The 144179-nt window shown below is 39.3% G+C and overlaps 1 protein-coding gene across 1 annotated transcript; it reads left to right on the top strand.

The window, feature by feature from the left end:
- Positions 1-13934: 13934 nt before the first annotated feature.
- Positions 13935-104152, top strand: ENPP3 (ectonucleotide pyrophosphatase/phosphodiesterase 3; the record flags this gene model as incomplete). Its single annotated transcript, XM_080700121.1, has 25 exons — positions 13935-14066; positions 16679-16754; positions 28856-28978; positions 30457-30582; positions 33316-33376; positions 37138-37235; positions 44415-44494; positions 46643-46762; positions 47499-47608; positions 49542-49607; positions 54801-54873; positions 57696-57804; positions 63844-63972; positions 64317-64348; positions 67525-67652; positions 73621-73687; positions 75739-75826; positions 77425-77603; positions 79770-79821; positions 81608-81759; positions 90716-90854; positions 95274-95351; positions 95927-96059; positions 96406-96562; positions 103973-104152. Exons 1-25 carry the CDS (start codon positions 13989-13991, stop codon positions 104150-104152), a joined length of 2634 nt encoding a protein of 877 aa, XP_080556247.1. The 5' UTR covers positions 13935-13988.
- Positions 104153-144179: the final 40027 nt, after the last annotated feature.

Genomic DNA, 144179 nt, shown 5'->3' on the forward strand with positions numbered 1-144179 from the left:
AGTTCAAATAGTTCCATAAATACCTTCCTCCCAGTATTTGGGAGGCTGAGACAGGAGGATCGCAAGTTCAAGGCCATCCTCAGCAACTTGGGGAGGCTCTTAGCAACTTGGTGAGACCCTATTTTAAAACAAAATATAAATCTGGGCATGGTGATGCATATTTGTAATCCTAGTACTTGAGAGGCAGGGGAATCCCAGGTATGAGGACAGCTTGATGGGACTATCATCAAACTTCTGAGACTCTATTTTAAAAAAATTATAAAAAACAGGGCTGGAGGTGTAGCTCAGAGGTAGAATGCCCCCTGAGTTTTCAATCACCATTAACACAAAATAAGTAAATAAGGAAATAAATAAATAAATAAGGAAATAAATAAACAAATGGCTGGGCAGGGAGGCACATGCTTATAATCCTAGTACTAGGGAGGCCGAGACAGCAGGATCACAGGTTCAAAACCAGCCTCAGTAATTTAGCAAGGTTCTTAGCAGCCTAGTGAAACCCTGTTTCCAAATAAGTAATCAAATCGGGCTGAGAGTGTAATTTGGAAGTAAAATGCCTCTGGGTATAATTCCTAGTACCCAAGAAACAAAAAACAAGAATAAAATAAAATATAGAGTTTGGGGTATAGTTCAGAGGAAGTGCATCTTTGAGTTTAATACCAGGTACAAAGGAGTAGTCCAATAAGTGATTTGCTGGGAAGATCTAAAACTATTACATGATATCCTCAGCAGAAAATATCTAACCACTACAATCTTCACTAGAATGAAGCAGGAGTAAAGCAAAGGGAGAGAGACAAGCTTGAATAAATAGCACAGCAACTATTCTTGCTTTCCTCAAAACCGACCCAGGATTCACATGGAAGAATAATCACTCAGAGCAGCTAAAAGCAGATCAAGCAAAAAAGGATACTATAAAACCGCATCTGAGGAAGTGTGCCGAGAGCAGGCTGCTTAAATTAGTTCAAAGTGAAGGCTCAGTGTTGGGACAAGAAGCTGTGTCCGAAGTTCCAGTCAAAACAAAAGGACATAGAAGTGACTGATGGGACTGAGACAAAGTGAGAGCCCCCCCCCAATTGTCTCTGTGAAAAAGCCGGGTATATCTGGTCATTGTTAGAAAAGCCCCGTGACTAATACAGTCATCCCGGCATCTGCGGGTGAACCCCACCCCACAGGTGCTCCTGTCCCTCGGATGAAATGGAGCAGTATTTGCATCTAAGTGATGCAAATCCTCCCCTCGATGTTAGATCACCTCTAATTACTTAAAATGCCTAATGCCATGTACATGCTATGGGAATAGTCGTTTTACTTTGTCATTTAGTGAATACCGGCAATAAGAAAGTCTGTACATATTTCAGTTATAGATGCAATTTTTTTTTGTCCTAAATGTTTTTAGTCTATGGTTGGTTGAATTTATGGATGTGGAACTCAGGAATAGGGAGAGCCAACTGTACTTTATTGAGCTAAGAGAATATAATGAAGAAATCAAGCTGGGCGTGGTGGAGCACGCTTGTAATCCCAGCATTCAGGAGGCTGAGACAGGAGGATTGCAGCTCGTGGACAGTCTCAGCTACTTAGGCCCTCTGCAACTTAGTGAGACCCTATTTCAAAATAAAGAACAAAAAATAGGGCAGGGGGTGTAGCTTGGTGGTCAAATGCCTCTGGGTTCCATCCCCAAACTCGCAAAAAAAAAAAAAAAAAAAAAGAAAAGAAATCAGATAATCTGGGCATGGTAGTCCATGCCTATAATCCCAGTACATGGGAGGCTGAGACAGGAGGATCATAGATTCAAGGATAGCTTCCACAAGTAATGAGACTCTCATCAATCTAATGAGACTTTGTTTCTAAATTTTAAAAAATAGCTCTAGGGTGTGACAAGGGGCAAAATGCCCGGGGTTCTATCCCAATACCAAAAATAAAAAAAAACAATAACTTTCTGGTGATTTAAATTAGTATATGATATGATACAGTATTAATCTTTACATCAAAGGGATTCATTTATGTAACACAAAGTATTTTACATAAATATATGTGAGGTTGCTAAATTCAATAACTTTTTTTTTTTTTCAAATAGCAGTTCTCAATGTGTGGTCTCCAAACCTCTGGGAGTCTCAGTATTCTTTCAAAGACTTAATGAGGTCAAAGTCATTTAAACAGTAATACCAAGATATCATAGGCTGCAGTTGGTTCAGCCTCATCCAGATGAGGTCTGGGTATACACCATTCAGAACTGAAGGGCTGTGAAAACCAAGCTTGAAGAAGCAGCTAATAAGATCATTGCTTGGGCTTGTAAATAATCGAGGTTTAAGAATGACAAGAAAAATAACACTTGGTTTAGAAATTTTGCCGGCTCATGTTTGAAGATGAGAAAATAGAACTCTCTAAGCATTAGGGTGAAGCAACTCTAATGGGAAGCTAGAAGCCCTGGACACTGATGATAGAGGGTAGGCATTTGAGGGCCTTTGGAGGGTGAGCATGGAGAATACGGAATAACTCAGCACCTGCTATCAGCATGTGGCAACCTAAGGGCATCATCTGTATCTATGTTTTCTAGCCCCAATTCTAGTGTCATGCCTCACACATAGTATGAGGAAATTTAATGTTTTTTTTTTCAATATGTCTCTGGATAGAATCCAGGGACATCTACCTTGGAGCTACATCCCCAGCCCTATTTTTTATTCTTTATTTTGAAACAAGGTCTGTAAGTTGTGGAGGACCTCACTAAGTTGCTGGGGCTGGCAGAAAACCTGCAATCCTCCTGTCTCACCTCTCAAGTACTGGGATTACAAGCATGTGCCAGTATGCTTAGCTCATAACCATGTTTGGAATGACTGAAATGAAATAATGTTGAGATTGAAAAGAAAGATATAAGCTAGGGGTGGTGGCTTGTACTGAGAACTTGGGAGGACGAGACAGGAAGATCAAAGGTTTGCAGCCAGCCTCTTAACTTAGTGAGGTCCTCTGAAACTTAGTGAGACCCTGTTTTAAAAAAAAAAAAAAGAATATAGCCAGGCACGGTGGCGCATGCTTGTAATCCCAGCATTTGGGAGCCTGAGACAGGAAGATTTAGGTTCTCCGGCAGCCTCATCTAATTAGTGATACCCTTTATAACTCAGTGAGACACTGTTTCAAAAATAAAAGAATAAAAAATAGGTAGAATATCCCTGGGTTCCATCCCCAGTAAAACACACACACACACACACACACACACACACACACACACACACACACACACTAAAATTGAGCTGGAGGTGTAATTCAGAGGTAGAATATAATACTCCTGAGTTCTATCTCCAGTACCACAAGAAGAAGAAGAAGAAGAAGGAGAAGGAGAAGGAGAAGGAGAAGAAGGAAAAGAAAGAAAGAAAGAAAGAAAGAAAGAAAGAAAGAAAGAAAGAAAGAAAGAAGGAAAAGGAATATATATAGAATAAGAAAGATTCTGAAATAAAAATTCCATTGGTCCAGATTATGAAAATCCCATTGGCTATGGGCTTAATGATTTTATGGACAGAACTGTATTAGTCAGGGTTCTTCAGAGAAGCAGAACCAATAGGGGATATAAATCTATACTGGATATACATTATACAAAATATTGCTAACCATGGAAGCTCACCTGATGCCCACATATTTTATTGGAGCGTCATCACATAGGCCTTCTTCACTGCCCATGTAGCTGGTCTCAGTCTCTAGCCCCTTTATAGGTTGAGCTGATGACCCATTACCCCCATACCCCCAGACACACACCAAATCACATTGTTAGCCTACTTGGAGTGACTCAAGGCCCCAGAAAAGCCAAAACACTCCTATCAAACAAGTCATTTCAAGGGTCTAGAGATTACCCCCCCACACACACACACTGCCAGAAGTCAGAGGCAAAAGTTGAATCTCTTTCTGTTCAAAGTTAAAACCTGTACTGTATAGCCAGGCATGGTGGCACATGTTTGTAATCCTAGTACTTGGGAGGTGGAGACAGGAGGATCTCGGCCTCAGCTAATTAGTGAAACCCTCCCTCTGCAACTCAGTGAGATTCTGTTTCAAAATAAAGAATAAAAAATAGAGCTGGGGGTGTAGCTCAGAGGTAGAATGTGCCTGGGTTTAATCTCCAGTACTGCAATAAAGAAAAAAAAAAAACCTCTACTGTAAGGTCACACAATACTTACTACTGTGCAGCCTCCCCAACATCCACCCCCAAAGTCCATCCAATACAGAAACAGCTGGTTAGATGATGGCCCTTTGTGAGGGAGGAAATCCATCACAGAGGCTGGCCTCATTGCTGTGAGGCGATGGTCCTGCACGCCAACCTGCCTCCAACTCAGCCCTGGAGAATTATCTGAACTCTGGCTCTTCCACTCACTGCCCCCAAAGCTGCTCTTTTTAGAAGTCGTCCTCATCTCAGTAAGTAACAACCTCATGCTTTCCGTGTCTTAGACCTGCGGTTGGCAAACTGCAGCCTGCTGCCAATTCTGGCTTTTCGTCTGTTTTTATATGGCTAGCAAGCTAAGAATAGCTTTTACTTTGTGTTTATTTTCTATATTTACCCACTAGAATATAAAACCTAAGAGTGCAGAGATTTCAGATTGTTTGTTCACTCCTTTGGCAGATAATACGCTCACCTAATACTCATTAAATAACTGGAACAAGAGCATGCCATCCATCCCTCCAACTGACCCATGTAGACAAAGGTCCATGTAGACAATGGTCCACAGGTGTTCTCATAAATCAGTGATTATAAGGTCTCTCTCAAACAATGCATCAGGCCCAAGGCAACTGGAAGGCCTGTGGCAGCCCAGCTGCCTCCTAGGCCCAGAGGCTAAGGTTGTGGAATTAGTCATTTCATCATCCCAACAATGGCAAGTCTTCCCCATCCCACTTTTATTTTAAAATAATTTTCAGATGGCATTGGTCACAGACATCGTTTCCATTAATAGAGTAATTTGGAGCCGGGCAAGGTGGTGCATGCTTGTAATCCCAGAATTCCGGAGGCGGAGACTGGAAGACTGTAGTTTACAGACAGCACTTAGGCCCTTCACAACTCAGTAAGACCCTGTTTCAAAATAAAGAATAAAAAGTAGGGCTGGGGGTATAGCTTGGAGGTACAATGGCCCTGGGTTCCATCCCTGGTACTGAAAAAAAAAAAAAAAAGGATTGATTTGTGAAGTAGGTGCTCACTCAGGAAGGTTATTTGCCCATATAGATATAGTGTGAGTTCAGAATTTTCTTTTTCCTCCTCCTTTTTCTCTCTCTCTTCCCCTTTCCTTCACTCATCCATAAGAGGAAATTAAACATGTCAGAGCATCTTCCTTCTTTTCTGACTCTTTCTTTTGTTGAATTTCTTCTCTCTCCCTTTCTTTTTCTTGTTTCTTGATCTCTCTTCTCTCTTCTCTCTCTCTCTCTCTCTCTCTCTCTCTCTCTCTCTCTTTCTCTCTCTTTCTCTCTCTCCTCTCTCTCTCTCTCTCTCTCTCTCTCTCTCTCTCTCTCTCTCTCTCTCTCCCTCTCTAAAAGTAATTCAGGATTCTCCATATATTTTAATTATATTATTAGTATGTGGCCATGAAATCATCTAAATTTTCTTTTTTGTGTGTGGTACTAGGGATTGAACCCAGGGGCATTCTACCTCTGAGCTACACCCTCAGCCCTATTTTTTATTCTTTATTTTTGAAGCAGGGTTTCACTAAGTTGTAGAGGTCCTCACTAAGTATCTGAGGCTAGCCTTAAACCTGTGATCCTCTTGTCTCATTCTCCTAAGTACTGGGATTATAAGCGTGCACCACCAAGCCAGGCTGAAATAATCTAAATATTAGAAGCTATGTGTTTTTATTTCTTTACGTGTCTTTGGAGACAGTTGGTCAGTATATCTTTCTGTTGGCTTGTAAGAATATATTAGTATTCTCATTATGAGTTGACTCATTGTCTTTTCTAGCCTTTTGAATGGGTACCAGTGAGTATTGGATCAGAATCTACCCACTAACAAAATTTTATTTGTATTCCTAATGTATTGGTATGTAGGCTGGACACTGTGGTGGGTGGTGTCCATAAATTTATTTGAAACTGTTCTACAACTGATTTATATTTTTAACCTGTATTGCCCCCTTTGACAAAATTTTCACAGGTTCATTGAACACATAAGAGCAGAGAAATTGTTTCCATTTATCCTAGAATTACGTATTTCAAGTTTCAAATGAAATTTTCTCATTAAATATTCCAATATATGTTGAATGGTTTCAGGGATATGTTACAACTTTATAAAAAATTCATATTGCCTTTCAGTGTCACCTTTGTTTGGGACTTTATACTTTGCCAGGTGTTTTATTTATGAACACAGTTATTAGTCATCTATTATTTGCATGTGCTCTCCTGAGAGTTAACGAGATGACTCAGTGACCTCTCCGCCCATCCTCACAATATTCTCCTGCAGAACACACAGGGGTTTGACCATAGAACTGCCCCACCTAGATCCCTCTGGGCAGGGACTTCAATGGCACAAACAATTAACGTAATGAAATCTCTCTCACACAGGTAACCTCTGGATGTTCTTTTCTCAGGAAGGCATTTTGTAGGACTCAGCGGTGTGACTCTTGGGTATTAGTTTTAAGAGTTAATAGTGTCTTTAAAACTTTTTGTGTTTTTAATCATGAGATCAGTCATATATAAGGGAGACTATAAAAATATGTACAATTTGAGTCAGGCGTGGTGGTGCATGCTTGTAATCACAGCACTTGGGAGGCTGAGACAGGAGGATTGCACATGTTTAAAGCCAGCCTCAACTACTTAGTGAGGGTCTCAGCAACTTAGTGAGACCCTGTTTCCAAATAAAGTATAAAACAGGTCTGGGAGTATAGCCCAGAGGTAGGAAGTCCCTGGGTTCCATCCCCAGTACCATAAAAAATAAAATTGTACAATTTGAAAATAAAAAGGGAAGCTGGGCATGGTGGCACATGCTTGTAATCTCAGTACTTGGGAGGCTGAGACAGGAGGATGACAGGTTCTCATCTGGCCTCAGCTACTTAGTGAGGTCCTCTGCAACTTAGGGAGACCCTGTTTCATAAAATAAAGAATAAAATAGCACTGGGAGTATAGCTTGGAGGTAGAAGCCCTCTAGGTTCAATCCTCAGTGTCAAAAGTAACTATCTATGCTGGGCGTGGTGGCGCACGCTTGTAATCCCCATGCTTGGGAGGCGGAAACAGGAGGATCGTGCAGGTTCAAAGCCAGCTACACTGGCTTAAGAGACCCTGTTTCCAAATTTTAAAAAGTATAAAAAATAGGTCTGGGAGTGTAGCCCGGAAGTAGAAGGGTATCCACGAACCCCAGTACCACCAAAAAAAAAAACAAAAAAACAAAAAAAAACAAAAAAAAACAACTATCTAAATAAATAAATAAGAAAATAACAAGGCAAATATCATGTGCATTCAATAGATTAAAAATGGAAGACTGTGAAGGTCTCAGTGGTGCATGTCTATAATCCCAGCTACTTGGGAGGCTGAGGTGGGAACATTTGCAGGTTCAAGGCCAGCCTAGGCAATTTAGTGAGACTCTCAAAATAAAGTATAAAGTGCTGGGAAAGTAGTTTGGTGGTAGAGCACTTGCCTAGCAGAAGTGAGGCCCTGGGCTCAATCCCTAGTACTGGAAAAAGAAAAAGAAAGAAAGAAGACATAGCCACTACCCACTGTGTGTCTCTTTCTGAGTGGTACCCCTTCCCTCCTCCCAAATTTGACCACTACTCAGACCCTTGAGTCAGTCATTCTCTTGATTAAAGATACTCTATTTAAATCAACTGATCATAGTTCTCACCACATCTATAAGATGTGCTTATGGCAACATCCTAGATTTGTGTTTGATTAAATAACTGACCATCATAGCCAAGTTGATACACAAAACAGTCCTCACAGAGGGGAAGAGAAAAGTAGGAGCCTCAGGAACCTGAACGCAGGCAGAGCAGTCAGAAGTTCACAAGTTCAGATAGAGATCTGGAAGATTCCATTCAACAAAAATGGAGACTAAGCCTCAGAATTAACAAAGAAACAAACAAACCATCTCTGCAGGCTTCTAAGTCCATCCAGTGTGAAGAGCCTTATGCAAAAGGTATTCAGTTATATTTTTGTTTCATAGATTATTTATTTTATAGTACTGGGGGTTGAACCCAGGGACATTTTACCTCTGAGCTACACCTCCAGCCCTATTTTATTTTTTGAAATAGATTTCCCTAAATTGTTGAGATCCTCACTAAATCGCTGATGCTGGCTGAAAACTTGTGATACTCCTATCTCAGCCTCCCAAGTACTGGGATTACAAGCCTGTGCCACCATGCCCAGCTGTCTCATAGTTTTAGAGACCTGATAGTTCATTAGGGTCCCCGGAAAGAAAAGCAATGTTAATATCTTTTTTTCCTACTGAGGATAGAACCCAGAGGCATTCTACTCCAAGCTACAACCCCACACCTATTTTATTTTATTTTTGAAAACAGAGTCTCGCTAAATTGTTGAGAGCCTCACCAAGTTGCTGAGGCTAGCTTTGAAACTTCTATCCTCCTATCTCAGCCTCCCAAGTACTGGAATTGCAAGCATGTGCCACCATGTCTGGCTCCATTGTCAATTTCAATATCCTGTATGGGGAAGTGGGGAGTAAGGAGGCTGCCAGGGGAAACTGCACCGAGGGCTGTGTGCATGGATGTCACTCTTACTGTGAACTACATTATGATGTGAGATTATAATGTACAAAATATTACATATTTTTTCAATAACAAAAAGATTTAGACATGATTTTCAATTTTTTTGCAGTACTAGAGATTGAACTTTCTAGTTACTAGGGTTGCATGTGTGTACTACTGAACCCGGCTTCAGAAATATTTTTAACATTTAAGTATCACTGCACAGTAGGATAAATTCTTTTCATATTTTTATCACTGCTTTTAGGATTGGAAACATTTAGTGTTTTATAAAAGGTATAGCACAGCCCACAGGATTTTTATAGTTTATATTAGAGAAGGGTTTTTCTGGAGGTTTCTTTGATCACCATGGTTATCATAGGACCAGGGTTCCATGGTGCCACACTTTGAGAATCACTGGCTGAGGTTCACTGAAACTGGATGTGCTTGGTGCTCAGTCTTTACTATCTCAGTATAGACCATACATATTAGGATGCTCTGGTATAAATAGATAAAATAACTAGGCTTGATGGTGGCTCACATCTATAATCCTAATACTTGGGAAGCTGAGATAGAAGGATCACAGATTTGAGGCCCACTTCAACAACTTTGTGAAACCCTGAACCCTGTTTCCAAAAAAGGGGGGTTGTCTGGGCTATAGCTTGGAAGTAGTATGCCCCTGGGTTCAATCCCAGCACCAAAAACCAACATGAAAATAAAAATAAATTAAAAAATTTTAGTTGATTATCAACATTTCCTTAGATTCAGGGAGTTAAGCTGGGAGTGGTGGTACATACTTGTAATCCCAGTACTTGGGAGGCTGAGACAGGAGGACTGCAGGTTCTAGGACAGCCTCAGCAGTTTAACGATGCTCTCAGCAACCTAATGAGACCCTGTTCCCAAATAAGAAATAAAAACTGGTCTCGGCCGGGCGTGGTGGTGCACGCTTGTAATCCCCATGCTTGGGAGGTGGAGACAGGAGGATGGCGCAGGTTCGAAGCCAGCTGTGCTGGCTTAAGAGACCCTGTTTCCAAATAAAAATATAAAATAGGTATGGGAGTGTAGTCCGGAGGTAGAAGGGCTTCCAGGAACCCCAGTACCACAAAAAAACAAAAGCAAAAAAACTGGTCTGGGGGGTGTAGCTCAGAGATAGAATGCCCTGGATTACACACACACACACACACACACACACACACACACACACACACACACAAAGATTCAGGGAATTAGAAGATTTGGGTTCTAGTTCTAATTCTGGGGTCCAATAAATATAAGACTTTGGGAAAGTAAGTCACATAATTTTTTTGTTTTCTCATCTTTACCCTGAGGCATTGTAATTATTCATCATAGTGAAGTTCAGAGTAACAGACGGTCCATGTCCATGCGGGAAGCCTTGGCCATATGCTTCTCTCTGGCTCCCACCCAGCTCCTCCCCCTTAGACAGTCTTTACAACCATACAGGTACCTTCATGTATGACAGAGGATGACTTGAACAGCAAGCATCATCAAATTGCCTCTCTCTCCTCTCCCTTCCCTCCCTCTCTCTCCAAATCCCCTTCCCACTAGTGTTTTCTTCATTATCTAAGGTATTCTTTTGTTGTTGTTTATTTTGTGTGTGTGTGTGTGTGTGTGTGTGTGTGTGTGTGTGTGGTAGTGGGGATTGAGACCAGGGCCATTCTCCTTCCAAGTTATACTCCCCAGCTCTATTTTTTATTTTTATTTTGAAACAGGGTCTCCATAGGTTGATGAGAATCTCATTACTTGCTGAGACTGTCCTTGAAACTGAGATCCTCCTGTCTTAGCGTCCCTAGTACAGTGATTAAAGGAGTGAGCCACCATGCTCAGATCATTTTCTTTGTTTAAGTCATATAATTTAAATAATTTGAGCCTTAATTTATTTGTCTAAGAAATGGAAATAAAGTATTTAGAACAGATATTGTCAGATTTGACATGCGATAAGGTATATCAAAATGTCCCAAATTGTGAATACTGTAAAAGACTTAAAGCAAGACATAATTACCACTGAATTAAACACTTTATATTGGCTAGCACAGTTTCAAAATTCCTAGTCAAAACCCATTCTTTAAATATGTTAATTTTAAGCCAGGTATTGTGGCACATGCTTGTAATCCCAGCATTTGGGAGGCTGAGACAGGAGGATCACGGTTTGCAGCCAGCCTCAGCTACATAGTGAGGTCCTTTGCAACTCAGTGAGACCCTGTTTCAAAATAAAGAATAAAAGCCGGGCGTGGTGGCACATGCTTGTAATCCCACCATTTGGGAGGCTGAGACTAGAGGATTGTGGTTCCCAGACAGTCTCACTACTTAGTGAGTCCCTCTACAACTTAGTGAGACCCTGTTTCAAAATAAAGAATAAAAAATAGGGCAGGGAATGTAGTTTGAAGGTCGAATGCCTCTGGGTTCCATCCCCAGACCCATACACACACACAAATAATAAATTAAGAATAAAAAAAAATCGGGCTGGGGGTGTAGCTCAGAGGTAGAAGACCCCTGGGTTCCATCCCTGGTACTGCAAAAACAATGTTAATTTTAAACTGTGACATGAAGTATAGATAAAGGTGAAATTCCTTGTAGCAGTGTGTGTGTGTGTGTGTGTGTGTGTGTGTGTGTGTGTGTGTGTGACTGGAGATTGAACCCAGCACACCAGGTTGCTGAGAGTCTCACTAAGTTGCTGGGGCTGTCCTCGGACTTGTGGTCCTCCTGTCTCAGCCTCCCAAGTACTGGGATTGCAGGCAAGCACCACCATGTCCTGCTTGGGTTATTTTTATTTTTATTTTTATTTTTTTTAATTTATTTTTTATTGGTGCATTGTAATCATATATCACATTGGAATACAAGACTTGAGAGGATATACAAGCACACATCATCCAATTAGCCCTCAACCAGCCCCAATCCCATTCCCTCCCCCTCCCTCGGTCCCATGCTTGTTTGGTGATTAACTTTGATACATTTTTTATGTACCTCCTGCGTTTTAAAGAGGCTCCATTCTCCCCTATTCCATACCCTCTGATTGGTCACCTTAGTTGCTTCACTATAGGACCCTTTCTATAGCTCAACCTCTTCCTGTTGCCCCTTTCCTCCTAGTTTTTGCTGATTAGGGGAATCATCTGATTTTTATTTTCTGCGATATTTCTCTGTGCATGCCATATTGCAAGTACCGATCTCACTCTTGATGGCCCCAGTAGTGGCCTGGCTACCCGGTGGACTGATCCAGACCTTGCTGGCTCAAGCAGCGGCCTTGCCTCATAGGAGGCCCTGATTCTGGTCTCCCTGGCCCCAACACCGGCCTAACCCCTCAGCTGGCTCTGATCCCGGCCTCGCTGGCCCCAGCACTGGCCTAGCCTCAAGGCAGTCTCCGATACCGGCCTCAGAGGCCTCAATAGTGACCTTGCCTCATGGCAGGTTCCGATTCCAGCCTCAGAGGCCCCAGCACTGGCCTTGCCTCACGTCAGGCTCCGATGCTGGCTGCTGGCACCGGCACCGGCCTAACCCCTCGGCAGGCTCTGATCCCAGCCTTGGAGGCCCCAGTAGCAGCCTTGCCTCACAGCAGGCTCCAATGCTGGCCGCTGGCCCCAACATCAGCCTAACCCCTGGGCAGGCTCCAATCCCGGCCTTGGAGGCCCCGGTAGCAGCCTTGCCTCTTGGCAGGCTTCGATGCCGGCCATTGGTCCCGGCACCGGCCTAACCTCTTGGCAGGCTCTGATCCCGAACTCGGAGGCCCCAGCACCGGCCTTGCCTCGTGGCAGGCTCTGATCCCAGTCTCGCTGGCTCCAACACCGGCCTAAACCCTCAGCAGGCTCCTATCCTGTCCTCGGAGGCCCCAGCACCGGCCTTGCCTCATGGCAGGCTCTGATGCCGGCCTCACTGACCCCGACATCAGCCTAACCCCTTAGCAGGCTTCAATCCCAGCCTCAGAGGCCCCAGTAACGGCCTTGCCTCACAGCAGGCTCCGATACCGGCCGTTGGTCCAGGCACTAGCTTAACCCCTCAACAGGCTCTGATCATGGCCTCAGAGGCCCCGGCACTGGCCTTACCTCACGGTAGGCTCCAATCCCAACCTCAGAGGCCCTAGTAGCAGCCTTGCCTCCTGGCAGGCTCCGATGCCGGCTGTTGGCCCCGGCATCAGCCTAACCCCTCAGCAGGCTCCGATCCCAGCCTCGGAGGCCCCAGCACCAGCCTTGCCTCACGGCAGGCTCTGATCCCGACCTCGCTTGCCCCAGCACCGGCCTAACCCCTCAGCAGGCTCCGATCCCGGCCTCGGAGGTGCCAGTAGCGGCCTTGCCTCCTGTAAGGCTCCAATGCCTGCCTCGCTGGCCCCAGCACCGGTCTAACCCCTCAGCAGGCTCCGATCCCAGCCTTGGAGGCCTTAGTAGCGGCCTTGCCTCACGGAAGGATCCGATGCCGGCTGCTGGCCCCGGCACCAGCCTAATCAGAGCCTGCCAAGGGGTTAGGCTGGTGCCGGGGCCAATGGCTGTCATTGGAGCCTGCCGTGAGGCAAGGCCGCTACTGGGGCCTCCAAGGCCAGGATTGGATCCTGCCGAGGGGTTAGGCCGATGCCGGGACCAGCGGCCAGCATCGGAGCCTGCCGTGAGGCAAGGCCGGTGCTGGGGCCTCCGAGGCTGGGATAAGAGCCTGCCGAGAGGTTAGGCTGGTGCCGAGGCCAGAGGTTGGCATCAGAGCCTTCCATAAGGCAAGGCCACTACTGAGGCCTCCGAGGCCAGGATCGGAGCCTGCTGAGGGATTAGGCCGGTGCTGGGGTCAGCGAGGCCGGCATCGGAGCCTGCCGTGAGGCAAGGCTGCTACTGAGGCTTCCGAGGCCGGGATCAGAGCCTTCTGAGGGATTAGGCTGGTGCCAGGGCCAGCAAAGCCGGGATCAGAGCCTGCTGAGGGTTTAGGCCAATGCTGGGGCCAGCAGCCACATCGGAGCCTGCCGTGAGGCAAGGCCGGTGCTGGGGCCTCTGAGGCCAGGATCGGAGCTTGCCTAGGGGTTGGGTTATTTTTAAAGCAAATAAATGATCAGAATGTATTCAAATCTGATTCTTGTATTATTCTTATTGTAGATATCTTGCCTACTATTTCCTATGAATTATACAGAGAGAGAGAAAAAAAGAACATCTCCACTGTCCTAGAAATAGACTTTAATCTTTTGGACTACAGTTACTGTCATATTTTTCTCCTCTGTAGATTGCCCAATCACTAAAGAGCTGTGCTCCCTGCAAGCACTTAAAGATCAGGCATTGCTATTTAACTCAGTACAGTTTCTCTTTACCGACTAGAGGAAAGAAGTGGCACTATCTTCAGGCTAAACAGGTTTATGAGGCTACTGGGACAATGGAGTCTATGCTAACATTAGCCACGGAAGAGCCTGCTAAGAAGAACACTCTCAAGAAATACAAGATAATTTGTATTGTAAGTATGGTTCATACTTTTGTTCTCTCTAACTTTATGAGACATATTAGAAGTGTATAACAGTAAAATTTAAGCAGTTGTACTTAGTTTTGTGCCTTATGACAACCCCAGTGCAAGTTAACATGTTTAATCATTCTACCGGTAAAAAAGTTAAGTCATGGAACAGATTAATATTTGATTGAAAGTCTGGCATCCGCCACAGAACGCTCTGCAGCCCTGACTTTATTGCATGATTCTAATCACTTCTGTAGTCAGCTGTGTCTTGCAAAAGACCAGAGAGTGAGAAATTAAAATAATTGAATCTTATATTCTCTGTTGAATTATTGATTTGATTCTATTTTACATTAATTCTAGGGATAGTCTCTCAATTCAAGACACAGTCTCTTTTGCTTATTTTCTCTTTCTTATATTTTTATGTGTCCTAAAAAATGAGTTAGTTTTTTTTCCTTTGATTTTAGGACTCTGTCTTTTCCCTTCATCTCCACACATTTGGGGAAAGAGGGCCGGCCTGCTGTCTTGGTTTTCTAGCCCCCGGAACATCTGTGATGTTCCCGCTTTGCTCTTACTGCACTAAGGTCTGGTATCCCCTCAGTGCTGATCCTTCCTTCCCTGCCTTCTCCCCCTGAAGTCTCCCTAACAACAACACATGCACACTGTGGGGCATTTACCTTCCCCTATCAAAGTGTTCTCTCCCGTTGGTACTGAAATGACATAACAATGTTTATTTTTACGATTTTTCTCCTTTCCTGCCAATTTATTTTTTTCATTGCCTTTTGCTTGTGGATATTTTCCCAAAATCCTGTTTACAGACCTTTTCTTTGGGCAACCTCATCCCATCTCTGTTGTCATTTTAAGAGCTACATTCTCCCAAGACTTCGCTGTAAGCCGCTTTCTCTGACTCTTTGAGGAGTCCCCTTGCTCAGCTCAGTGCCAACGACTGAGCTCCTCACCCAGTACCTCAAGCCAAAAGCAGCTGCATGATTTTTCACTTTTAGCTTTCTGAAGCTTTTGCCTAAATTCCCCAGTAGGGAGAACGGCACAACCCTCTCTCTGTCTCCAGCTTTCTTAATAAGAAATAAATGAAACAATGTGTGTCTACATTGAGCCAGTGACTAAGACTAAGTAAACTCTCAGTATATTCTACCCATTCTTATCCTTCTGAAATTTTTAGAGTGTTTGTTATAGCTCTTTCTTATTATATTGATCCTATGTTATCAATTTAAGAAGTTATAAAATTTTGGGGGAGCACAACTTGTACATATTTTATTTACCTTTGGAGCTTTTTATTTTTGGGGGGTGTGTGTGGTACTGGAGGTGGAACTCAAGGGCTTTTCTACCTCTGGGCTATACTCCCAGACCTATTTTATATTTTATTTACAAAAAAGGATCTCACTAAGTTGTTGAGAACCTCATTAAGTAGCTGAGGCTGGCTTTCACTCTTATCCTCCTGTCTCAGCCTCCCAAGTGCTGGGATTAGAGCGGTATACCACCACACACAGCTTCTTCTAAGAAATCACATTATGTATCTGTTACTATTTTTGTTATGGCAATATACAGCAACATTCCAGCCTATCTAGCATTCTTATCATTGGACTTGGACTTCAAGGCTAGGGAAAAAAAGGCAGTAAGAAAAAGCTTTACTTAATCTAATCTGACCATAGCATAAAGTTGCTATGGTGAAGAGCTTCATCAGCAGTAATAATGATGCATGACAGAAATAATCTTTGGTCACAACGCTTCCAAATTACCCTAAGTGGTTTGTATCAGCTGAAGATAAGAGCAGATCACTTTCCAGTTAATAATTTGGACATTATATGATTTTATTTTTGCAGTGCTAGGGATTAAACCCAGGGGCATTCTACCTCTGAGCTATACTCCCCACCCTCTTTTATTCTTATTTTGAAATAGAATCTCACCAGGTTGATGAGAGTCTCACTACTTGCTAAGGCTGTCCTCAAACTTCCCTCCTGTCCTTCTGTCTCAGTCTCCCAAGCATGCATCACCATACCTAGCTGGACACTATTTTTAAGTATATTAAATATTCTCACTAGCCTTTGATAGATGAAGTAGGAAACAACAACAAACAACAAAGACCCCAAAACTCTGTCCCCTAAGAATGAAGGAAGGATTCCATTTTTATGCTAGAATGCGAGTGCCTTCCTATGAATGGTCTCCAAAGAGGTACCATGGTTTAAAAGAGAAAAAAGCGAAGCCAAGTGTGGTGGTACATGCATGTAGGAGGATCTCTGGACCCAGGAGTTTGAGATTAGCCTGGTCAACATAGTGAGACCCTGTCTCAAAAGAAGAAAAAAGAAAGAAAAATGGATACTATAGTTTCACTACTTTAACACAATTTGGGCTAAACTCACAGTATTTGAACTATGAAAGTATTTGAATTTGGAACTCTATAATAAGTAGTATTTCTAAATTCTTCCCAAACCTTTCTTATTTTCAGGCATTAAATAAAACAACATACTTCTATTATTGTTGAGTTCTAAGTCTTACATTAACTGGCATGCTACAAGTACTTAATATTTTCCGAGAGAGGGTTATTATTTATGCATTTGTACATTTAAAAATGATAAAAGTGTCTTTTCCTATTTTTGCGATAGATTCTTCTTGCTTTGTTGGTGATCATGTCACTTGGATTAGGCCTGGGACTTGGACTCAAGAAACCAAAGAATCAAGGTATACCCCTCAGCCTTTTTTCAAAACATTCTCTTATTTCTTCTTTCCCCGGGCATAATGTGTTAAAACTTGTGTTCACCCTGTCTCCGCTGTGCTTCCTGCTGAGAGAGTTCCTCCTGGCTTTTCATCCCACCCCACTTATCAGGAGCCCACAGCCACAGTTAGCATGTTCCACTGTTAGGTCTGAACTTTACTCTTTCACCCTCATACAAAAAGCCCTGCTCCTTTGAGATTCATATCACTCCACTACAGAGAACTTTGGTAACTGACCACACACTTTGTGTCCCTGCCCTTTCTGTAATTGTAAACATCTGATGACCGAGTGTCCAGCCCCTTGGCCCCAGAAGTCTTTGTGTTCCACCACCAGGACCTCCTCTGTACCAGGATATCTTGTTAATATCACTCCCATCTCTGAAATTTTTTATTACTTGGTTAGGCAGTGCCAAATCTTGATAAGTAGTACACAATAAAACCTCAAAAATATATTTTCTCCTCAGAAGCAAAGAAAAATAAGATATATGTGCCCTAAAATATAAAAATACCTCACATCCCTTTGGCCATATCCCACTAGTATGAATGGTCAATATGCCATTTATAAGTGACTGTATATTAAAGGCATCTGCTAAGTCAGACATGGTGGCACACACTTGTAAACCCAGTACTTGGGAGGCTGAGACAGGAGGATCGAAGGTTCAAGGACAGCCTTGTCAAGTGGTGAGACAAATCAAGCTAGTGAGACCCTGTTTCAATATAAAAATCAAAAGAGCTGGAGGTGTAGCTCAGAAGAGGTGGAATGCCCAGGAGTTCAATCTCCAGTACCACCACCCACACACATAAATAAAATTTTTTAAAAGTGCCTGCTGTAATTTTTTAATGTATTGTCTTGGTATTTTTGCCAAGGTAAAGTAGAGGCTAGTTATTAAGAGTACCCATTATTCCTTTCAGTTTGATAACTTCTGCCTTGGCTACGGTGGGGAAAGTCTTGTCATATCTTCAGTAGGGAGCCTCTCTTTCAACTGACAATTTTGCAGTCATGCCTTCGTCTAAGAAGTAACCATTTTATTTTTCTTTCTTTTTTTTATTTTTTTTTGGTGGTACTGGGGGTGGAACCCAGAGGCTTTCTACCTCCAGGCTATACTCCCAGACCTTTTATATTTTATTTGGAAACAGGGTCTCACTAAGTTGCTGAGAGCCTCACTAAGTAGCTGAGGCTGGCTTTGAACCTGTGCGATCCTCCATTAGCAGGCCATTTTAGTATTGCTCTGCTGATAGAGTGCACCCAAGAGGCATCACTTGAGATGAGTATGGCCTGGCACGCCTGCAATCCCCAGTACTTGGGAGTCTGAGACAGGAGGATCACAGGTTCGGGGCCTCGGCAACTTAGTGAGAGCCTGTTGCAAAATAAAAAGTAAAAAGAGCTGCGCATGTAGCTTGGAGGTAGAACCTCTTAAGTTCAATCCTGAGAGAGAGAGAAGAGAGAGAGAGAGAGAGAGAGAGAGAGAGAGAGAGAGAGAGAGAAGTGTGAAGTGTGTGTGTGTGTGTGTGTGTGTGTGTGTGTGTGTGTGTGTGTGATCTCACTTCTTGGCAATCTTATCTCCAGATCACATGAATTGATTGCAAAAGGAATATGCAGCCTATTGTTCCAGCTCTTTCGCTCACTCCCTGCCTCCTGTACTGGCTGCCTTCCCAAAGTGCAGTTTCCTCATTCCTGGCTTCCCAGTCTGTCGGCCCTGCTGTGGCATCTCTTTCCTCTCCCACCTGGGGCTCTGGCATTCAACAGCGGCCCCTCTTTTGCTATATTCATCCCTCTAATACTCCTTAGCACTTATCATATTCATCTCATGTATCATTCATTCTTCCACCATATCATTCTCCTGAGCTCCAACTCCATCCAGTAGTTCTCTTCTCCATTCTACTTCGCCCCCTCTCCATAGGCCATATATATATGTATATATATACACACATGTATACATATACATATATTTATATGTATATATATGTATATATATACACACACGTATACATATACATATATTTATATGTATATAAACATATATATTAGGCTATATATATATATTTATATGTACACAAACATATATATTTTTTCTAAAGTGGGTTTTACACTTTGCTTCTTTTCTTAGAAATTTATTGTCTAGTGTACATGTATTGTTTATTGTTTACTTATCCTTTAAAAGTTGAACTTCAAGCCGGGTGTGGTGGCACACCCTTGTAATCCCAGCATTCGGGAGGCTGAGACTCGGAGGATCGCGGTTCGCGGACAGCCTCAGCTACTTAGTGAGGCCCTCTGCAACTCAGTGAGACCCGGTTTCAAAATAAAGAATAAAAAATAGGGCAGGAGGTGTAGCTTGGAGGTCGAATGCCCCTGGGTTCCATCCCCAGACCCACACACACACACACACACAAAAATTGAACTTCAGCCTTGTGCCTGATTTATTCTAATTGGTATATTGGTAAAAAGAATAAACAATCCTTTCAAGAGTATATTCTAGCATGGTAAAATGATAATGAAAATATAAGTAGGCAAAGCAGCTCAATGTATGGCATATGCCTATAATCCTAGTACTTAGGAGGCTGAGACAGGAGGATCACAGGTTCAAAGACAGCCTCAACTTGTCAAGATTCTCAGTAACTTAACATGACTCCATTTCAAAAATAAGGAATAGCCGGGCATGGTGGCACACATTTGTAATCCCAGCACTTGGAGGGCAGAGACAGGAGGATCACAGTTCACACACAGCCTCATCTACTTAGTGAGGCTATTTGCAACTCAGTGAGTCCCTGTTTAAAAAAAAAAAGAATAAAAAATAGGGCTGGGAGTGTAGCTCAGAGGTAGAATGCGCCTGGGTTCCATCCCCAGTACTGCAAAAAAAAAAAAAAAAAAAAAAGGAATAAAATAGGACTTAGCTACTTAGTGAGGCCCTCCACAACTTAGACCCTGTTTCAAAATAAAGAATAAAAAGTAGGGCTCAAGGTCTACCTCTGAGGTAGAATTCCCCTGGGTTCAATCCTTGATATCACAAAAAAGAAAAAGAATAAAAAATAGGGCTGGGAGTATAGCTCGGAGGCTGAATGTCTTTGAGTACACACACACACACACACACACACACACACACACACACACACACAAATGAACAAATAAGCAAATGAGCAGAGAATATATAATATGATAGGGAAAGTGCTAATATGTAAAACCCCAAAGAAGAATATGAAATATTGAGTCAGGGTTGGGTGTGTATGTGTGGGGGTATAAATGACTTAAAACTTTTGAGCTGATGAAAGTGAGGGAGAAACAGGGATATTTCTGGAAGAATATTTTAGGTAAGAAGGGCTAGCAAAGGAGCAGGCCTATGCAGGAGCTTGCCTGGCATGTCCCATTAATGGAATAACAAGGAGGCCATGAACTAGAACTAAGAGGACCAGAGCGAGGTGGTTATGAGACGAACCAGACAGAGAGGAGCCAGTTTGTATGGGGTGGGTCTATTAAAACTTGGTCTTGGACTTTGATTCCTAGCACAGTGGGAGGGGATTGGAGGCACTGAGCGTAGCAGTGACGTTCCCCAGCTCGCTTTCCAACAGAATCACTAGAGAAAACAGAAGTAGAGAAGTTAACTAGGGGATTATTGTAATATATAGACAAGCCTCCTGTCTTGAAGCAAGGGTGTTAGCACAGAAGCAGCTGGAAAGATGTGTTTGGATTCTGGATACATTTTCATGTGGTAGATTTTATTGACAGATTGGATATGGAATGAAACAGACAGGAGTCAAGACTGACCCCAAGATTTTTGACATAAACATATGAAAATAGGAAAAGTTTCATAGTCGAGATGGGAAAGACTGTAGAAAGAGGTGGTTTTGGGAAAAAAAATCAGGAGCTCAGTTTTGGACATACTAAATTTGAAATAAGCCAGGTGTGGTGGTGCACATTTGTAATCCTAGTATTTGGGAGGCTGGGACAGGAGGATCACAGGTTCAGAGCCATCCTCAGCTACTTAGTGAGACCAGGTTGACTTTAGTTTCTCACCACACCTAAATTCTACAGGTTTCCTATGGACCTGTATGAGATTTGCTATGTCATATATCCAGAAATGGAATTTGGGGCTCTTAGAGTTTACATCTACTATTTTGTCTGCATAGTCTCAGATTTCTTGCTGTAAGGGCTGCCACAGCCCATCTTGTCTTACAGGCATTCCTAGTCACCCTTGGCATTATCCTGCCCTCCAACATTTGACCACATAAATTTGGGTATGGAATAATATCTTTTATATTAATTTTGTTTCATTTTCCTGATATTCCTATCTATGCTGGTTGCTCTCATGGATATGTTGGTGTTTTCCAATATTACCCTATCTGTGGTCTTTGAACCTCAATTTTGCTTGATAACTTCCTAAAATAGGATTCATGGGAGATAAAACTGGGATATGTTGGTGTTTTCCAATATTACCCTATCTGTGGTCTTTGAACCTCAATTTTGCTTGATAACTTCCTAAAATAGGATTCATGGGAGATAAAACTGGGAGCCCTTGCCTATCTAAAGACATCTTTGTCATCCTTACCCAAAACTTGATTGTTGGCCTACATATAGAATTCTAAGATTAAAATAATTTACTTTCAACTGCCTTGGTGGAACATACTTGTAATCCCAGTACTTGGGAAGCTGAGACTGGAGGATCAAAGGTTCAAGGACAGCCTCAGCATGTAGTGAGACTCTCCCTGTTTCAAAAAAAAAAAAAAATAAGCTGAGTGTGGTGGTGCAGGTTTATAATCCCAGTATTTAGGAGGCTGAGATAAGAGGATCTCATATTTGCAGCCAACCTCAGCTACTCAGTGAGGCTCTCTACAACTTAGTGAGACCTTGTTTCAAAAATAAGGAATAAAAAATAGGGATGGGGGTGTATCTTAGAGGTAGAATGCCCCTGGGTTCAATCCCCAGTACTGCAAAAAAAAAAAAAAATAGAACTAGGAGTATAGCTCAGAGGCAGAATGCCACTGGGTTTAATCCCCGGTACCACAAAAAAAAATAAAGAAAAAAAAATGTCCTTCTAGGAATGTGAAGACATAACTTTTTGTCTTCTAGTACTTAGTATTGCCTCTAAGAAATTTGTTCGATACCTTTCTAATTTAGGATCCTTTATAGGTCATTCATGATCTTTCTCTGAGATCTTTTAAGACCCCTTACAGCTGCTTATCTCTTAGTACAAGCTTTTCCCTGGGAAACCTGGTGGACAATTTTAATGTAGTAATTCATGTTGTTCAATTCTGAGAATTTTGATTTTAAGAATAATATTATCTCTATCTTTTTGTTTTCACGTCAAGGTACCCCTCTCTCTTATTTATTTATTTTATCTTTTAGGTACTAGGGTTGAAGTTAGGGACATTCTATCACTGGACTACATCCCCTATTTTGTCATTTTGAAACAGGATCTCACTAAGTTGCTAAGGCTGGATGTGATCCTGCAATCCTCCTGTCTCAGCCTCCCAAGTACTGAGATTACAAACGCATGCCATCACACCTGGATTTTATTTTAATGTTTTAAACTGATACATAAAAACATACAAATTGTACATACTTATGGAGTACCATGTGATGTTTCAATACATTACTGTGTAATATTCAAATCAGAGCAAATATATCCATCTTCTCGTTTACCATTTCTTTATGATAAAAACACTCAAAATCCTGTCTAGCTTCTTTTTTTTTTTCTTTGTGCTATTGGGGATTGAACCCTGGGGCATTCTACTTCTGAACTACACCCCCAGCACTATTTTTTGTTGTTGTTGTTGTTCTTTAGTTTGAAAAAGGGTCTCACTAAGTTGCAGAGGGCCTCACTAAGTTGCTGAGACTGGCAGTGAACCTGTGATCCTCCAGTCTCAGCCTCCCAAATGCTGGGTTTACAAGCATGCACCACCACAGCCAGCTTTAGTTTTTTGAAATATACATTATTGTTATTGATAGTTACCCTTGTAAGCAATAGCACAACTGAATGTCTTGCTCCTCGTCTTAAGTTAGTACCATTGATCAACCTTTCTCGACTCCTCTGGCCCCACTACTCTCCCAGCCTTGGGTAACCACTGTTCCGCTCTCAACATCACTCTTGAGTCCATTTGTCACAAGACACAAGGGCTTTGTGATCTCAGAGACTAGGGTGTGGAATCCTCCAGAGGATCCTAATTGTGCCCGCCACACCCTTCCACTGTTGTTTTCATTGCTACTTACACTTTCATTTCCAAGAGAATGCTCAATGGTTCAGTGTTACTTTTCTTTTTTATTATAGCTTTCTTTTATATTTTATGTATATAATATCTTCTCTCCTTTGAGGATCTAGATATTAGGTGTGTGTGTGTGTGTGTGTGTGTGTGTGTGTGTGTGTGAACTCTTCTTCAGCTTTTTGGGTATTTTCCTTGTCAGTCATGTTTCTTTTACCTTGTTTGTTTTGGGCTTTGGTTTTCATGTTGCATGCTATTCTGCTATCCTCAGACATGTGGTGACTATTTATATTGCAGAGAAAGGCTCATTTACTTTCTCATCCTAGCGCTCTGGCTCTGTGTCTGTTGCTCTCAGAAAGGCACTCCTAACTTCCTCCAGCTCAGGAGCCATTGAGCCTGGAGTGGGAGGCAGGTGGGAGCCACTGCTCCCTCTGATTCTCAACCAGTTCCTCTCTATTTAGCCTTGTCTCTGTCTCTGTTATCCTCACCTAATAATGTTTCCTGTCTCCAACTTTGGAACTTTCTTTTTAGGGTCCTGGAGAAAAGACACTGCCTTTGACCTCTCCAGGAACTCCTCCTTTCCATGAGGAACCTAGTGGTTTCTTTCTTTATTTTTCCTATTTTCATTTTTTCTCCATCACATGTTTTTCCATTTAGTATGTGTATGTCTTTTCTGGAACTGTTTTCTTCTATTCTTTTTGTAACATTTTGTAGTGTTTGCAATTTTTTTATGGTACTAGGAATTGAGCCCAGGGGAATTCTACCTCCAAGCTATACCCTCAGCCCTATTTCATTTTTCCTTTGAAACAGGGTCTCACTAGGTTGATACTTATTACTTACTAAGGCTGTCTTTGAGCCTACTATCCTCCTGTCTCAGACTTCCAAGTACTGAGATCACAGGTGTGTACCGCCACACAGGACTCGAGTTTGGAAAATTGTGGAGGTATATAAGACTCGAGAACTAGCCATGTTTAACAGGAAAACTGCATACTATTTCATAGTTTTTTCTTTCCAAAAAAGAAGCATTTCTCAAAGTCATTGAAGCCATGAATAGTGATATTTTAATACAACTTCAACTAGCATCTGGAAAAACTTATTATATTATATTAGAGATATAATAAATAAACCCTATTATTTATTGTACAGTAAGATTGTATCCCATTTAAAATATTTTTGCAACTATAGATAATACTGGAAAAATAATTATGAACATATATCACTGTAAGCTTTTGGAATAGAGTCCAAAAGTGAAATTACTAGATAAAAGCATGAAGACTTTTAAAAAAAAAATAAAAAGGACTTCCAGGAAGATGGCGACCGAGAAAAGCGGGGCTTAAGAGCCCCGCTAACAACCAATCTCCATTACCACAAAATCAGGGCCTGTCATAGCCAGAAAACACCATCACCAGAGAAACAAAAAAATCACCAGGCTCCAGAGAGAAAGCAGACTGAGAACAGAGCTCAGCCACAGAGGAGATACACCGGCCTCACGCCCGAGGACGTGGCAGCAGTGCCATACTGCCGGAGGCAGCGGCGAATTCACCGGACGGCCACAGCAAGCCGAGGTGAGCCGCTGCGGAACAGCCAGGCAGGATTTTTCGGCGCACGGAGCATCTAAAGCTCCCAGTGGCTGAGCTCAGCACACGCTACAGGGACTCAGAGTGGAACTCAAAACCAGAGAAGAAAAAATACGCCAGCCTCACGGCCGAGGGCGTAGCAGCAGCACCATATTGCCACCGGCGGCAGCAGCAGTGAATACACCGAGTTCAGTACAGCTACATCTGTGTACTCAAGAACAGTGAGTCAAATTGCGGACCACAGAGGAGAAATCCCAGTACTGTACTCCCTGGGACTTGACCCAATGGGGGAGTGGCAGTGGCAGAGATATCACACCATAGGAGAACGTGCAACCTGGCACCCCCCATAGTTTAAAGCAGCCTCTATCGACTCCCTGGGTCGGAGACTCTGATACAACCCAGTAAAGGAGTAGTGGGGTCAGAGATACTACAGACTCGAGATCCAGAGCACCTTAAGCGAAGTCATAGTGACCCAAGGGAAGAACCCAGAGAAGGCACAAACTTCCCAAATCATGGGAAAGAGGAATAACACTGAAGCAATGAATGCCCACAACCCCACAACATCAGAACCCGATAAAACAGAAAATCAGAGATTTCTAGAAGATCAAATCAGGAAAATAACTGTAGAAATAATAGAGGTGCTTCGAAAAGAACTCAGAGAGAGCCAAAAAGAGATAAAGGATGCAATTAATGAAATAAAGGCCTCAATTCAAAGCACAAACAACTGATTAGACCACATGGAGAACAGAATCTCGCTCTTAGAAGATGATCATTCTAAAAATGAATGCATAGTTTCTAATCTAGGAAAAAATATCCGACAGCAGGAATCTGATATTGAAGAAATATGGGCCCATTTTAAGAGAGCTAACCTAAGAATAATTGGAATAGAGGAGGAAAAAGAAAGTGAAACCAAAGGGATCAACAATCTCTTCAAGGAAGTAATAGCAGAAAATTTTCCAAACATAGAGCAAGAGGTTGATACACAGGTCCAGGAAACTTATAGAACTCCCTTTAGACAGGATCGGAGAAGAGGATCCCCACGCCACATAATTGTTAAAATGACCAATGTGGAAGCCAAGCAGAGAATCTTAAAGGCAACAAAAACAAAGGACCAAGTGACATTCAGAGGCAAACCAATTAGAATCACTCCAGACTTCCCAAACCAAGTCATGAGAGCCAGAAGGGCTTGGAGTAACATATTCCAAACTCTGAAAGAAAACAACTTCCAGCCAAAAATTTCCTACCCAGCAAAACTTTCTATCAAATTAGATGGAAAAATAAGAAGCTTCCATGACAAACAGAAACTGAAGGAATTTATGTCTTCAAAACCAGCGCTAGAGAAAATACTCAAAGAGATTAACTACAAAGAAGAAATAGGTAACACACACCAGAACCAGAGAAACAAGATTTTCCATCCAACAGACAACTAAGATTGGTTATCTGAGGAGATTCATTATTTATGTTATTCTTTTACCTATCTCTAAATTGTATTGTTTGCCTTTATTGTTGTTAATTTTTAGGATGTCTAGTTGTAATATTAATATACCTTCAGATATAGCATTTGGAAATATTTTATCCCATTCTATTAGTAACCTTTAACTCTGTTTACATTGTCTTTGGATATACAATATTTTTTTTATTTTTTAGGGAGTTGGTATACTCTTCTGTTGCCTGTGCCATTGAAATCATATCCAAGAAATCACTGCCAATTTCAATGTTGTGAGGTTTTATGACCCAGATTTTCTTCTAAAAGTTTATAATCTTAAGATTTATATTTAGGTCTTTTATCTATTTTGAGTTAATATTTGTATATGGGATTAGGTAAGTGTCCAATTTTATTCTTTTCCATGTAAGTATTATTTTTCAACAATATTTAGTTAAAAGATTATTATTTCCACCGCCAAATGTTCATGGAAACCTTGTCAAAAATAACTTGACAATATAGGGAAGAATTTAGCTCTAGGCTTTCATTTAACTCCAATGGTTTATATATCTGCCTTTAGAACAGTACTACACTGTTTCAATTATTGTAGCTTTATATGGTTTGAAATCAGAAAATATATATCTTCTAGCTTTGTTCTATTTCAAGATCGTTTTGGGTATCTAGAGTCCATATTCCATATTAGGATAGATTTTTTTCTGAAAAATAAATATATAAATATATGATAGTTTCACCTAAAAAATATAGAAAAAAAATATTCTCTGGTAAGAAAGAAAGCAAAAAAAATATTGGAATGTTAACTTTAAGTCATCAAAAGCTTGGTATCAGACAAATGAAACTGTTATGTGAAATTATCATTTTAAATTTTGGATAAAATGCTATAATACTAGATGTCAACCACTAAGCCAAGCATGGGAGGGAAGGATGGGGAGAGAATGGGGTGGGGATCGGGTGGGGGCTGACTGGGCGATGTGTGCATGTATGTCTACAAAAGTTTGTATCCCACTATGATTTATGAATACAGTGCACCAATAAAATAATAATAATAATAATAATAATAATAATAATAATAAATGTAAACATATGTGAAAACATAAATACTAACTTAGTATTTATATTAATCATCTCACTGTATCAGCTCATAGCCAATCTTGTTTTATTTATATATTTACTATCTTCCTTTCAAATTACTTTGAAGTAAATTACTGGCATCATTTTATTTTCAAAAATATTTATATTAGTTTAAGTTTCTAAAAGATAAGGACCCTTTTTTTTAAAAAGTACCACAATATTAGATATAAATATTTTAAAGAAAATGCCCCCCTTTTTTGTGGGTAGATTTCAAATGATTAGTTTTGGTGGTTTTTTTTTTTTTTTTGGTACTAGGAATTGAACTCAGAGGCTTTCTACCCTTGAGCTATTCCCCCAGCCCTATTTTACTTTTATTGAAACAGTATCACTAGGTTGATGAGTCTCACTGCTTGCTGAGGCTGTCCTGGAACCTGCGATCCTCCCGCCATTTCTTCCTCTTGCCTTCCCTCTCTCCTAACTCATGTTGTTCTGTAATCTCAGATGTGGAACATTTATAAAAACTTAAATCAAGCAACAAATACGTCACTTATGGTTATTTTGACATAATTATTATGATTGTAGAATTGAAAATGTGGAATTTAATGGATTAAAGTCTTTGTTTCATGTTCTCATATAACTGTCCTAAAAGATTTTACTCATTTTCATCAACAGCAGTATATCTCACTAGTAAAAGTTCACCATTGCTTTAATGGGTTCATTGTAGTAGTAGTATTTTGAAAATCATATGCACCTTCTCTTTCATATCATTTGGAAGCAAATTCCAGTAGGATGAGTTGAGGAGACATCTCACTTGAGAATTATTTCCCATGCCTTTTACATCAACCCTCTTCTTCTTTTCCCTTTTTAGCACATTTTGGAAATAAGTATCCTAACTACCCTTCATTACTTGACTCCTGAAAAAATTTATATTTTGTTAGGCCTCTAAAATAAATTTTATGTTTTTGTCATGGGACAAGAATATCAGGAGACTCTTATCTTTTCTCCATATAAGACTAACCAGATGTCCAATACCATACCATATCCACTATTGCTTTGTCAGTACTATTTCTTAAAAATCCCTTTACTAATATATGAAGTCTCTATAGCCATACCACATTAGTTACCATTTTGCCTAGCTCAGTGCCTGAAGCCCAATGCCTAGCTCAGTACTTGAAGCATAACAATGCTAACATCATATTTGTGGGCTGAATAGATAGATAGATTTAAAAATATGCACAGGTTTTATGCCTGGTTGAATGGCCCCCAGTGTCCCATTATGCCCTCCGTGCTTTCAAGAAACCCCTTCAGAATACAGAGATGGTAGCGGGGATTATAAAGGAATGGTAAAGAATAAGTATTCAATGGGAATTTATGGCAAAGAGAAATTATATTTAGCTAGACTGCATTCCTTAATGAGAACTCTGCAGTGAGAACTCTATATTCCCACTGCTTACTGTCACTAATATGTTGATGACTCCAAAATTAGTATCTTTATCTCTCTCATTCTTGAGCATCAGACTCAAATATTCAAACTCCCTGACATCTATTTGCTTAGGTATCCAGGAAAGCTGAATTTGTCATCTTTCAGGGCTTTGCCTACACTGGAAAGTCATTTGCCTTTTCAGTGCCTCGTCGCTTAACACATCACATTGGTGGATCATCCTGAATCATAAGCATCTTCTATTTTATCTCTCATAGCCTGTGCTAAGTACTTTTACGTTTCTCCACCATGGGGGTGTGAGATACTGATAAGCTCCTACATGTTGGTGTCCTTATGTCTTTTGCAGGCAGCTGCAGGCAACATTGCTTTGTTTCATCATACAAAGGGCTGGAGGACTGCCGGTGTGATATGCAGTGTAAAAACCGAAGCGATTGCTGCTGGGATTTTGAAGATGCCTGTATAGAATCAGGTATGCTTTCCAAGAATATGTGTATGAGCATGTTGACTGTGCTGTCCTTAAGGCGTATGTCCAGATTTTTACCTGCACTCTGTGTATAAGGGCTGCCATAGCAAAGTGCCACAGACCAGTAGTGTAAAAAACAGAAATTTCGCTGGGTATGGTGGTGTACTCCTGTAATCCCAGTACTTGGGAGGCTGAGACGGGAGGATTGTAGGTTCAAGGATAGCATCAGCAACGTAGTGAGGATCTCTGCAACTTTAGCGAGAATCATTCTGCCTGACTTGCAGGTGTTCCTACAGACAGGAATGACTGGACTTCTGTTGCTTCTGTCATCTCCATCTCTTCCTTGTTGGTTGTCCTTACAGGAGACTGGGCAAGGCTATTCTTTTTTTGTTTTTTTGGTGGTACTAGGGGTGGAACCCAGAGGCTTTCTACCTCCGGGCTCTACTCCCAGACTCATTTTATATTTTATTTGGAAACAGGGTCTCACTAAGTTGCTGAGAGCCTCACTCAGTAGCTGAGGCTGGCTTCAAACCTGTGTGATCCTCCTGTCTCAGCCTCCCAAGCACGGGCATTACAAGCGTGTGCCACCACGCCCGGCTAGGCAAGGCTATTCTTGAGTAGCCATAATCAGCCAAGGCTAAAGCCATTGCACCATGGGGGAACACCTATCCTTGGGTGGGAACAGGGCCAGTAATTGGAGGTTCTGAACTCAGAGTGTGCCTTTGAGCTGGACCAGAGTTGCCTCTTCTGGAGCCGAGTCTCTCTGGGCCACCCATGCTATGGAAGAGGAGCGGAAGATTGCTTCTTGTCTTGTATGATGTATTTTCTCCTCCTCCTCCTCCTCCTCCTCCTCCTCCTCCTCCTCCTCCTCCTCCTCCTCCTCCTCCTCCTCTTCCTCCTCCTCTTCCTTTTATTTTGTGGTTCCTGGGGATGGAACCCAGGGGCATTCTACCTCTAAGCTTCACCCCTAGCTTTATTTTTTTTTAAATTTTTGGTGGTACTGGGAGTGGAACCCAGAGGCTTTCTAACTCTGAGCTATACTAACAGAACTACTTTATATTTTATTTGAAAACAGGGTCTCACTAAGTTTCTGAGAGCCTCACTAAGTAGCTGAGGCTGAGCCTGTGCAATCCTACTGTCTCAGCCTCCAAAGCACGGGGATTACAAGCGTGCACCACCACGCCTGGCCCTAGCTTTACTATTTATTCTTTATTTTGAAACAGGGTCTCACTGAGTTGCAAAAGGCCTCACTAAGTAGCTGAGGCTGTCCACAAACCACAATCTTCCTATCTCAGCTTCCTGAATGCTGGGATTACAAGCATGCACCACCATGCCTGGCTATGTATTTTCATTTATTAATGCAGATAAGCTAAGAATTTGACTGTATAATGATAATACAGGGGGAAAATGCATGGAATTTGTATCTTTGTGATCAGATACTCATGATAAATTAAATGCTCAGAAATGAACTGTGTATTTTATAGTTCAAATATGGGAGTGCAATTCATTTCGCTGTGGGGAGATGAGACTGGAGTCCAGCCTTTGCTCCTGTGCAGATGACTGTTTACAAAGGAAAGACTGCTGTACTAACTACAAGATGGTTTGTCAAGGTGAGCAGGGGGAAGTGGATGGATTTGCATCTGAGAGTTCAGTGGAATTCTGAGTTTCCTAGTGCTCTCCTAGGGTGCAGAAATTAAAACAAGGCAGATATTTTTTAGTTACTCATACAGAAGAAAAGATCTATCTACTATGGGAGGAAATGTAGTTTACACACTATTGAAGAAAGGAGCCCATACATAGATACAAAAGAAAGAGTGGTAATTCCACTCTTCCTTATTTGCTGAGAAGGCAAAGTCTTTTTCAGTCCATGGGCCATCCCAGATATAGTTGTGATTTGTGACACTGGGAGGCAGATCCCAAAAATACAGAAAGAGTTTTATCTAGCTCAAATATCAGCCCATGTGCTGAAACAACTGGGTCCTGAGAGGTCAAATGACTAAGGCATCCTCAGGGAGTTGGTGCAGAGTCAAGGTAAGGATTCAGGTTATTTGACCCCTGAATCTACTGGCTCACCACTTTAAAAATGATGTGTGTGTGTGTGGGGGGGCATTGAAACCAGGGTTATCTTACCTCTAAGCCACACTCCCAGCTCTATTATTATTATTTTTTTTTTTTAGATTAAAACGGTCTCACTAAGTTGCTGGGAGCCTTGCTAAGTTGCTGGGAGCCTTGCTAAGATGCCAAGGTTGGCTGAAACCTGCGATCCTCTTATCTCAGCCTCTCAAGTGTTGGGAATACAAGCATGCACCATCATGCCCACCTTGAAAAAAATTTTTAAAATCACCAATCCCTAGATGGGCATGGTGGTACATATTTATAATCCCAGTACTTGGGAGGCTGAGATAGGAGGATTGAAGGTTTAAACCCAGCCCTGGCAACTTATCAAGGCTATCTCAACAACCTAGAGAGATCCTGTTTCCAAATAAGAAATAAAATTGGGCTGGGGGGGAACTCAGTGGTAGGATATTCCTAGGTTTGATCCTAAGAAAGGACAAAAGGAAAGAAGGCAAGAAGGAAGGAAGGAAGGAAGGAAGGAAGGAAGGAAGGAAGGAAGGCAGGCAGGCAAGCAAGTGAGGAGGGGGGAAAAGAGGCTTAATGAATGAAACACTTAAAATAATGCTACGAAGCCGGGCGTGGTGATGCATACTAGTAATCCCCGTGCTTGGGAGGCTGAGACAGGAGGATCACAAAGGTTCGAAGCCAGCCTCAGCTACTTAATGAGGCGCTCAGCAACTTAGTGAGACTCTGTTCCCAAATAAATTATAAAATAGGGCTGGGGGTGTAGCCCGGAAGTAGAAAGCCCCTGGGTTCCATCCCCAGTACCACACAAAAAATATTAATACTATGCCATTTACGAAGTTATTGCTAACAGGCTCAATAACATGTAAGGGAAGAGGCAGGAGGGGGTAGGATCTGGAGGGAAACACACCAAGTACTGTGCACATGTGTATATGTATCACTCTGAACCTACTGTGATATATAATTACAATGTACCAATAAAAGTACATTTAAAAAGATGGAAGCAGTATCCAAATAGATAATATTTATTGCAACTGGCTGATTTATGTCAAGTCCTTTAAATGTGTGGGCTCTGTTTTTCTTTTCCTCATCCCTTGCAGTTATATATTTGAGAAATGGGGTCATTTTTCCATAGTTTTCTAATTGGGGTTTTGTTGATTCTATATATTTCCTGAGAGTTAATAGCTGGAGCCAGAGGATTGTGGATATTCAGATATAGTTCATACATTAAATTTTTTTGTGTGATACTGGGGTTCCTGGAAACCCTTCTACATCTGAGCTACACTCCCAGACACCTATTTTTTATATTTTTATTTGGAAACAGGGTCTCTTAAGCCAGCAAGGCTGACTTCGAACCTGCACGATCCTCCTGTTTCTACCTCCCAAGTGCGGGGATTACAAGCGTGCACCACCACGCCTGGCAGATACATTTATTTTTGTGTGTATATTTTATAGGTTGCTTCCATCATGAGGCATTCTTATGTTGGCCATTGAGAATCACTTCTAGGGCCTTTAGAGATCACATATGGTGACCTTTACCTTCTGTTATTTCCATTTCATTCCTTAGCTGGAATAGTCTATAAAAAGAAACAGACAAAAAACAAATATTTGTTAATATTTTAGGCATTTGTCTATAAAAAGAAACAGACAAGAAACAAATATTTGTTAATATTTTAGGCATTTGTTAAGTTTTATCTTTTGATATAAATTATGTCAATTAGCCATTTCTTTTGAGCATACTTTTTCTTTAGCTTATATATCTATATTAAACCCACTTATCCTAGCAGTGGGGATTGAACCCAGGGGCATTCTACACACTCAGCCCCATTGATATTTTATTTGAAACAGGGTCTCTCTAAGTGGCTGAGGACATTGCTACACTGCTCAGGTTGATCTTGAAACTGCACTCTTCCTGTCTCAGCCTCCTAAATACTGTGATTACAGGTGTGTACCACCATTCCCAGCTGGGGAAAAAAACATTAACAACAAGAATTAATGTCCCTTTTCAGCTGCAGGAATCCCTTTTTCTTGGGAGATTAGCTTCCTGGCATTCAAATGGTATAGATTACTGCCTAGCCAACATGAACAACAGCCCTTACTGTGTCCTAGAAGAATTCAGTCATCAGGGTGACATGAATTATACAATTCAGGAAGGAAATGTCTACTGAATACTTGATTCTGTGTGTGTGTGTGTGTGTGTGTGTGTGTGTGTGTGTGTGTGTGTGTATGTGTCAGTCTAAAAATCTGGACCTTCTGCTTTGCAGGAGAAACCCCATGGGTGAAAGAAGACTGTTCCACGGCAGAGCAGGCTCAGTGTCCTGAAGGGTGAGCATAAATGATGCTGAATTTTTATTCTCTTTTGCCAGCTGGCACGTGGGACAGTGGTTGAGAAACAGGGTAGAATTTTCTCTCCTCTATTTACATTCCAAATGCAATAGTCATAAAATATTGGGTTCCTTGTAGGTTCAAAGTCAACAGACTTGTTTGCTTTATAATTTACAAAGCACTTTTATATTAATTAGTTAATGGATTATATTCCTGGCTCACAATAATGATGTAGAAATTTGGAGCTGGGCATGGGAGTGCATGCCTGTGATTCCAGTACTTGGGAGGCTGAAACAGGAGGATCTGTCTGAGACCAGCCTCAGCAATTTAGCAAACTCTCAGAAACCTACTGAGACCCTGTTTCAAAACAAAAAATAAAAAGTACTAGGGGTATAGCTCAGAGGTAGAGCACCTCTGGGTTCAATTTCTAGTACGCCCCACACACACATTGGTTGTAGTCTCTCTTTCTTTCTTTCTTTCTTTCTTTCTTTCTTTCTTTCTTTCTTTCTTTTTTTTTTGCAAGTCTAGAAATGGAACCCAAGAGCATTCGACCTCCAAGATACACCCCCTGCCCTATTTTTTATTCTTTATTTTGAAACAGGGTCTCACTAAGTTGTGGACGACCTCACTAAGTAGCCGAGAATGGCCACTAACTGCAATCCTCCAGTCTCAGCCTCCTGAATGCTGGATTATAAGCATGCACCACAACGCCCGGCTTGGTTAAAGTCTTAAATAATTGACATTCCCAAGGTTCTATCGTCAGGACTAGAATATAGATTGGGATTACTCCTGGAAGAAAATTACTCCTGGAAAAAAACCTTTGTTTTTTTTTCTTCTTCTCTTTTGCAGTACTGGGGATTGAATCCAAGATGCTTTACCACTGGGCTCCATCCCCAGCCCTTTTTTATTTTATTTGTTTTTATTTTTGAGAAAAAGTTTCACTGAGTTACCAAGGCTGGCCTTGAACCTGTGATCCTCCTACCTCAGCCTCTGGAGTAGCTGGGATTACAGGCACGTGCCTAGCTAGAACTCTTTTCTGTTAAGATCCTGGTGACACAGAGTAGTTTGTTTGTTTGTTTGTTTGTTTGTTTGTTTGTTGCGCTACTGGGGATAGAACTCAGGGATATTCTACCTCTGAGCTACACCCCAGCCTTATTTTTTATTCTTTATTTTTGAAATAGTCTCTCACTGAGTTGCAAAGGGCCTCACTAAGTAGCTTAGTCTGTCCATGAACTATGATCTTCCTGTCTCAGCCTCCCAAATCCTGGAATTACAAGCTTGCACCACCATGCCCAGCTCAGATTAGTTCTTACTGAGGGGAAGGGAAGAGGTTCATGGAGAGTTTCATAGTATGAGGATGACCTTGCAGTATGGAGGAGGAGGTATTTGTCAGGTAAGCCCAGGTGATGAGCATGTGATGTAACACCCTCTGACCTACCCCTCCCCTTCTTAATGTTACAAGGACTTTGCCCAGGCCTGTGCCCCCATCACCTCCAAAGGGGGGGGAGGGGTTCCCTTTCTTCCCTTTGCCCCTCTGCCCTTCACACTTTGCTGGGCCTAGCACTGAGGATTACAGCAGAAAGAAGTAAGGACTACCTGGACTTAGGGAGAATTAGATGAGGCATTTTATTTATTTATTTATTTATTTATTTATTTATTTATTTATTTTTGTGGTACTGGGGATGGAATCCAGAGGCATTCTACATCAGAGATACACCCCCATTTCTATTTTTATTCTTTATTTTGAAACAGGGTCTCACTGAGTTGCAAAAGGCCTCACTAAGTAGGAGCTGAGGCTGTCCAAGAACCCTAACTGAGATCCTCCTGTCTCAGCCTCCCAGATGCTAGGATTACAAGTGTGCACCACCATGCCCGGCTAGATGAGGCATTTTTAAAAAGTATTATTTTATTTAAAAAATGTGTATGGAGCCACACAATGGTCTAGAGTGTCAGCTATTGCAGGAGGATCCCTTGAACCCAGGAGTTTAAGGGCCATCCTTAGCAAAAGTGAGACCCATCTCTTAAAAAAAAAAAAAGAAAGAAAGAAAACAAGTGCATATGGTATCATATCAAACCTTTTGAGTCTGAGTGATCTCAAATAAAAAAGGTTTATTGAGCTGTTACAGATACTAGCCAAATAGCCAGGAAAAAAAAAATTGGACCTGTTCCTTGGACAATTCTTGCAACTTGGAGCAGCAAGACTATGTGACCACAGCAGAAAGGTTTTGTTTGTTTGTTTGTTTGTTTGCGGTACTGGGGTTCCTGGAAGCCCTTATACCTCTGGGCTACACTCCCAGACCTATTTTTTACATTTTTATTTGGAAACAGGGTCTCCTAAGCCAGCTCGCGCGGCTGGCTTCAAACCTGTGCGATCCTCCTGTCTCTGCCTCCCAAGCGCGGGGATTAAAAGCGTGCGCCACCACGCCCGGCTCAGAAAGGTTTTTTTTTTTTTTTAAAATAATAATAAAAATTTGGGGAAGAAAATCACAAGTTGTTCACAATGAACCTACATTGACAATAGAAAAGAGAGGCCGACCGCTGGGATAGGTGGGCGATCCATAGAGGGAAGTATCTGGGTGGGGTAGGATTGCAAGCAGAATGTGCAGGTCCTATGGGGCTGGGATGAGATTTAAGGTTTTATTTTATTTTATTTTTCTGCAGTACTAGGAATTGAACCCAGGGGTATTCTACCTCCTAGCTACACCCCTAGCCTGATTTTTTATTCTTTATTTTGAAACAGGGTCTCATTAAGTGAGGCAGAGGGCCTCACTAAGTAGCTGAGGCTGGTCATGAATCTGTGATCCTCCTGTCTCAGCCTCCCAAGTACTGGGATTACAAGCATGAGCCACCAAACCTAGCTCTTTGAGTTAAGGTTTTATTTTTATTTTTTACTTTATTTTATTTTTTTTTGGTGGTGGTACTGGGGTTCCTGGTAATCCTTCTATCTCTGGACTATACTCCCAGACACCTATTTTTTATATTTTTATTTGGAAACAGGGTTTCTTAAGCCAGCACGGCTGGCTTCGAACCTGCGCGATCCTCCTGTCTCTGCCTCCCAAGCACGGGGATTACAAGCGTGTGCCACCAAGCCCGGCCTGAGTTAAGGTTTTAATATACATTCAACAATGTAAAAGGTCTTTTATTTTATTTTGTTTTTGGCCTGTAGCTTGCTGACTGATTAATCTCTCAATCTCTTCTCTCTTTCATCCTTATAATTAAATTTAGGACATCTAAAGGTTTTTTTCTTATTATTTTGTGTGTAGTACTAGGGATTGAACCCAGAAATATTTTACCTCCAAACTACAGCCCCAGCCCAATTTTATTTCTCGTTTGGAAACAAGGTCTCACTAGGTGCTGGGAGCCTCCCTAAATTGTGGAATAATTTGAACCTGTAATCCTCCTGTTTCAGTTTCCCAAATACTAGGATTACAGCCTCAGCAACTTAGTGAGACCCTGTTTCAAAATAAAAGAATAAAATAGGGCAGAAGGTGTAACAGAATGCCCCTGGATTTCATCCCCAGTAACACACACACACACACACACACACACACACACACACACACACACTCCACACTCATCTACTATATTTTCTAAATCCCATATCTTAATTATATGCAAAAGATAATAGAATTCATGAGTTGCTACTTGGCCCAGAACTATTTTCTTACTGTGCTTTCTAAGCATTTATAATTTAGAGACTTGTAAGTAGTGCTGAAAATTGTATTTAACAAAACCATGGATGATTTTTTTTCCATTTTCAGGTTTGACCTACCACCAGTTATCTTGTTTTCCATGGATGGCTTTAGAGCTGAATATTTAGACACATGGAGTATATTAATGCCGAATATCAATAAATTGAGTAAGTTTTCTACAGTTAGCACACGCAAATGATGGCACTTTGCCAGGTCCTTTGAGGATCTTGATGCCTGCCTGTCTGCCTTTCCTCCCTCCTTCCATCTCCCTTCCCTTCCTTCATATATATATATATATTTTGTGTGTATGTGTGTAGTGTTGGGAATTGGACCCAAGAGCATTCTTCCTCCAACCCCTACCCCTTTTATATTTTTTATTTTGAAACAGGATCTTACTAGGTTGCTAAGAGTCTCTCTAATTAGCTGAGGCTGTTCTCAAACCTGTGATCCTTCCCTCTCAGCCTACCAAGTACTGGGATTATGGAGATCTTGCTGTCTTTACCATAATCTCTGTATTTTCATAGATAAGGAGAGGATGTCCATAGGCTCCTCATATGTCTTTTGGCAGCATGTTTATCTTTTTGTCTGTTTCCTATTTGAACATAAATTCTGTGAAAACTGTTTATACATAACATCTCCAAAGTGGCATTTGTCAGAACTGGGTTCAGAGTCTTAGTAAGGTAGCTCTGGCGGGTGAGGTCAGGAGCCTGAAGGAACCTGGGTAACTGGGCAGATCCAGCACCTGATAGCACTCCACTAGGTCCTCAGGGCCAGGACTTCCTTTCAGTGTTACAAGCAAGCTTTCTAGCATCTGGCTCTAAGATACTTAGTAGCTATGTGATCTCTGACAAGTTCCTCACTCATGGTGCCCAGTCTCTTTTTCTATAAAATAGTCACTTCCTATATGATTGCTGTGAGAACAGTGGGTGTTCTCACATCCAGTAAGTATTGTTTTTATTATCATCTTTATCCCTACACTGTGCTTCTGCATTAGGGAACTTGGCCTTCACACAGCTTCATAAAGTAACAATAAGGTGAATGCCCAGGGACACAGCAAGAGGGCTAATCCCAGGGCCAAACTACTGCCCTGGACTCCTCTCCCATCTCCCTTCTCCCAGACTCCCTTTTATCTCTGAATTTCTCCAATTTAATGACAACATTACTGTCTTTTTTTTTTTTTTTTTTTGGTGGTACTAGGGTTCCTGGAAACCCTTCTACTTCTGGGCTACACTCCCAGATCTATTTTATATTTTTATTTGGAAACAGGGTCTCTTAAGCCAGAGCTGCTGGCTTCGAACCCTAACTGAGATCTTCCTGTCTCTGCCTCCCAAGCGCGGGGATTACAAGTGTGCGCCACCACGCCCGGCTGACAATATTACTGTCTTTATTTTCTTTCTTTCTTATACTAGTGATTGAACCCAGGGGCATTCTACCTCCAGGCTAATTTATCAGTCCTTTTTATTTTACTTTATTTTATTTTATTTTTATTTTGAAACAGGGTCTTCCTAAATTGCTGAGGTTGGCCTCAAGTCTACAATCCTTTTGGCTCAGCCTACCAAGTACTGGGCTTACAGGTATACAACACCAGGCCTGGCTTTCATTTTTCTTCAGATAATTAAAATACAGCTGTTTGGCCTTGAGAAAGCTGTTTGGCCTCAGTTTCCTCATTTGTAAAATGAGGAGACTAGATCTAATGCTTCCTTCTGTTAATTCCAGCTCTAAAATGCCATGATGGTAGAAAATAAATTATTTCTCCCTGGAACACAAGGTGTGTTATGTCTTCAGCTTCTTCATGCTTCCTGAGGTGGATTTTTGGCAAAGAGATTGAGAATTTTCCAAATCTGGGACTTTCTTCTCACTGCTGCATTAATTTGGCCTCAAAAGTTAACACTTCTCAGTTTCTATTTCATTATCCAAATTTATCTTGATAATCTGGATATTAAATCCTGTGTCCTAAAAGAAATTTAACTAAACAGAATGAACTGAATCCCTCTTCAAATGGCATTATTTAATCTTTCATCCCACTGAGAATTGGTAGTGACATCAGTTAAACACTGAGAGATTTCATTATCTTTTTTTTCCCCCATGGTACTGGGGATTGAACCCAGGGGCATTTTACCTCTGAGCTACACCGCCCGCCCCTATTTTTTTCTTTATTGTGAAACAAGGTTTCACCGAGTTTCAAAGGGCCTCACTAAGTAGCTGAGGCTGACCTTGAACTGCCATCTTCCCATCTCAGCCTCTCAAATGCTGGGATTATAAGCATGTGCCACCATGCCTGGCTTCTAGTTTCTAATGTTTAAAAAGCTTTTTAAAAACATTATATAGACATGATATAGACATCATCTCCACCCTCAAATGCATAAAGATCTCAGTCTACCAAGGCAAACTAACCTCCTTGTTAGTTTCTAGTGGGCCCAATTAAGACATCTGGTGAAATGGGATTTAGATTGTGGTAGGCTAGAGGTGGAGTCACTGTGAAGGAAGTGCAGGGCTCCATCTCCAGTGTCCCATCTAGCTGCCTGGGTTGGGCTACAATGATTATGAAAACAGATAAACTAATACTGTGGGGAAGTGAGTCAGATCAGTGACTTCTAAGTGGATGAGGATGTGGCTTTCAGAATAACCCTCTGACAGGGTGAGGATATTATCTTGTCTTGCTGTGAAAGGCAGCAGACATAGAAGGGCCAAAGCCATGATCAGGAAATTGTCAGGTAAAATAGAAAGGATTTAGCCTGAGTTAGAAGCCAGCCTTCCTGAAAGCTAAGGTAGGATGCTGGGGATTGAATAAGACTAGATCCAGCTCGCAACATATGCAGTTTTGGAGGTTAGAATTAGCAAGGTTGGCATTCATGAACCATAGTCTTCTTAAATTTTGCACGGCAAGTACCATGTTCTCTTTGCTCTCAATTTTACTTTGTTATAAACACCTAATGCAATGGGAGGCTGAGACAGGAAATATTCTCTCCCATTCCATGCATTGCCTTTCCGCTCTATCAGCCATTTCTTTGTAGCACAGAACTTTTTAGTTGTGTGTATTCCCACCTGTCTGTTTTTGCTTTTATTGCCCAGGCCTTTAGCATCATAACCATTAAGTCATTGCCAAGATCAAGGTTATAAAGATTTCCCCCATGTTTCCTTCTAGGGTTTCATAGTTTAAGGTCTTAGATTTAAATCTTTAACCCTAATTTGAGCTGACGTTCATGTGTAGTATTAGAAAAGGGTTCAAGTTCCTCCTTCTGCATTGAACATCCAATTATCTAATACCACTTGTGGAAGAGACTCTCTCTTCCCCGTGTGTATTCTTGGCACCTTTGCTGAGATCAGTTGACCAGTATACTTGGCTTTTGTTTCTGGGGCTTCTGTTCTTTTTCATTGGTCTATATGTATATCCTTATGCTGGTGCCATACAGTTTTAATTACTGTATGTCAGAAATCAGGAATTATAATTGTTATATTATATTATTATAACCATCTAATTATATATTTTATATTATTATTATACTATTATAGTTACTTTATATTCTGAAATCAACAACTGTGATGCCTCCATACTTTTATTTTTTTCAAGATTGTTTTGGCCATTCAAACTGTTTTGGGGTTCAATATGGGTTTTAGAATTTTTTTCTATTTACATAAAAATATTGTGATTTTGATTTATACTGGACATATAGAAAACTTTGGGTAATATAAACATTTTATATTAAGTTTTCAAGCCCATGAACACTAGATGTCTTTCCATTTGTTTGTCTTTTTTATTCTTTTCCTAATATTTTATGGTTTTCAATGTAAAAGTATTTTACTTTCTTTGTTAAGTTTATTTCTAAGAATATTCTTTTTTCATTTTAATATAAATGTGCTCATTCTCCCAATTTTTTCAGGTAGTTCATTGTTAGTGCATAGAAACAAAACTGATTTTTATGCTGATTTTGTATCCCAAAACCTTACTGAATTTTTTTTTTTTTTTTTTTTTTTTTGGTGCTGGGGATTGAACCCAGAGGGATTCTACCTCCAAGCTATACCTCCAGCCTTATTTTATTTTTATTTTTGAAACAGAGTCTCGCTTGATCAATGAGAGTCTCGCTACTTGCTGGGGCTATCCTCAAACTGGCAATCCTCCTGTCTCAGCCTCTCAAGTACTAGAATTACAGGCCTTTGCCACCATGCCCAGCTTCCTGAATTCTTTTATTAGTTCTAGGAATTTGGGAAAGAATTATTATAGTTTTTATATATTAATATAATATCATCTGCAAACAGGGAAATTTTACTTCTTTCCTTCCTATTTAGATGTCTTTTATTTCTTTTTTTTCCTTAATTATTCTGGGTAGGATATTTTTTGTTTAATAGAACTAAAGAGATTATACTTCCTTGCTTTGTTTCTAATATTAGTAGAAAAGCTTTCTGTTTTTAACCATTGATTAGAATGCTAGCTATAGGGTTTCATAGATGGACTTTATAATTTCCCTCTATAGTTTGTTGAGAATATTTATTTATTTAACTTTGTAGTACTGCGGGTGGAACCCAGAGGTATTTTACCTCTGGGCTACACCCCCATCCCTATTTTTTATTCTTCATTTTGAAACAGAGTCTCAGTGAGTTCCAAAGGGCCTCACTAAGTAGCTGAGGCTGTCTGTGAACTACAATCCTCCTGTCTCAGTCTCCCGGATGCTGGGATTACAAGTGTGCGCCACCACGTCTGGCTTACAATAGTTATTTTGAGTTGTCTATTAGGTAAATCAAACTGTTATGCTTTCATGAGGGTCTGAAGATGTGTCTTCTTTGTTTTCAACATATTTCCTTGTTTCTTCACTTTCCTTTACTTCTGTGTCGATGTCTGTATATTAGACAAATAGCCACCTCTCTCAGTTTTCATAGATTGGCCTTGTATAGGAGAAACCCACGTTAATCAGCCTGCTCAGAGATTCTGAAGGCCCCCCAACCATGCTAGTTCAATCTTTATAAGAATTTCTTAAAGACTACATTATAGTTTATCTGCACATTCCTTGGCTACCTCACTTACTCTTCCATTTAGTTTTCTCCTTTTTGTGGTGTATAATCACTATAAGCCTAGTTACATATGTATATCCCACTTATGTATTCAAATTATTTTTGCATTTTTTTCTTTTAAAAAGTAAATGGTTTCCTAGCTGGGTGGAGAGCACACACATGTAATTCTAGCTGCTTGGTAGGCTGAAGCCAGAGGATCAGAACTTCAACTCCCGACTGGGCAACTTAGTGAGACAAGCAAGCAAAACCTCTTCCTGTATAAGAAGCAACTGCTCCTATTGGTTGATTATATGAATTTCCAAAAATATTATATTTGGTCATAATTCAGGCTATTAAGAAACAGTGATGGAAGATGAAGCTTTCTGTGGACTCCAGTAGTTGAATTCAAAAGCAGATGATACACAATGCCTGAGTCTATAGATAGTCAATGGGTGTATACTCTTTAGGAAATTTTGACTGAGGAGGCGTCATGCTTTCACCATAGTAGCAGCTAAGTTTGCATTTTATTTTATACCCTGTGGCTTTGGGTATTTAGAAATAGGAGTTTGCCTCCCATGTTTTAAGGAGGTAAAAGCAAACTGACATCACGTCTCTGTTCATTGTATGACTATTTATGTCACTTGAATTCTTTTAATTATTTAAGAGGATTAGTTCTTATTTTCTTTTCTTATCATATGACTTCTTAGTAGTATGAATTGTCTTTTCCTGATTGAGGAAAAGAAATGTTTATTGATACTACTGACTAAAAAAAAATATTTAGGTTATTTTAATTTCAAATTATGCCTTATGAGTCAAGTTCCAGAGCATTCTCAAGCATAAAGACATCAGAATCACTGAGGTGCTTGTCTAAAAGGTCAATTTTTTCGAGCTCCCTTTGCTCCATTTCCCTGCTTCCCATCAGAGGGCCCCATGTAGTGGAGTGGATGTGGGGCTCAAAAAGTTTCTGAAGGAGGAAATTCCTGGATCACATTGGAAACACTGAACTGAGGCTGGGAAAGAGACCAAACCCATGCTGATTTGGAAACACAGTCATTGTTTCCAGCTGCAGAGTTTGCTGCTTTTTGGCCAACAATCAATTTCACTTTTCCTTTTAACTTAAATAGAATTTATAATGGGGAAGCTTTCTTTTAGAATTAGAAGCAATGGTGTTTGGTAGGGAAAGTTTCTTGTGCTTCACTGCTGCAAAGGAAATAGCAATGTGCTCCAGTGGTTCTGACCTCCTTAGCCAGGGTTACTGCACAGATTCAAAACAACGGAACAATGGGAGCAAAATTAATGCCGTGCTATGTGAAAAACAGATTACAGGAATCTTCACAAATCAAATGGAAGCCAAACTGAAAACAATAATCTGTAAAGATAGCTCATTTAGTCAACATTATTCTGTGACATGGGCTTATATAGCTATTCAAGTCAATTCTCTTTTCAGTTATCTAGACAGTTGGGTTGATTTTGTTTTATTGCTCTTATCTGAGAAGCAAATCATATATAGGATTTTTTTATTTTAATGATGAGAGTCATAAAGAGGGGAGCAGCAAAAGAAAACTAAGCTGACAGTGTATAATTCAGGATACTTGTAGCTCAGGAGTCATCAAGCTGTGGCCTATAGGCCAGGCCCTGTTAGCTCTGCTTGATTTTCCTTGGTGTTCAGTATGTTAAACATTGTTTACAGTTCTTAATTGTTTTAACAAAGAACATCTTGTAACATGTAAAAATTTTATGGAATTAAATTTTCAATATCCCTCAATAAAATGTTATTAGAACAAGCCATGCTCATTTGTTTGTGCATTAAATATGGGTACTCTGGTGGCTCAGTGGCAGAGTTGAATGGTTGCATCAGAAACCATATGACCTTGAAAAGTCCAATGTGTATTAGCTGGATCTTTAAAGAAAAAGATTTATAGACTTTGATATAGCTTACTCTTATCCTAAAAGCATTCTTTGAAATGGAATTAGTTTGGGAGTCAGAATTTTAACCTCTACCTTCAATCTACTTTTTAGCTAGTTTTTTTTTTTTAAGAAACTTTCATGCTCAGATTTTTGTTTCTTTGTTGATGCTGAGGATTAACTAGGGCCTTGAACATGCTAGGTAAGTCCTCTACCACAGCTATGTCCTCAACCCTTCTCATTTTATTTTGAGGCAAGATCTCACTAAATTGCCTAGCCTAGTCTCAAACTCAGAGCCTTCCTGCTTCACCTTCCTGAGTAGTTGGAACTATAGGTATGTGCCACTCAGTTTGTGTTTGTGTTCAGAATTTTTAGTTTGTGTTCAAAATTTTAGTTAGCCAAAATACTTCTGAGGAAGAAATGACTTCCTAATTTCTCACCACACTTTGTTGCAGAATTATGTGGACTTCATTCAGAATACATGAGACCTGTGTATCCTACCAAAACCTTTCCAAATCATTACACCATTGTCACGGTAAGTGGTTTGCCCAGTGGGAAGACTGACAGGCCACAGAAAGGAAACATGCCCACACCATACACTTCACAAGCTCATGACTTAATTCAGGCTAGGAATTCAGGCCGGGTTCAGGGTTCAATATGAGGTCAACAGAGTGCTGGGTGGCATTAACCTTGAGTGAGTGTCCTTGCATTGGGTGGATTTGCCTTTGTACAGGATAACCTCTATGAAATGAAATATTTTCCTCAGGTCTTTTGATTGGTCTTAACTGAAGTTCTGCCGCGAACAGTAGGCTATAGATGAGAATAACCACTTCGATGTGGGAATGTTGTTCTTTCCTACTCTTTTCATGGTATTTAACTCCAGAAAGATTTCTGTTCCATGAGTGGATTTATGCTGGCTACGCCTCTTTAGATAAAACAACTGAAGCAAGTGCCTTCTCCTTAATGTATAAAAAGATGTAGTTGGAATAATTAAAATCAACTCAGAGGAAAATTAAGTTAAGATTTACAGATTAAAAATACAGCTTATGCATCCTCTGCTTTGGCTTTCATTACCAAACAGTATTTATGTCTTTATTAGTTTGCATAGTAGTATTTTATTACAATGGAATGGGAGGTATGATTTAGTAAAATGTTAACTCTTAAGTAACTGTATGTGTGATTGCATATACCCTCATTATTTATGGATTCCCTATTTGAAAACTCATCCGCTCACTAAAGTTTATTTTTAACCCATAAATCAGTTAGTGTAGTTCATTTGTGGACATGTATAGAACAGCAAAAACAAATTTCCTGATGCACAGGTTCCTGATGCACAGCTGAGTTATATAAGGTGCCACTCCTGCCTTCTTGTTTTGACTCCTATGATGTAAACAAGCATCATTTTTGCAGCCTGCTGTCTATTTAGCACCATGCTTTTCACTTCTTTGTGCTTTCTGTTGATGATTTTGCTGATTAAAATGGCCCATAAGCACAGTTATGATGTACAGTCTGCTGTTACTAAGAGCAAGAAGGCTGCGATATGCCATACAGAGAAAATAAGTGTAAACTTTATTCAGGCATGAGTATAGTGAGTCAGTGATATGTATTAAATAAGATGCTGTTTTAAGATGTAAAGAAGGTAATCTAGAGGTTAATACCCAAAAATGTTGTAACCAGATGTCCTTAGGAATTTAATTCTGTGCTTTCCTTAAGAGCAATGGTTCAGTTATTGTTAATTCAGTATTCATTACAGCTTATGGAACATAAATACAATGAATAATAAGAACTGACTGTGAGTGTATATCCATTCATAAATATACATTCCTAACATATACAGTACACATCTCTATATGTAGATATACACATAAAAGATTATACCTAAGTACTATTATATATACAAATATGCCATACATATAATAATATTCTGAAATAATGACCCTAAAATCTATCTAAAAGTAGTTATAGCCAGGCATGGTGTCATATGCCTGTAATGCCAGTACTTGGGAGTCTGAGACAGGAAGACCACAGATTTGAGAATAGCCTTAGCAACTTAATGAAACCATCAGAAACCTACAGAGATGCTATTTCAAAATAAAAAATAAATAGGACTGGGGCTGTAACTTGGACGTAGAATGCCCTTGGGTTCAGTACCCAATACCCTTCCTCATACAGGCATACAACGTAGTTTTGACCACAGGGGATATAATAGGCATTCAAGGAAAATGTGTTAAATGATTGAATGAATACATAATTTCATTGAATAAATAATTGGATTAACAGAGGGATAGATACATACAAAGGAGGGAGGATAGATACTGGGCAGGTTTCTATTAAGTTTTGATAACCCACTTTAATTATTTTTAGCCAAGATATTTGACATAGCAGAGCTTTTTTTATAATAGATTTCTTGTGATTATTACTAATACAATCAGTGGATAATCATTAATATAGGAAATTTCACTAGGCACTGTTTGTGTTGATGGTATTAATGTTATATAAACCATTCATTGAAAAAATATATATATTCAGTATATATTGATACTTGGATTCAGATCTAGGTGTTTTATATTGAAAGGTATATCTTTCCTAGATATGAGTTATAGATCTTCTGCTGTTTTAACTCAAATATATATTTTACTAATATGTTGTTTTATCTTAATCTCTTTTGATATTAACTTTCTAGGGCTTGTATCCAGAATCACATGGCATCATTGACAATAATATGTATGATGTAAATTTCAACAAGAGTTTTTCTCTTTCTTCACCGGAGAAAAATAATCCAGCCTGGTGGCAAGGGCAACCAGTATGTAGCCTTCTACCCCCGGCATCAAAGTCACCTCTGTTTCCCTATTTGACCATAGACCAGTCTTCTTACTCCACGTTGAGTTTTAAAGTATCCATCTAGTCTCCAAGGGCTGGGGTGTGAATGTGTTTCACCACAATTTATTATTATAATTTGAACTGTTTAAACTTCAATGATTGTTCAGTCAAATGGTCTTATGTTCAAACTTGGGGGTTGTATTATAAACTTATCAATCTGGAAATTACTAAGAAAGACTATATGTTAATTTTTCCCTTATAATATTATGTAATTCTTTTAAAGGGAAAAAAGAGTTGGGTGTGGTGGCTTACACTAGTGATCCCAGTAATTGGGAGGCTAAGACAGGAGGATTGCAAGTTCAAAATTATAAAACCTAAGCAAGTAGTGAGACTCTCATCAACCTAGAAAGACCCTGTTTCAAAATAAAAATAAAACAGGGCTGGGGTTAGAGGTATGAGTTGAATCCTCAGTACCAAATAAGTAGATAAATGGGAAAGATGAATAGTATAATTTTATTGGTTTAAAAAATGAACTTTTTTTTATTACATTATATATTTTGAGTGCAGATGCATGGATAATTACATATTTTAACTGCTGAAAAGATAAAGGTTACTAATTGTAACAAATTTTGCAGCTGATATTATTTCCATTAGGTTGTATAAATCCAACCTAATTATTCTGTTGACTTTCACTTACCCTACATTTTCTCTTCTTACAGATATGGCTGACAGCAATGAATCAAGGTTTAAAATCTGCTTCCTACTTCTGGCCAGGATCAGATGTGGCCATCAATGGCTCCTTTCCTTCCATATATGTGAATTATGACGGGTAATGAAGCACATTCAAATAAGGGCGCAGCTAGACAGGAATGATTAGGACTTTTTGTCTTGGTCTTTTTTTTTTTCTTTCTAGTTCTGGTGATTGGGCCTAGGGCCACATGCATACTAAGCACTTGCTCTACTGCTGAGATATACCCGTGATGGTAGTCCTAGTCTTTCTGTCATTTGGGCCCAACATCTTGGGGTCATTGCTTCTTCTCTCTTAACATGCCTTATTCAGTCTGTTGGTGAATGCTTTGGGCTATAATCCACAAGAGATACAGTCTGAGAACCTCCAACATTAACATTCTGGATTGAGCTTTCATCTTTTGCCTATATTCCAGTTGCTTCTCTATGCATAAATCTGCTTCTTATACCCCATTAGCCATTCTTATTCCACCAGCCAAAAGGATTCCTTTAAAATGCAAGTCCAGTTACGACAGTCCTTTGCACCAAAAATTTCAGGAGCTCCCTGTGTTATTCAGAGTAGAAGCCTATAAAGCATTTTGGGGGATGACAAGCACCTACCCCTCAGACCTGCTCTCTAACTGTCCCCCAGTGCTCCCCTTGGCCTCTTGTGACCTCAACACACCCGCTTGCTTCCACTGCAGGGCCTCTGCATCACGAGTCCCCTGCCTGAGCTAATTTCCTTCATGGAGCGAATTGCCCAACTTCGCTCGGGCTGTTGCTAAAAAATTATCTTCTCAGTATTGTCTTACCCGTAGTACACTCATGTTTAGGATTCCAGGCCACTTCGACCTATTTCTCAGGGACTCTTACTTTGTTCTACTCTTTTATCCATAGCTTCTATTACCTCTTCATAAACTATAGAATTTATATATTAGGTCTACAGTTTGTTGCTTGCCTTCCTTCACTGGAAGGTAATCTTTGGTTTGATCACTGATGAATTCTGTTTCAAAGAAATAGTGTCTGGCCCTAGGTGCTCAATATATAAACATGTAAAAATGAGTAAAAATTAATAAATAGAATGAATGAATAGTAACAGTGGCCTTTTATTGTAGTTGTGGAAAGTTGAAAGAGAGAAAGATAAGGAGAAAAAAAATACACATTTGTGGTGGTGCACACCAATTGCTCCAGTACTTGGGAGGCTGAGAGAGGAGAATTACAGGTTCCAGGCCAGCTTCAGACACTTAGCAAGACTCTCAACAACTCAGCAAGACCCTATTTCAAATTAAACAATAAAATTTAGCCAGGCACGGTACATTAGATAAGAGGATCTAGTACCTGGGAGGCTGAGACAGGAGGATCGCAGGTTCATGGCCAGCCTCAGCTTCTTAATAAGGCCCTCCACAACTTAGTGAGAAACTGTGTCAGAATAAAGAAAGAATAAAAACAGGGCTGGGGGTGTAACCCAGAGGTAGAATGCCTTGAGGTTCAATCCCCAGTACTGCAAAAATAATAACAAAATAACAACAATAATAATAATTTTAAAGCACTTGGGATGTAACTTGGACAAAGAATGCCCCTGAATTCAGTGTTCAGTCCCTAGTACCATATATGCCTATTTCATATATAATATAGTGCTGTAAAATATAAATACAGGGATCTTTTGATTAAACTAAATACCCTTTAGCCAGGCATGGTGGAGCATACTTGTAATCCCCGTGCTTGGTAGGCAGAGACAGGAAGATCACGCAGGTTCAAAGCCAGCCTCACTGGCTTAAAAGGCCCTGTTTCCAAATAAAAATATAAAAAAATAGGTCTGGGAGTTTAGCCCGTAAGTAGAAGGGTTTCCAGAAACCACAGTATAACCAAAAAAAAAAAAAAAAAACCCAACAAACAAAAAACTAAGTACTTTTTGGTATTTTGATAATATAGGACCATACAGTGAACATCTGAAAATATTAATTTATCCTCCTGAGGAGTAATACAATGAAATTATTCTTTATTTGATTAAATAATACTTCTACTCTTTTTTCCAGTACCATCCCATATGAAAAGAGGATTTTTACACTGTTAGAATGGCTGGACCGTCCCAAAGCTGAAAGGTAATGCATGGTGTCAGAGAGGGGCTGACATAGTTGGACATACGTGGGTAAAAAATGGAATTTTTTCTTAATTGTCAATGACAATTTTTGACCATTAAAGAAAACTTTGGCATTGCCTTTTAATGGTCACTTTTCATTTTTTCTTTTTATTTTTAAAGTTTTTATTGGTGAATTGTAGTTGTGCATTTTAATGGAGTACAAGATGATAGAGGCGTACATGCACACATCACCCAGTGAGCCCTTGCCCAGTTCCCACTTTATTCCCTACCCCCTCCCTCCTCCTCATGTTGGGCTTAGTGATTGACTTTGATAAGTTTGTGAATGTACATCATGTACATTAGGGAATTTTCCTCTTCCCCCTCCCATCCTTCTCAGTTAGGTCACCTTATTTACTCATTTGTAGTTTCTCCTTTTTCATCTAGAGTTCCGCCTATGACCCATTTTCCCCTAGCTTCCACATATTAGGGAAATCATGTGATTTTCTATTTTTTGTGATGGACTGGTCTTATTTAGCATAATGTTCTCCAGTTCCATTCATTTCCCTGTAAATGACATCCCTTTAATATTTTCAGATGTTCACTGCATGGTCCTATATTATCAAAATACCAAAAGGTATTTAGTTTTTTGTTTGTTTGTTTGTTTGATTGATTTTTTGTTGTTGTTGTTGTTGTACTGAGGTTCCTGGAAACCCTTCTACCTATGGGCTAAACTTCCACACCTATTTTTTTTTATATTTTTATTTGGAAACAGGGCCTTTTAAGCCAGTGAGGCTGGTTTTGAACCTGCGTGATCCTCCTGTCTCCACCTCCCAAGTTTTTCTTTATGGCTGAGTAAAATTCCATTGTGTACATATCCCAAAGTTTTGTAATCCATTCATTTGTTGATAGACATCTTGGCTGGTTCCATAATTTGGCAATGGTGAATTGTACGTCTATGAACATAGATATGCATGCATTGGTTTGGTAGTTTGACTTCTATTCTTTTGGGTAGATAACCCAGAAGTGGTATTGCTGGATCATATGGTAAGTTCATTCCCATTCTTCTGAGGATTCTGCATACTGTTATCCAAAGTGTTTGCACATATTTGCAATCCCACCAACAATGTTATTTTTCTGTATCTTCTTGATTCAATTTAGGGTCTCCTAAGCCAGTAAGGCTGGCTTCGAACCTGTGCGATCCTCCTGTCTTTGCCTCCCAAGCACGGGGATTACAAGCGTGCGCCACCACGCCCGGAAAATTGTGCTATTTCTTTACTTGCTTATTGGTTATTTCTCCTTCTCCTTCTTTTATTCTCCATTTTTTTGTTAAACTCTGCTCTGATTTTAATAATTTTCTGTCTTCTACTGGTTTTGAGGTTAGACTGTTCCTTGTTTTATTTTGCAGTACTGGGGATAGAACCCAGGGGCATTCTAACTCTGAGCTACACCCCCAGTCCTATTTTTTTATTCATTATTTTGAAACAGGTGTGGAGATGCCACCACACCTGGCTAGATTGTTCCTCTTTTTCAAGTGCTTTGAAGTATATCATTAGGTTATTTATTTGGTGATTTTCTGTTCTTCTTATTTGGACACTCAGTGCTTTGAATTTTCCTCTTAATACTGCCTTTAAAGTGTCCCAGAGGTTTTGATATGTTGTATCTCTATTTTTGTTTGTTTATAGGAATTTCTTAATTTTATCCCTTACTTCTGTGGCCCATTCTTCATTCAGTAGTGTGGTGTTTAGTCTTCACATATTTATGTGGTTTCTCTGCGTCTTCTTATAGTTGATTTCTAGTTTTATTCCATTATGGTCTGAAAAGACATAGGGAAATATGTCACATCTTTAAAATTTGCTAGTGCTTACTTTGTGGCCCAGGATGTGGTCTGTTTTGGAGAAGGTTCCGTGAGCACCTGAGAAAAATGTGAACTCTGCTGTAGTGGGTGAAATATTCTATATGTGTCTATTTGGTTGATGGTGTTTTTAGGTCTGAGGAATCTTTATTGACCTTTCATCTAGAAAATTGGTCTAGTGGTGTGAGAGGGGTGTTGAAGTCTCCTTGTATTATTGTATTGGGACTTATGTATGACTTAATATCAAAAAGTTTGTTTTATGAAAGTAGCTATACCAATGTTTCAGGCATAAATATTGACTATCATTATTTATTATTGCTGGATTGTTTCTTTTACCAGTTGCCGGGGTCCAGCTCTAGCAGAGTCGAGGTTCGTATGAAGGTGAGGGGAAACCGAGGTCGATGAGAGAAGAAGACCACATGAATTCAGAATCAAACTTCTCTGTTTTATTCAGGATTTGTTACAACTTTTATACTTCGTTTGTTGGCAGAAAAGCAAGTGCATAGCCATGCAAGCAGGATCTTCAAGGACAGGAAATGTTATTATTTACATACATCAGTGTGGGTGTCAGACATTTAATTAATCATAGTATGTTTTGTCTCACTTCATAAAGCTGACTCAAACCTAATCTGATGCAGTGGTTCAAACTAAGGTCAGTTTGAACTTAATATTTGGCCCAATAACTTTATCCTTGGGAAAAAATCTTTGCTGTCTGAGTCTCTCACAAGCCACTGCCCATCAGTTTTAGTTATAATTTTTATACATAAAAATATTCTAATTATGCATATTAATCTAAATAATCCTAAAATAAATTTTTGAAGAAAGGAATGCTAGACATACTCCATGGGGGATCTACGCCGTTGCAGATTCCCTGATCGAGCTTTCTCAAGATCTGCATGAGATGCGGTAGCAGCCAGTAAAAAATGACCTGCTTTGTCTCTTCTGATAATCTTGGGCTTGATGTCTAACTTGTCTGATATCATAGTTGCTACTCTTGCTTGCCTTCTAGTTTCATTGGCATGGATTTCCTTGCTCCAGCACTTTACCTTTAGTTTGTTACTATCTGTACTTGTAAGGTGTGTTTCTTGCAGGCAACAGATAGATAGATTCTGGTTTTTAAGTCATTTTTCTTCCTTATGTCTTTTTATTGGGGAGTTGAGACCATTTATGTTCAGTGTGATTATTGAGCCATGATTTCTAATTCCTAGGATTTTAATTTTAACTTCTATTTGAGGTAACATTTGTTCTTCTTTGCTTAGTAGTTTGCTTGATGTAAATTCTTGTTTTCTGATTCTGGTGTGTATTACTTATTTCTTCTTTGTAGTTAATCTCTTTGAGTATTTTCTCTAGTGCTACTTTGGAAGACACAAATTCTTTCAGCTTCTGTTTGTCATGGAAGATTTTTAATTCCCTCTCTCTAATTTGCAAAATTGTTTTCCTGGGTAGGAAATTTTGGGCTGCAAGTTGTTTTCGTTCAGAGTTTTGAAAATATTACTCCAGGCCCTTCTGGCTTTCATGACTTAATTTAGGAAGTCTGGAGTGATTCTAATTGGTTTGCCTCTGAATGTTAATTGGTTTTTTGTTTTTCTTGCCTTTCAGATTCTCTCCTTGGCTTCTACATTGGTCAGTTTGACTATTATATGGTGTGGTGAACATTTTCTCTGATCCTGTCTAAAGGGGGTTCTATAAGTTTCCTGTACCTGTGTATTGACTTCTTGCTTTTGTTGAAAAATTTTCTGATGTTACTTCTTTGAAAAGATTGTTGATCCCATTGGTTTCATCTTCTATTTCCTTTTCTGTGCCTACTATTCTTAAGTTAGCTCTTTTAAGATAGGCCCATATCTCTTCAAAATCCAATTCATGCTGTTGAATTGTGTTTTTTATTCTAAATTATATACTATGCATTCATTTTTGGAGTGATTATCTTCTAAGAGTGAGATTCTTTTCTCCATGTGGTCTCATCTATTGTTTATAGTTTGTATTGATGCCTTCACTTCAATGATTGCATCATATCTTTCTTTCAGACTCTGTAAATTCTTTTCAGAATTTTGTATGATTTCTATTGTTAAATTTCTGATTTGTCCTTCAAGTGATCTCTGCAAGTCTGTGTTGTCAGGTTGTCAGGTTCTGTTAACGTGGGGTTGTGGGACCTCATTGTTTCCTGTTATTCCTCCTTCTCATGATTTCAGAAGTTTGTGTCTGTTGCTTTTGATAGATTTCTCTCAGTCTCTAGGTGTTAGCTGATATATCCATGGACAAGTTGTGTTGTATTTAATGGTGAAGGTTGAGTGAGGAGGAAAGTGAAGTCATAAATGCAAGAATGGGGTAAAGCTACAGATAAGATCTAATGGAATGAGTTTTCCCTATATTATCCAGAATCCCTCTGCTATCCCAGTTATTCCATAGCTTCCACATATGAGAGAAAACATATGACCCTTCACTTTCTGTCACTGGCTAATCTCACTTAACATAATGTTCTCCAGGTTCATCCATTTTTTTGCAAATGACATTGTTTGGGCTATTCATATTTCTTCTTTTGTGAATATCTACTTAGTTCAATTTCCATTTCTTGATTGGGTTACTAGTTTTTTTAAGTGTTAAGCCTTTCAGTACGTTGTATATTCTAGATATTAGTCCTCTATCAGAGGAATATCTGGCAAATATTTCCCATTCAGTAGGCTCACTCTTTATACTCTTGATGATTCCCCTTGATGAGCAGAAACGTGTTAGCTTAATGTTGTCCCATTTATCAATTATTGCTTTAATTTCCTGAGGTCGTTTGGGGTCTTTTCAGGAATTATTTCTGAAATCTGGTACTACTGAGGATGTAGGTGACAATAACTTTTAACTGCAGAGATATAGCCTGTCTTAGGGAGGAGTGCAAATAATCCAGAACTGAGAGTGGGTCTGACATTCACTTCTGAGGATGAACTCCAGTTACCTAGATACTTGCACATACCATGATGACAAGCTGGAGTCAGAGTATCCTGAAAGGTAGTTACCTGAAAATAATACTTCTGAAGCTGGACAACTAAAAAAGAACTAGGTGTAGTTGAACTAAAAGTCAGAAAATCCAGAAACCAGGAATTATAAAGTGCTAGGAAACACCAAGAGAGGTCTTAACTGCAAGAACAAGATAGATGCACAACTGAGGTGCACCAAGGCTTACATCCTGGTGGGTCTTATTTATTTTTTTATCATAAGGCTGAACCCCACTGGATCCAAGTGGATTATTTGGCCTGGATGAAGAGAAAGAGGCAGCAATGCCTGCAAGATCAACATCTTCAAATACTTTGATCCAGTCTCAATCAGTTGCTCATTCCAAATTGCTAATATCTTTTTCTATTTCAATTTCACTTCTAGACCAAATTTTTATACCATATATGTGGAAGAGCCTGATTCCTCAGGACATTCGGGTGGACCAGTCAGTGCTGAAGTAAGTTAAAAAAAAATCCTGGTGTGGCGACACACACTTGCAGTCCCACGACTGGGAAACTGAGACAGGAAGATCATGGTTTGTAGACAGCATCAGCTACTTAATGAGGCCCTTAGCAACTGAGTGAGACCCTCTTTCAAAATAAAGAATAAAAAATAGGGCTGGGGATGTAGCTCAAAGGTAGAATGCTCCTGGGTTCCATCCCCAGTACTGCAATAAAAAGGAAAAATTATTTATTCCTAACCCACATATAATAAAACAGTATTCTCTCATTCCTACTGAAAACAAATGGATATAATAAGTATATATGAGAAAATCAAAATAATCAAAAATCTATTAAGGATATTTGCTTTTTAAGCTACAAAATAGATGAAATTCTAGAAAGGACAGCTGTCTTATTAACCACATCTTAATTCTTTTGATGAATAATTATTGAAGACTTTAGTGTTGCACTGTTAGTGTAGATAATGAAAACATCAGAGTTAGATACTGTATATGCTGGTTCAACATGTTAATGTGGTCTATCCCAAGCAAAGTTGCCTTCAAATCCATTCATTGTGGTATACCAGCTGTCTATTTGTGCACAACTGCATTTATAAGATCCTCATAACTGGACATGATGTTATTGCCTCAGGTAGAGTTATTCCCTACCTAGGTCTCTATTATTGTTATTGTTATTATTATTCTAATATTTATTTATTTGTTTATTTATTTTGGTACTAGAAATCAAACCCAGGGGCTTTCTACCTCTGAGCTGCACCTCAGCCCTTCTAATTAATTAATTAATTTATTTATTTATTTGTGGTACTGATATTGAACCCAGGGTCATTCTACGTCCAAGCTACATTGAGCTCTATATTATTCTTTATTTTGAAGCAAGTTCTCACTGAGTTGCTTAGGGCCTCGCTAAGTTACTAAGGCTGACCTCCAACCTGTGATACTTCCGTCTCAACCTCATAAGCAGGGATTGTAGGTATGCACCAACATGCCCAGCTCCTCATTATTATTGCCATTGACTCTAATATTAGTTTCTTTATTAGCTAGACCATCCTATTATTATTTTCCACACAAATATAGTTCTTAAATATTTTGTTCAGCAAAACAGCCAGTCTCTCTTCTAAACTCTTTATTGTCCTGACCATAATATAAAGCTGTAGTAGCTCCCATGAGTATGATGGCATTTCCTTACTTCATTGAAACTCATTTAATACTTGTCCTCAAATGGAAACAAGCACATTTTCCTGGCAGCATGTAAGCTAAAATGAACCTAGTACCAGGCCCTGCTCAGGTCTCATTACTTTTAATCCTATGAGCGTCTTCTGTATTCCAGTACCATTCTAGACCACATCACAGATAGCCACACTTATTTAGATTATTCTAAGGGTGAGTAGATCTGTAAATAATTAAAACATATTCACTATTTTTTTCTCTTTTAAGTATTACCCGTCTTTGATATGATGTATTTTTCGCTCTCCATTGCTGACTTAGGCACCATTCTCTTTCTCCTCCATCTTTTCCCTCCTACTCTTCATCCTTATTCTCCTTTATTTTTCTGCTTAGCTAAGCGCTTTAGGTTAGCATTTAAGTAAGTTTAAGTGTAATTCCAAAAAGTGTTGCAAAAGAAGAGATATGAATGAACTGAAAGTCTAAGAAGAGGTCCTAATCTAGTCCAGGGTGGGCTTGGGGCTGGCTGGGGGAATTGACTCTAAGTGACAAAAAGGAAAAAAAAAATGAGAATGTGAAAATGGCTCAAATAAGGAAGAAAGTAAGCCTGCTAGAAGAGCATATATAGTGAGCAGCTGCACAGAGAGGCCCATAGCTAAATGGCTTGACAGACAATACGATAATAGTAAGAATGACAATGGCAGCTAACCTTTAGCATGTGCTCCTCTGTGCCAGGTACAGTTTGAAGTGTCTCAAATCTCACACCAGTGTCTGGATCACTGGGAACCACAGGAGACCAAATTACACAGGTGCTTACAGACTACAAAAAATGCAATGGTGGGGGGCATTGAGGCACTGTCATCAGGAAAGTGAAATGACCAGTTAGGTGTATATTTGGAGATCACTTTTATTGTGTAAAAGGAATGCAAGAGAAAGTGGGGAGAAACCAACTAGCTTTTACAGCATTATAAAAAGGCATATAATAGTGGTTTGAATCAGGGTGACCATTATTGATGAAAGAGGATACATCAGTGATTCTCTTAGGAGAGAGACTTGGTATGACTTTCCCTATGCCTTTGTTCTTTTAAAAATATTTTGGAAGGGCTGAGTAGTATCATACTAAAGTATGTGTCATAATTTATTTTTCCTAGAATTTAAATTATAAACCAATAAAGTGATAAATATAATCACTGTTTGTACTCTTAAGTATTTTCTAGGACAAATGCCTAGAGGTAGATTGATTAGGTTACAGAATATGGTCCTTTTTAACTCTCTGATTACTCATTGTCCCATGACCTTCCAGAATATATTTGGCTACCTTAGAAGTGTCTGCATTTCCCCTATCAACCATTAGGCATTATTATGAAAACATTTATAGTGAAATGGTGTTTGCTGACATTCAGCATTGTTTCACATATTGGCCTGTAGACTATCGTCCTTGGTAGAAAATATGGTTCACTTCATTGTTTATACATATTTAGGGAACTAGTATGTGATAAATGTGGTAACATATGTGCTAAGCTTTGGGGTCCTATTTCCAAAAAAAGAATAAAGATCTTTTAGAGAAAGAAATGTGTTTAATTATTATTTTATCAGATAGTGATTTGGCTAACTAAAACTAGTTCATGAAGACAATCTTAACTCCAAATTGTTTTTAGGTAATTGAAGCCTTACAATTAGTGGATAATGCCTTTGGAATGTTGATGGAGGGCCTCAAACAGCGGAACTTGCACAACTGTGTCAATATAATCCTTTTGGCTGACCATGGTATGCTTTTTATAAATTATATTTTATCATCAATTATATTTTATCATTTCAGGTATCATACAAAAAATAATAGTGATATTTTAAAGTCTGTATTTCCAGACCCAGAACCTCTTGAAGAAGTGAAGAATGAACTTTGTGATAGATTATGAAGAAGCAAGGACTAAATTAAAATTTCTATTTAAATTATTTAACATTTCTAAAAATCTGTCCAAATGTTTTATTTTATATAAAAATGGAGTTAATAGAACTGAATAAGGATGTGGTTGGGTTGTTATTCTTTTTTAAAAATGCTTTTCAGGTGTTATTTTTAGCCAGTGATTTCTTCTTGTATGTTGACTGCAATTTACTATATTGTAAAGTTTTACCAGGCTCTGTGTGCTTTTGTAAACATTTTTATTTTGTTTGTGGTACTGAAGATTGAGCCCAGGGGCATTTTTCCTCCAAGCTACATCTCAGACCTATTTTATTTTGAAATATCTTGCTAGGTTGATAAGAATCTCATTACTTAGGGGGCTGTCCTTGAACCTGTGATCTTCCTGTTTCAGCCTCCCAAGTACTAGGATTGCAAGTATGTGTCACAACGCCCAGCTAAGTTATGTGAATAGATATACATTTAATCATAGCTCTTTGTCTCTAAAGTTCTTGTTCCTTAACATTTCTCTGTTTGAATTAATTCCCAAGTTTGGCTAACCCTAATTTTAAAGAAGTGAAATAGCAGCTACCCCATCTCCTGCACACAGAATGCATTCACACAGCTTTAAAGCATTGATTCATTAATTAATTCCACAAATATTCTTTAAATGCATAGTCAATGCTGGGTACTAAGTTGGAGTGTTCAGGATACATAAAGCAATTGTGGCCCTTTTCTATCCAGGGTGGTCAGACCATCTTTTGGAGGGGACATTCAAAGCTAATCTACAAAGGTATGAAGAAGCAGGTTGGGGTATGCTCAGCACAAAAATAGTGTCTACAGAACATCAAGATAATGACAAATATACTGTGTTTTAAAAATTCCTAAAATGATGCCCTAACACCACTTTGCCTTATTCTTTTATGAATTTATTTTAACTTTCTCTCTCTCTCTCTCTCTCTCTCTCTCTCTCTCTCTCTCTCTCTCTCTCTCTCTCTCACACACACACACACACACACACACACACACAGGGAATTGAACCTGAGCATTCTATCTCTGAGCAACATTTCCATCCTTAGCCCTTATTTTTTTTTATCTTGAAACATGGTCCTACTAGGTTGCTCAGAGTCTCACTATATTGCTGAGGCTGTCCTTGAACCTGTGATCCTCCTGTCTCCGCCTCCCAAGGAATGGAATTATGGGTGTGCACCACCATGCCTGGTTGGCCATATTTGTTTTTGTTTTTGGTGAGTTTTTATATTTTTGTAGTACTGGGAATTGAACCCAGGAACATTCTACTTCCAAGCTATACCCCATAGCCCTATTTTATCTTTTTTAAGTTTGAAACAAGGCCTCAGTAAGTCGCTGAGACTGGTCGAGAGCCTGCAATCCTCCTGTCTAATCCTCCCAAGTACTGAGATTAGAGGTGTGTGCCACCACAGTTGGCTGCCCAATTGTTTTAAAAATAAAGGGAACCTTTTTTATTGGTGCATTGTAATTATACAAAATAGTGAGAATCTTAGTGATACATTGATATATGCATATGGTGCAGTCGGGTCTGTTTCCTTGTCTGTTTCTCCCCCCTCTTCTCTGTCCCCCCTCCAATCCCCTTGCACTGTTCTACTGGTCTCCTATTTTCATGAGCTCTCTCTGTCTCTGTCTCTCTGTCTCTCTCTCTCTCTCTCTCTCTCTCTCTCTCTCTCTCTCTCTCTCTTCTTTCTCTTCAGTTTTCTCTCTGTAGTTTCCACATATGAGGGGAAAAAACCACGAGACTGTTGACTTTCTGAGTCTGGCTTATTTTGATTAGCATGATGCTTTCTAGTGCCTTCCATTATCCTGTAAATTACATACTTTAGGCTGGGAGAGGTGATGCATACTTGTAATCTCAGTACTTAGGAGCTGGGACAGGAGGATCACAGGTTTGAGGCCAACCTTGGTACTTTAGACCCTGTTTCAAAAGAAAACTAAAATGGGGTCAGGAGTGTACCTCACAAGGTAGAACACTGCTGAGTTCAATCTCTAGTAACACACACACACACAATTTTGTTCTTTATGGCTGAGTTGAGTTCAATTGTGTGTGTATATCACACTCTCTTTATCCATTCATTTGTTGATGAACACCTAGCATGGTTCCACAACCTGGCCTTTATGAACTGTGCTGCTTTAAATGTGGGTATGCATGTATCACTATAGCATTCTGATTAATTTTTTGATAAATACTGAGGATGGGTATAGCTGGCATGGTATAGTTGAGTGGCAGGGGTATAGCTTTAGAATAAATATCAAGGGGTAGTATAGGTGGTTCCATCCCTGGTCTTTTGAGTACCTCATACTGATCCCCACAGTGGTTGTACTAATTTATAATCCTACTTATACAAAAATGTGTTTCTTTCCCCCTTTATCCTCACTAGCATTTATTGTTTGTATTCCTGATGATTGTCATTTTAACTGGAATGAGATTAAATCTCATCATTGTCTTGATTTGTATCTTTCTGATTGCTAAGAATGTTGAATGTTTTTATGTATTTCTTGGCCACTGGTATTACTTTTTTTGAGAAATGTCTGTTTAGCTCACTTGACCATTTATTAGGTTATTTATTTATTTATTGGTTGTAAGTCTTTTGGGTCCTTTATATACTCAGGATATTAATCCTCTGTCAGAAGAGTAACTGGCAAATATTTTCTTACATTATGTAGGCTCTTTATTCATGTTGTTTACTTTGCTATTTGTTTGTTTTTATTGTTGTGGTGGTGGTGGTAGTACTGGCGATTGAACCCAGGGGCATTCTGCCTCCAAGATATACCCCAGCCTTATTTTATTTCTTATTTTGAAATAGGGTCTCACTAAGTTGTGGAGGACTCATTAATTAGCTGAGGCTGGGCAAGAATCTGTGATCCTCCTGTCTCAACCTCTCAAGAACTGGGATTTACAGACATGTACCACCACATCCAACTGTCTGTTTCTGTTTTTAATTAGATACCAATCATTTATTTATGCTTTATTTACTGAGCTTTAGAGTCTTGCTGAGGAATTTGTCTTAATGGACACTTTGTTAAAAGAGATTGGTAAACATAAAAATTCACATGTAGTTCAAAGAATCTGCCAATAAGAAGATTTAATTACCAAGTCTTTTTAGAGCACATGCTTCTTATATAAATTTAAAAATTTACCTATAAAAGTAAATATTTTTAATCAATATTCTTCTAATGTATTGTTTTGTAAAAGTACATGTTGCTACTTTTATTTTAAAATGTATTGTTCTGATCATTCTCACAGCCATAACCTAAAGACCTGACCATGTAACTTAGAGAGAAGATTTATTTTGGGGCTTAGTCTGTGTGAGAACAGAGACTGTGGATCTCAGGGCATGGTTGTGGGAGGCAGAGAGTGAGAGCGAGAGCGAGAGCGAGAGCGAGAGCGAGAGCGAGAGAGAGAGAGAGAGAGAGAGAGAGAGAGAGAGAAAGTTTGCAGGAGCTATGCTTCTCACATTGTGGAAGCCAGAAACAAGAGAGAGTGAGCAGGGGGAGAAGGAACCAATTATATAATCCCAAGGCTGCACCCACTGGTATCTAACTCCAGTCACACTCTACTGGCCTAGGTCACCACCCAGATGAATCCAGTGAATTTATCCACTGGGAGGATTATACCCCTGATGACTCAATCACATCAGCTCCTAACACTAATACATGAGCTCATTAGGGGGCATTTTAAAATCTAACTATTGCATCCTGCACCTGGACCCTAAGGAGCTCATGCCCAGCTCAGAATACAAAATGCATTTAGTCCTCTCCAAGAGTTCCCACACTTTTAAAAGTTCCAGCATTGCTGAAAATCTCAAAGTCCAAGTTTTCTGAGACTCAAGTGAACTCTTATGAGTCCCTGTACATGCATCCGATATACAATGGCAAAGTGTAAACATTTGCATTCCCAAAGGGAGGAACAGGGCCACAGAAAGAAGGGAGGGGACCAAAACAGTTACAAAATCTGACACTCTACTTGTGGTGAGATGTGATCTCCAAGGGGCCTTGGCAGCCCTGTCTCTGCAGCCTGGCTGATTGCTATGGGCAGTTTACTGCTTTGTCCAGCCTGGCTCCCTGTCTCGCAGTTAGCAGCCTTTCCTCTTGGTCATTCCACATTTCTGGCATTTCTAAATCTCAGGGGTTTTCCCTGCAACCTTGGCTTCACCCTCACAGCTTCACAGAGTGCCCTATTTGGGCCTTCTTGTGGGGTTCTGACTCTGCCACATGTTACCTGACTTCCCTGGTCTTCCTTTGATTCTGGAGGGAAGCCTTCATGGCCTCCTTTTTCTAGCAAAGCCAACATTGTGTGGGCTATAAGATGGGCAGCCAACAGAAAAGGTAGTCACACCCTCCTTAGTCATTGTCTCTGAGGCCTTTTTAATAATAGCTTCTGGGCCTGCTCCATCCAGGTGGCCACTGGCCCTAAGGCCATCTGCAGCCTCCATCATGGCCATGCTGGCCCTGACCCCACCATGGCCACAGCTTCCTTCTTCCTTTGGCCACCTTCCTTTCTTCCCTTCTTCCCTCCATCTTTCCTTCCTTCCTTCCTTCTTTTCTTCCATGACATCATCTTCCGGAGCCCCAGCTTTATACATGCCTTTCTGGCCAAACTGAAGTTCTATGAAGTCTCTCTGTTTCACTTTCCACCCCTGAAATTTGGTGTACAGTTCACTGAACTTGGACATCAATATCGATAATGCACTCTGAATATTTTGCTGTTTTGAGATTTCCTCTGCCTATTTAATTGGCCCATATTTTTTTAATTTGGCCTCACACAAAATTTCAGGACATAGGCAAAATACTTTGGCCCTCTATAATCTTTTTTTTTTTTTTTTGTAGTACTGGGGATGGAACCCAGGGGCCTTCTACCTCTGGGCTACACCCCAGACCTATTTTTGTATTTTATTTGGAAACAGGGTCTCTTAAGCCAACTGAGGCTGGCTTCGAACCTGCACCATCCTCCTGTCTCAGCCTCCCAAACATGGGGTTACAAGCGTGCGACACCACGCCCGGCTCCTCCATGATCTTCTGAGCATAGTCTCTACTGTCTTCCTTTCTACCCACACTCTGGCCCTTCCACTTCTCTCTCACAAACCACTTCTAAAGAGTCACAATCCACGTGGTCACACTGAGATAGAACAGAAATCCCACTTTCCTGGTACCATTTTCTGTTCTTTTCAGTATTCTTTCAGCTACAATCTAAAAGATTGACCATATAACTTAGAGGAAAAAAGATTTATTTTCTTACAGTTTCAGGTTCAGTCCATGTGAGGCCAGGAAATGTGGATCTCCAGCATAGCAGCAGGAGGTGGAGAAAGGAGAGCACATGGGCTGGGCTTTCCACATCATGGCAGCTGGAAGCAAGAGAGAAAGGAGGGAGAGGAGAAGCCACACACATAGTCTCCAAGGGACCCACCTCCAGCCACACCCTCCTGGCATGGTTACCACCAAGATAAATCCATTATAATGGACAAATCCACTGCTGGGCTTACAGCACTCATGGCTCAATCACATGCGCTCCAAACATTAATAAATGAGCTCCTCGGGGACATTTTATATTTAACTATGACATGTTTCATTGGTCTTAGAACATATCAGTGATTATAAAGTTTTAATTAGCCCACAGAGGAGTCTCTCTTTTGAAATTACTTTAACTGACTTCTGTTGAACAAATGATGTGCTTAATATTTCTGTCTGTCTCCCTTCAAAAACAGGACCTTTTCCCTCCACTGCCACAGGTTTAAAGTTCTACCATTTAGAGAAAAGTAATAGAATAAATTGTATAAAACTTTGAGATCTGGAGCCTAAGTCTTCTATGTGACACAGCCAAAGATAGGAAACATGTATACATATATATGCTCACTGGATTTTTTTTTTTTTTGATTCAGGAATGGATCAGACTTACTGTGAGAAGGTAGAATATATGACTGATTATTTTTCCCAGATCAACTTTTACATGTATCAAGGACCTGCTCCCCGAATCAGGGCTCTTAATATACCTGAGGACTTCTTTACATGTAAGTACAAAGACACCCATATGATGGGGTTGGGAGAGATTTAAACTGAAAGTGAACAACCGCACTACCTGATTCTAATAGCATGTGGAGATTGTCAGGCCCCCTTCTAACTTTTTTGGGAGACTACACAGAAGTAAATGAGAAATTTTCTTGTTTAAGCACAATCAATCTATACTATATATGTAATATCTAATAGTGTTGGGTCAAAGTTTTATTTAATTCTATCAGATCATAGTGATTAGTAAATGTATGTGTCAAATTCACCTGAGTTGTTCTCAATAGAACATTATTTGCAGTTCTCCAGTATCAATTGTAATGTGATTTATGTTTTTCATTTGAAACAGTTAATTCTGAAGAGATTGTTACAAAACTCAGTGTAAGTATATATCCTCCTTAATACATCTAAGTTAATGTTACAATGTTAATCTGGGTTTTGAGAAATTTCTATAATTTTTTCTAAGCTACTTGTAGTTTTTTTCATGGTGCTGGAGATTGAACTATGCTACCTCTGAGATAACACCCCAAGCCCTTTTTATTTCTTGTTTTGAAACAGGATCTCATTAGGTCGCTCAGAGTCTCACTATGTTGCTGAGGCTGGCCTTAAAACTATTATCCTTTTGTCTTAGCCTCCAAGTACTGGGATTACAGGCATGTGCCACCACGCTTGGCTTGTAATTTATTTTTAAGCCCTCTGCCAACAAGCATATTCATCTTAGTTGTTTTCATTTTGGAATTGACACCACTACAGAAAATTAGTTTGGTGGTTCTAATTCCTAGATTTCCTTCAGAGAACTGATACCCCATTCTGAAGAGCTGTGCATCTGCGCCTCAGGCGCACCTGGCTATCTTGCAGCTGGATATCTAAAATAGTGAATTACAGATCTTATACCCCTTTCTTTCTACAGGTCAGAAAAATCATCTTACTACTACCTTACTATAATTACAATTTCTCTTGATTGTTTCCCACTTCCTGGGTTGTGAGGAAAGGAGAAGGAAGATTACAGATAGCTTCATGTAATATTTTTCAAAGTGGGGTGCACTACTGTGGAGAGACCTTTAGTGATCTCAAGTGATAGTTTATTTTTGTTTGTTTTCTTGTGGTGCAGGGGATTGGAGTCAGGGCCTTATGTGCTCTATCACTGAACTAAACCCTTCTTAGGACTTTGTTTTAACAGCTGTATTTTAAAAATATATTTCCAACTAGGAGTGGAGTATACTTTCTATTCCAGTACTTGGGATGCTGAGACAGTAGGATCTATATTTTTGCAGCCAGCCTCAGCTACTTAGTGATGCTCAGTTTCAAAAGAAAGAATAAAAAATAGGTTTGGTAGTGTATCTTGGAGATAGAATGCCCCTGGGTTCAATTTCTAGTTACACACACACACACACACACACACACACACACACACACACACACACACACACTTGACACAAACAGATCTATTATTTGGAATTTATAAATTTATTATTGCTTGGAACCAGATTAAATTTATTTTCAGTAGCTAAAAACTGAGGATGGAATGTGAGGAGCTGAAGATAAAGAAAACATTGGGTAAAGAATGGTTGATGCCATCTGTAATCCACTGGAGGTGGAAGTAGAAATGATCTTTAGAGCAGAAATCTAGAGTGTTAGTAACTCTCTTAACACCTTTACTAATACTCTGATGTTGAGTGTAAACATCATATACAATCTCGCCCTCTCCTGGTGAAGTGTGGACATGCAGTGTCTTCGCGCTGAGTGAAGGGCTCCTTCCGCAGTTTTCAATCTGTGGGCTTTCTAAATGCACACACTATTTCCTACTTGTTGCTTCACCTTATGATCTCTCTATGTATAGATGAAGTTCTGTTGGGAAAGAAGGACAAATCTCAGATAATACTAATGGTGCAAGGAGATTAAATAGTGCTGACTTTGGCATTTCTGTTACATGGCTTCACAGATATATGAACTGCACAGATATATGAAGTTCACAGATATATGACATTCTAGCCACTTGGGAGACATCAGACCAACTTTGTTCTTAAAGTGACCCAAATTTTATCTCTGCTCAGTGTTCATCTGAAATTCTTAGATAACCTGTACTTGTTCAGAAGTTGGCACTGTGTCCCCAGCTTTCTCTAGATCTGTGTTCAGCTCGCTACACAGCAGGGAGGAAAGTGTGAGTCATCAAATAATCTCTTGTCCTCCGGAGAACCTTGTATTACCTTACTTTTGGGGGGAAGCTCCCTATTCAATAGTTGCCATCATGTGCCTGCCCAGAAGTCACAAAAATATTGGTGTAAGAAGTAAATGATAATAAAGAAGAAAAAAAAAAAAAGAAGCCTGGGAAAGCTACAAAATAGACAAGAGAAAAACTGGCAAAAGCATAAGTGTAATATTCCTCTTTCATACTGTAATCTCTCTATACACTCCCATTGTCTATATTTTCTTAAATTTTGCTTCTATTAAATTGTGTTTCATAGTTTCTCATTTTTCTTCTATAATTGAGGAGGAGGTAGTGGTGAGACAGACTTATTAATATTGTAGTCTAAAAATGTATGAGAAAATGAGAAAGAAAGAAGTTTCATTTTCTCATGCTCTTTGATATTTAATATTTTTCACTTGTATATATAATATTTATCCTCTTATTTCTCCATAAGGTGATGAGGTTTCTTTGTAGTTCTGTTTCTCACTTCCTCTTTTTTCTTTTGCACAAATAGATACCAATGTGATTTGCATTTTTTATAGTTTTAAAATATACCATCAAGTAATAACAATAATTATTTTTATAATAGTAATTATGGAATAAAATTTTATAAAAATTTACTCTAATTTGAGATAAGTCCATAAATTTTACACAAGTATGGGGGGCTGTATTTGGTTTTAAAGGCCAACTTAATTTTAAAACTAAGCAAATCATTATTTAAAGATCTGTTTGGTAGCTGGGCATGGTGGCACACGCTGGTAATCCTAATACTTGGGAGGCTAAGACAGGAGGATCGCAGATTCTCAGCCAGCCTCAGCAACTTGTGAGGCCCTCCACAACTTAGTGAGATCTTGTTTCAAAATAAAGAATAAAAAATAGGGCTAAAGGTGTAGCTCAGAGGTAAAATGCTTCTGGGTTCAATCCCCAGAACCAGAAAAAAAATCTGTTGGAAAGCAATTTTTAGTGAAATTAAACTAATTTTTAATTTTTTTACCCACATCCATTAATACATACTCCCTATATATAACTTAGATTTGTAAGTTAAAATTTCCACTCTAAATCTAGACATATCTAATTTTTGCAAAACAAAAGGGGAGATTCATGGTGGCTTAGGATATACACCCAGGAATAAAACCTTAAAAAAAATCAAGCATCTAATTATAATTTAAATAAAAATTTAAATTTCAACCTAACTGTTGTTGCAACAGTAAAATAATTAATTTGAGCATGTTGATAGTAGATTTAATATTCCTATTCTTGTAGCTGAGCTTAAATCTTTTAATAGGTACCTAATAAATTATCATAGAAAATGAAACTTTTAAATTAGTTTGACAATTTTGTTTCATGGGAGAAATATTTTTATTTTCAGTGCCAAAAACCCGATCAGCATTTCAAACCCTACTTGACTCCCGATTTGCCCAAACGATTCCACTACGCCAAAAATATCAGAATCGACAAAGTTCATCTGCTGATGGATCAACAGTGGCTAGGTGTGAGGTCTGTGTGTTATTTACTTATGATACTTTTAACAATCATTTTTCATTATAAATTTATTTAACCTTACCCTGTCGTTCTGATTGTGCAAATTTTCATGAGCATTGGCATTTTCTTGACCTTTTCATGTTATCTAGCATTTCTCCATTTGAAGTTAATGTTGTTAGATGGCTGATCTTAGCATCCTAATCTCAACCATGTAGATGAGAATGAGGAAAAAGGGCTAGACTGGTCCAGCCTCTGTTCTGGAGTCAGTAACATGTTCCTAACCCCAACTGTGCTGTCCTTTAGGGTGGCAGACAAGATAAAGATACCAATTATATTCAGGCTAGAAGAAAATACATGATTAGATGTCTCTTTAAGATCTTTGGTATTTGTGTGTGTGTGTGTGTGTGTGTGTGTGTGTGTGTGTGTGTGTGTGTGTTATTATATGGAACCTATGGGTATTCTAACTCTGAGCTACACTCCCCGTCCTATTTTATTTTTTATTTTGAAACAGAGTTTTACTAAGTTGCTGAGGCTGGATTTGAGCCTGTGGGCCTCCTGGCTTTCCAAGTACTGGGATTACAAGCCTGCAACACTACATACAGATATTTATTATCTTTGTGGTTTTCATAAAAGAGCCTTTTTTTATGGCACTAAGGCCAAGTTAACTAATTACTTGTTTATAAGTAACACTTGTGACTTGTTATAAATAACATTTACCTTTTATTTATAATTAGTGATGATCACCGAGTATTTGAGAAATTTAAATGTTTTTAGAGAAAATAAAACTGTTCTGAATCAGTCCATCCCAAATAGTCAATGGCTTCATAGATCAGATGCTTTGCACGTATGTATCAGGTCCTGTTCAGGAACTAGGAATACAGACAGATTCCTGCCCACAGGGGAAGATGATACTAGCCCAGGGAGCAAACATATATTTACTTTTGGTGGGTAAATGAATGATTCCTATATTTCATATTTCATTCCAGTATTTTTTCTATTTGCATAAATTAATATAAACAGAATCAGGTTCATATGAAATTTTCTGGCCTAATACATATGCAATATAATGCCAGAGGATCACAGTGACAATGGGAATACAGTGGCTACAATATTTGTTTGATAAAAAAAAAAGACACAGGAGTCAGGTTCTAGGGTTCCAATATGTAAATGCAGGATGAGGAAGTGGGGATGCTTAAGGCCTAGTCTACAAATAACCTGCAAGGCCTCACTTGGCCGAGAGTGTGCGGTTCCACATTTGGTCACTAGGTGGCACTGGCCTCTGCCCTTGGCATCAGAGTTTCTTAGAATTGTCAGTGGCTATACTATGACTCGAGACAATGTTCTCTACAAGTCTTTCCCTAAAACATGTGAACAAAATTAGGCTTTACTAATATCAAACACAAGATTTTTTAGTAATTTAGGTATATGATTAATAAACAAATATATGTCCACACGGGGGGTATGTTCTCCAAATACTTACTAGGAGAATGAGAACAGAGAAGTTAGGAAACGGCCTGTGCAAAATAAAAACGAGTAACTGAAGGACAGTCCAGCCCACAGAGTGCCTCTGGGTCACACACGAATGGCCAGTCTCAGAGGACGAGCTTGTATCTTTTCAACATCTAGCAAAGACAGACTTAAAGGCCTGGCTCCCCACCTAGCTACGAGAGGAAACAGAAAAATTCATACCACAGGGCCTCATTCACCTCATCCAAAATACAGAACGAGCCTGGTATTGTTATTATTATGCTATTATCTTAAAGGGTACAATAAATTACATCTGAGGATTTTTTTTCTTTTTTCTTTTTTTGCTGTACTGGGGATTGAACCCAGAGGCATTCTTCCATCGAGCTATACCCCCAGCCCTACTTTTTTCATTATTTTTTATTTATTTATTTATTTTTTTTTTGGTGGTACTGGGGTTCCTGGAAGCCCTTCTACCTCCGGGCTACACTCCCACGGGCTACACTCCCAGGCCTATTGTATACTTTTTATGTGGAAACAGGATCTCTTAAGCCAGCACGGCTGGCTTCGAACCTGTGTGATCCTCCTGTCTCCGCCTCCCAAATGCTGGGATTACAAGCATGTGCCACCACGCCCAGCTTAGGTTTTGATTTTAAAATAGCAACCGCTATCTATATCCCAGGCTCCTCTCTAAGAACCAGTAATCACAACCACAGCCCCCTGACCTAAAGTTCTTCCTCCAGGCAGGCAGGAAGATAGCTGTCATAAACAGGTGTGATAACCACTGCATTAGCTCTGAGTGCAAGGTTCATGCAAACCTAGAGGATAATTACACACCCAAGTGTGGGTGCCAGGGAACATCCTAGAAGGCTTCCTGGTGGGGGTGTTCCCCCACCAGGACTCAGGAGGGATAGGCTAAATGTTGTCTGTGCATAGTACTGGTACCCTGCCAAGCTGAGTGAGAGTGAAAATGGAATCCTTGCTCAGCTCATCAAGCCCTGACGGGGGCTGTGTCAACAGGAGAAAGGGACCCGCTTTCTTTGCTAGAAGGTGTAATCTGCTTGCCAAACCTTGCACACTGCCAGGCTGTGCCCTTCAAAAGAGGTTTCTTTCTCTAGATGTGCCCAGAGAAGTTTGGTCTACAGCTCTGGGGTAAGAAAGGGTAGAGAGAAGGAGACAGGCTCCCAAATAAAAGAACTAGGTCCTAGAGGTTGTCAGTGGTTCTCTTTTTATTTGCTGGAGTGTACAGCGAACGAGGCCACTTTCTGCATGAGGGCGTTCCCTGTCCTGATTAAGGCGTATGACTTTGATCTTGAAGAAAGTAGAAAACCATGAAGTAGCTTTGGGTGAATATTGTGAGATTTGCATTTCAGAGAGCTCATTCTAGCTGTTCTATGGAGGAGGATGGTCTAGTGAGAGATAGGACGGTCTGTTAGAAATGTAGTGACCCATTCCTCAGCATTATGACCATCCCAAGGGAGGCTGTGGTACCATGGAGATGCGAAAATGGTTACATGGCACCTCACCAGGAAAGTATGGTTAGCTCACAATCCAGATTTTCCAGGATAGCCCTGGCTTTTCAGACCCTGTCCAAAATTTGTACTTTAATGAGTACTCTAATAAGAACATATATTTCCATTCCCAACAGTGCATAAGAATGATTTAAAAGTGCTGAGATGTGTGTTATACAAGAAGATTCTATAGTTCAGAGAGCAGGATGATCAATTAGGAAACTTGTTCAAGTCCGAGGTGATAAGAATCTAGCCTAAAAGGGTAGTAGTAGAAGAGGGGAGGAAAGGGCAAACAGAAAGATTACAGAGAAAGATAGCGCGTGGCAGTGCCTGGCATATCAGGAGACGTCTTGTTCATTGGCCACCTGTGTCATCACCTGGCTGTCCCAGAGCAACACGGCTTTGGTTTCAACTGTGTTAATTAAATTGGGAAAAGAAAATTGAGAAAAATTGTTCCCACAGTTTTCATATAGCACTTGGAAGTCGAGCTACATGATCACAGACACAATCAGCTCATCTTTTCCAAATACTGGTTCTCATTTTTCCATAAGTAATTTCCAGAGGCAAATGAATGGTTGGAAGAAAAAAACCAACATGAGCAGTTTGAAGAGCAGATTTCTAAAGCTTCTACTGGGGAAGCAATAGAAAATAGAGCTTTTCAAATGGTATTTTTTATCTACTGCTTCTGAAGGAAATTTCGTAGTATTTACTATAGCTTCTTAATTGAACTGGCTAGGAAACAGGAATATAAAAATACCAGATTTTTTCTGAAAATAGAAAGACAAATATAGGGCCAATTTTATTTAAAAAATTACCACGGAAACAGGGCTCAAAAACATTTTTCTGTCTTTCATTAATGAACACTCTAGCTTCCCACATAGTTAAAATGTAATTATCTCCAATTAAATAATTCCAGTAGCCAGGCGTGGTGGCGCACGCTTGTAATCCCTGAACTTGGGAGGCAGAGACAGGAGGATCGCGCAGGTTCGAAGCCAACCGCGCTGGCATAAGAGACCCTGTCTCAAAAATATAAAATAGGTCTGGGAGTGTAGCCCGGAGGTAGAAGGGCTTCCAGGAACCCCAGTACCACCAAAAATAAAATAAAGTAAAAAATAAATATATAAATAAATAATTCCAGTAACCTTAGGATATTAAATATCTGTGTGATGATGATGATGATGATGATGATGATGATGATGATGATGATGATGATGGTGATGGTGATAATGATACTGAAGCCACGCATGCTTGAATCCCAGTACTTGGGAGGCTAAAGCAGAAGGATCACAGATTGGAGATCAGTGTCAATAATTTAGCAAGAACCTTAGGAAATTAGTGATACCTAGTTTCAAAATTAAAAAACAAAATAGTACTAAGGCAGTATTTTGAAGGTAAAATATCCCTGGATTCAATCAATCCCCAGTATCTTCCCCCAAAAAAGTATGAGACTGACCACAAATCTGTCTCTCCTGTCTCTACCCTATAACAACAATTTTCTTAGAACTCATTAAAGCTAGCTGGGCGTGGTGGCGCACACTTGTAATCCCAGCCTTCGGGAGGCTGAGACCAGAGGATCGCAGTTCGTGAGCAGCCTCAGCTACTTAGTGAGGCCCTTTGCAACTCAGTGCGACCCAGTTTCAAAATAAAGAATAAAGAATAGGGCTGGAGATGCAGCTCGGAGGTAGAATGCCTCTTGATTCCATCTCCAGTACCGCAAAAAAAAAAAAAAAAAGAACTCATTAAAGCTAAGGACATGAACTGACACCCTTGAGGGTGATGGAATGTAATGTTTTATAAGTAGGATTCCTAGTGTTTTTCTTGTTTCAGGTATTTTCTTTCTTTTTTTCTTTTCCTGCTGATGGGTAGAGTTGAGTGTGACCTGATCAGAGTTTTAATTTACGTTATTTTGTACTTAAACTGAATGATTCAGCTATGAATTTTTAAAACCTTGATGTTTTAAGACACTAGATTACTGTCCTGTTCTCAGTTGAGCCTTCAATGAAAGAACCCCTGTTCTTTGGAAATTGGAGTCTTGTTTTTTTCAGAGACCAAATTTAAAACCAACATAATATTATTTCTCTAAGAAAATCTAGGTTCATTTAATGCTATTTTTCTAAGTATGAAAACCAGCTGTTGCTGGTACTGATCAATTCAAAGATTAAATATGAAAAGGTAGCCAAAAGACAAATTAATGCAGTTTTAGAAGTTATTCAGCCAGGCGTGGTGGTGCACACTTGTAATCCCAGTACTTGGGAAGCTGAGACAGGAGGATCACAGGTTCAAAGCCAGCCTCAGCTGCTTAGTGAGGGCCTCCACAACTTAGTGAGACCCTGTTTCAAAATAAAGAAAAAAAATATAGGTTTGGGGTGTAGCTCAGAGGTAGAATGCCTCTGGGTTCAATTCCCACAAAAAAGTTAAATTAAAAAAATAAATAAGTTATTCATGTAACAGAGCAACAGTCTATGGAGAAAAATCCCCAAAGTTAAAAATACATTATGAATTTATAGACTAGACAAGCTGCTTCTCACCAATTATGATTAACTTGCCTGGAGTGTTATTTATTCATTTCTTCATAGTCTTTTCCTAGACATCTCCACTGTAAAATAGGAATTAATATTTTTTCACTTTCAAAGATTTATTCCTGAGGCATATCAATCGAACTCAATCATGCAGTCATTGATTTATAAAAGTTCAGATGAGCTGGAAGATAAATTCTTTTCTCTTAATCTGTGCCTTTGTTGTTATTCATTTGTCAATGTCTAAGAATCAAACGATTTTCTAATTCCATTTATAGAACCTAGAATTCTCCTTCCTTCTGTCCTACCACTCTGTTTATTCCTCTCTGACCATGGATTTAAGAGTGAAAATAGATACGCGTATGCTGCTGTTGACAGCAAAGCTTACTTATAGAAAGACAAAAGTTACATTAAAATCCAGTAAAGCTCAGTTTACAAAGAGGTCTTATGTGAATTCATTGGCCAGTGTATAATACTATTATTTCTTCATAGGCGTAAACCATATTCCAGCTGTGGAGGAGGCAACCACGGTTATAACAATGAGTTTAAGAGCATGGAGGTAATGTGTTCCTGTTTTTTAAACAGATGCTAATTGACCCATGTGATAAGCAATATCAGAAGTCTCTTGAATACATCTGTGAACAGAGCAGATGAAGACCTCAGCCCTCAAGAAGCTATATTCTAGGAGACAATACAGAGCGTAGGCATAACAAAGGAATGTATACATCTGATGCTAGGTGAAGTGCTAAGGGAATAAAGAGAAATCCGTAGAGCAGAGTGAGGGGAAACTGGGAGTGTTTGGGGTGCCATGGGGGCAGGATGCAATTTTAAAGGGGGTGGAGAGGGTAAGAATCACTGAGGAGGCATCTGAGCAGAGACTTGAAGGGGTTACAGAAGTGTCCTTTCAGATATTCAGGGGACAAATGTCCTAGGCAGAGGGAGGTACCCGCACAAAGGCCCTTAATTTGGGACATGCCTGGCGTGCTGGGACAAGAGGGCCTGGGTGAGCTGTTGGAAGGATGTTGGAATGTGCATTGCTGATATGAAAGAAAAGAGCAAGAGGACAGTTACATATGTTAAGTTTGAAGTGTTTGTTAAACATGCAAATAAAGATGCTAAGTAGGCAGTTACAGAGAGCCAGTGTTGGAAATTAAAATATAAATAAATAAATAAAAGAGCACCAGGCATTTAAAACTTATGGGACCAAGTAAGAACCTCGGGGTTTGAGTATAGATAGAAAGGAGGACTGAATACTGATTGTGGAGTGCGCCTACTTTGAATTGGTGGGGGAGAAAAAATTACGAGTAGAGACTTAAAAGCAGAGGCACCAGACGGGCGTGGTGGCGCACACCTGTAATCCCAGCATTTGGGAGGCTGAGACAGGAAGCTCACAAGTTTGAGACCAGTCTTAGTAACTTAGCAAGGCCGTCAGCAACCTAGTGAAACCATTTCAAAATAAAAATAAATAAATAAAATAGAGCTGGGAGTTTAGATCAGAAGTAGGAGGTAGATTCCCCTGTATTCAATCCCCAGTACTGAGCAAAACAAAACCCCAAAAGCAAGGAGAAAAGAAAATCAGGAAGGTGTGGAGTCCTTAAGACCCAGCGAAGAACGTAAGCAGGGGAATCTTGGAGTAGAATGCAGCTGATGCTCCTGCATAGGGACACCTTTGTGATTTTTGCAACCCAATTGTTGTATCTAGCTCTATTTGTCACACACACACACACACACACACACACACACACACACACACACACACTCCTTTCCAAATAGAAAAAAGAAAGTTAGATTTTTTTTTATGGATATACTTGCCTCTTAACATTGCCATGATGAGTTCTATCTCTTTGTAAATATTTGAGAAATCTCTGAAAACAGAGCATTTCTATTAACTGGAATGCCATATGAAAATTAAATTCACAACTGTAAAAAAAAATCTATGCTTCAATTTTTTTCTGATTATCTTGGAAGAAAATAAATAAACATATACATATATATATATATATATATATCCCTGTGAACAAAAAAAATGCTTATCTCTGATACTTTTAGTTTACAATCTCAAAAACTAGGTTCATTATAAATCATATAAAGATAGCAATTATTAATAAAATATAAATAAAAGTGTTTAGGTCTCTTCACCCCAAAAAGGAAAGAGAAAAGGTGTTTGAGAAATAAGTGGCATAGGAAGTTGTGCAAAGTGTGTATAGGAAGGTATTGCTTAAAATATCCACATTTCTCGTCATGTGTTAACATCTTGGAGCAATGATATGAAAGGAATATGGAAAGAGTATGGGCATTGGTTTGTGCAGAGGTTACAGAATGGCACGGATACAGTCGTCCATCTCGCTTGCATCATCCTAGTCTCTTCACACTTGAAGTGCTGAGGAAGCAGGTCAAGACAGAAGTGCGTGCAGCCTGAATTACATTTGCCAGCGATTGGTACATCCAGGTGGAAATTATTTAAAAATCATGTTCAAATCTGAAAAGAAATCCTTACAGAGGCCTAAGATGGAAATAGGAGAGCTGTTAAAGTAGGAATATTGTGTCTCTTCTTGTACTTATTTGTGAGTTCCGAGGTCATCTAGTAATAATATTGCTATTACCACCTAGGCTATATTCTTGGCACATGGACCCAGTTTTAAAGAGAAGACCCAGGTTGAACCATTTGAAAATATTGAGGTTTATAATCTAATGTGTGGTAAGTTCTATATAAATAAATTCACCAGCAAAAGGTGGATAGTTTTCAATACATATAATTTTTTTTTGTATGTATGATAGTGGGGATTGAAACTAGGAGCATTCTACACCCTAAGCCCTATTTTATTTTTATTTGGAAACAAGCTCTCACTAGGTTGATGAGATTTTCACTACTTACTGAAGCTCTCCTCAAACCTATGATCCTCCTGTCTTAGCCTCCCAAGTACTGGGATTACAGGCATGTGCCACCAAACCTGGATCAATACATATGATGTGAAATTAGGAATAAACTGATCCCTAAGGCTAGATGCTATGCAGTAAGAAGGCAGAAAGTAGAAAAGATGAGGAAGAATTATTTAATATTCAAAAGTATCCAGCCATAAGAATAAATTATTTTTTGTCTTACTAGTAATGACAAACTTTAGATATTCATATCTAAACCATGTATTTTCCTCCTTTTTGGATAGACGTTGGTTATTACATTCATTGTTTAAAAAAATTCTATAAAGAATCAGAGTTTTGGTGAGCCTAATGTGTCTTTCAATCTACATGCCTGTCTCACTTCTTTGTATTCACCAGTCATTTACCCAGTCAAGGCAAGTAGAAATCTGCAATTTCACTGTTAGTTGGACATAAGCATGCTCATAGTTGTTTCTCTTAATCTTGTTACTGGCCAGTCATAATTGCATATGACTTAGAGACCAAAAAGTACCTGCTTGCTGGGCGTGGTGGTGCACGCTTGTAATCCCCATGCTTGGGAGGCAGAGACAGGAAGATCACTCAGGTTTGAAGCCAGCCTTGCTGGCTTAAGAGACCCTGCTTCCAAAAAATATATAAAAGTAGGTCTGGGAGTATAGCCCGGAGGTAGAAGGGTTTCCAGGAACACCAGTACCACCAAAACAAAATAAAAAATAAAAATAAGTACCCACTTAAAAATAATGCAGTCTTAATAAATTAACCTTGTTCCTAGGGCTGCTGGGTTTGTGCTCAAGGCTCCTGGCCCTGTATGAGCATGGTTACAAAGAAATAGATAGGACTCTGGTCCTAGGAGTGATCTGAATACCTAGGTGGTATTCAGCAAGAGCCACATAAAAAGCTATGTGTGTAAAATACTTATATGTTTTGCTTTCATAGAAAAAAATATAAAATTCTCTATTAAGCAGAATTCATTGGTTTAATTTTTTAAAAATGTCCACCCTTAGAGAATTTTTATTTAGCTAAGTGAATGTACTATAAATAAAATTGTAAATTAACTTCTTTAAGGTTTCTTTTATTAAAAGTATAGCTCTTTATGCTTTTCAAACCATGGCGTGCTTAAGGAACAAAGTGATTATTAAGCAATGAAACTTCTCCAAAGGAATAGAAAGAGTTCCTGGAAGTTCCTGTGTCTCCTTTGTGGGGACTGAAATGAGGAGAGACTAGCTACTGGAGACCATGGGAGAGAAAAGTCAGCAACCCGAGGCTCACATGCAGTGCAGGACTGCATTACAGCAGGTTACGAAGGGAATTAAACTGGAGATACTTTCCCCCCATCTCCCACTTAGGAGTTGTTGCCTTACAAGTTAAAGCTACTTTGAACTTTTATTTTTTTTTAAACAGATCTTCTTCACATTCAACCAGCACCAAACAATGGTACCCATGGTAGTCTAAACCATCTTCTGAAGGAGCCTTTTTATGAACCATCTCATGCAAAGGAAGTGTCAGAGCCTTCTGTTTGCAGCTTTATTACTTCAGATATTAGGGAAATGTTAATCTGTTCATGCCCTGAGCTAAAAAATGTAAGTAAAATCTCTCATCCATAAGACTGTGGAGGGGAAAGTTGGTGTAAAATCAAGGCAGTTGACATGCAGGTTTGTGTTCTGGCTTGAATAATTACTTAATAGATAAATGGTTTCTCTAAATCTTATATGGAAATGAGAGATTACAATGCATAAGATATAATGGAATATAATAATATAAAGATATAATGATATGATTATGTGAATATGTTTTGTAAGTTGGAAAGCAGTATTTGGAAAGGAGTTGTTAATTTACATTGTGGGCTAACTGTTCTTAGCCATTCAAAAGGGTTATTCACGCAGCTTTCTTTACTACACTTGATGTTAGCCAAAAGGCCAAGAAGCAATGGAGCTTTCTTTGATTTGCCTCATAAATCATTCTTCTTACAGTTTGAGAATCAGATTTGCTCCCTTTTTTGATATTTAAAAGCAGAATGAATAGGGAGGGTGTAGAGACTATAACCTGGCATTAGACACACTCGCTAGGTAAATGCCGTGGGATGTTCCTTTGGTCAGCAGTGGAGAATATATCAGGCAGCGTTTGGATGCTGGCTAAAAGACCATGCACACAGGAGTTCAGAAGCATGATTTCAGATCCCAGGAGATGCTCAACAAGATGAAGTTCCAAAGTGTTAGGAGAGGCTTCAAGGGAAGGGAGTCAGAACAGATGCTTGAAACACAAGGACCAGTCTCACCGGTGAGAATCAGAGCACCTGGCAAGGGTTGGGATTTCAGAATGAAATTGGAGCCCTGTTACTAGAAGCCTATCAAGCTAAAACAGATGTCAAGGTACATCTGATGTCAATTTCAAAATGTTGTTGTAAAGCTAAATGAACACTTGCTGCCACAGGTAAGAATTGTTCTGTTATTGTCAAGGTTGGTGAAGACTTGGAATTTTCTAATCCTCAGCATAACATTACATCCAAATATCACCCAGACGGGAATAAATACCCAATCCAAAAAGCTTTAAAGGACAACGAGTCAAATTTTTCAATAATGATAAAACTACAGAAAGATCAGAGTAGGGGTATGGGATTTCCTCTTAACATACAAGTTCAAAAGCAGATTTTCCACCACCTGCTCCATATATCTTCAATAGAACTGCCATTGAAAAAACAATATAAAGCCAGTGTTTTGGGGTGGAGGGAGTGGTGGTACTGGGGATTAAACCCAGTGTTGTTTTACCTCAGAGCTACACCACCAGCTCTTTTTATTTTTATTTATTTATTTATATTTTTGCGGTATTTGGAGATGGAACCCAGGGGCATTCTACCTCTGAGCAATACCCTCAGCCCTATTTTTTTTAGTTCTTATTTTGAAACAGGGTCTCACTGAGTTGCAAAGGGCCTCACTAAGTAGCTGAGGCTGTCCACAAACTGCGATCCTCCTATCTCAGCCTTCCGAATGCTGGGATTACAAGTGTGTGCCACCACGCCCAGCTTTTATTTTTCTTTTGAAACAGGTTCTCACTAAGTTGCTAAGGTCCTCCTTAAGTTCCTAGGCTCGCCTAGAGCCTGTGATCCTCCTGACTCAGCCTCCCAAGTACTGGGATTACAGGTGTGGAATACCATTCCCAGCTTAAAGTGGGTATTTTATTTCTCACTTTAGAGATAAAGTAAGCTCAAAGAAGATAGTTAAGTGTGCAAGGTCATTGGACCTTGGTCTATTTGAAACCCAAAGTTTCTCTCTATAAACAAAGTTCTTGGTACTGTGGAGCTTACTCGTGTGATTCCAGCACTAGTATTCACATTACCTACAAGATGCAGGGAGAGGCAGCGTCTCAGGCCCTGGCCCAGGTTTATGAAGTCAGAGTCTGTGTCTTAAAAAGCTTTAAGCTTGGGAAACAATGGGGTGTTGTCATCCCAATTCATTTGTAGATTCCAGAATGTTCTGTCCCATTAACAGTTATATTTTTGCCAGTTCCTATCCTAGACACACACACACACACACACACACACACACACACACACACACACACACACAAATGGAGGAACAGTAGTGTCTTTCTATTTCTGAGTAATGGCAGAATCAGAATTTAAGCCCAAGTTAGTCTGTCTTCTTTGTTCAGTAGTAAAACACTTCATGTCTTACTGCAGAAATAATCACCACTCTGTAAAATGTGTTATTAACTTATTTCCTCCCTTTCCCCATCTCCTTTTCTTACAGGATTCTTTTATAGATTATATGAATCAAAGGCTAAATCTCACCCAAGAAGAAAGTAAGTCAGTAGAAACTTGTTAAATGCTCAATATTTAGAGCTAATAAAACACAACATTGCCCTTCTGAGGCTTTCCACAATAAGCTTACAGAGGCTTTTAAATGTAACGTGGAAGCGCCAGTACGAGAGCAAAATCCCCACAGGCCTGCGAACACGCGAGCCTGGGGAGACTTATCACAGTGGTTCCAAGGACGCTATGAGCACCTTAAAATCCTCGTGCCTCGTCTTTTAGTCCTCTCTTCCCTTCCTAAGGTATGAACAGACCACAGTGTGTGGACTGCTGATTGTGGAACCTGCAGCCAATCGTTTCACATTGCGGTGCTTTGGGATCCACTTATCATAACCATAACTACCTCACGTCATTGTAAAGTTGAAAAGACTTACTCCGTGTTAAGAATTTACAAGTGACTGGCTGTAGCAACTTCATTCTCATCTGTTATCTCTTAGGTATTCTTGTGTTAAATCTGCTATGCCTTGGCCTCAGTTTTTTATGAAGTGGGGGATCCACTCATCCCTCAGTCTCTGCAGAGGATTGGTTTCAGGATTCCTTGTGGATAACAAGAATCTGTGCTTAACTCCCTTATATAAAACAGCATATTTTCATATAACCTGTGCACATCCTCCTGGAAACTTCAAATCATCTTTAGATTACTTGTAATATCTAATACAAGGTGTTTGCTATGTAAATAGCTGTTGTATTGTTTAGGGGAAATGACACAAGGAAAAGAACCTTTACATGCTCAGGAAATATGTTCTAAATGTTTCTGATCTGGATTGGTTCAATTTGCATAGTAGCATACAAACGGAAATAAATATATTAAGACATCATCCACATCTGTTCAGGCCTCTATACAAAAAAGGAAAAAAAAAAAACCATGTTGACTAGTAAACTACAGAAATTTATTCTTACAGTTTTAGTGAAGTCCAAGGTCACGGTGCTGGCAGATTCAGTGAGAGGTCAAAGCCTACTTCCTCACAGAAAACTGTCTCATTCTAATCTCACATGGCAGAAGGGGCCTGGACCTTCTTCTGGGTCTGTTTTATAAGTGCTTGATTCCTTTTGAGGGCTCTATGTTATGACCTAAATTCTTTCAGAGGCGTCACCTCTGGAGTACCATCACCCTTTGGGGGTTGGGATTTCACGGTGCAATTTAGAAGAACATAAGCATTTAGTCCGTAGCAGAAAGACTTTTTATAAAATTCCAATATCTTTCCTATGATAATTATTAAAGTAGATCATCTTTGTTGGAAAATAATACACTTTTAATTTTGAGGCTGTTTATATCTCTTTTTTTTTTGTACTAGGGACTGAACCCAGGGGCATTCTACTTTCAAGTTATACCCCCAGCCCAATTTTATTTTTTATTTGGAAGCAGGGTATCACTAAGTTGCAGAGGGCCTCACTAAATTGCTGAGACTGGCATCAGATCTGAGATCCTCCTGTTTCAGCCTCCCAAGTACTAGGATTACAAGTGTGTGTCACCATGCCTGGCTTTTTTTTTTTTTTAATTTCTTCTGATAGATCTTGTGAACTGTAAAACATAAGAAGCCAGAGAGAGCAGGTTTCAGACCTTTGCTTAGCCCCTTGCTTGGCCAAGTTACTTATTTAAGCCTTAGTTTTATAATCTGTAGAATGGGATAGTAACTACTACCTCAAAAGGTTGTTGTGAGATTTAAAAGAGGTTAAGTCTATAAGTGAGCCACCAGAGAGAGGGGTAGGTATTGTATGCATAGAAGAATTTGCTCTTTTCATAGATATTTTCTCCTTATGTTATTTTAATTTTAGTAACAGCAACAACAAAAGCAAATTTGCCATTTGGGAGGCCCAGGGTTCTACAGAACATGGATAACTGTCTCCTTTACCAAGAAGAATACATCAGTGGATTTGGAGGACGCATGAGGATGCCTCTGTGGAGCTCATACACAGTTTCCAAGCCGGTAAGCTCCTGCATCCACTGGCCCATGCAGGCTGGAAAAAGTCTGCAATTCTTTAATGTTCTATGCTTTGGATTTTGTTTTATACCCGAGGTCACAACAGAGAATTCACTTGCCTGTAGCTTGTAAGAAGATGCTCCAGGCACTACATGAAGGTCTGTCTATAAACTGCTGTGTGGATGCAAAAGAGGAACGTATTGTTTTGCTTGGAGAAATCAGAGAGTTTTATAGTTTTCCCGTTGGTAAGGCAGGTAGAAAGCATCTCAAACTGAAGCCGCAGGAAACACAGAGATGCATCATTCATTGGGTAGTTCTCAAGTACACGACAGGTGCACAAAGGTGATGGTAATTAGATCCTAAAGGACTTTATATTTTTAAAACTTATATAGCAAGTATTTTAGTATCTGCTGTGTGCTACAGAAGGCATAAAGAGTGCAATGTGAATAAGTATAATCCTCCCCTAAAAAATCTAGCATGTTAGTAAGTTGGATTGAACTTACATGTACAGATGTGTTATGGCACAGGTCTGTCCAGACTGAGGGTGGGAATCCATTTATTTCACTTCTTTTCCCTCCTGATTATCTGCAAACTCCCTTTCACTAAATGGTGCCAGGGCATCTGACTATCCCTTGGGAAGAAAACACTACATTGTACACAAAATTAAATTAATTAGGCTTATAGACCTAATGGTTAGTAGGCTTAAGACCTAAATCCATGTTTTTCTTTGTGCATCTTTATGACCTTGGGATAGAGAAGTTTTTCCTAGATCAGTGACAATAATAACAACAATATTACAGAGGAAATTAATTTGACTAATTTAACTTTAATGTGTGACAAAAAGTCACAGTTATGGATGGGACAATGTATTTGCATTGCATATAAGAAACAAGTGATGACTCTCCAGAATAGTAATTAGGATCTGGAATAGGGAATAAATTTCTACAAATGAACAAAAGAATGGCAATTATTGTTAATATAATATAATGGACAAAAGATACGAGCCAAGCAACTCAACCACATTAGCAATCGAAAAGATGTAAATTAAAGCAAAGCCCAAAGTTTGCTCCAAGTTAGTCCAAACATCTTTCAGGGCAGGGGATGGTTTTGGTTACAGTATCCCAAGGACAATAGAACTGCACAGTCAATCCATACTGAATGAAAGGCACTGGATAAATGAGTCCTAACCATCAGTGTGTGTGTGTGTGTGTGTGTGTGTGTGTGTGTGTGTGTGTGTGCTACTGGGAATGAAACCTGGAACCCAGGAGCATTCTACCTCTGAGATAAGTCCCCAGCCCTATTTTTATTCTTTATTTTGGAACAGGAGCTCCCTAAGTTGCAGAGGGCCTCACTAAGTAGTTGAGGCTGGCCACAAACCTGCTATTCTCCTGTCTCAGCCTCCCAAGTACTGGGATAACAAGTGTGCCCCACCACGCCTGGCTTTGAACATCATCTTAAAAGATTTTTAAAGACAAAGATGTACTTCCAACCAGAAGTTGGTTTGTACAGAAAAGAATAGTATTTCACATGCAGAGACCGATGACAGACTAGCTATTACAATTCTTGCTAAGGGTACCACCTCTTTAATGAAAACGAAGTAGTTGGTTGTGTTTAGTTTACCTACCCTTCTTGTTCCAATTCAAGAATTTTGGAGACAAATAAGCATATTTACCACTACTAATTAAAGCCATGTGTGTTCTGCAAGCCAGCTCTGCTGCTGACAATAGTTCAAGTGTAGTCATTGGTAGCAGAGCACTAAGTTGCTTGTTTCCCTAGTGTGGATAAACATTGTAAAACAGTTACCTGAGGTGCACAATGTTCAGTTGTCTGTGATTTTCTTCAAAATTCTTGAAAATAATTTCTATTTTCTTTTTGTTTTTGAGTGGGATGATGTAAGCATATTCAAGGTTAGTCTTTATTATTATTGTCTTGTCTATTTTGTAAGTTCCAGACAGGTAATAGGACTTATGTGGAATTAAAGTGAGTTTTATGTTTTTAATACTTTCCTCTGCTGTCTTGCATTCCTGAATTTATATGAGCTTTGGCGGAAACCAAAGGCAGAAGGATTCTAAGTGGGGTCAGACTAAGAGTTTAGTACAATTCTTCTTTGTTATTATTTTGAAACTAGCCTCTTTGTTATCAAAGGATCCTGTCCTTTCTCTGGTCCCACAGAACGACTTGTATAGTTCTTCCATGTGACAGGATGGAATTCTAGCAATTTTCTGCTTTCTAATTCAGAAATTACTCTGTTCATGTGTTGTGGTTCAAGAAAATTACATACAAGGTTGTTTTGAGATTCACATAAAAATGTTGTAAATCAGCTCTGTGTTTGAAAAATCAGACTTTAAATAAGCACTTTTTGGAACATGGGCTGAATTGGTCTGTGCCTTTAAGTTTTATGGAGTTTTTGTTTTTCTGTGGTTTTGGTGGGCTTTCTAATTTTTGCTGTTGTTATCTCAGAAGAGTTCCTAGGAGGTATTTGCGACTTGAAATCATGGTCCCACAACAACTGCTTCAAGACCAGTAGGGCTAGCCAGGCTCTGTGGATTTTGCTTTGGGGCCAGCTCAGCTCAGAAGGAAGATGTGAACAGTGTTTTTGTTGGTGGGCAAAAAAAAAAAAACAAACATATATATAACAAGAATTGTGATTGTTGTATAGAATAGATACTTCAGAAATTTAATATTAAGTCAAAAACAGAGAAGGAAAATCTAGTGTACTTTGAAAAATGCCTTTATCTATAGGCTACACATATAACTTTACCTCCTCTCCCTCTTCCCCCTGGAGTCTCTGTTTATCTATCTCATGTTACCCCTATTTCCAAAGAGCTCTCTAGCTTTCACATATAAAAGAAAACATACATCTACTTGTTTTTTTTTTGGGGGGGGGGACTGGGTCTACTTGCTTAATATGATAGTCTCGAGTTCCATTCATTTCCCTGCAAGGGGGGAGATTTTGTTCTTCTTTATGGCTGAGTAAAATTCCATTGTGTGTCTAAGCCAAAATTTTGTGATCCATTCATTTGTTGATGGGTACCTATGCTGGTTCCATAATTTAGCTATTGTAAATTGTGCTGCTATGAACACGGATATGCAAATATTAAAACATTCGGCTGTTGCTGGGTCATATGGTGGTTCCATTCCAAGTCTTCTGAGAAACCTTCACACTGATCTCCATGGTGACTGTACTAGTTTTTAGTCCCACTAAAAGAGTATAATAGCAGAAATGATGCTATGAATGTATAAAAAAACTACCAATTCCAATATCAAAGACATGTGTTGGGGAGGGGGAGGGAGAGAGGAGGGACTGGGTGAGAAGGGCATCAAGAACTATGTGCATGTGTTTCTCTGACACTTGGTACCTCAATATAATGTAAAAGTGACAATGCACCAGATAAGAAAGAAAGAAAGAAAGAAAGAATATACATATTAATACAATATCCTACATATAATACATAATATAGGCAGATGTCTCCCATGTCATTGAGTCATTAGTGTGTGTGTGTGTGGTACTGGAATTGAACCCGGGAGCATTCTGCATCTGAGTTACACTCCCAGTCCTATTTTTAAATTATTTTATTTATTTATTTATTCATTTATTTATTGCAGGTCTGGGGATGGAACCCAGGGGCATTTGACTTCCGAGCTACACCCCCTGCCCAATGTTTTATTCTTTATTTTGAAACAGGGTCTCACTGAATTGCAGAGGGACTCACTAAGTAGCTGAGGCTGTCTGTGAACCACGATCCTCTGGTCTCAACCTCCCAAATTCTGGGATTACAAGCATGCACCACCATGTCCGTTTTTTATTTATTTATTTTATTAATTAATTTATTTAGTTAGCTATTCTTTTGTGGCACTGGGGATGGAACTCTTCCACCTCCGGGCTACACTCCTAGAACTTTTTTTATATTTTATTTGGAAACAGGGTCTCTTAAGCCAGAGAGGCTGTCTTTGAACCTGCGTGATCCTCCTGTCTCCACCTCCCAAGCGTGGGGATTACAAGTGTGTGCCACCATGCCCGGCTTAATTTTTTTTTTTTAAAAAACAGGGTCTTGCTAGGTTTCTGAGAATCTCACTACTTGCTGAGGCTGTCCTTGAACTGGCACTGGCTATCCTCCTGTCTCGGCCTCCCAAGTTTTGAGATTAGAAGTGTGTACCACCACACCTGCCAGAGTCATTTAATTTTTAAAGCCTTTTTCAGTTTCTAAATATCATTGCTGATCTTACTAATTATGACCTTATCATGTTTTATAAATCTAAAAACTAGGGGCATTATTATGTATGAGAAAGAATTTTTTTAAGATGAGAAGTCACTGTGGGAAGAAACTCATATAACCAGAAAAACTAAAGTAATATAGTTATGCCAGGCATGGTGGCACACACTTGTAATTCCATTATTTGAGAGGCTGAGACAGGAGAATTGCAGGTTTGAAGCCATCCTTGACAACTTATTGAGGCCCTCCACAACCTATTGAGACCCTGTTTCCAAATAAGAAATAAAATCGGGCCAGGCTGGGGGTTTAGCTCAGAGGGAGAATGCCTCTGGGCTCAATCCCCAGAGCCACATACACAAAAAAGTATAATTATTATCTTTAACATAAGATAGTAACTTTTCAATCTTCAAATAAATGTCTTCGCTTTTATAACTTAGCTTTTTTAGTCTACACATAAGAAGCTCCTATTATTTCAGTAAAAATAATTTTCATCTGCTGTTCAAGTTCTGATTGTTTCCAGACCAAACAAGTAGAAGCACCTCACTTTCCCACCTATGTATTTTTTGTTTGTTTGTTTGTTTGTTTGGCAGTACTGGGGATGGAACGCAGGGGCATTCTACCTCCATGCTACATCCCCTAATTTTTATTCTTTATTTTGAAATAGGATCTCACTGAATTGCAAAGGGCCTCACTAAGTGGCTGAGGCTGGCCACGAACCACAATCCTCTGGTCTCAGCCTCCCAAATGCTAGGATTACAAGCGTGCGCCACCATGCCCGGCTCCTGCCTGTGTTTATAATCCACTTCTATTGAAAGACTTGATTGGTAGGAAGTTCAGATTTTATTTTAGTGTCTTTCTTGCTGAATTCTATTTATTGTTTGATTTGTTTTGTCTTTCTTTTCCTTTCCTCTGACTTCAGAAATTCCAGGGACTCTGAAAAGGGGTAGGAGTGAAGCCATGTGTGTGGCAGGTGTCTGTGGTACGGTGGTGTGGTGATAATGGTTCACCATGGCCTTTTCTCATGAGATGAAGGCTCAGGAAAGATGTGACCAAACCTCCCCTCCATTCTCCTAGAGGGTTGCCTTTTGAGTCATCTCACCTTTATAAAGGAGGTCATAGCCTGTCTTCTGAGTCTTAATGCATGTATTTGGGGATGCGAGTTCAAGTTTGATGTGTGAGAAATAAATCTCAAGATCCCCAGATAGCAAAAAATGTATAAGCAGGGCATGATGGTGCACACTTTTAATCCTAGTACTTGGGAGGCTGAGACAGGAGGATGGCAGGTTCACAGCCAGCCTCAGCTATTTAATGAGGCCCCTTGAAACTTAGTGAGACCCTGTTTCAAAATAAAGGATAAAAAAAATAGGGCTGGAGGTGTAGCTTGGAGGTAAAATATCCTTGGGTTCAATCCCCAGCACTACACACACACACACACACACACACACACACACACACACACACACACAAATGTACACCTTTTTTGTTTTTTTTACTTTCTGGCTACAGCTTTACTGGTGCATTTCTCTTAACCCAATGTGTATGCCACTTTGAGAAAATTATAAGCATTGAACACAACTTTTGTAGCTATTGCCTCAGTAAAAATTAAAATAAGCCTCTCTCAATGTTTTCATAATTTTAGCTGTTATAGACATTTCAGTTTCCTTACATTAGAGAAAAATGTTTCTATGGCTACATTTATGTATATTATATTTCTTCAAAAGAATCTTATTAAACATATGAGGCAGCCGGGTGTGGTGGTGCACACTTGTGATCCCCACGCTTGGGAGGCAGAGACAGGAGGATCGTGCAGCCTCTCTGGCTTAAGAGACCCTGTTTCCAAATAAAAATATAAAATAGGTCTGGAAGTGTAGCCCAGAGGTAGAAGGGTTCCATCCCAAGTACCACACACACACACACAAAAAAAAAAAAAAAAAAACCCCAGGAAGAGAAGATGCATTTTGAGACTATGTCAAAATGTTTTAATTCTGTCTATATACTGAGTTGGGGGTTTAGCTGGCTTTAGAATTTTAGAGATAATTTTTCTTAAAAATTAATAGGACATTAGATTCCTGGACTGATATTCTAACATGTTTCTATTAGCCCTAATTTTTACCTCTATTTGTCTTTAATTTCACTTTTTGAAACATATCTGCAATCTCTTCTCAAAATGTTATTAAGTATTCATATCTGCTGACATGTTTTAAACTCCAAGAGCTCTTTTATCTCTTCCCTTGCTTCTTACATTTTCTTTTTTTCTTTGTGAATGCTATAAATACTCTCATTTCTCCAAGAGTTTTCTTCTATTCTCTGTATTATCTTTTTTTTAATTTTTGGTTTTTCTTTCCCACTCTCCTCAAATGTTTAGTGGTCGGTGACTATCGGCTCATACTTTAAAGGTGAGGCGCTAAACTATAGCTGGAGCCTTCTGGCTCACAAGCTTTTATAGGTTCATTGGGAAGAGAACCAGCCATTTTGTTGTAGACTTCCAGCTTTAAGTATAGCTTTACTTTGGTGTTTGTTTGTTACCCAAAGAAAGGACACTACTAATTTAAACAGAGAGATGCACAATTTGCAGGCTACCTGGGGTTAATGAGACTGAGGAGAGACTTAATCATTCAGTACATAGTTTCACTTAACATTATTTTCAATATGGCATCTACTTTTTGCTTTGCCCTGTATCCTTTACTCTGGTCACCTCTCTTTTAAACTCTCAAAAGAGTAAACATTCCATGTGGCCGATTTTACCTGTATTCTTGTTTTCAATCCTACACACACCCTCTGCAAGATTCTATAATCTACCCTTCTGGGATTATACAGTAAGGAAATCCAATTCTTTGTGTTTTCCCCAATCATTGGTTCTTAGTAAGTATTTACCATTCTACTCAGTTAGATCACTGCTTATTCATCTGCTTTCCAACTTCTGAACATTTCTTGCCATCTCTTATGTGTCTTCATTATTACTGTCTTCTTCATGGGGTTTGAGAACAAAGTAAAGGTAAATGTAGTTGTTTAATTCGTTTAAGAAGTGGACTCAATTAATCAAAAATGTCTTCCAACTGGGCATTACAGTATGTAGCTCCTGCTGGGCTTTGCCTGGACCTCCCTTATCTTTAGCTCCCCCTGTCTTAGACCTCAGCATGGAGTCTCCTATCTATGACCATAACATGAAGCGTACGTTGCCATTTCCTTTGTAAACTGATCTCATATGGTTTATGGAACATAGACAATTTTTGCTTTCAGCACAATGCATTAAATAAAGGAACAATATTCTGTGTGTGTGTGTGTGTGTGTGTGTGTGTGTGTGTGTGTGTGGATTGAGGACTGAAAGCTGGGGCATTCTGAGCTACTTCCCCAGCCTACTCTATTTTTTGTTTTGAAACAGGATCTCACTAAGTTGCTGAGACTGGCCTAAGATGTGTGATCCTCCTATCTCAGCCTCCCAAGTACTGGGATTACAGGCATGTATCAGCTAGATATCCTAATTTAATTTTCTATTTTAATAAAGTATTTCAAGTTAAGAAAAATATCCATTGTGGGAAGTACAGGACATACAAATCAAAGTCTCTGAAAAATTAAATATTTTGGTGTTCACTTTCCCATGATTTGGGGGGTTGTTATTATTATTATGATTATTATGATTATTAGTATTTTGTGGTACTGGGGATAGAACCCAGGGGCATTGTACCTCGAGCTATACCCCCAGCCCTATTTTTTAGTCCTTTTTATGTTTGAAACAGGGTCTCACTGAGTTGCAAAGGGCCTCGCTAAGTAGCTGAGGCGATCCCTGAACAGTGATCCTCTGTTCTCTTCCTCCCGAATGCTGGAATTACAAGTGTGAGCCACCATGCCTGGCTCCCCAGTGTTATATTATAATCAAAATATAATGACCATGCATTTACATTATCTTACATACTGACTTTATGCAGCACACTTACAGGATAACTCCCATTAATTATTGTACTAGTCTTTAAGGTTACAAAGAAAATTATTTAAAGAAAATTATTCCTCTATTTCCCAATGAATGAAGCATAGCTACAAATTTATCTAAATCCAGAAACAAATGTTTAGTCAACTATATGTTCTTTGAATTAGTCTTAGGCTGGTTAGAAATTCTTGCCCAGCTAAAGAATAATATAGTTATGTTGTGTTTATTTATTTATTTTTGTGGTACTGGAGAATAAACCCAGGCACATTCTACCTCTGAGCTATACTCCCAGCCCTGTTTTATTTTATTACTTGGAAACAGCATCTCACTAGGCTGATGAGCGCCTCACTATTTGCTGAGGCTATCTTCAAACCGAAATCATCCTGTCTCAGCCTCCCAACTACTGGGATTACAGGTTTATACCACCACACCCACGTTTTCATGTATATTTCTAAAATAAATTGTTGATGTTTTGTTTTCAAGTACAGCATACATCACCTTTTAGAAAGCTAGATCCTGGAAAGGATTTTGGTTTTTAGCAATGCTCCCCTTATTCCTCCATTTCCAATTCAGGTTTTACTTTGCAAATATTTCTTTCCAAGGCGTGTTTGATTTGCCCTCCCAGTGTCCTCTAGCCGGAAGGGAACCACAGAAGAAAACATTGGTGAAGACATCCATTTTCATTGCTTGCGTAGACCTGATTCACTAAGAAAATAGGAAGAGGTTAAATGAAAAAACACCGAAGGGAAGTTACAAACCGTAGAAGGCAGCGGGCGAGCCACAGCCGTGGGCGTAATTTTTTTTTCCTTTTCTCTTTCAACAGGGAGACACTTCGCCTCTTCCTCCTCCCACCGTCGCAGACTGTCTGCGGGCTGATGTCAGGGTTATTGCTGTTGAGGGCGAAACATGTTCCTTCTATTTTGCAGACAAGAATATCACCTACGGCTTCCTCTATCCTCCTGGTTAGTAGAACTCTTTTTTAGAGCAATAGCTTAGAAAGCCCTCATCAGCTGGATGTGGCTATGCGCCTTAAACATATACTTTCCACCAGAACGACCTGCTTGGGCTAAACCAGCTGCCCAAGAGGCTTGCAGTAGTTGTGGGCTGGCCTGCCAGGGGCAGAACAGCAGCTCTCATAAAGACTAATAAATTTTGCACTTGGAACCGTGCATCAGCTTTAATCTAGCCCAGATGTTTAGAGAGGTCGGCAGGTTTAAGTTTAATTTTAAAACAAGAGTCTTTGGAGAAGGACACAAGCATCTAAAAAATACATTTATCCTGGCTTCTGCCCAGGCGAAGGTCTCAGAACACAGCTGTTTCTGTGAAAAGAGATCAGGCTGGAATTCTGGCCTATCATTCATGCTGTGTGTTCAGCAGTTTTGAACTGTGGGTTAAACAGCCAAATGACCTTTAAGGTCTCCCTCCCTCCTTTCCTCCCTCCTCTTCCTTCCTTCCTTCCTTCCTTCCTTCCTTCCTTCCTTCCTTCCTTCCTTCCTTCCTTCCTTTCTTTTCCTCTCTCTCTCTCCCTCTCTCTCTCCCTCTCTCTCTCTCTTCTCTCTCTCTCCTCTCTCTCTCCTCTGTCTCCCTCTCTCTTCTCTCTCTCTTCTCTCTCTCTCTCTTCTCTCTCTCTCTCCTCTCTCCTCTCTCTCTCTGAAAAGATCTTTCTCGGGATCATACAAAAGCCAATTCTAAAACTCTCTTCCCTGTTCAGAAAAAAAGTCATTTTTCATAAGATTTTCAATGTGTTCAGCTTCTGGGAATGGGTTTACTCCTGATATGAGGCCTTATTTATCTTTTTTCCTTGAAGCCATGACTGGAGGTGGTAAATTTAGAGGTTTATAAGTTAGAGAATCTGAGATTTATACTGGAGAAAAAAGGCTCAATGAAAACAAGTACTGATATATAAATATATGATAGTTTCACCTAAAAAAATAGAAAAAAAAATATTCTTTGGTAAGAAAGAAAGTAAAAAGAAATATTGAAATGTTATCTTTAAGTCATCAAAAGCTTGGTATCAGACAAATGAAACTGTTATGTGAGATTATCATTTTTAATTTTGGATAAATTGCTATAATGCTAGATGTCAACCACTAAGCCAAGCATGGGAGGGAGGGATGGGGAGAGAGTGGGGTGGGGATCGGGTGGAAAGTTTGTATCCCACTATGATGTATGAATACAGTGCACCAATAAAAAAAAAAAAGAAAACAAGTACTGTACCCATTTCAAGTCTCTCGACACTGAATGAGGGCAAATAAACTAATATATTTTATTTAAGTGTCTAGATATAATTAGGCTACCTAATTTATGTGAATTCTAGGATACAGCTTTAGATGTTGTAATATTTTATTAATAAAAATGTTTAAATTGGCATAAAAATATACCCATTAAGCTGAGATATTGGTTAATATTTAAGTATTTGCCATGACAAATGAAATTAATTAAATGAGTTGTTTCAAAAAACATTAAGAATGAAATGAAGCCTACTTTTAACTTTCTACTAAAATTTCTAGTTTTTAGAAATAAAAATTCTATCATAAGTGAATCCTTATTTTTCTCTGAAACAGAAGTTATGCTGGGTTTCGTTGCTTTTCCAACTTTTAGGGCTTTCTATAAAAAGTAGAAAAGGCCTGTGGGTTTCAGAGAACTGCATACACTATGTGAAATCATTTGATTTGCTTTGCTTTTAGTGCCTACCCAGTGACCCCCCATTTTAGTTATAGTTAAGACCCAAATCTAGTTTAAATACAAAAAGCATTCTAATAGCTAGCTCATATAAGTGGAACGATGCACTTTCTGTGACTGACTGACTTGCTTAGCACAATGTCTGCAAGGTTCATCCATGTTATCAAATATTGAAGAATCCAAAACAGTCACTTGTCTAGAAATGAAGATTGAAATGGTAGTTGTCAGGGCCTGGGGGAGGGGCATGCAAGGAGTTATTAATGAATAGTCATAAAGTTTCAGTTGTACAAAATAAATAAGCCCTAGAGATCTGCTAATTGCACCTTATTAAGGTTTGGATGTGATCTGTCCTCCAGGTACAGGGATATGCGGGTGCTTGGTCCTCATTGTAGGGATATGAGTAGGTGGTGGGACCTTGAAGAGATGGGTATGTAGTGCAAAGTATCAGGTCATTTGGAGTGCTGCCCTCAGAGGGAGTAATGCTGGTCTCAGGGAATGCATTCTCATAGGAGTGAGTTATGCAAACAGCAAGCCTGGCCCCTCCATGGTCTCCAGTCTCTTGCTTATCATGTGGTCTCCTCTTTACATGACCATTTCCCTTTCTGCTTCTTCACCATGTTATAACCCAGCCAATAGGTCCCACACTAGAGGCCAAATAGAGAAGGGTACCCTGTCTTAGACTTCTAAACTTATAAACCTCTTTTCTTGATAAGTATTCAGCATCAGGTATTTTCCTATTGCAACAGAAAACATACTAACACATACTTAAAGTCAACAATTCTGAGTCAGCCATGATGGTGCACACTTGTAATCCCACTACTTAGGAGGCTGAGACAGGAGGATCACAGATGCTTAGTGAGGGCTTCCACAACTTATTGAGACCTTATTTCAAAATAAAGGATAAAATATAGGGCCAGGGGTATAGCTCAGAGGTAGAATACCCATTATCGCAAAAAAGAGGGAAATAAAAAGTTATCAGTGCTGTAGTCTACGCTAAAAAATTGTTAACAAGGTAGACATATTACCAGAAGAAAGGTATAAGTTAGTGTTCTTACCAAAATAAAACTTTAAAAATATTAGAAGCATTATATTATAATATTATAATGCCTATTAAGCATTTATAGGCTTGCAACTTTTTCTTTTATGTTTTGATACTGGGAATTGAACTCAAGATATTCTCCCTTTGAGATTATACCTCCAGACCTATTTTATTTTTATTTTGAGACAGGATCTTGGTAGATTGATGAGAGTCTCACTACTTGCTGAGGCTAGCCTTGAACCTGTGATCCTGCTATCTCAGACTCTCATGTATTGGGCTTACAGGCGTGTGCCACGATGCTCGACTTGCAGCATTTACTTGTCACAGTAGTTCAATGAGATAGATGCCTTGAGACAAAAGAAGCGCAGAGGAACTCAGCACTTTGCCCAGGCAGTGAGGCTGGTGAGCCGCAGGGCTAGGGTCCCAACCTCAGCTTGTGAGCCACGGAGTTAGGGTCCCAACCTCAGCGGCTTTCATGTCACCGTCACTTATACTGTGCTGGTCGGCACGTCCTTGGTTTCCAGAGCCAATCATCTGTGCTCTCCCCACCATTAGTCTCCATTGGGTACAAAACTATTTTCTTAAGAAAATTTTCTTTTGGAGGAGCTATTTAGGAGAGCATTATTATTTTGTGCACAATCAATAACAAGACATTTATATCTGGCATTCTCTTTGCTTCCTTGAGCTACAGTAACCGATTCCTGAAAACTGTGTACTTAAAATAACAAAACTACATATCCTCTCAAAGTGCTAGTAGGTGGAAATCTAAGCTCAGGCCTTAGCTGGGTGTGGTGGCGCACGCTTGTATTACCCGTGCTCGGGAGGCGAGACAGGAGGATCATGCAGGTTCGAAGCCAGCCATGCTGGCTTAAGAGACCCTGTTTCCAAATAAAAATATAAAAATAGGTCTGGGAGTGTAGCCCGGAGGTAGAAGGGCTTCCAGGAACTCCAGTACCACCACCAAAAAAAAAAAAAAAAACCCCTCAGGTCTTGACATTCTCTCTTTGAAGGCTTTGTGGGAGAACCCTTTGCTTCTTCTAGCTCCTGGTGGCTCCAGGCATTGTTTGGCTTTTAGCTGTATCACTTTAATTACCTCTTCCATCTGGCCTTCTCCCCAGTGTACTTTCTCCTCTCAGAACTGCCTCTCCACTGGGCATGGTGGCACAGAGAGGAGGATCACAGGTTCAAAGCCAGTCTCAACAACTTAGTGAGGCTCTCAGCAACCTAGCAAGAACCTGTTCCAAATTAAAAAACAATATACGGCTGGGGGAGTAGATCAGAGGTAGAATGCCAGTGAGTTCAATCACCAGCATCAAACAAACAACAACAGTAACAACAAAAAGAAAAACATCCCCATCATAAAGACACCAGTCATTGGATTTAGAGCCCATCTTAAACCCACAATAATCTCATCTAGGATCCTTAATTACATCTGCAAAGACTTTATCTCCAAATAAGTGTACCTTCACAGATGTAAGGGTTGAGACCAGACATAGCTTTCGGAGAGTCACAATTCAACCTACTGCAGCTATAAAATATGTGAAACCACCTGCATTGTTGTTCTGACTATTAATACATTCTTAACAATATATAAGAATAATAGGTACTATGTTATATTTTCTCTTATATCTAGATTTAATAGAATACATTTATTTTGCAGCAAACAATAAAACTGACAAAAGTCAATATGATGCCTTAATTACAAGTAATTTGGTCCCTATGTATGAAGCATTCAAACGTAAGTATTAGTTAGATTACTTACCTTAAAATACCTAAATGACTTCCTGAATTTCCAAGCTAAAACCTATATTTTATTGCAGTTTATTACAGAGCCATTCTCTTCTGATGTTCTAAATATAACTGCAAATGGATCCCTAACATAGTTTTATTTTCAACTTATTTTTACTCAGAGTGAGTTGTTGTTAGAGTTCTCAAAATTTGTTTTTAACTATTAACTATTCACAAAACTAAATTTTACTAACTCTCACCATAAGTAAATGAAAGGTAAATGTTTGTCCCCAAAATAACAATTAGTAAGGTAGCAGGTGTGTTCTGACTCTTTTTAAGACTCATTATCTCCAAAGCAACTTGGCCCTGGGAAAGAATTTAGAGATATATTTAACTGTAATTTAAAGACTGCAACTATAGCAACAAAATCTACCATCAACATAGCTGTTTACTTTGGTTGAGTGGACTACTTTGTGGAGTTACCCACCATAACTGATAATTATTAAAGTAAAACTTGATGCTATTTAAGTGTACCTGTCAATAATATAAAAAATGATTTTTAATACCTCATTCTTTTATTCTTAGAAATGTGGGACTACTTCCATCGTGTTGTTCTTATAAAATATGCTTTTGAAAGGAATGGAGTAAATGTGGTCAGTGGACCAATATTTGATTATAATTATGATGGCCATTTTGATAATCCAAATGAAACTATGAAGTAAGTACTTTGGTTTTTCTTTTTGGTACTGAGCATTAAACCAATGGTGTCATACAAGCTCTACCAGTGCTCTGCCACCGCACTACATCCCTACCTTTTTTAATTTTATTTTTGAGTCAAGGTTTCACTAAGTTACGCAGACTGCCTTCAAACTTGCATGTCGACTATACAATCTGTACTGGCTGATTGAAGTAAAAGAAATGAATGTTCAAATGTTGTTCTTTCCATCTATTACTTTCTTGCACTGTGTTTGTACCTTAGCATTTATGTAAACTTATATAAAGACATGTATAATCTTTCAAAGCAAAAGTATAATAACATCAAATCTTCTCAATTATGTTTTTAGTTACGTAGCCAGCACCGGTGTGCCCATTCCAACACACTACTTTGTGCTGCTGACAAGTTGTAACGACAGTAACTACACACCCAGTGACTGTCCTGAGCATCTAGACGTCCTGCCGTTCATCATCCCTCACCGGCCCACCAACGTGGAGAGCTGTGCAGTGAGTATGCCTGAGGGGCGTCCTGGGACCTGAAGTGAGGATTAGCCAGAGCTCCTAATTCATCCAAGTGGCTTTGTCTAATATATATATTTAAGTGCTTCATGGGTAGAGTTGTAATAAAACGGGCCTCATTTTCTAGCTTTCCTCTAGTCGATCAGTCTTTATGTAATTAAATATCAGATGTGTCTGCATATGTGAACATGTATTTATATTTGCATGCCTTGCCTAGTTTATTTACATACATCTTATTCATGCCCACCAAGGTAAGGATGATGTCATTAATATCTTATTCTGTACACAAATCTGAGAATTCTATCCTAAGGTTGTACCTAAGTTATTGTTTCTTGAATGCATAAGAATTCTATCAATTTGAAGCACAATGAATGAGATTAACTTTACACAGACACACACACGAAAAATAAGTGAGTCCAACTAGCCTTTTTTGTTTCAACATTAGTCTACCTCAGAATGTGAGGGGATCAGGCAAATTCTGTGTAGTCACCAGTTTGATGTGTGTTCTTCATAGAAAAAAAACATACATCCTGGAAGTTGGATTAAGTTTAGGTCCTTCCAGAACTGTATTGAATCACTGTTAAGTACACTGTATCATGATTAAAAACATTTGGAATGCACAAAGGAGGAATATATTATTCTCACTCTTCATATACAACTTTGATATATAAATGAGACTGGCAAATAAATGGGCCAGTCAATAACACAAGAATTATTTAAAAATTAAAAATTAAGACAGGTCACAAAGATGGGTTCAGTAATAAACACTATTAAAAGTACTTAGTATGTGGAATGAAAAAACACCTTTGGCTGGAATGACCAGTAAAAGTTGCATAACATGAGGTGGGCAGAATTTGAATAAGTTAATACTAGGAATAGTATGTGAAGAATGGAGAGGAATTGGTAACTGATAGGATTTAAGAGCCAAAGGAGAAAGGAAACCTCAAGGTGAATCCAAGATTTAAAAATATAATTAGGGAAAATGCAAAAAGAGGAATAAGAACTTTTTGGTAGGTAGGTTAAGTGGAAGTGGGTGTTCCCACAGAAAGTCCTGCTTGCTAGAGAGTAGAAGTGAGTGCTTGCGGTCTAGGCCAGGTTGAGATTCATGCACTTTCTTTTGTGTGTTCAGCAATATGAGAACATTCACTATTCGACATTGTAGGACACTATGGGGGAGATAGTTGCTCTTAGAAGCCTGATAAAAGAGAAGAAGGCAGAGATAAGTAGCACAAAAGAGGGGTCAGATAAATGACGGTAGAATTTCAAAGGAGACTACTTTTTGGTAGGGAAGGTGATGTTTTAGGTGGGTCATGGGTCATGCAGTTAGCACTTGACTGGGGTGTTTAAGTAGTCTCTCAGTGGCTAGAGATGGAGGGCAAATGTTAGAAGCTGAATTGTGGGTTACCTGTCGTCCTAAGATAAGAAAGAAAAATTTCTAAACAAGAAACTACCAGGAGTTGTTGAGTTGAATCTCTTCTTTCTTTTTCTATCAGCATTTTATTTAGTTAAGACAAAGGTAAGCTGCCAATCTTCCCTTCCTTTTCCAAAATCAGACATTGATAACTGATACAGTGAGGATCTCTTTAGCACAGAATCGGTGTTCAATAGTTCTTTATACAGATGCTCTAGGGGGCAATTAATATGGGTATGCAAAGATGAAATTGGTCTAGAATCTTATGACATTTTATCAGAACATTATTATTATTATTATTATTATTATTATTATTATTAGTGGTGGTGGTACTTGAGATTGAATCTAGGAGCATTCTCTGAGCTACATCTTCAGCCCTTTTTATTTTGAAACAGGATCTCAGTAAGTTGCTAAGGCTGGTCTTGAAACTGATCCTCCTTTCTCAACCTCTCAAGGACTGGGATTATAGGTATGCAGCACCATGTCCAGCTTATCAGGACTCTTGAAAATGACTCTTAAGTAGCTTTGCTTTCTCCCACTTCCTCCCCTTCTCCTGTGAGTAACCATTACCAGGTTACTCATCTTAAAATTTATTTTTTGGTTATGTCAGACTCCCTTACTGCCAAACACTAGATTATCTATACTGAGTAAAAGAACCAAACAAACAAAAACTTTGCAGCCTGAAGCTGTCTCTTCACAATTTTTTTTCAGCTGCTATGAGGAAAGCCCATGTTCAGGCCAGAGGGAGTCCTTGAAATGACTTGTACACATCTTGAGTTCCTCAACCTTAGACCTTACTACTGTTGCCCATTTTTTGTGGGGGGATCTCTAGAATTCCTTTCTTTTTCATTTGCTAAAATTTCTACCTGCACTCTAAGGTAATGTGCAAATCATATGAAGCCTCCCCTGATCATCCGAAGTGGAAAGGATCGCCCTCAAATTAATAGGGCACCATCTCTTTGGAACAGACTTCATCACAGATGAACTGGATCTTATCTAAAATTTTTGAGGGCAATACAGTATATTAATTAATGATATGGCATCCATAAAGACAAATATGAAATCTAGTGTAATGAATATGAAACTTGTACCAAACTGCAGCTCTCTGAGAGATTCTGAAGTTAGTAAGATGTGGCCATTAATTAGTTATGGGGGAAGGATGGCAGGATGAGAGGGAGTCAAAGGTACCTGAAAAATTAAGCATGAGTGGCCAGGAGATATATGAAAATCAGTTGTTTGGGGAAGGATGAATTTGGTATTGGTGGTTTCCAGTTTCAGACTAGCTGAATATTTAAGAAGACACAAGAGAAACTGTACAGAATGAATTCAAATGTGTGGGTTTAGGAGTTAGACATAACAGGTTCAGTTAGTGGCTTGGTCTCTTTGAGTAAATAACTTAATATTACTTTCCTCAGTTGTTATAAATAATTATTTAAACATTCATCTCTGCTAATGAAGTCATTGTGATGATTAAGATAATTCATATAAAACCCTTAGAGTTCTTGATATGTAGTAAATTAATGGTGGCCCTCATCTTATGATGGAGTTACATCCTAAAGTCAACATAAAGTGAAATCAGAAAAAATAAAAATAAAAAATAAAAGTAAAAAATAAAAAGTGAAATCAGATCCTGTATAATCATATTACTAAGTTACCAGATCCTGTATAATCAGATTATCAAGTATAGTAGTTACACAAAGTATTCCTTACTGAGTCCAAACCAGCCAATATTTCCACTGGCATCAGAACAGGTAATGATGCTTTAAGCATCTGATGAAATCGTTTGCATGCGTTGAGAGTCACCTTGTATGGAAACTTTAAAAAATTCCAATCAGTTCACAAAGATATTCTCTCTAAAAGAGATATGAGGGGATTGAGCCTATTTGTGGGAATGGAAGATTCTCAATCCCCCTCACACTTAATCTAGTGAGCTAGATTCATATTTCCTCATTTATTTTTATGTATCTATTCCTTCTATCTTTCTCCTCTTCCCTTTTCCCTTTTTCTTTTTCCCTTCAACTTCTTATAGTTAATTCTTGTTAGATAAATGAGAATGTAGTCATAAGTCCAAGTGACTATTATTCTCACAAATTACTCAGCAGATACTGGAAAATTACAGGCATGGGATTTAGAAAAGAAATTGGAAAAGATGTAGATTTGCATTAAATTAAGGGAATAAAATAAAATTACCAGTAGGAAGAAAGTGAAAAGAAGAGATCTTAAATTCAAATGGGGAAAATATCTGTACTTCTAAAATAGAAAGAAAGCAGAGTCCAGTAGGAAACAGATGTCCTCAGGCAAGGAACAGGAGAGCTATGGAAGGCAAAGGAGGGACTTTGTGAAGCACAGGCTGATCAGCCAAATAAAAGTCTGCAGACACCACTCAATGAGGTCATTCTTGATATAGTGTTTCCCTTGGGGTGACAATAGCAACACCCAGACCAAGTGTTAAGGAGAGAGAATGAAGAAGTGGCTGTGGAGGGGAAATACTAAAACAGATGTGCCTCAAAAAACAAATGAAATGAGATGTATTTTGGGGGTTATGCAATTCTATTTACATAATAGGGCTAGGGTATAGTAATATATATTATACGTAACCAAAGCATATGCTTAACTGTAGCTCATAAAAACTGTTTATATGCAAGGCTTCTGTTCTCTTGGGGTGCCTTGTACACTAGAGAGCTGCACACTGGTGGCTTGTGTTCAGATTAGTGGGTACAGATGACTTACCTGGTGTTAAAACTTGAGTGTTACCTCTGTATACATATAGTTATGTAGGGCACTTTACAGCCACTTTAATTCCAATTTTAAAAGGGGGAAAACTATCAGATGTCCAGTAAACATTTAGTTGGACTAAAAATACATAAGCCAGGAGAGGGAGAGTCATATGGAGAAAATATTATGAGGGAAAGTGATCAGAAATATTAAATGCTGCTAAAATGTAAAATAGGAAAGAAAGACTTAGTGTTAGATTCCCACTGGGAGACTGAGCTCAGGTTATCACACTGTACATTTTTTTAACAAATTGATTTGCATTATGAATCTCACACAAAACATGCTTTAGTGATTAGGAACACAGAGTGACTTCCTCTTACATCCGACTCAGAGCAGCTGCCTGCTTTGAGCTCGCACACTGAAAACATGAGCAGACCACTGTACTGCAATAAAATGAGAATAACATGCTCATTTAATCGAACAAATGTCAAAACCTTGCTTTGTGAAAATTGAACTAAAAATTAACAATATCATGTAAATATTAGAGAATAGAGAATAAAGGATGCCACAGAAATCCAGGGCTCTAAATTGTGGCAATAATTTCATTTATTTATTTATTTATTATTTATTTATTTATTTTTGGTACTTGGGATGGTACTTTGGTACCATAGGCATTCTATCTTCAAGCTACACTCCCAGCCCTAATTTATTCTTTTTTTATTTACTTTTTTTTTTCCCATGGAACTAGGAATTGAATCTAGGGGCATTCTACCTCTGAGCTACACCAGCCCTATTTTTTATTCTTAACTTTGAAACGGTATCTCACTAAGTTGTGGACAGCCTCACTAAGTAGCTGAGGCTGGCTGCAAACCTGTGATCCTACTGTTTCAGCCTCCCAAGTACTGGGATTACAAGTGTGCACCACCACACTGGCTAATTCTTTCATTTATTGATTGATTGATTGATTTTATATTTTTTGTGGTGCTGGGGATGGAACCCAGGTGCATTCTACCTCCAAGATATTCTTCATTATTAATTTTAAAATAGGGTCTCACTGAGTTGCAGAGGGCCTCACTAAGTAGCTGAGCCTGGCCACGAACCATGATCCTCCTGTCTCAGCCTCCCAAATGCTGGGATTATTTTTAAACAGGGTCTCACAAAGTTGCAGAGGGCCTCAGTAAATTGCTGAGACTTGCCACAAACCTTGATCCTCCTATCTCAGCCTCCCAAGTACTGGGATTACAAGCCACCATGCCCAGCAGAACTAAATTTTTAAATAGTAAAAACTTGCCAGAAGTCAAATGGGCTGGGTATTTTAGCACAAGCCTGCAATTCCAGTCTTTGGGAGGCTTAGGCTGGAGGATTGCAGGTTCCAGTGCAGCTTCAGCAGCACTGAAGCAGCTTTATGAGACTCTCAGAAACCTAGTGAGACCCTGTTTAGAAAAAGAAATATCTGGGGAAGTGGGAGTGTAGCTCAGTAGTAAAATGCATCTGGACCGTACCCCCCCCCCAAAAAAAAAACCCAACAAGTTAAATGGCCAAGAAACAACTAAAAATATAGTTAGCTATAACAATATTCACGATAATAGGGCTCAGCATGGTATGACATACCTGTAATCCCAGTACTGGGGAGGCTGAAATAGGAGGATCGCAGGAGAGCCTATTTCAAAATTTAAAAGAATATTTCAAATTTTTAAAGAAAATAAAAAGCATAGGGAGTATAGCTCAGTGGTAGAATGCCCCTGGGTTCAACTCCTAGTACTTAAATAAATATCAGTATGTTTTTCTATACTGGGGATTGAATCCTGGGCCATTTTATTTCCAAGCTATACCCCAACCCTATTTTATTCTATTTTGAAACACGGTCTCACTAAGTTGTGGAGGGCCCACTAAGTTGCTGAGGCTGTCCTTGATGAGTTGCTATCCACCTGTCTCAGCCTTCCAAGTATTGGGATTATAAGCATGAGCCACCAGGCCCAGCTAGCTCAATACCAACATTTTAACAGGCATAAAACTCTATTTCACATCCATGACTTGACAAAGATGTGGGGACACGAAGATTATCTTCCACTGCTTCCATTGAGAGTAAATTGGCATGAACATTTTGAGGAGTGCCATTTGGTAAAATTAAAATTGCATGTACTCTATGACCCAGCAATTTCTTTTATGTATCCTAGAAACTCATGCTCTTAAATAGTCCAAGTTATTCATTATAGTGTTATTTATAATAAAAAATACTTACCAGTATGGCAATGAAAAAATAAACTGGGCTACATTAAAAGAGAAACATAATACAAATTTGAGCTAAAACAAATGACCTAAGTAGATCTAGATATCACAAAGTAGATCTATAGATCACTATGGATAGATTATAAACGTAAAAGTGAATAAAAATAATTAGAAGATACCATTTATAATGTCACGTATATAAATCTGAAAACTCACAAAGCAGTACTACATATTATTTTGTAGTTGTTTACAATACAAATTTGTACCGATGTGCAGTAAAAGCTTAAGGAAACACGTTGGATTCGCGCCAACTCAGTAATGTGTAGCTTTCAATCGAGAACAGTTATCTACAACTGTTATATTTTAAAAACTTACATCTGAAGTAAATATGAAGATAGATAAATTTTACAACTTTGTGATAATCTATTTGCACTTCGTGTTTTATTCAAATTTAATTGTATCAAACCAGGTGTGGTGGCTCACACTGAGACAGGAAGATTGCAGGTCTGAGTCCAGCCTCAGCAACTTGGCTCGAGGCCCTCAACAAGTAGGTGAGGTCCTGCTTTAAAATAAAAAATAAAATAGAGCTAAGGGTGTAGTTCAGAGGTAGAACACCCCTGTATTCAGTCCCAATATCACACACACACACACACACACACACACACACACACACACACACATTAATTCCATCAAATAAAATTTAAGGCTATTAATTTTTTAAATAATTTTATTGTGAAATCGTTTCTTTTTTATTTATTTTATTGCTGGTACTAGGGGGTGGAACCCAGGGGCTTCCTTCCTCCAAGCGACACCCCTAGTGCTATTTTATAATTTATTTGGAAACAGAGTCTCACTAAGTAGCTGAGGCTGGCTTTGAACCTGTGTGATCCTCCTGTTTCAGCCTCCCAAGCATGAGCATTACAAGCGTGCGCCACCACGCCCGGCTGTATTTAAGGCTATTAAATTTTTTTAAAGGATGTCTTCTAAATAATAAAGTGAAAAATCACACACCGGAAAAAGCAGTCATTTGTTTCCTTTTTCAGGAAAATGAAGAAGACGGTCCTTGGATTGAAAGAAGATTTAAAGCACACATTGCTCGGGTCCGTGATATAGAACTTCTTACTGGTCTTGACTTTTATCAGGAGAAAGCACAGCCAGTCTCTGAAATTTTGCGACTGAAGACATATTTACCCATACCTGATGCTGATACAGAAGAAATTTGATCAAATGTAGGTGGTAGTTTCTGTTGAAAAATCATAAAATAAAGTTTTCTATTTTTCCTTAACTCCCCTAAATGTCACTTTGCATAATTCTCATTATCCTCTTCTTTTTTTTTTATTATGCCATTCATAGTCTTTGCCTTATATTTTTCTGCCCAGTTTCATCTAAACAAAAAAGAGAACAAGAGGAGCAGATATTACTTTGGAATTGAATCAGTTCTGCATCAGTTTTGTTATGAAGCACTTTACATTTAACAAGCAGGAAATACTTATTAAAATAAAAATGTAAAAAAAACTCATTCCATAATTTCACACGTAAAAACTGTCCCAACAGATGAGTTTGCACAACTGCATGAAAATAAAGATCCAAAATGTGGAATTTAAGTGAACAACAGGATACTGCTCCTCTCTAAAGAAAGAAGTGGTTCTGTGTATTGAACACATAAATATTGTTAAATGAAAAAAGTAGTAAAATAGAATGATCCATATGTTGTCATTTTTCAGGCATTGCAAAACTTTTGTTTTAATTAAAGATGAGATAGTAAGGAATTTTTTTTTTTTGTAGTACTGGGGTTCCTGGAAACCCTTCTACCTCCGGGCTACACTCCCAGACACCTATTTTTATATTTTTATTTGGAAACAGGGTATCTTAAACTAGAGAGGCTGGCTACGAACATGCGCGATCCTCCTGTCTCTGCCTCCCAAGCGCGGGGATTACAAGCGTGGCCATTACGCCCAGCCTACTTTTTATATTTTTATTTTGAAACACTTTATTTGGAAACATTTTATATTTTTATTTGAAGCCAGCGGAGACTGGCTTTGAACCTGCGCGATCCTCCTGTCTCAGCCTCCCAAGTGCAGGGATTATAAGTGTGCACCACCATGCCCAGTTGAGATAGTAAGGAATTTTAACCCATACAGTGTGTGTAGCAAATACACAGGGTGGGGCTATGGTCTGGGAAATGTGTGGCTAGGTGATTTTTTGTCATTGTGCAAACATCAGAGTATTCACAGGAACTAAAATGGCATAGCATCAGCAAGTGATCTCATGGGACTACTGTCCTACATATATATGGTTTGTCCTCAGCTGAAACCTAAGCAGCAGATGACTGTGCTTAACTCTACCAGTCTATCAAAGAAGCAGTCATAGATAATATGGAAAAGGAATAGGAATGGCTATGTTCCCAAAAGTTTTATTTCCAGAGTGCTGAATTTGGCCCACAGGCTGTAGTTGGTCAACCCCTGAGTTATTTAATTAGGCTCTGATGATAAGGGAGGTAAGAAGTAAAGGTAAGGAGAGAAAGAAAGAGTAACAATTTTTACTTTATGACTTTTGAACTTTCTAAAGCTTTATTTTTTTTAAAAAAAAATCTGTATGTGTAATTTAAATTTTCAAAAAATAGTTATGAATCAAAGAGATCCCACTACTTATTTGAAGGCAAATCACTGGCCAGAGAATTGGACTACCAGACTGGCAATGTTCCAGATTCTTCTCTGATACAAAGATGAGCTCACCCAGGGACATGAGCTTTGCTGCTGATCTTCTGACCAGCGATTCAGGAGAAGCACATTTTATTGTTTTCTATTTCTACTACAATTTCAACTGATTTATGGTCATTAACTACAACTAATTAGTTTAACTACAATTAATTAGTTTAGTGCCATCAGATTTATAATTTTCTTTCTTATAGGATTTAGTTAAAAATTTTGTGCAGTGCAAAATGTACAACACTAAGAGGTCAAAAATAAAAACAAAAAAGACACAAATTAAAAATGACATGGTAACAGTACTAATATCCTATACCTAGGCACAATTTCTTCGATGTTCTCCTACCCTACTACGGTCCAAAAACTAGATATGATCACCCAGGCTTATACCCCTCTATGGCGAGACAAGTGTTAGGTGGTTACACCCTGAACTGAGTTTAACTCAGGAAGGCCCCTGAGCTTCCCTGAAAGTGGCTAGATTGTTGAGTGACAAAATAGAAAGATCAGTCTGAGAAAAATTAAAACTACCTCTTTCTTACATAGATATTATGTGACATTATGCCTTCCTTTCATATACTCATGGTTATGGTAAAAAGAGTTACATGTGTTTAAAAATGTTCTAAATAAATAACAATGCATTGACAGACCATGGAATTACAGGAGATTTGCAATTTCTACTTAATAATTTTTAGTATACAATTAGCTTTTTATTTTAAAAATAAATATATAGGCATTAAAGTTAGTCATATTTAAAAATATTATTAAGAAAGAATTTAAAATATACAGAAAGGTTGCAAGAATAGCATAAAGTACTCCTGCATCACCTTCACTCCAGATTCACCATTTGTCCTTACTAAAAATGCTTATATTTACATCTTTTTTCCTCTTAACGTGTGTGTGTGTGTGTGTGTGTGTGTGTGTGTGTGTGTGTGTGTGTATGTGTGGTACTGGGAATGGAATCCAGGGATATTCTACCTCCATGCTCTACCCCCAGTCCTATTTTTTTAATTCTTTATTTTGAAACAGTGTCTCACTGAATTGCAAAGGTCCTCACTACTGAACTGAAGCTGGCCATGAACCAGGATCCTCCTGTGTCAGCCTCCCAAATGCTGGGATTACAAGCATGCAAACCAATGCCTGGCTTCATCTGAACTTTCTGAGGGTATATTGCAGTCTGCCATCATGCCCATCTTCCAATATTTCAGTATATATTTCCTGTGTTGAGGAAATTAAGCCACACAGTCAGGAAGTTTAATGTTTATTCAATACAATAATCTGATTAGAGACCTATCTAATTTTTCTCATGTTTTTTTTTTCAATAATGTCCTTCATGGTATTTTTTTTTTCTAGTCCAGGATCTGAAACATTTCTTGCATTACATCTTCTTTTCCCTTCGGTCTTTTACAATGTCCAAAACCTTCTCAGCCTTAAATATTGATATTTTTTAAGAGTCCAAGTCTTTCATTTTGCAGACTTTTTTTTTATATATCTCCTCATGATTAATTTCATGCTATGCATTTTGGGTAGGAATATTATTACATCAGTGATAATTTGCCTTCAGTGTTTCCTCTTTAGGGGCACATGATCATTTGTGCCCTTATCATTGATGCCAAATTTGATCACTTGGTTAAAGTTGTGTTCACCGGGCTTCTCTCTGTAAAGATGTCACCTTCTTCATTGCAATTTATAAGTTATTTGAGAGGAGATACTTGAGATCCTATTTATATGCTGTTTTTTATTGAATTTTCATCCACTGGGTTCAGGATTCACTAAAAATCTTTCCCTGATTCAAGATTTACTGTGACAGTTGCAAAAGGGTGATTGTGAAAAACTCTAGTATTTGATACCTACTAGCATTCTACTTTAAGAATAATTTTTCTCTCTTTGTATTTGTTTACTTATTGTTTTATGCATGGACTCATAGATTCCTTTCTATTCTAATAAATTAAAATGTATGTAATTACCATTATTTGTTTTAAAATAAAAAACAGTTCCAGATTCAGTCTGCAGGAGCTATTTTTCTTTCTTCCTTCCTTTTGTGTGTGTGTGTGTGTGTGTGTGTGTGTGTGTGTGTGTGTAACTGGGGACGCAACCCAAGGGCTTTCTACCTCCAAGCTACCTTACCAGACCCATTTTATATTTTATATGAAAACAGGGTCTCACTAAGTTGCTGAGAGCTTAAGTAGCTGAAGCTGGCTTTGAATCTGTGAGAGCCTCCTGTTTCAGCCTCCGAAATACTGGGATTACAAATGTTCACCACCAGGCCCGGCTTTTGCAGGGGTTCTTTTAAGTGAACTCCTGTATCCTTTTGATTTACCTCCAACATTTTTTGAGTCTGTTCTTATTTTCTACTATTAAAAAAAAATGCTACAGACTCGTCTTGTACTTTCCCTGCGCTGACTCTGAAGTCAGCATTTCTCCAAGGAGTCCTGCTTCCATACGGTGGTCGCTGGTGCCCCAGTTGCACCTAGGGTATACATGCATGTAGGCCCTTTCAGTCAATGAAAGTAGATCCCTATCTACACTTTTTGCCACGCTATTCCTACCTCTATGCTTATAATTACATGAACAAAAATCCTGAGTTCAATCACCATCCAATTCTGCATGTTTTTTTCTACCCCTTTGCCTCTCTAATGGTGAGCGGCATGCTTCCCAACACCCCAAAGTACTTACTCATTTCCTCAGTCCTACAATATGCACAGAGTAGGATTTATTGAACAGCATCATCAAGAGAAACAAACTACCGAGCTCAAGAAAGGTTTCCTCTTTGTGATCCGAGACTAGAAATTTATAGTCAGAATACAGTGTTCCACAATTATTTGGATTTATTTTCCCCTTCACTGTAACATTATTCATTTGAATGGTAGTATTGTTCATTTGTTTCTGTTTATACTCCACTAAGGGGATTTCCCCATCCTGTTTAGCCAATTTTTTTTTTAGTATATAAAATATGAACATGGTGCACAAAGCAAAAATTAGATAAAAAAGATGCTCAGAAAGGTCTACTCCACCCCCTTCTAGTCCTTTCCCATCTACCCTGGGTTGTAGATAACCAGTGCCATTTGTTTCTAATATCATTCCTGTATTTATTTTTGCAAAATAAGCATATATTTTTATATTTTCCTTTATTACTCAAAAGAGGCATATCATGTAGATCTTTTATGCCTCCTCATCCTATTTTATTCCTGCTCAGTATGCTACTGTGTAGATATGTTATAGTTTATTAAATATATCCCCCAGGTAAAGGTCTTTGTGTTTTTTCCAATATAACTATGAATATATAGCAATGAATAATGTTATATATTATGTACTGTTGGAAATATATATTATTGGCACACTTTAATTCTTAAATTAGTATATTCAAATTTTGAATTCACTGAGATATAGTTCCTCACTGAAAATGAAAATAAATTATCTTAATTATAAAAGTAACACATATTCATTGTAAGATTATCTAAACTAAATATATACCTTATATATAGTAAGTTAATATATTTATATATAAGTATTAAAATTCTATGCAATCACTTCAACCAGTGTTTACAATGAATACGCCCTATTATGGCCACGGCCGTGATTTTCCTTTTAAATGCAATATTTTAATGAGGAATTTGGAGAAATAGAAACTCATGTAACGTGGTTCAGATTCAAAATTTTTCTTTCTTAAGGGAATTTCAATTTTTTCCAGGGAAACACTGTGTTTGAGGGATTGAGAAAACCCTTTCTATTAGAATATATAACTAATGGAAGCAAAAAAGGAAATCATCATATGACATTTCCATAAATGCCTGGATTTTTTTTACAAACTGGTACTCAAGATGTGTGTAGCTGAGAATTAATAGAAAAATCACATGGGTGTAGTAATAATCTATGTTAGTGTTCATGATTAATCATCCTCTTGGTCTTCTCAACTTGTTTTTTGATTTTTTTATATATAGAACTGTATAGCACTATATAGTCTCAGACAATGTACTACCTTTCCTTTTCATTCTGTTGATATTAAAATCTGCAGTCAGACAAATATTCTACCAGTGCTTTTTATACAAAAGAGTCTTAATACAACAGAATTGCTTGCTTTATAATAGAGGGGCCAAATATTACTAACTTTAGCTACATGTATTTTTCCAGACAGAATATATATAAATATACTTTTGTGAGTTTCAGTGTTACTGAATCAAGTATTACAATTAATTATTGTTTTTTAAAAGGGGATTTCTAACCCACGGAGGTCAACTAAGTTCTTGGGAGCAGACTTGGGAAGAAGGGAAATTCTAAAGGTTAGCTTGCTTTCCAAATTTAGTAAAAATTTTGAAAATCTATTTAGTGCAGTTGTTTCAAATTTTTTTTTAACTTTCAGGACATTTACTGCCATAGTTGGAGGTAAGAGATTTTGGAGTCAGAAACAAATGAGTTTTCTGCAAGTAGACACCCACTTTTCCTGCTGGGATGTGGGTTGGGTAGATAGGTGAAGATGAATAGAATAAGAAGTTGCATCTATTCATGCACCACAGATTTGTCTTAGCCATTAATTTAGCTGTAATGTGGTATAAGAATATCCATTAGTGTTTGATCACTTCAAAAACCAGTAAATGGAGTTTTTAGGAGTGTGTTTATACTTATAAATTAAGCTGGTCTTGATGTAAACTCCGTCTGGTTTGTGCATTTGAGTTTATTTCCACATTATTTGGGTTCTTTGAAAATTGTCTTGCCCTGGGGAGATATGTTTCCTTCCTCCACCTCCACCCCATCCCTGCATCACACTAGCACCCCCCATCCCAAAAACTTGTCATCTGTTTACTTTGGAAGGGCCCGGCCTGGGAATGGAAATGGGACATAGACTGAAACAGTTTTCAAAAACACAAACAAAGCTGTTGGAAGGGACAACTTCCTCTTTACACAGCATCCTCGGCTAACCACAGTCCCGCCCTCAATCAGTGTACTGACGCTTGGACAGGCTTCCAGACTGAAGCAAACCTCAGCCTTTCAATGACAGAGAATCAGGGCAATTCGGGCTTGTCCCAAACCACAGGAAAAACGTAGCTGGATAACAACTAGCAAAGTTTGCCTCTGAACTTAAAGCTAAACTGGCTCCTGTATCCTAAAGTATTTTGTTTCTTCATATGCAAATGAAAGATTCATAGTTCTGGAAATCTGAAGAAGTTAACTAATTAATCGCTTAAGACTTATTCCAACAAATCATGTTGTAAACATTATATGTTAATGATATCAATCTCTAAGGAGTGGAAAAATACAACAGTTGTTTATAGTTTTGAAATTAAAAGAATTTGACTCCTGGTTATCAACACGGTGACCTCTTCCTGTCTTATAACTAAAAAGTTTGTTTATAGTAGATTCCTATACACCTATATACTGTATTATTTCAGTACAATAACACAGTAGTGTATTGATAAGAGCGAGAGTTCATTCCTAAGTTAAAATCCTGCATTGGTAGGTGTGTGACTGCGGCAGGCTTCTTAAACTCTACAACCAAATATTCTGAAAAAGGGGATCATTTAGTAACTCATAGAGTTGGGTTATTCAGTAAATTATTAGATATAGACTACAAACAATAGGGTATCCTATCAGTTGTATACAGAGCCCTCCTTTTTAATTAACCAGGCGGCAGCTTCTGCTGCACTTGGGTGTAGGCACAGTCTCAGTGATTCAAATTTGTGGATTGTGTCAGGCTGCTCTTTGCCCTATGATTTAGAGGTTTGACTCCTCTATTTCCTGCCAGGATAAGTTACTCACATTAATAGCATCCTTCATCATGGTTTGTGGTTGACTTGATCTTTAAGTTTGGTCTGTCTATAACACCATCTCCATTCATTGGTTAAATCCAAGGATATTTTTATCTTAAAGCCATATCTAGCAATAAAACGTATGGGGGAGGGGAATGGACCATGGCATGGTTAATTGTTACTCTGGATTTTTTTTCTTTTTGGCAGTACTGGGGATTGAACCAGGGGGCATTCTACCTATACCTCCAGACCTATTTTTTATTCTTTTTTTGGGAAACAGGATCTCACTAAGTTGTAGAGGGCCTCACTAATTAGCTGAGGCTGGCCACGAACCTGCAATCCTCTTGTTTCATCCTCCCAAGTACTGGATTACAAGTGTATACCAAGGCCAAATGGATTTTTTTTTTTCCTGTTGGTAGTATTCTACCTCCGAGCTACACCCCCAGCCCTATTTTATTTTTATTCTTTTTTTTTTTTTTTTGGAAACAGGGTCTCACTAAGTTATTGAGGCTGGTATCAAGCCTGAAATTCTCCTGTCTCAACCTCCCAAGTACTGGGATTACACCCGTAAACTACCATGCCTGGATGGAATATTAAAACAATAGCAACAACGACATAAGTTGCAACAGATTTGACACAGGGGCTTTGCTCAAGATCAACCAACTGTACACTAGATTGAGGTAAATCTTCCAGATCTGTCTACATCTCGTCTCAGAAAATGAGCCTATTCTGCAGAAAATTTGTCATCCATTGTCACCTCTGATTCTGGCTTTGGACTCTTAGAACATTTACGTAGAGTTTTCTACAATTAAGAGCAGAAATTTAAGAACAAATATTCAACTGGTAACTTTGATATAAAGGAATCCATCAAAAGGCCCAATGCCTTCCTCCTTTGCTGTCCCTTTTATCCAGGACCACCACTCCTGGTCATTCAGGTTCATGTCTAGCCTAGTCAAACTCTCATTAACTATATTTATTCTGTTAATCTCTCTCTATTCTCTCTCTCTCTCTCTCTCTCTCTCTCTCTCTCTCTCTCTCTCTCTCTCTTTGTGTGTGTGTGTGTGTGTGTGTGTGTGTGTGTGTGTGATTGAACTTAGGAACATTTTACCTTCAAGCTGTACCTCCAGCTTTTTGGGTTCTGTTTTGTTTTGTTTTGTTTTGTTTTGTTTTGTTTTGTTTGAAATGGCCTTGATAGGTTGCTGAAAGTCTTGCTAAGTTTCTTAGGCTGGCCTGGAACCTCTGTCCTCTTGTCTCAGCCTCTCACATACTGGGATTATGGCCATGTGCCACTACGCCTGGCCCCATTAATGTTTATTGGGCTCCTACCATGTTTCAGGGACTAGAAAGTTGATCATTAGTGGATAAACTTTATAAAGACCCCTGCCCTTGCAGAGAAGCCATGCAGCAAACAAGAGACACCACAAACAAAGAAAAATTATAGGTATTAAGAACTGGATGTGGTGGTGCACTCCTATAATCCTAGTACTTGGAAGGCTGAGACAGGAGGACTGCAGGTTAGAGGCCAACCTCAGCACCTTTCCAATAAACCCTGTTTCAAAATAAAAAAATTAAGAGGGCTGGGTGTGTAACTTAGAGGTAGAATGCCTCTAGGATATCTGTCTATGATCTATCTATCTATCTATCTATCTATCCATACATATATGAAATTGATAAGTATCATAGAAAGAAAGAAAAAGATTAAGTGGAGTAAAGTGAATCAGGAAAATGGGCTATGGAGATGCAAGGTGCAGGTTGTCAAAACTATCAAATAGGGTAGTCAGGGCAGTTCTCCTTGAGAAGATGACTGTCTGAGCAAAGGCTTGGAAGAGATACCTGGGCGAAGCTGCCAATGCAACCGGGGACTTGTGTGTTTAAGAAGTGATAGAGATGGGCCTGGTGGCGCATGTTTGTGATTCCACTACTTGAAAGGCTGAGAAAGAAGAATCACAGGTTTGTGGCCAGCCTCAGCTACTCAGAGAGGCCCTTCACAACTTAGTGAGACCCTGTTTCAAAATAAAGAATAAAAAATAAGGCTTGAGGTGTGTCTTGGAGGTAGAATGCCCCTGGGTTCCATCCTCAGTACCTCACACAAAAAAAGAAAATATTTTTCTCTTCTCAGACCTCTTATAACTATTTCTTGGGAACCACTTCAAGGTTAAGGAACAAATAAAGAAGAACTTAGGTAGTGTAAGTCATCCTGTTGGAGAGGGAATCTAATTTTGTAGGCAGAGGTGACCATGGAAGTGGTATATCAAGTTGTAGTTAGCAACAGCAAATCTGTTAGCAATGCTTCCCCTTCTCCCCCCAAAAATCTGTATTTTCATGGAGCATTAAGAAAAACCTAATGAATTGCCTTTTTTTGTAAGTTAAAAACTGTTGAGGTGGTACATGACTGTAATTCCAGTATTTGGGAGGCTGAGACAGGAAGATGATAGGTTAAAAAACACCCTCAGAAACAGTGAGGGTTTTTTTGCAACTTAGCAAAAACCCTGTTTAAAAAAAAAAAAAAAAAAGCTAGGCATAGTGGTACTGTAATTCCAGTATTTGGGAGGCTGAGACAGGAAGATGATAGGTTAAAAAACACCCTCAGAAACAGTGAGGGTTTTTTTGCAACTTAGCAAAAACCCTGTTTTTTTTTTAAAAAAAAAAAAAAAAGCTAGGCATAGTGGTACAAGCTTATAACTTCAGTACTAGGAAGGCCAAGATAGAAGGATTGCAAATTGAACACCAATCTTAACAACTTACTGAGCCCCCCCCCCTCAATTTAGTGACACACTGTTTCAAAATAAAGAATATAATAGGGCTGGGAGTATAGCTCAGTGGTACAAAGCCCCTGGGTTCAATCCCCAATACTAAAAAACAAAAAAGATAGCAAGCCAGGCGTAGTGACACATGCTTGTAATACAAGTACTTGGGAGGCTGAGACAGGAGGATCACACAGGTTCGAAGCTAGCCTCAGCTACTTAGTGAGGTTCTCAGGTACTTAGTGAGACCCTGTTTCCAACTAAAATATAAAATAGGTCTGGGAGTATAGCCCGGAGGTAGAAAGCCCCTGGGTTCCATCCCCAGAACCACACACAAAATAAATAAATTAATTAATAAATATCCACAAAAACCCAAACAAACAAAAATCTATCTAACACTGTCAATTGCATATGGTTTGACCTATACTTTATGTTGTCAACATTAAAATAACAGGAAATGTTTTTTTTTTTCAGAAACATAGTTTGACATTTTTGTAATTTCACATAGCTTTTGTCATGAAGTTATATTTATTGCTTTTATAATTTTTTCAATTCCTAATACACACCGAATCTTTTCACATATTTCTCAGATATCAGTTCTTCAGACTTGAACTATACATTGGCTTTCCCCTGCCATCCCACTGCAGATTTGGGGCTTGTTAGGCTCTTTTCCTTTTTTTCTTGGTACTGGAGATTGAACCCAGGGCATCCTACCAGTGAGCTACACATTATACTAGCCAATTTTTTTTTAACACAAATCTATTTATTTATCCATCTATCTATTTAATATCACATCTTACTGGTTCTGTTTCTATGGAGAACCATGGCAAATATACCCAGGATGTTTCATCACTGAAGGGTTTAAATATTGGGGAAATACAAAGGACCTGCCAAGTGATTTAGGAAGGCACAGGGAAGAGAAAGTGTCCCTACTAAGCATTAAAAATCTGCTGTTAGCTGAACATGGTGGCACACTTCTGTAATCCAGTACTTGGGAGGCTGAGATAAGAAGATCGCAGGTTCAAGACCTGTTTGCAATAGCTTAGTGAGACCGTGTTTCAAAATAAAAGAGATGAGGTTGTAACTCAGAGGTAGAAGCACCCAGCTTGGGATCAATCCCAGTACAGAGAGAGAGAGAAGAGAGAGAGAGAGAGAGAGAGAGAGAGAGAGAGAGAGAGAGAGAGAGAGAAGGGAGAGAGAGAGAGGGAATGAGAACACTTGATCACTTGGCTTCTTTTCATCATCAGTAAGATGGGATAATATTAATATCTGCTCTAAGAATAGGTGATATAAGACATGAACTAAGCTTAGAACAGAATTCTGCTATTATAATTTGTTATTTGCTCTGAAAATTACCATAGGCCTATAATTACCGACGTGAAAAAAATTAGTCTTAAAATTTTGTTTGTGAAGCCGGGCGTGGTGGCGCACGCTTGTAATCCCCGCGCTTGGGAGGCAGAGACAGGAGGATCGCGCAGGTTCGAAGCCAGCCACGCGCGCTGGCTTAGGAGACCCTGTTTCCAAATAAAAATGTAAAAATAGGTCTGGGAGTGTAGCCTGGAGGTAGAGGGCTTCCAGGAACCCCAGTACCACCCAAAAAAAATTTTTTTGTTTGTGGGAAAAAATATATTTTACTTAAAATATAAAATGATTCACAAATTTTTAAGTTTAATTCTTTGAACACCTGTAGGTGGTACTATTGTCAGACATATTATCAATTCAGTTACATTGTTCACTAGAGTCTTTCTGAAAGGCTAGCTGATAAATTTTCATATTTTAACCTTAACTTTAGAGCTTTTGTTGACATTATTGCTTTTAAAAGTAATTTTAATACATATAATCTATCATGGTTATTTATTTAGATACCTGTGAGCAATTTGAGATTAGGAACTCTGTCTTCCTCATCTTTGTTCTAGTGTGCCTGATTGAAAGAGGGCTCGGTGAATGCCAAATCAACTTATCCTAGGCCTATTTAAGCTTCTGTTAGAAAAGAACTAAGACTTTCACATTGCTATGACCAAAATACCTGACAAGAACAACTTAAAGGAGGAAATATTTGCCTCATGGTTTCAGAGGTTCAGTCCACGGTTAGCTATGTCCAAAGCAGAAACATCATGATGGCAGGGTGGTGCAGTTTCTGGCAGCTAGAAACCAGAGAGAGAGAGAGAGAGAGAGAGAGAGAGAGAGAGAGAGAGAGAGAGAGAGAGAGAGAGAGAGATATCAAAGTCAGATATGGTCTTCACGGCCATGACCCCGGTGCCCTCCCTCCTCCAGCCATGTCCCATCTGCCTACAGTTACTATTCAGTAAATCCCTTCAAATTATTAATTCTCCAATAGACTAAGTCACTGGTGAGGTTAAAGCCCTTGTGATTCAGTTATTTCATTTTTTGACATTGTTGCATTGTCAACACATAAGCTTTTCTGAGAGACATTCTCTTTCTCCTTTTCTTCAGCTTCCCATGTATTTCCAGGAGGGTCTGTAGTTTGCTAAACAGACAATAAAACAATTCAGACATGCAGAGGAATCCTTATATACTGGTTGGTAGGCAAAAAATTAGACAAAAGTCTCGTTCTGTATGAAGCACAGTGGGATATAACAATGTCTGCAGTCTTTTGGGGTAGTGATCACACACTCTGTAAGTAATATACTCAGCATCCATGTATCTTCTCCCTTCATTTTCTTGAAACCGTGAGTGGCGTCCAGAAATCACTGAGATACCTTAAATAACTGACTTATGGAAAGAAAGGCTTATTGGCTTAGTTTTGGAGAGTCTAGTCCATGGTTGATTAGCTCTGTTGCCTTGGGCCTGTGGTGAGGCAGCTCATCATAGCAGGAGTGAGTGGTGGAGCAAAACCACTTACATCATGACCCAGAAAGCAGAAGAAGAGGAGGGTATCATTCCTCTATGCCTTGGCATGGAGTTGCCCTAGTTTTCTCCAGTGTTGAAATCTACTAGTACTGAACTCAACATCCATCCACTTGGTTTAGGCATTTTAGCCCCTCAGTCTCTCACCAGTTTCTTGCCAATATCTAGCTTGCACTGAGATCCAATCCCATCTCTTACGCAGGATTTCTTCTTAACTCAGTCTCTTTGGCACAGGGGAACTGAGAGTAGCTCAGGGAAGCCAACTTCGGGGGCTCTATCACTACCATTTTGCTCCACCTTTCTATGACTGCCTTACATTGGCTCAGGACAGCTTCCTCCCTAAACCCGAAATACAAGGCACTTCCCCTAACACATTTGGCACTACAGGTCAGGGATGTGAAAACTGATAGGCATAGTGGTTGATTCAGCTACTCTTCCCTTCTCTTTTCTCCTGCTCATAGTCTACACTTGAATTAAAAAGGGGTAGACTTTTCCCACTCATCTTGATTTCTGAATGATCCCCAAGTCAAACTCTATGGCCTGCCAGTCAAAATATGTTGAAGGAGAGATCAAGGAACTTAGATAATCATTTCCTCAAACAGTGATTTGCGGTAAAGGGCTAGTGTCCTTATTTGAAGTCCTATTTTGAATACTAGAACACTAGTCTTTCTCTTGGTGTTTGATTTTAATACTACAAAATATATTGGTTTCCTTATCTCACTCCAATCTACATCTAGGCAAGTCAGGATAAGCAGCTTGTGCTCAAATGCACAAAAGAGGAGAATAACATCAATGCCTCTTAAAAATATACTTTTGAGCCAGGCATGGTGGCACAGGCCTATAATCCCAATACTTGGGAAGCCGAGACAGGAGGATCACAGGTTCACGGCCAGCCTCAGCAACCACACAAGGCCCTCTGCAACTTACACCCTGTTTCAAAATAAAATAGGGTTAAAGTGTAGGTCAGAGATACAATGCCTCTGGGTTCAATCCCCACTAACACACAGACACACACGCACTAATGAAAAGGGAATAGTTATGAGTTATTTTAAAGGACATACATTCACACAACATATATAAACCTAGAGGACATTATGTTAAGTGAACCAAACCAGGCGTAGAGATAAATATCATGATTGCACTGAAATGTGGAAGCTAAAATGTCATACTCATGGAAGCAGGGAGGACAATGGTGGTTACTACAGACCAGAGTTGTATGGAGAGTGTGGATGGGAAGGGGAGACTGGTGAATGGATAGAGTTAGGTAGAAGATCTAGGTTCTGGTGTTCTACTGCATAGTCAAAACTTGTATATTACAAAATAACTAAAGTAGAGGACGTGCAGTGATCTCACCACAAAAAATGATAGAGATTTGAGGTCACAGATATGTTAATTACTCTCATTTGATCATTTCACAATGTATGCATATGCCAAAATATCACTTTGAAACACATAAATATTTACAATTATTATTTGTCATTTAAAATAAAATGATGACCTAGCACTTAGGGACATAAGAGATGCTAAAAATGAGGCAAGTAAAATTTCAATTTTATTTCTTTAGCGCACTATACCTTTTGGGGAAGACTTTTATTTTTTTTATTTTTATTTTTATTTTTTATTTTTGCGGTCTCAGGGGCATTCTATGCCTCCTTATGAGCCACATCTCCAGCTCTATTTTTTATTCTTTATTTTGAAACAGGATCTCACTAAGTTGCAGAGGTCCTCAGTAAGTAGCTGAGGCTGTCCTTGAATCTGTGATCTTCCTGTCTCAGCCTCGCAAGTACTGGGATTATAAATGTGTGCTACCACACCCACACCACATCTGCTTTTTTTTTTTTTCCTAAAAAAAAGATATTTTGGGCCGGGCGTGGTGGCGCACACTTGTAATCCCCGCGCTTGGGAGGTGGAGACAGGAGGATCATGCAGGTTCAAAGCCAGCTGTGCTGGCTTGAGACTCTGTTTCCAAATAAAAATATAAAAATAGGTCTGGAAATATAGCCCAGAAGTAGAAGGGCTTCCAGGAACCCCAGTACCACCAAACAAAAAAAAGAAAGATATTATTGTAGATTCTCAGAAAGTTGAGAAAATAAAGTACAGAGTCCAGGTTACCTTCATCCAGCTTTATTCAACATTAACATCTTACATCATGGCAGTAACAAGTCTGTGGACTTGTTATATCAGATATCACTGATTTTATATGCAGCCATCAAACATTTTTATATTTGCATGCTCTCTCTCTCTCTCTTTTTTTTTTTTTTTTTTTTGCACAACACTGAAAGAAGGTACAGATGCATCAAGCCAGGTTTGGAGAACGAGGAATACCCTGGTCCAGCATGCTGGCTGCTCTATGGAGTGTGGTATGACCAACTGGGCACAACCAGCTGTGGGTAAGGCCCGACCCTGAGCCCTGTCCCTTCCAGGGCCTTAACCCTTCCCATCAGAGATTTGCTAAATCAATTCCAATTCTTTAGAAGTCAACTTGTTCAACTTTTAGTCTCTCTCTCTCTCTCTCTCTCTCTTTTTTTTTTGTGGTATTGGGGTTCCTGGAAGCCCTTCTACCTCCGGGCTACACTCCCAGACCTATTTTTTATACTTTTTTATTTGGAAACAGGGTCTCCTAAGCCAGCGCGCGCGGCTGGCTTCGAACCTGCGTGATCCTCCTGTCTATGCCTCCCAAGCGCGGGGATTACAAGCGTGCGCCACCACGCCCGGCATTCTCTCTCTCTTTTTGTACTGGGCATCAAAATCAGGGACATTCTGCCTCTGAGTCACACTCCCAGCCCTATTTTATTTTTATTTTGAAACAGGGTCTTGATAAGTGGCTGACAGTTTCACTGAATGACTGACCTTGGCCTCAAACCTGCAATCCTCCCATCTCAACCTCCCAAGTTGGTTATAGGTGTGTACCACTGTGTCCAACTTCAACTTGTTCATTCTTAACTTTTCCTCCAAGAACTGAAGGGATGATAATTGCCTGAGAGCTATGGTTTAACTTTGAAAATAAGAGGCTAATAATGGAGGAAGGACCAGCTCAAGGCTATCCAGGCAAACAGTCTCTCCTCCTTAGCAGGCTCTCTGTGGGGGGCTGAATTCATTAGGCATGTCTGGGATAACCACAGAATGTGGCCACCTCAGACAGGGGGTTGACTTAGGTTTTGTGAATCTGACGAGAGAGTTAAATATTAAAATCTAAAAGGTAACTGCATTTTAAAATGAGAATAATCTAGAGAATATGTGAACATGCATTTTTGAAACCGCAAAGCGCAAAGAAGGAAGAATAAAAAGACTTGTGTTTCAAAAAGCAGTTAGGGAAGGACAGCACACCACACCAAAAGACTGGAAGCCAGTTGTCTAGAGGTGGCAGCTGTGCCCGGAACAGAGGAAGTTTCCATACGACTTTGAGGACCAAGTAGTCATGGTGACTCAAGCCCTGTCTGCAGAGATGTATTGATGGAAACTCTGCAGGCCGCGTTTTCTTCTTTTCCCACTCTGACTTTACGAGCCAGGGCCCACATACTTGGAAATTGTAACTGTGCAATTACTAAACGGTTACTGAGTGATCGCGTAAATAGCTGGGGAAAGAAAAGCTTCAGCTTGGATTCATGACAGCTATCAAGGTAAATCTTTTTAACTCTCTTGCTTTCCGTAGTTTTATATACCCCTAGGGCACACAACCATTGCAACAAAGTATAAGTATTCTCTGCATGGCCAGTTGAAATTCATCTTGGTCGGTCAAAAATATTATATGAAAGTGTAGATAATTTTTTTTTGTATTTGCATTTGAAGGCTCCACGTGCTCTCAAACTACTGTAATGTGATTTAATGACATTTTATTGTATTTTGTATATTTAAGGTGTACATCATAACGCTTTGATATACACAGTGAAATGCCACGTATCATATACTTTCATTGGTGCAATGTAATTATACACATCATAGTGAGATTTAAAAGTGATACAAATATCCATGTACACATTACTTGGTATATTTCCTTCTATACAAGGCCACCCTCCTCCTTCCCATCCCTCCCTCTCCATACATGTTAGTGAGACTGGGAGTGAAACCTTGTATGGACATAGCCTTACTTGAACTGTTGTGAAATGGTTACTATAGCCAAGAAAATTAACACATCCCTCAGCTTGCACATTTTTTCCTTGGGTGCAGCAAGCAAGAGTACTTAAAATCTACTCTTTTAACAAAATTCCTGGAGAAAGTTTCCACACAGATGAAGGTTACATCAAAGAGCCCCAGTCAGGGCTGGTCGGCTCACTGGCATCAGACACAGAGCTCAGGCAAAGGATGGGCTTAGGGCAAACCTCAGAGGTCCTCCTCACTCTCACATTGTACATTTATCCACACGTGTTACAGATGCATACCCATAATATCTATTCATCCACCTCGTAAAAGTGATATTCTATTAGCTGTATAATTTCACCACCACCACACACCTCACCCCTACACACACACACACACACACACACACACACACACACACAATTGTTTCTATAGCAAATATTTTTACTTCTACTTGGTGTCTTCTACATTTGCTTTTTACATTATACTGCTTGATGTGGAGGGTAAAACACCCCAAGGTAAGATTTGCCCAACACCTAATACTTAGTGATCTGCTTTTTGCTTTTATTTTTGTCTGTTTTTTGTTGTGGTGGTGATAGATGTTGTTTGTGGAGGGTATCAGAGGCTACCTACCCAATTTCTTTTGGGTAATGAAGAAATTCAACTTAAAAGCTGAATTTGAATGTTAGGACAATTGATTTCGTTTTTGATGTGTAAATGAGAGAAAGGAGTTTGGAGGCACAGTAAAGCTTAACTTTTGCTAAGTTCCGCTATGTGGTATATAATTTAAGTTTTCTCTTTGTGTGTGTGTGTGTGTGGTACTGGAGGTGGAACCTAGGGCCTTTTCTACCTCTGGGCTATATGCCCAGACCTATTTATATTTTATTTGGAAACAGGGTCTCACTAAATTGCTGGGAGCCTCACTAAGTAGCTGAGGCTGGCTTCAAACCTGTGTGGTCCTCCTGTCTCAGCCTCCCAAGTGCCGGGATTTTACAAGCATGAACCACCACACCCGGCTTAAGTTATCTCCTTCTTTCAGCAAAATTGATATTACTTAACAAATGCACTATGGTGTTGGATTCGTTTGGGAGATGTGGGAAAGTATGTGTTTGGCTCCAGAATGGACACAGGGTGAGCAGAGAATTCGACCTCCCAGTTTCTCAGAGGTTCATGCAGCAGTCCACTGCTTCTTAGTGAGAAGTGATATTTGTTGCTAAGAGGTATCTGCTGCTAATACTTTCTTTCTGCATTTAGAACGTGAGACAAAATGATGACTGCATTCCTTTGTGAGTATTTTCTTTCATACATGCTCTGTTATATATGATTATCATTAACAAAAATTCAAACACATGTTTAGTAAGCTGCTCATGGAGAAAAAGAACATGATACTTATGTGGGTCTTTTGGACTATCCAGTTAGCAGGAAACTTCAAATGTAGACAGATGAATCAGATCCTTGTAGCCAATTTAAAACATCTTAGAAACTAAAAATTATTTATTATTTTTATTTGTTAGAAAGCTAGAAAGAGCAGGGCATAGTGGTGCACCCTTGTAACCTCAGTATTGGGAGGCTGAGATGGGAGGATTACACATTCTTAGCCAGCCTCAGCTACTTATTGAGGCCCTTTGCAACATAGTGAGACCCTGTTTCAAAATAAAGAATTAAGAAATAAAAGGGCTGGGGGTATAGCTCAGAGGTAGAATGCCCCTGGGCTCAATCTCCAGTACAAAATGAATGAATGAATGAATGAATGAATGAATGAAATCAGTAGAAATATTTTCTTTAGGCACATAAATATTGATTGGCAAAAGAAAAAATCACTTGTACCACCACCAGACTCAACAGATCTCCGCTAATATCAGGATGTATACCTTTTCAGTGCTGCCCTTTTGCTACAAAAAGTGGGCAATATGACACCTTCTAGCTTTAACAAGCCATGTGCTGATTGATCATGCTTAAATTTTTTAAATTAATTGAAAGCTTCTTAATAATCACACAGTATATTTGAGTAATGTGAAAATATTTTTTCCAAATGAAGTTGATAAATATAAAAATCTATGAAATATGACTCACTTGTGAAATTTCCAAGAAACCAAAATGCCTGTGTTTCCATACAGATGGTGACTCACTCTTCCAGGATATTTAAGCAAATGTCCTGGAAGGTGGGTGGAAGAAGACAATCTAAGGGCAAGAACAATTAAATAATAGAATGTGTCTTGTTTTACACATAAGTATTTCTCATCTGAAAGAATATTCTGGCTATTTTCACTTTTTTATTTTAACTACCTGATGTTTGCCTTTTTATGTCCTAATCTCTGGTTGGTGGTAATTTGACTCAAGATGTAAATGAACAGAAACTATTGAAACCACTAGAAATTCAGTCTTTTTAAAGAAGCTAATTTTTTCATGTGTCTGGAGGCTTACCTTTTGAGAAGCAATGTTTAAAAACCATATGACCAAGCCAGGCGTGGTGGCACACACTCGTAATCCCAGCATTTGGGAGGCTGAGACGTGGAGGATTGCGGTTCGCGGACAGCCTCAGCTACTTAGTGAGGCCCTCTGCAATTCAGTGAGACCTGGTTTCAAAATAAAGAATAAAAAATAGGGCAGGGGGTGTAGCTCGGAGGTCAAACGCCCCTGGGTTCCATCTCCAGACCTGCAAAAAAAAAAAAAAAAAAAAAAACATATGACCATAATTGAAAGACAGCTTTATAAAATGTATTATAGGCTTCCTGCTCCTTTAAATTGGCTGTTTTAAGTATAACCAAGTATTTTGCTAAAGACCCTGTTCATTAACATGAGTGTTTTCTGCCCTTTGTTTAGTCTCCGTCTTTTTCTTCATCTTTTGATGTATATTTTGTGCATGCTCTTTATTGTATTCTTGCTTCCCCCACAATCTTTCCACCCCCACCCACCCCAACCCTGCCACTACATCCTCTCTCTTGGTTTCAAGTTTTTGGATATCTCTTCTCTCTGCCATTATGTGACTGCTTCTTCTGGCCCTGAATGTCCCCTTTTTTCATTTGTATAGTAGACATTGTGCTAAATCATGTATCCCCAATTTCACTTTTTTTTTTTTTTTTTGGTGGTACTGAGGTTCCTGGAAATCCTTCTACCTCCGGGCTACACTCCCAGGCCTATTTTAAACTTTTTATTTGGAAACAGGGTCTCTTAAGCCAGTGCGGCTGGCTTCGAACCTGCACGATCCTCCTGCCTCCACCTCCCAAGCACGGGGATTACAAGCGTGCACCACCATGCCTGGCTGGAGATGGGATCTTTATAGAGGTAATTGAATTAACATAAGCTCCTGAGGATGGGCTTAATCCAATATGACTGGTGTCCTTATACCTAGAGGTAAGTTGCCCATAGACAATCACAGAAGGCAGACAATGTAAAGATGTAAGGAGAAGACAACCATCGGCCAAGGAGAGAGGCCTGACACAGATCTTTCCCCCACAGCATTCAGAATGAAGGTGCAAACCCTGCCAGTACTTTATCATCCTCTTGTGGTTTCCAGAACTGTAAGAAAAAAAACTGACAATTTAAGGCACTCAGTCTGAAATACTTTATTACAATAGCACTAAGCAAACCAATATGGGTTAATGTGGAAATCATTTCACAAATCAATACTGTGAAAACTATAAATATACTCTGTGGGCAAGTTCAAGGATGACTCTCCTATGAGTAGCTCCTCTAAGCTTCATGATATGAATATTGTTATCCTAACTCACTCCACGCTGCCTTCTTAGATGCTGATATTCATTCCTCCATGCAGTTATTTATTCATTCAATGAATATTTATCAAATCTTTTCTACAGACCAGACATTGTACTAGATGTTGCATAGTTAGGAGTTGGTGCAGCCCTCTGGGAGACTGTAGCCTCAGAGAAAGGGAAGCCATGTAAGAAACTCGTTATTGTAAAGTACTACAAGTACACAGGATAACAGTAAGGTCCAAAGGAAGAAGGAATTTACTTTACTGGAAGCTCTTTATGGAGATGGTGATTCCTGAGCACATAGAGGAAAGAAATGACATGCTTTAACTGAATTGTGCCTTTCTGAAATTCATACATTAAAAGGTTTACCCTCAATGTGATTTTATTTTTTAATAAATTTTTATTGGTGCACTGTAGTTATACATCTTAATGGGGTAAGAAGCTTGTAGAGATATATATGCACACATCACCCAAGAAGCCTTTACCCAGTCCCTATCCTCTTCCCTCCCCCTCCCTCTTTCCCATGCTTGATTTCATGATCGACTTTGTATGTTTAAGTATATCATGTGCTTTAAAGAGTTTCTCTCTTCCCCCTGCCCATCCCCTCAGATAGGTTATGCCACCCTGAACGAGCCCGATCTCATCTGATGTTATTTAGAAAGTTCATTACGATTAAATCAGGTCATAAGGGTGGGGTCCTTGCGATGAGATTAATGGCCTCATAAGAATAGACTTTCCCTGCCCTGTGAGGTCACAATGAGAATGTGGCCTCTACAGGCCATGAAGAGAGCCCTCACCAGAAACTGAGCTTGTTGGTACTTCGAAATTGAACTCCTATCTTCCACAACTGAGGAAATTAATGTCTGAAGTTTAAGCTCCTCAGTCTACTGTGTTTTGTTATGGCTGCTAAACTAGACAGAGCATGAAGAACAGAAGCAAAAGGAACTCATTCCCTTATTTATTTGTCTGATCATTCTGTCTCTCAGCTATACTGCCAGTCCTTTTATTTTTTGGTTGGAAACAGGGTCTCACTGTGTTGCTGAGGCTGTCCTTGATCCTGTGATTCTGTCTCCTAAGTATTGGGGTCACAGGTGTGCACCACCACACCCAGCCTCATTAATTTCTGGATTCCTTTGCTCTACACATATTTATAGAAAGAACATTATATGTGTCAGAAATGATGTTAAACATGGAAAGTATAGTCACAAATGAGCATCCCTTGGTCTCATAGAACTTAGGTTCTAATGAGAAGATAGAAAATATGTGAATAAATAAGTGCAGATTGTGAAAATGCAATGAAGATAAGAAATAGAAACAAGACAAAGAGCAACTAGGGACGCTATTGATAGAATATCCAGAGGAGGCTGCTCTGCAGAAGTGACATTTATCTAAGTCCTGAGAAAGGAAAGTGGGCAGATATACAAAGACCTGGGAGAGACTGGTCCAGGTAGATGGACCTGCAAGTTCTGAGGCAGAAGAGAGCTGCCTGTGTTCCAGGAACAAGGAGATCTACGTTTCTGGGACGCAATGAATAAGGGAGATGCGTGGGAGAAATTGGAGTAGAGAATGTTCAGGCCCTAGAGGGTTTTGTATGCCACACCAAAGACTGTAAACTTGTTCTTGTGGACAATGGGGACAATCTGAAGATATTAAGCAGCGAAAGACTATGATAAATTATTTTTGCTCATCCTGATTGGTGATACTGAAGATGTATTTGTAAGGAAGCCAGATAAATTACAGGTTGTTCATAAAATATTTGGGAAATATATATACTAAAAAATTATTGGTTATTTATATGAAATTCATATTTAACTGGACATCCTGCATTTGCATCTGCTAAAGATAGAACAAGAAATTATAGTTGGGAAGGTACTTGGGATTGCTCAGAAAAAAGAAAACGAAGGCCTGAAATTTTCAGGAAAGTGGGGCCTGAGTGGAAGAGAAGGGTGTAGGCCTGATTGGAGGGTGTAGTTGATTGGGATGGACATAGAGGAGATAGACTGGCTGGGGGTGACAACTGTCTGTCATGCTTTTTGATCTGGGTGGAAGGCATTGCCTGTCTCTGAGGGATAAGAGAGAAAGAGTAGATTTGGGGGAAAGGTTGAGTCTAACTTTTTTAAAACTATTTTTATTTTGACATATTTATTTTATGTATTTTTATTGATTCATTATAGTCTCACCTCATAATATGAGTTTGACTTTGAAAACAATGACTTTAAAGTGTCAGTGGCCCATTCGGATAAAATCATATGAGGCAGAGTTATATGACCTAGAAGCCAAGAAAATTTAGTTTGAGAATTCTAAATTTCTGACTTGTGAACTATCAGTGAATCTGTGTCAGTTATATCTATGAAAATCATCCCACAGATGTTCAGTAAGGTGATGTCAGTAAGGTGATCAGGACAGAATATGATGATGTATATATTTGATACTGGGAATTGAACCCGGGGCATTCCACCTCCAAACTATATCCCTAACCCTATTTTATTTCTTATTTTCTCACTAAGTTGGTGAGGGTCTCACTAAGTTGCTGAGGTGGACCTTGAACCTGTGATACTCCTGTCTTAACTTCCCAAGTACTGGGATTACAGACATGGGCCAGCAAGCTTGATTTATTTATTTATTTATTTATTTATTTATTTATTCATTTGTACTGGGAATTGAGTCCAGGGGCATTCTACCTCCAAACTACACCCCTAGCTCTATATTTTATTTTTATTTTGAAACAGGGTCTCATTTGTTTGATGAACGTCTCACTACTTGCTGAGGCTGTCCTCGAACCCGCAACCCTCCTGTCTTGGTTTCTCAGGTCCTGGGATTACAAGTGTGTACCACCATGCCTGGCTGATTTCTATATTTTGAAAGAAATAAAAAAGGGAAGGGGAGCCAAGAGGAAGAGAGCCAAAAGAATATGGTGTCACAAAAGAAAAGGAAAGTTTAGAAAAGAGTCAGTTCCCATGTGAAGCACCAGATAACCATAAGACATCCTTGCTAAGTCACAAGTAGATATGTTGGCTAAAATATGATGATCACGCTTTAAAGATGTAATTAAATTTGCAAAATGGGACATCCTATGCCCCATGCAACAGCGTTCCAAGCCTGAGTGTTGGATGTGTGAGGCAATGCTTTAGCAGCCCTGGGGAGTTTACCAATTGTGAGACCAAAGGCTTATTTTTCATGAAGGAGCAGGGAGTAAGATCTTGAATGTGTGTGTGTGTGTGTGTGTGTGTGTGTGTGTGTGTGTGTGTGGTACTTGGGTTCCTGGAAACCCTTATGCCTCTAGGCTACACTCCCAGACCTATTTTATATTTGTATTTGGAAACAAGGTCTCTTAAGCCAGTGCGGCTGACTTAGAACCTGCACGATCCTCCTGTCTCCACCTCCCAAGCATGGGGATTACAAGCGTGCGCCACCACGCCTGGCGATCTTGAACTTTTAAGCAATTTAAAAATAACCTACCCTATCCACAATGAAGCATCTGCACAAACGTTAATATATACATGCAATGAATTATTACTAAAATGTAATTATAGTCAACTCTGGCTACATGTATCATGACTACCTATCAAAAGCAATGTTGAAAGAACAAAGGAAGTTTCAGAATAATACTATAGGAAATTAAAGGAAAGGAAATTTAGGGAGTACAAAAGAGTAAAAAATGTTAGTTAATACATGCATACGCATACGTAGCTAGGTGTGGTGGCGCATGCTTGTAATCCCAGTACTTGGGATGCTGAGATAGGAGAATCACAGGTTTGCGGCCAGCCTCAGCTACTTAGTGAGGCCCTTTGCAACTCAGTGAGACCCTGCTTCAAAATAAAGAATAAAATAGGGCTGGGGGTGAAGTTCGGTAGAATGCCCTTGGGTTCAATCCCCCGTAGTATAGAAAAGTAATAAAACCTATTTTGGTTCACATGATAGTGACTATTTCTCATGAGGAATGAAAAAAATGGGTAAAGGAGAGGTATACAAGAGCATCTACTGCATTTATTTCATTCCCTTATTAAAAAGAAAAAAGAAGGTAAATGTTTAGATTTGTCAAAGTTTTGTGGTTAGTACGTGGGGCTCCTGGGTCTTAGTCTGTTTGAGCTTCTATAACAAATCTCACAGGCTGGTGCTTTGTAAACAGATAGCCATCCTCACAGCTCTGGAGCCTGGGAAGTTCAAGTTACACAAGTGACCTTTGGTGTTCTTCTAGCCTCACACAGAGGAAGGAGCTAGAGGTCTGTCTCAAGCCCCTATTATAAAATAACGAATCCTATTTATGAGGTTTTTGCCTCATGTCATAATGACATAATCACCCAGTAATACCATCTCCTAGCACCCCTACTTCTTAATACCATGACCTCAGGAGTTAGGATTTCAACATATGAATTTGGGGCTGGAGTCAACACTTTCAGACCATGACAATACAGCAACATAATGTTTTTAATGAATAAGAGAAGAAACAGAGATATCACTTGTCAGCTATAGAAGCCAGAAAGCCAGAGGGGACTGCAACAGAGTGTAAGTATGTACATGAGTGATCATGGGTGCATGCATGTGTGTGTGTGTGTGTGTGTGTGTGTGTGTGTGCATTTGTGTCTGTTTAGCTTGGCAGAGACAGAGTGTTTTGTTAAGCTGTGTAGAAGGAACCTACATGGGTTCGCTCATATGAGTGGGCATAGGAATAAATAGATGAGAGCCGGCTTCATTTTTTCTGTCAATTATAAAGAGAAAAATAAAACAGAGGACTTGTGATTTGGCGATATTTAAGAATGAGTTCTACCTAGGCGTGGTGGAATATGCCTGTAATACCCGTACTTGGGAGGCTAAGGCAGGAAGGAAGAGCAGGTTTGAGGCCAGCCTCAGCAATTTAGCAAGACTTTCAGTAACCCAACAAGACTCTGTTCTAAAACCAAAAAGAAAAAGGGCTGGGAGTGTAGCTCAGAGGTAGAATGCCTCTGGGCTCAATCTCCAGTTACACACACACACACACACACACACACACACACACACACACGCCTCTGTCTGATGCAGCACAGACCTCCCGCCTGGTGCAGGGAAGCTGCAGGGACGGGGATCCCTGGGAGGAGGTCCTCCTGTAGGCTGCCTACGGCCTCTACTTGCCAGCCCCATCGAGGGGTGCTCAGAGCCAGCAGGGTGGAGAACAGGACCAATGGACCCAGAGTCAAAGGAATCAAACTCACCTGCCTCCTATTACCATCATTGATCACCCTTTTCAAAGTCTCCTATAAAAGAAAGCTGGTCTCTCCAAGGGGTTTTAGCCTCTCTATCAATCTCTTTCTCTCTCTGCCTTCTCTCTACCTCTTCTGATCTGCTCCATTCTTTGAATGTGCCCTCGCCTATATAAACCTTTGTGTGGTTCCATTCCTGTGGTGGAAATGCTCTTCCAGCCGGTGTCACTGCCCAACACTTATGTCTTTTTAACATAGCAACATACTCTTCTAACTTCTGCTTGGTATAGATGGACTCCGGCTGCTACTCACAGAGGCCAGTAGATACGCTAGAGGGGGAGCATAGTTAGAAGACATAGTAGAGGTGGTTGTGTTCGCATCCCCTGTCTATCTATCTATCTGAATGACAACAAATCTTTCAGCTTTTCTAAGTCTCTGTGTTAAAGTGCTTTGGAAAGTGTAAGGTCATAAGTAGTCTAATTATGATTTATTGAACAACAAAAAAGTGGGTCTTCTCAAGAAAAGAGATAGTTGAAACTAATAAGTGGCAAGAGAAGCCAGGGATATTTTATTTGAGGTATTAAATGGCTCTCTGTGGGCACTGTTCCATTTTCTTCCTGTTTAATGTGGCAGTTCCAGCGAGACTGTGCTCCTGCTCAGTTGCAGAGCTGATGATAGTCACCACCCCATGTATGTGGCACTGACTGTGAACACTTAGATTAATAATAAATTTGGCCAGGTATGGTGGCACACACCTGTAATCCCAGTACTTGGGAAACTGAGACAGGAGGATCACAGGTTCACACCCAGCCTCAGCAACTGATCGAGGCTCTCCACAACCTAGTGAGACTCTGTTTCAAAAATAAAAAATAAAGTAGGCCTGGGGGTGTAGCTCAGAGGCAGAATGCCCCTAGGTTCAGTCCTCAGTAGCACAAAAATAAAAAGTAAACAAGTGAATAAATATAAGTAAAAATAATAACAAGTTTGATGTTTCTGAAGCATCAGTTTTTACCAACTACTGAAGCTGAGCGAATTTCACATAAGTGCTGGCTTCTGCTCTGCTTGCTTAACAGGTTGCACGCCAAAGTAACATCTGCCTCAAAGGCCCTTTGACTCTCCACTATTCTGAAATAAGAACTACTATTTGGGGTGGAGCAACAGAGTCACAGCTGTTTCTGTCATCTTATGTGAGGTGTAAGAATCTGGTGTGTGTGCGTGGGTGCGTGTGTTGGGGTGGGGCACGGTGAAGCCGTGAACTCTCTTCACTCTCCTAGGATTATTTTCAGCCTCACTGGTTTGTCCTCTTTCGGAAAGGGTTTAGGCAGTTCCAACATTGCTTGCGAAACTGTTAATGGATGGCATCTTTTCTGAGGAAAGTATCTCCAAGACCTTGATACATTTCTATTTTAAGCATTGGCAATTTATTTGGGGGTAATAATTGGCAAGGGCTCAAAAATGCATGAATGAATGATACTCATTGAGACGTTGCTTAAAGCAATAATAAAAGTGAGGAAGCTAAACACTTGACAATATTGAATGGATTAGTATTTGATGTTGTATAACACTGTAATCTCTAAGGCAGCAAAATAAGAGAAATTTCTGGCTTTATTTTGTTTTTGTTTGTTTTTTTTGTGGTGGTACTGGGGTTCCTGGAAACCCTTCTACCTCTGGGCTACACTCCCAGACCTATTTTATATACTTTTTTAAATTTGGAAACAGGGTCTCTTAAGCCAGAGAGGCTGGCTTCAAACCTGCGCAATCCTCCTGTCTCTGCCTCCCAAACGCGGGGATTACAAGCGTGCGCCACCACGCTCGGCAAGAAATTTCTGGTTTTTATAGGAGAAGTTCTTCATATATCATAAAGTAAAAAGGCAACTTATAGCAGGGGCTGGTTGGTACACTCTTTTCATCTCAGTGACTTGGGAGGCTATGACAGAAGGATTACAAACTCAGGCCCAGCCTGGCCAACTTAGTAAGACCCTGTCTCAAGATGAAAATTAAAGAAATAAAAAGGGCTGGGGCTATAGCTTGGTGGCATAGCACCCCTGAATTAAATCCTCAGTGACCCCACACACAAACACAAAAAGTAAGTTACAAAGCTGTATATAGAATTTGATCCAGTTCTTTAAAAGAGGTGACTTTTATATATTTATGTTTGAATAAAAAATGTTTGGGAGTATCTAGATGAAAATTGTTAATGGTAATTATCTCTGGCTTTATTTTAGCTACAGATATATATATATATAATTTTCCATAATGATATATGAATGGAATGTATAATAGCAAGAAAAAAGAATATTGTCCATTTGCCTACCTTTTGCCATCAAGTTCTTTGGGGGAAGATTTCAAATGCGTTCTAGGTGTTTTTCTCAACCCTACAGTGAGGGGGATATGCCTGTGGCTTCTGGGAAGGCTGAGGTGTAAAAAGCGGGTTGAAAGCCATACAATGCACACTCACTTCTTCCCACCCCCTCCCCTTCCTCCCCGCCTCATTTTCAATGGAAAAAGGATATCTATTGCACAAGGTCAGAAGTACTGTACTATCTCAGGCCCCAAGAGGGGAAAAAAGGAGAGAACAGTCCTTATCTTGACCTAGTAATCAATGCTGAGCTCTCTAAACCACAATGGTTCTTTTTTGCTAAATTAATTATCATGGTTGAAAGAGTATCTTTGAGCTACTCCCAACAGACAAGTCTCAGTGATCAGCATAAGACTTTGGAGCTTTTGGCTAACAACTCACAGGGGTACTGCCAAAAGGTCTCCTAAGGCTGTTCTCGGGATTTCCTGGAAGATTTCCAAAGACCAAAAATTGAAAAAAAAAAAAAAAAGAATAGAAAAAGAGGAGTCTTCTTTTTTTTGAAATTTTATTTATATGTGGAACATATTGGAAATGGTATACATTTAGACTGAGGAGAGTCTTCTTTCAGTGCTTACATGGCCAGCCCCGAGTTCTTCCAGGATGAGCTGCAGCCACAGCTGTTGGCAAATCTGCCGCATCTTTCTCTCACGCCTGGCTTCCTATTACCTGGGTTAGGCAGGGCAAAGGACCAGGAAACAGGAAAGATTAAAGACGGCCATCTGTGTCAACTTCTGTGAGCTGCGGGGAGGTGAGCGGGGAGATGAGAGAAGAGTGGGTAGCAGGAGATCAGGACCCACCCGCCCACAGAGTAACAATTCAAAATTAAAGACTGACGTCGCATAAAAGACACTGGTCCCTCGAGACCCAATTCTAACCAATTATAAAAGACCAGATGAAGAACCCCAATAAGGTTTAAATCCCGCTTCCTGAGAGCTTTGGAGGTTATTCTCTTTTGGGAAACCCCCTCCCCACGTGTGGAGGGAAGCTGTTTTTATCTCCTATCTCTTCTTGACTTAAAATAACGTTCATATTCCTCTGCCCTTCATTAGTTCTTGGAGTTTATTCATCAGGATCCACTGGACAATAACCCAATAAGAGGAGACACCCCCATATCACTAGCCGGGGTCTCCTTCGGTTTCTAGTGGCCAGACATCCTAGGATTCACTGACTTACTCTCTACCTGGAATTTTCCTTCTTCTTAGAATCCCCTGGATTGAGTTCAGGCATCCATGGACCCAGTCTAGGTAGAAGAACCTCAGTGGAGAGGAGCATCTTAGTGTAAGAAGGAAGAGCTAGGGCTCTTGGCTGGAGTAACCACTTTGTAAAATGGGTATAAAAATAGTACCCACCTCAAGAGGTCACAGCGAGGATCAAAGTCAGTTGTGAACTTAAGGTGCTTATACAATGCCTGGCACATTAATATTTAATTAAAGTCAACATTAGCAAAGAACGACTTTGGAGGAGTGAAGGACTGGCCAGATTCTGGTTGGAAGGGCCACAGCAAAACTGAATGGATGAATCTAAGAATAGATTCCACCATGTTGGAGAATAGGGTTCCCCATCTCCACCCCATGCCTTTCTATTCCTTAATTTCAAAATAGTATTTTAACAGCAGTACCATTTGATGAAGGTGATGTTTTAGATGTCTGTTTTCTTGAATAGCTCTTAAATGTATGCCTCTAGGCTCCCTTTAACCCAGAACTTCAGATGTTCAGAATCTTCAGAGAAAATTACTAGGAAAAAGAGAGCTGCTTCTTATACTGTCAGTTTCCTTGTAAAAGAAAACACCAAAAAAATAAAAAATAAAAAATAAAAACCCCACAGAATATCTAGTTTATTTGAGGATAGTAGGAAAAAGTGAACTATTAAATACTAAAAATAAAAGCAAGCCATTGAATCTATTTAAACTGATCGGTGCAGCCAGCAGGATCTCATTGAAAGTCATTTTCAAAATGTGATAGCTTTCAAAGAACCTTTTCATATGGTTTTTTTCCTGAAGTGTCCCTGAAAGGGTTCTTTACTTCATGAACATTGCTATTAACAAGGGCCTCCATAAACCAAGATGAAGGTAAGCAGGGGTTTTTAAGGGAATAAAAGCCTGATTCAGAAGTGTTTATTGAATTCAAGTAACTGAACTGACTTTTCCATCCAGGCATTTCATTTTTTTTTCTTATTATTATTTCCAAAGTGGATCAGCCATCTTAAAGCTCAGAGGTTCCACTTATGAAATCAGAAAATAGCTCCCACATTGTACGGCAGGCTTGTGCTATGCCATCAGTATACACTTATGAGGCGGAGAGACCACGAGGAACATCTTAGGCTATGCTTTTTCCTTTTTTTTCTAGTGCTGGGCATTGAGCAAACACGCCATCACTGAGCTACACCCCGTCCCCTCTGTGTCCTCTTAGATTAAAGTCACCGGCAATCACAGGGCTGATTCTTCTTCCCCTGTCCCTCCACCTCTTAGTTACATGTTTGCCCCTAAGGGCAGGCCACTTTTGTTCTCTTCCAAAACCCACTGACCCTTAACTACTCTAAACTTTCATAAACAAGGAGAATCAACTAATAGAAAAGCAGCCATGAAGAGCCAGGGAAAGTGAGAGGCTTTTCAGTGTTCCTGACACGCTCTCAGGAGAAAGGTTATATGCTTGCATACGTCAGATGCAATATATTTGTGTGCAGAATTCCAAACATTGAAAAGGTAAATGGGAGAATTAAACAAGATAATGCACCAGAGGAGTTTCCGACTTAGATTTGCTCAAACAAAGTTCAGCCTCTTCCTCCCATCTCATCCCACCCTGAAGCGCTTTCTATAACAGAGGAGGCCACTATGGTATATTCTCTGAACCTTCTTTTTTCTCAGGGCAAACACCTGGCCTTTTCTTTTCAGTTTCTCTTCATAGTGCAGAATCTCAGCACCCGCTCAGCCTTTCTGCTATTGTCCTTGGCTTAACCACATCCCTTTATATTTCAATAACAGAGCATGGAACAGACCTCCTGACCTCTCCAGGTGAGGAGAATGCCCCAGGATGCCTTTGTCTTCTCTTTGAACATGATTTCTCTCCCATACTAGACTAAAGTCACCTTATTGGTTCTCTCACAGTACTAGGGATCTGATCTGTGTGAAATTAGATGAGTTTTCTACAGGTTTTACCATGTGTTGGTCAATGACATTGAGAAGATACCAACTTTATTAGCGTTCCATGAAAAATTTGGTTGAATGATTTTGGAGCGTGTGTGTGTGTGTGTGTGTGTGTGTGTGTGTGTGTGTGTGTGTGTGTTACTGGGAATTGAACTCAGGGGCATTCTACCTCCGAGCTACTGAGGTAGAGTTGCTGAGGCTAGTCGTGAACCTCCTGTCTCAGCCTCCCAAGTTCTGGGATTACAAGCCTATGCCACCACGCCCGGCTTGATTGTTATTTTGTAGACTCAGCTGTGCTTTGCCTTTATTTAGTAGCTATCGGAAAAAGAACAGTTATTTATCATGTGGGTGGGATTTTTTTTTCTTTTTATTCAAAAGACATTTACTAAGTACCTGGCACATGGTAGACACTCAATAAATAACTTTTAAGTGACAGAATTTATATCTAATAACTAGGCTTCCGTTACTCATTCTGACTGGTTTAACACATGTGTTTTATACCCAAACTACAACTTGAGCATTTTAGGAAATTGTAACTTCAGCATCCCTGCTGTCATGCTCTGTCTCTTAGCAAAAACATCTCAGTTCACTTTTCACAGTGATTAGAGGTGAATGGGAAATCATTTTTAGTATTCAAATTATGGGTATAGAACATTGTCTGAAAGCAATATAGCATTATTTAAAGTATTTAACATAAGATATTATATTCTAGGTATAATTACTATACTTTTATAACCTATGCCACACTGGGTGATTCCTGTGTAATTCTCACAATGATACTACTGTTTATATTTTTTCAGTTGGGGAAACCGAGGCTTTATGGTGACACACCCAAGGTTTCAACTAGAAAATATAGAGGTAGTATTGAAATGCTCAAAGTCTACATTCTTCCACTCTGTTACTCTGCCTTGGGATGTTCATTATCTCTTTGAAAAACTATTTACTAAGTGCATAGTATGTGCCAGGCACTATTCTAACTGCTCAGGAAACATCAGTATCCTGAATAAAGATAAAACTTCCTGCCTGTATAAAGCTTATATTTCAGCAGAAGAGACAAAGACAGAATATAATTGTATTTTAAATTATATACATGCTAACTGCTGCCAAGTGCCAAGGAGAAAAAGGAGAGCAAGAGAGGAATTGTGAATGTGGGCAGTGGGTGTGGAAACAGGTCACCATATTGGGGGGGGGGGTTTGAGCCTCATTGGAAAGGTGTCATTTAAGCAAAAACTTGAAGAAGTGAGGAGGGAGCCAAGCAGAGCCAGGCAGGTACAAAGGCCAGCATATGTCTGGCAAGTCCCAGGGCCAACAAAAAGACCAGGGTGGTGGCGTGGAAGGAACAAAGGGCAGAGAAGCGGAAGCAGGGGAATGAGAATCGAGTCTTGCAGTGTGGGCCACTGCTCTGGAAATTCAATGGGGTGCGGTGGTAGAATGTTTTGAGCTAAGAGTGACATGCTCTGGTGAAGCTTTTAGCAGGCTCAGTCTATCAGCCACACTGACAATAAACTATGAACAGGGAAAATGTAGACGGCAGGAAATTTAGAAATTTATTGCAAAAATTTAGGTAAATTATCAGAATATTAAATTTCATTTAGTGTTCTGATAATCCAGACTTCAGAAGGAGTGAGAAGTGATCAAACTATTGCAAGGGAGAGTCATGGATTTGCTGAAATAACGATAGAAGAACTGAAACAACAAGAGGAGCTGAGATGACACCAGGATTTTTCCTGGGCAACTGAAAGGATAAAATTGCTGTTCGCTAAAAACTGAAAATATCTTTTGGGGAATGATGGGATGCTTTGTTCTGACACTGAAATTTAGGTGCTGATTAGACATTTAAATGGTGTTGTGGGCCGGGTGTGGTGGCGCACGCTTATAATCAACGCGCTTGGGAGGCAGAGACAGGAGGATCACGCAGGTTTGAAGCCAGCCGCGCTGGCTTAAGAGACCCTGTTTCCAAATAAAAAAAGTATAAAGAAATAGGTACTGGGAGTGTAGCCTGGAGGTAGAAGGGTTTCCAGGAACCCCAGTACCACCAAAATAAATAAATAAATAAATAAATAAATATAAATGGAGTTGTGGCGTAACCAGTTGGATACTTCCCAATTTATATGCATTCTAATATAGTTTATTGACACACATTATTTACATTGTCAATGGCTTAAATTATATTTAGCCTTGGATATCTTTGCTTCATAGCCTTTACTGGCTTGTAATTATATTTGTTGGCATTATCGTTTGATTAGCATCTGCCACCCAACAGCATCTGTTAGACAGTGAGCTCATGAGGTCAGGGTTCACTGTCATCAATACTCATCTTGTTATTGTATTTCTGTTGCCTAGCACCCTGCCTGCTCAACTGCCCAATAAATATTTGTTGAATAAAACAATATTTTTTGTGTGTGTGGGGAGTACTCAGGACTGAACCCAAGGGCACTCTACTTCTGAGTTGTACTCTCAGCCCTATTTTATTTTTTATTTTGAAACAGGATTTAACTAAGTTGCGGGGTCCTCACTAAGTTGCTGAGACTGGCCATGAACCTGTGATAATTCTGTCTAAGCCTCCTAAACACTAAGATTACAAGAATGCAACACCACACTTAGCTCAATATTTCTTAACAGATTTATGTTTTTAGTTAGCAGAGTGATCTGATCTGACAATGTCTAGAGATAAGAAAAACACTTTTTTAAAATTTTTTTAAACTTAACTACCATATTGTTTTGTCAGAAATATCTGACAACTTTAATTCAGGATTAAAAATTATTTTTATCAAAATTATATTCTTCTTAAATATAAAATTTCAAAAAGATTGTCATTTGTTCATGTGACTTATAATAATCTTATAAAAAGAATATATGCATGTCAATATGCATATACATATACACATATAAGCATTATGTATAAAAATGTCCTCTTCATGTACAAAGTGTTTCTGGAATAACATCTTACACCAATGAAAAATATCTATTCAATTTATAAATCGTAGTTCCAATTAATAAAACTGCAAAGGTGCAATATAGAACTTTTCTAGAGTATTACAAACTAGCAGAGAGAGAGCATGCCACATTTTTTAAGTACTACATGTTTAAGTAAACTGCAACGTAGCAAGAGAACAAGGAAATGGTGGGAGAAAAGTGGATGAAGCATCTTGTGGCAAAAACCACAGGAAGTTTGGATTTTGAGATACAGTCATTTCTTCCCATACATACTAAGAGCCACAAATGCTCAAGTCCCCTCTATAAAAATTTGTAGCATTTGAAAGGAAACTATACACACCCTCTCATGTGACTTTAAATCATCTCTAGATTAGTTGTAATACCTAATACAATGTAAGTGCTACATGAATAGCATTTATACTATATTGATTATGGCATAATACAAGAAAAATATCTATGTGTGTTCAGCATTTTTTTTTGTCTGAAGTTTTCAACCCATGGCTGGTTGAATCTATACATGTAAAACTCACAGATATGGAGGGCCTGCTGGACTCTACACTTCTGTATGATGCTGAATAGCCAGATCAGGGAAAGCAAGCTGTGTGGAAAGCAAGCTGTGTGTCTTTGAAAGGATCAATGTCCCAGCAGGGAACGTTTTGGACCACATCTCCTCTGTCCACTATGGTTGAGGAAAGGAATGACCAAGATCCTTTGTATACATTCTATTTACCTCATTTTTCCCTTTCTTTCCTTCTTTCTCTCTCCATTTCTTTCTTTCTTTCTCTCTCCCTTTCTTTCTTTCTTTCTTCCTTTCTTTCTTCCCTCCCTCCCTCCTTTCTTTCTTTCTTTCTTTTTTTATTTCTTTCTTTCCCTTCCTTCCTTCCTTCCTTCCTTCCTTCCTTCCTTCCTTCCTTCCTTCTCTTGCAGTACTGGGGATGGAACTCAGGGGCATTCTACCTCCAAGCTACCCCCCAACCCTATTTTTTATTCATTATTTTGAAATGGTATCACTAAATTCTAGAGGGCCTCATTAAGTAGCTGAAGCTGGCCACAAATGTTTGATCCTCCTGTCTCAGCCTCCCAAATTCTGGGATTACAAGCATGCACCACCACACCTGGCTTACTTACCTCATTTCTATGGAAATCTTTTTGTATTTTTTATCCTGAGATAAGGAAGAAACAATTGAATCTCAGGGGGGAGTGCTACACAAATCCTGCAATATAACCTCTGATGGCGTTACCTGGGAGCATCGCACTTCATGTAGTTTATTTTCATCATTTTTCCCTAGGCAAAAATTCAGAACTCCTTGGTTGAAACTGGACTCAGATATGGAAAAAGTGAAATAATGTTACTATTTTTACAAGCCTTTCCAGCCAATTGGCGGCGCTATAAACTTTGAACTAGCCAAGATTTTTATACAGCTTTCCTGGTCTAAAACTGGTCCCTGAAGAGAGCATATTCCTCATCTAGCAGAGAAACCCATCCAGGAATACATCAGATTTAATAATCACAAGACAGATCTAATGATATCCATCTGCCTATTGGCTCTTAATACTTGACTATACTTAACCAGTGTTTGCCAGGGCTCCTTCTGCAAAGGAAGTGAAAATGTGCATCTAGCAACAGATGCAGTGCTTACAAAACCTTAAAAAATATGTCTTAAACTTATTAAGCACCATTTTCTCATCTGCAAAATAGCATAATGATAGAACACATCAGAGGTTTTCTTTAAAAAAAAAACCAATGCATATCAAGTATGTTTATCATAGTATCTGACTCAAGATAGTGTTTTTAAATACTATCACCTATCACAGATAAATTGCATGAATTTATCATTATTATAGAGTGGAGTGGGGTTAGAATTTAGAGTCCATAAATGTCCAGTCCCTGCTGGGTGTCTCCTAACCTTGGATTCAATTTGTGTGACTTTGAACTAGTCTTAAAAATCTTTGCCTCATTAAAGCACTACAATAGCAACTGAATAGTGTAAAATATAATATAAAATAAGTATTAAAATAGTTTGAGAGATGCACACCCTACTATGCCCAGCAACTATTAAAGTATTACTATTGCATGGAGAAGCACATATTTATTCGGTGCAGGGACGAATATAAATGATCTAGGCATCAGGCATCCGTAACAGATGCAGGAGGATTATACTATGAATTCATAACATTTCACATCTTCTGAAGGTCATAGTAGAAAAATGCCTGTCTCTATGATTATAAATTATTTTGCATACTTTCTCTGTCTTTGACTTAATAGGTTGAAAAATCAACAGAAAACAAACCTTGTTATGGTTAGATTTAAATGTTCCTTGAAGAGCACAGATATTAATGTCCAGAGTTAGTTAAGTCATGAGCATCACAATGAATTTATTGGTGGTAACCTAAGCAGGTGGGTCTAACTAGAAGAGGTGAGTTCCTGGATGTGTGGCCCTAGAGACTGTGTGCTTGTATCTTTGAATGCACACTGCCTGCCCCCCCCCCTCTCTCTCTATGATATGAAAGCAGAGCCTTTCTTTCTGCTTCCTACCTACTTATTATTCTCTGAACTCCACATACCCAGTCTAACATGGACTGAAACTCTGATATCTCCAAAACTGTGAGCAAATAAATACTTTTCCCTCTAAGTTGTGGTGGTCAGATGTTTTAGATTACAATTGTGAGAATGTTGGCTGAAACAAACTCCTACAAACATTTATCTCCATAGCAACAAAGAACAAACACAATTCCTGATTTTAAAAAATAGCAGTGTAACTGCCATTGGGGAGGTGAAAAAAATAAACCTTGAAGAAAACAGTTCAAATAATGCTATGACCATATATGAAGGTATCAAGGTATCACTACCAATTGCAGGAACATCTGTAGGAATGGGTGGGAAGCAGGGTGGGCTCTGAAAGGAAACACACCACGTGTGGCATGCATGTATGTTTTCATCATTTTGAATCTTACTGTGAAGTATAATTATAATGCATCAATAAAAGCATTAAAATTGAAGAAACCAAAAAAAAAATGTTGCCTTAAGTTGGCTGAGGCAAACAGGGTAGAACATTTAGATACACATAGTCAATACTCTGACCATGCTTAGAAGTGAAGGACATAAAGTTCCAAGTCATAATGGTTCCCTAAAGGAGAGCCTATCCATGGTGCTCAACATTTGTGGGATCTGGGATAATAGAGCGGGGATGATGAGATTTTTGTTTACTTTGCTCATATCCTTTAAGGGTTGGTTCTTTACCCCCACCCCTGTATCTGCTCTGAATCCCCATTGTTGGCCTTCTGGGCATCCTTCCTCCCATGGCACAGGCAAGCCATGCCCCAGCCTGTGCACCTGCTGGGTCTCCTTCTGTAACCCTCTTCCATCTTTAATGTCAGCTTCTCAATGAGGACTCCTCTAACTATCATGGTTAAAATTGCAACCACCTCCTCTTACAACTCTTTCTCTCCTAAGCAACTTTTTTTTCCTTATAGAATTTTCTCCTTGCAAATATTCTATGTTATATTTCTTTACTTTCCAAATTGTCTGCATTCATCCCCTTCCTCACCACTACTACCATTACCAGTAAATTATAATGCCAGGAAGACCGGAATTTGTGTCTATGTGAGTCAGTACAACATTCCTAGAGCCAGCCGTGTAGTAGTAGGCTTCATGCCCATCTGCCAATACACAGTGGAAATGAGTGTAAGAGCCTTGCTAATGGTAGTGTTCACATTGTGGGAAGATTGAACGACTGAGAGGGTGTGATGAGCTTGGCAAGGTTAAGCCTGTTCCTGGTCTTCTAAGTCTAAACTGGAAATCAATTAGATTCTGATGAGTCCCTCTGGATAAACACATCCATGATACTAAAAAAGAGCATAGCTTGCTGACAAAAGTCCCCTAAAGAGGATGGCATGAGAACTCAAGGTCACCAGAGTGGAGAAGCTACAAGCCCTTTGAGTGTGGTGAGTCAACCTATGACAGTGGAGGGCAGAGAGGACACTGGGATGCAGCAGGAAATAGAGCAAGATGAATACTTTGGGAAGGTGGAGCTCATTTTATACAAGGGCAATGGTGTCCCAGAGCTGGTCTACATGTGCTTTCTTGGTCTTTTCTCCAGATTGCCTAACCTCAATACTGTGAATTTCATCTCCTATTGACCAAGGGACATTCCATCAGGTATAGCTTGCTTTGTTGGATGTGAATATCCTGGCTTATTGGTTTCTGTTTTCTTTCATCTAGATTACCTATGCTATCCCAAAGGGGAAATGCCGTCAGGACTAAGGTTCAACACAAAAATGCTGGTCAATAAATAAGGGCATGGCATCAGAGTCCACAGTGGCCTCTGTGTGGAGCCTAAATTGTCACTATTATTTCAGATGCTCGATGCCCTCATCCTCTCTCCCTTCCTTCATCAGAGGAATCTGTGGAGTCATCACAAACCTTTCTCTATGAATATATAAATACAAGACAAAAATATTCTGTTATCCCCTGAAGAACATTTTTATTGTGAAAGTTAAGTGTCAAACCCAATCAAACGGATCTCTAAGGTGGTGTATCTATGTAATTTCAGCATTTTGGGGTTAGTAGAATACTGTAAACTGAAAGCATTGGTTTCTGAAATTAGTCTAGGCCACTGTGTGTGGAGATAAAACAAGGTCAGTGGTCGTCAGGGAGCTGGACATCTTCTGAGACTGGGGAATTCTTTGGGTTCTAAGAAGACTAATAGGTGTATAGTAGTTACTCTGTTTTTAATTACAGAATGTACAGGCTATAGAATGTTTAGACTTTATTCCTCTGGAATCACCACCACTCACAAGGAAATTTAGATATGCAATAAGTCTTAGGTATAGAAAGCCAGCACCTCCATTGTCCTTTTTGTCAATTCTAACTGGTTACTGGTTAAGATGTTAATTTCCATCTTTATTTCTCTATAACAATCAGCATTATGACATATGTTGGGCCATATTTTCAAACACTCCATGCAGATGTGGTTTTAACTTTCCTATGGATTTTACTTAGAACTATTAGTGCATTTTTATTCCAAGAACTATCTCCCAGGATTTGGAGACTAAAGAGCAATTAATCATGCAAAATGCTTTTAGGGTGTAGTCATGAAGTCTGTGTATTTCTCGATGGTTACTTAGCAAAAGGCTTAAATAAACCCATAGTGATAGCTATGGTCCAAGTTTCCCTCCCCTTCTTCTCTCTGACTTTTTTTTTTTCTCTCAGGAGATTGGCACAGAGGAAAATCACTCTGGCCTGTGGTGGCCACCTCCTGGAATCCAGACTCCTCCACAATTCCCTCAGGTCACTCTCCAGGAATGGAACTCTAGCTTCCCATATCACCCTGGGTGCGGGGTTTACAGCCAACAGAGTAAGGCCCATGAAGAAGAGGAAGGTGGGAACACATGCAGGGCTTCCGTGCCTTGTGCCTGGAGCTGATGGAGGTCGGCTCTGGCTCTCTGGCCGAGTTTGTGGACTCAGCAGCCCCAGCTCTCAATACTGATCTTGGCTCTGGAGCAACAGTTTATTACTTGACAACAAGGAGCTGAAAGGAGTCGGGGGATGTGGAGAAACAGCCCAGCATTCAAAATTCATGACCCTCCTCCCCTGGAAAAACAAATCAACAATAGATAATTTGAAATTTCAAAATAGGCAATTTATTTTGGTTTTCCAAAGACAAAATCAAATTATATTATTGGATTGTTTTACTCAGCATGTGCGTGCACTGGCACACACACACACACACACACACACACACACACACACACACACACATCTTCCTGAAAGTCTAATAC

This window comes from Muscardinus avellanarius, assembly GCF_963383645.1.
Source record: "Muscardinus avellanarius genome assembly, chromosome: 8".
In the NCBI taxonomy this organism is placed as follows: Eukaryota; Metazoa; Chordata; class Mammalia; order Rodentia; family Gliridae; genus Muscardinus; species Muscardinus avellanarius.